Here is a 144,179-nt window from a genome sequence, read left to right on the forward strand (position 1 = left end):
TTCGGAAATTGGTTTATCTGGGTCTGACTCTGGATTTCGCTCGGGCCAGAGTGGTCCTTCTGCAGGACAAACTCCAGAAATTACAGGCGGTAGCCCGCTTGCTGCTCTCCAGCAGGTGGGGCTCCCTGCGGACTTGCATGTGGGTACTAGGCCTGATGGTGTCTACATTCAGGGTGGTTCCGTTCACTCAGTTTCATACGAGACCCCTGCAAAGGGAAATCTTGTTAAAATGGGACAAATGTGCCGAGTCTTTAGACAGTCAGATTCGGTTAAGTCAATGAGCAAAATGGTCCCTGATCTGGTGGCTTCGTTCCCCGGCTCTTCGGCAGGGGAAATCCTTTCTCCCACTGTACTGGACGGTGGTCACCACTGATGCCAGTCTGACCAGGTGGGGAGGAGTCCTGGGCCTGAGCTCGGCTCAGGGTCACTGGACGCTGGAGGAATCCAGGCTACCTATCAACATCTTGGAACTCCGGGCGATCAGACTCTGTCTGGATCATTGGACGGATCGGCTTCAGGGGCTATGTCAACCACCAGGGAGGAACGAGCAGTGTGTTAGCCAGCCTGGAAGTAGCCAGCATTCTACGGTGGACAGAACATTTCGGCCATCTCCGCCGTTTACATTTCGGGGGTGGACAACTGGCAGGTGGATTACTTCAGTCGTCAAGTATTGGACCAAAGGTAGTGGTCTCTCCATCAGGAGGTATTTCAACAGATCTGCCTACGCTGGGGATCTCCAGAGGTAGATCTGATGGCATCCCGAATCAACAGGAAGGTGCAGAGGTTTGTGGCCAGGTCTCGGAACCCTCTGGCGGATGAATCAGACGCTCTGGTGGCTCTGTGAGGCCAGTATCATCTGATCTATGCCTTTCCTCCTCTCAAGCTTCTGCCACGGCTGTTGCGCAGGATCAAGGCCAAAGGAATTCCGTCATTCTAGTGGCCCCAGACTGGCTTTGTATTTCCTCTATCGCAGACCTGTTGCGTCTGGTCGCAGATGCCCTCTGGCAGCTGCCTTTCAGGGAGGATCTCCTATCCCAAGGGCCAATCTTCCACCCTGCCTTACCATCGCTGGCTTTAACGGCCTGGCTATTGAAAGCCAGGTTTTGAAGGATAGGGCTTATCTTCATCTGTGATTCCGACGCTGCTCAGAGCTAGAAAGTATTCTTCCAGGAAGGTATATTATCGGACGTGGAAAGTGTATATTTCATGGTGTGAGTTAGTGGGGTTTCACCCACGTTCCTTTGTGGCTCAGATTTTTACTTTTCCTCAGAGGGGCGTTGAAAACAATTTGGCCTTGAGCACTTTCAAGGGCCAGGTGTCGGCTTTGGTGCTTTTTTTCAACGATCCCTAGCTTTGCATTCCCTGGTGCGTACCTTCATTCAGGGAGTGCGACATGTGCTTCTACCGGTGCAATCTCCCTTGCCACCGTGGGACTTGTATCTTGTACTTTCGGTTTTGCAGAAGCCTCCGTTTGAGGATATTCGAGAAATTCCCCTGCTCACGCTATCACAGAAGATGGCCTTCTTGGTGGCTATTACTTCTACTCGCAGGGTGTCAAAGTTGGCGGCAACTATTCTGTTGCACGCCCTACCTAGTGATTCACGAGGACAAGGTGGTGCTTCGTCCTTGTCCTTCTTTCCTTCCAAAGGTTGTCTCTGATTTCCATTTAAATTAAGACATCGTGTTGCCTTCTCTATGTCCCCGGCCGCAACATCTGAGGGAATTTGCCTTGCACACCTTAGATGTGGTATGGGCAGCCAGGGTGTATTTGGTGGCCACTGAGTCTTTTCAAAGGTCAGACTCTCTGTTCATGATCACGGACGGGCCAAAAAAGGGGCTATCTGCTTCCTCAGTAAACATTTCTAAATGGATCAGGCCTATTCTACCAAGGGTCAGGTTCCTCCCTTCCCGGTGAAGGTGCACTCGACTCGGGCACTGAGTGCCTCCTGCGCCTTCCGTCATCAGGCGTCAGTAACGCAAGTTTGCAAGGTGGCCACCTGGTCGTCGGTGGACACTTTCACAAAATTTTACAAAGTGGATGTGCTGGCATCTGCGGATGCTTCTTTTGGCCACAAGGTTCTGCAGGCTGCGGTCTAGAGGGTTTTTTTCCCTTGTGAAGGGGTTTTTTGCTGGTCAGGTGGGCTCCAGGTTGTGTTCACTGAGCTCCAGGTTGTCTGGTTGGCCTGGGGCTTTTTTGTTTTTGTTGGCTTCCCCACTCCTCATGTTTGGCACTGCTTTGGGACATCCCTATGGTTCTGAATAAAGAAGGCTGTGTCTGTCAATGAACAAAAGAGAAAATAGGAGTTTTGAGATACCATAAAATCTGTTTCTCTGAGTTCATTGACAGACACAGCACCCGCCCCTCTATGGTGTTTTTAATACTTCTGATACTGCTTGTTACATAACTGAAGGCCTGTAGCAGAGAGGGGGATGTATATCACCTAGGACTGCCCATGGGCGTAGACAAGTCTTTGTCTGCCTAGTGTTCTACTCATGTAGGGGGCAATAAAACCATATGGTTCTGAATAAATCAGAAACTGATTTTGCGGTAAGTAAACAAGCCTATTATTTTATTCTCTAGGGCCAATGCTAAAAAACACTGACTTTTACATATACAAGAGAAGTGTCAGAATTGGCTCGATTTAAAAAAAACTGTTTGAGAGCTCCCTTAAACATGCCTTTGAAGTGGCACATCTCAACCATATAAACTAAGTAGTATAAAAAAATAAGATATCTACAAAACAACAAAAATCATTAGAATGTTGTTAATCTGTTTTCCTAAAAGCTTCATTTATTGTGCAAATAAGGCAAACTTTATTAAGGAGGATGAGGGTCTGATATGCATTAAGGTAAAAAACTTCTGTGAGCAGCTTTCCCATCTCAGCCCCCTCAATACTTAGCTAAGCCCAAGCACGATCCAGTGCTGTGCCAGACATGATTGCAGTAGTGGGAGTCGTTGGCTCCTGCTGCTGTCAGTTAGTTACAGTGAGGAGGAATCGGGGGGGCTGAACCATGCCATGCGTGTCAATACACACACACACATCCCAACGCAGGATTGAGCCCGCCTGAGTGCTCCATAGCATGCGGCTTGCTATGGGTGCACTCGGAAGAGGAGAAGGAGCAGAGAGCACTGACAGGGCACCATACAAAAAGAAGGATCAGGGCTGCTCTGTGCAAAATTATTGCACAGATTAGGTAATTATGACATGTTTTATTATTTTAACTCCTTGGCGCCGGCCGGCCGCATATTTGCGTGAATTGGTGTAAATACAGCTGTGCCAAGAGCGTGCGCCCTCCAAGCACCCGGCACAGTTACGGGCAGCTAACAGAAAGTTTCAGTTGCTACTTGTGATTGGGAGCCTTCTGATTATGTGATGGCCAATCAAGGCGGTCACATGATCATAAACCATGCCCTGCCTCCTGGCATCCTAAACCTCTTAAAGGGCTGGGAGGCGCCAGTGCAAAAAAAAAAAAAAAAAAACCTTTACAATCACTTTAAGCTAATCCCTACTCTCCTTACAGAGTATGAACAAAGGATCTGTTAGTTTCCCTGCACAGCCCACATCCCCCTTTAGTTAGAACACTCCCTAGGACACACATTAACCCCTTCCCTGCCCCCTAGTGTTAACCCCTTCACTGCCAGTGACATTTTTACAGTAATCAATGCATTTTTAATTACACTGATCGCTGTATTAATGCCAATGGTCTCGAAAATGTGTCAAAATTGTCCGACGTGTCCACCATAATGTGGACACGTCGGACAATAAAAATTGCTGATCGCCACCATTACTAGTAAAAAAAAAATATTAATAAAAATGCCATAAAACTATCCCCTATTTTTGTAAACGCTATAACTTTTACGCAAACAAATCAATATACGCTTATTGCGATTTTTTTCACCAAAAATATGTAGAAGAATACGTATCGGCCTAAACTGAGGAAAAAAAATGTTTTTTTTATATATTTTTGGGGGATATTAATAATAGGAAAAAGTAAAAAATAATGCATTTTTTTCAAAGTTGTCGTTCTTCTTTTCTTTATAGAGCAAAAAATAAAAACTGCAGAGGTGATCAAATACCACCAAAAGAAAGCTCTATTTGTGGGAAAAAAAAGGACGTCGATTTTGTTTGGGAGCCACATTGCACGACCGCGCAATTGTCAGTTAAAGTGACGCAGTGCTGAATCACAAAAAGTGCTCTGGTCTTTGGCCAGCCAGATGGTCCGGGGCTGAAGCGGTTAAGAGACAGGGAAATGTCTGTGCTGTTATTGTATGAAAGCTCCACTTATGGAAAAGCAGGCATGTATTTGATTTTTAACAAACATGCATTGCTAATGTATAAATAATGGAGAATATATGGTTTAGCATACATAACTTGAAAACCTGTTATAACAAAGTTTATTCATGATGAATTCACACAGCAGTGAGCTGGATTCTAGCAGTAATGCCTGTTTGCATTTCCAGTGCAGGGGTATTCCTTCTCCTGTGGTAAAAATTGAGTTTCTGACCTTTATTTTAATCTCTCACAGCAAACATCAGGAATTGCATTAGTAGATATAGATACTTACAGTAGCTTCAGAGAGAAGAAAGTCTTATTTGAAAGATATTACTGTGAAAAGGGGTTTTACGCTTCAGATGCCATACTGTAGATTTTTTATCCCATATGTTTCTACAACAGTTATATTTACTTGTGTGTATATTACTCAATTGTTGTGAGCATATGTAAACCTTATAAGTAATGTTTAGTGTATACTGGCCAATTGTTTCTAACATAAGGGAAGATAAACGTCTTATTTAATTTAGACCTTATTAGTAACAACAATAAATAAAATTTTATTTCTAAAATTTGAATTAAAGAAGAAGTACAGCCAAAGCTTGTTTGCAGTTCATTCTGCACTCCTGTGACCCATTTTCAGTAGGCAGCGGGCTGAAACCTGCTGTCGGCTGACATCACAGAGACGGTCCAGGCTCGGAAAAGATTGCAACCATAGGGTTGGGATCCACCCACATGCCTGAACCGACACCCGGCTTAGCCTCTCAGTGAGCTGCTGAGAGCCTGAGCTGGCTGCTCCCGTCCCTCCACAGCCCAGCGCTCTAGTGAGAGCTGGAGGGGGCAAAGCAGACAGCGGTGACTGGAAGTCTGCAGCTTTCTGCTCAGGGAGCTCTGAGAACTGAACAATAGGTGGTGTCTGATCGTTTCGGTTCTCAGCTTTAGAGCCTGTGGGGGATAGATGCAGCATTGGATCGATGCTGCATCCACGTAGAAAAGTATGATTGTAAAATAAAAAAAAATCCCATACTTCACTTTTAAAAGTCCTGCTGCAGGACAAGGAATAGCTTTTCCCTCAGGCGAAGTTCACACTTGTGCAGTAATGCGCACGTGTTAACTTGCATTTGCTGGTGTTGTGTTAAGGCATCCTATTAATATTTAATGAGCTGTCAATGTATTTAATGATGGCAAAAAACTTACTGCAACCTGTTTTGGGATACCCTAATGCACCAACCTGTTTTAGGGTACCCTAATGCACCAACGCATGTAATGTACTGTACATTACTGCAGTAGAATAATTGGCCCTTAGTGTTGGGTTGCAGGACACAGGATTAGGAGGAAGGATTTAAACTGCTTGGAGCTTACACAGAGCACAGGAAAGAGGATAATGGTGCAATATAATGACTTTAAGCCTTGTGAAGCTAAGTGTATGTAAGGTTCACAGTCTAAGTGCTAGGTGGATAGATGCATATGGAAGATGAATCCATCTAGGTAATGGGACTGCAGAACCACAGGGAAGTCATGCACTTTAGGACAGGCAACATGATACAAGATACAAGTAAAATGTTAGGCATCCCCTGCAATGGTAATTCATTTTTTTCGGTCAGATATTCCCTAAGACTTCTCTACTAAAAGGATTCAGACACTGCAACTTTTCTAATTAGAACACAGTGAGTGTACCACCAGGTGGTTACAGTGAGTGCAGACCCTCCCATTCAAGGACCAGTCTGAAAAGTAAAGACACAGTGAAACAATCAGCCATTTCTTCAGAACAGAAAAAGGTAGAAAACTTAAAATCTATGCAATATACCTATATCATCCAAAGGGGATAGTTTTTTTTTTTCTTTTTTCAACAAAAACAGAGTTACACTTTAGGATAAGCAATGGCTAAGCTTAGTTTTCACTTGTTCTATTTTAAAAAATACATTATATCACATTATTATTTTATGAAGGGAAAGAAGCAGACTATTGGGACACCATTATGAAAAAAAGCATGTCTGAAACAAACATCATTCTCTATTGCACATTTACTACAAGAATGCACACAAAATTGGACATAATACTTTTTTTCAGTTTTTTTAACACAATGACAAATTTCTTTCTGAAATGACATTTTTTCATTGCTCTCTGAGATACATAGTGTTTTTTGGTTATTGTTCTAAAGTTCATACTGACAAGCAACATTGAAGGCTTTGCAATAAAACAAATCTTTCTTCGACTCCTCTTGGTAGTGTGTTTGTATCTATCCAGCTTCCTGGAGGCATACATGCACAACATCTGAGGAAAACACATTTTATCATGAAGAAGGTAAAAACTGACAAAGAGAATCTAGTAATGAAAACACTTTTGTCACAAAAGGCCGCATAACAGTTTTAATCTTGAACTTGTTCAGAAGTATCACCTGCTGACTGCATTAGTAAGGCCCAGTCCCTGGTGCTTGTTTACGATCTAAAATAATAATTTTTCAGTTATTACTTTTATTTTGGCTGGTGGTGGTAGGTTGTTCTAAAAATGCAGGAACTGCTGTGGCACAAGAAGCAGGTAGCCACACATATAGGGAAAGACCTGGCATTGGAGAGTGGAACAAGTGCATTTGATAATTCAAATGTGTTCACAGGCAAAGGTTTTCATATTACACCGATAAAATTTTGCCATTGGAGATCACCAAACATTCTTTAAAATATGATGGAGATGTGATTGTATCCATATTCTTACTAACTAGGGAATATCTTGATCGACTATTACCTTTAGCCCCCGTTCACTTCAGTTGCGACATGCAATTTCAAAAACGCTTTTGAAGTTGCATTTAATGTATTTCTATGGCTCAGTCTTAAGGCTACTTTCACACAGGGCGGGCGGACGGGCGCTGGAGGTAAAGCGGCGCTAAATATATTATATATTTAGCGCCGCTTTACCGTTGTTTTAGCAGCACTATGCAGCCTCTAGCAGGGCAGTTTTAACCCCCGCTAGTGGCCAAAAAAGGGTTAAAACCCTTTTTCTTTTTAAAGCGGTGCTTTGCCAGCGGTTTTGCGGCGCTGGACTTTTTTGACCGTCCTGCAAGCGCACTACTCCAGTGTGAAAGCCCTTGGGCTTTTACACTGGAGACACAAGAGAGGCACTATACAGGCACTATTTTTAGCACTGTAGCGCCTGTAAAGCGCCTCAGTGTGAAAGTAGCCTTATAGCTTAATAGACTTGAAGTGGTGCATTTTGAAAAGTAGTTCATGTACTACTTTTTCCTGACTCCCGTGTGATTTATCTATCATAGACTGTAATGTAAATAACACTGAAGTCACGCCTGTGTCATATCAGTGCGACTTTGAGCCATTTTTCACTTTAACCCTTTCCTAAAGAATTGCTGGCAATTACTTAAGAAAAAAACAGTGTGGGGGTCCCCCCTATCCATACTAGGCCCTTTGGCAAAAATTAAAACAAAGAATGGCATGGGGCCCCCCTATAATCTATACCAGACCAGGCCAGGAAAGAGGGAGGACAAGCGAGCACCCCCTCCTGAACCAAACCAGGTCACATGCCCTCAACATGGGGGTGTGATTTGAGGTAGGGGGATCCCCCAAAGCACCTTGCCCCCATGTTGAGGAGGACAAGGGCCTCTTCCCCACCTTTCTCAGGTGTGGTCGGTGGTAGAGGCAGGCAACGTAATTGATAATGGATCTACACCGAAATATTTTTTTTTTTAATTTTTATTTTTTATTAAAGGATTTGTCAAAACCTATTGTTTTTATTCACTTTTTACACTTTTTGGTGAATTAGTAGGAGTACAGTGAACCCCATGCTCATTCACATAGGTAGGGGGTCAAGATCTGGGGGCCCCTTTGTTTAAGGGGGCTTCTAGATTCTGATAAGTCACCCCCCCCACCCCGACAACCACCAGTTGTGCAGAAGAGGCCCTTGTCCACACCAACATTGGGACAAGGTGCTTTGGGCTACCCCAAAGCACCACCCCATGTTGAGGGCATGTGGCCTGGTATGGTTCAGGGGGGGGCTTGCTTGTTCCCCCCCTTTCCTGGCCTGCCAGGCTGCATACTCAAATAAAAGTCTGGTATGGATTTTGGGGGGACCCCACACCATTTCAATTTAAAATTAGCATGGGGTTCCCCTTAAAATGGATACCAGATCCGAAAGGCGAGATATGGATTGGGAGGGGATCCCTAATTGTCACGCACTGTACTTTTTTGATTGGACATAGCCAAGTCACAGTACAATGAAATTATCTGAAATCGCATTGAAATCACATTGAAGTCGCATTGAAGTTGCACTGAAGTTGCGTTTAAATTAGACCAAATCGCACCACTTTGAAGTAGCACCCGTTGTGAACAGTGGCTTAGTGCACTTGTTTTAGAGGTTGTGTTGTGTCATGTCTTGGCTACATACTAGACTAACCTTATGTTTATATTTTTACCAGATATGCCTCTCCCACTATTTATTTTAAAAATGGCTTTGCAGCAGTCATTGGTGTCATTTCACTAAGAGTTAAATAATGCTGAAAAAAATGTGGTGAAATAACTTGTGTGGAAACAAATATGTAAATGTTCAATTCAATCAGAATTCTGCGGCAATTAACTACATGCCAGAAATGAAAAATTATGGAAAAAAAAATGTGGGGTCCCCCCCATGCACACCAAGCACTTCGGGTCTAGTAGGGATTTTAAGGGGAACCCCATGCCAATTTTTTTTTTAGAAACAGCATGGGGTTCCCCCCAAGATCCATACCAAACCATTATCCGAGCATGGAGCCTGGCAGGTCAGGAAAGGGAGTGTCCCCCTACTGACTCATAGCAGGCTACATGCCCGCAACATGGGGGGGTGTTGAGGGCATGTAGCCTGGGGACAAACCACCTTGTACCCATGTTGATGGGGACAAGGGACCCGTGGCCTATGGGCAGAGGACTTATTGGAATCTGAAAGCCCTTTTTAACAAGGGGGCCTTCAGATCCCCCCCATGTGAATGAGTAGGGGTACATTGTACCCCTACTCATTCACCAAAAAAGTGTCAAAAAGAATAAAAACACACGCAGTTTTTGATAATTTCTTTAAAAAAAATTAAATGTCCCTTAAAGTAGATCCATCATCAGTCATGACGCCTGCCACATCGCCAGACCCGAAAAATAAGAAAAATTAAAACCTCCAGGAAGAAGGCTTCCACCGTCTGCCTTCTCCGCCATCTGACAGTTCTTAAATAGCCATGGGGAGAAGTCACCCGGTAAAGTCCCTGTGACCCCACCCACTTGTGACATCACTAGCCAGGAGCATGCTGGGATGTCCCCCGAAAACACCCCCATGTTGAGGGCGTGTGGCCTGGTATGGTTTGGGGGGGCTCGCTTGTCCCCTCCCTTTCCTGTCTGGCTGCATGCTCGGATAAGGGTTTGGTATGGATTTTGGGGGGACTCACACCATTTTATTTTCTAAATTTTGGCATAGAATCCCCCTTAAATCCATATCAGACCCGAAGGGCCAGGTATGCATTTAAAGGGGGGCCCCCTCACAGTATTTTTCCCACCATTTTTATTGCCGGCATGTTTTTTTTACATTCAGTTGTCAGCGGGGAACCCACTGACAGCTGATGAGTGATCCGTTGTTAAGGACGCTGAGGACGGCTTCCTGGCCCATGTTTTAGCAAACAACTATTGGGGGGGAGGGGCATGCTGTTCCTGACAAATACCATATTTGTTCCAGCAAAACTCTGGTGATAAATATCACATTTTTTTTACTCTCTGTTCTATTTGTGAATTGGACTTAAGAGCTTACCGCATTTTTTGGTGATTTTTAAATGGCACATTTTTCATTTCGCGGTAAATACTGCATAATTGTTATTTTTTTGAGAATTTGACTTTTTTTTACCGCATGCCATAATTTATGCAAATGAGTCACATGACCATGTTATCGCATGCAGGAAACATTGGTGAATTGACCCCATTGTCAGCTGTAATACCAAAATACTTGACTCAAGCTGCAACATGCATGTTCAGTAGAATTCAAAATTACTAGTGACAACTAAGGTCCAACCAGTAGCAAAAGCTGAATAGTTTAGCTCTGTGGTCCCTGAACTGCGTCCCATGAGCCTGATGTGCACCTTTGCATGTCTTCGACCAGTTCTTTGGGCACCATTTGTCCCTATGACAGAAACAGTGGGGTACAATTCCTCCCTCTGGCACAAGCAATGGGTACAATTCCACCCACTGATGGAAATGATAGGACACTATATTTCCCACTGACAGCAGCAAAGGGGCATTATTCTTTCCACTGACATCTTTTTGCATTATTCCTTCCACTGACATCAATGATGGGGAACATTTTCTCTCACTGACACTAACCATGGGTCACTATTACTCCCACTGACACCAATGATGAGTCACTATTCCTCCCACTCCCAATGAAAAGGCATAATTCCTCCCACTTATACTAACAATGAAGCACTATGCCTTCCACTCTGACACTATTCCCCCATTAACATTAGTAACGGAACACTATTGCTCCAAAAAGGGCATAATTTATTCCACTAACGGCATTGATGGGACACTATTCCTTCCACTAATATCATTGATGGTAAACTATTCCATCCTCTGACACTAGAGATGGGGCACTAAACTTTCCCACCGACACCAATGATGTGGCACTTTATCTTCCCTCTGATACCAATTGTGAGGCACCGTGCCTTAGCTTAGTAAGTGAGGTGAAGCATTGCTGACTATAATCATCTAATCATGTACAAGCAAAAATGCTGTTTTGTTCTCCCTGCACATGATTCTTTGCCAAGTGAAATTTCACCACATTCACCAAGGTCTGGATTGCTCGCAATGTGCTATTTCCCCTGCAAAGTGAACAGTCTATTTGTCTTTAGTAAATCAACCCCATTATGTCATTGGCCATGTCCTATAATATTGATGGCTATTATGCACGCATAAAACATGTGTTTTTTATGATCAAAACCTACAATAACAATGCCCCATTTTTATCTTCATAGTGACATTCCAATACTGTATACTATATACTATATGCTATATACAATACTAGTATACTATATACTCTATACATTAGGTATTAGGTCTCCTTTGCACTATGCCATTTTGTTGTGGCTTCTGCACACACAACAATGTGGCATTTTGCACAATAACATGCATTGCTTTAAAGAGGAGCTCCAGTCCCCCCTCCCCCAAAAAATGTAAAATTAAGCAGCTACAAATACTATAGCTGCTGGCTGTTGATATAAAAGCACTTACCTGTCTTTGGGTCCAGATGTCGGCATCCTGATTAAGGGAAACCAATAGTGAAGTCTTGCGGCTTTACAACTGGTTTCCCACTGAGCATGTGCGAGCCCACAGTCTTCCGGGACCGGTGATGTATCAAGTATGAGCGGAAGACAGCACTGGACTTATTCCACTCGAAGCTGCCTAGCAGCAAGTTACACTGTGGGGGGTCTAGAAGGAATTGCTTCCAAAGGGTTGTATCCCATTTGTAGGAGGTAAGTGATAGACTCCATTGGGGGACCTGTGATGTGCCCCAGAAGGTTGCGGGAGGAAGGAGGGGGGCAAACTTCTGCTTGGATCACTGAGGTAACCTGACCCACAGTGGGAGCAGGTACCTGTCAAAACCAGGTACCCACTTGCCAAAAAAAGTGCCAAATGTGGCAGAGGAGGGGGTGGGGGATGCAAATAAGCGGAACTTTCCCTTTTGGGTGAAGTTCCGCTTTAAGGCAGTTCACTTATTTATAACAACAAGAAAAGAAAAACTTACCTGCACCTTTTTAACACACCACCTCACAATGTATGGTATTTTTTGCTGTTGTGTACTGCAGAGTGGGTCTGTTGGCCCCTACTGTACTTGTGCATTGGAGTGCCATTATAAATGAATGGTACAACAAAGCACCAAATGGTACAACAAAGCACCAAATGGGATGCCTTATATTACCAGGTGTTATAGTAAAGCAATAGTTTGATGTCAGCTTTAAATGAATGAGAATATTTTAAAGCTAATATTTCTGGGTATGCTTAGTACATAAAACAAGCCATACATATAGATGGATAGATCACTATATCACTATTGCCTTCTAAATAAAATAATTCACATATAAACATAATTATTCCAATATGTTAACAAATTGAATTACTATTAGTCCTGCAAAAAAAGATCATATTTTAGGATGGTACAAAGACAAAAGTTCATTTGACACAAAACTGTCCGATAACAAAATATTTTGGTCTTTTTTAGGTAAAAGCTGTAGGAGTGTAAGGGTTAAACAGTTTCTTTATGATGGAAAATGTTCTTGATGCCAATGTGTATTCAGTCTTTATTTATGCAAATGAAATGAGAGATTCACTTTTCTTTTCTCAGTCTGCCTCCTCAGTTGAGGTACAATAATAGCAAAATTACACTTTTCTGGCTGCTAAAGTGTACTGAGTTTAATTATCACAAATAGTCTATTTATGGTCAGCAGTTTTTTTCTATGTGCAGAAAAAAATAAAAAAAGAAAATACTTTGAGATTCTCATTCTATGTTGACATGCTGACTTTTTGTATACTGAAATCTCATTTTAAATGTATAAAAATCCAACTTTGTTCCATATTAATGCCAAGGGATTTAATAAAAGAAAAACAAGAGCTAATTTTGTGTAAACTGTGCTTCCATTATATTGAATATAAGTTGGTGCAAGACCCTTCTTCTTACTTTCATTGCTAAATTAAAATTGGCATGTTTTTAAGAAGTAGAATTTGCAAGTGGCCATAATCTTAAATAAGATGATTTTGTTCATGGTTTGCAAATTATAATCTTTGTAACAGTGCAACCAGTGAACACATATACCTACTTTGATTGCACGTTTAAGACATTTTTCTAACATTTATCCAAGCTAGCTGTGCATTTGGGAGCTTTGCTGCCAGTTGCAGAATTTTTTTGGAATGTACTACTAACATGGAAATGTTTGCACCTTACGCTTCTTATAGTTACATAGTTGTTATATAAATAAGTTTGAAAGAGTCAAATTGTATTTTTATGGGTCAATGGGAATTCGACTCTTATAGGGAATCTGTTAAGTTAAAAATAGGACGGTTGTATTGCTAAGTCAAGGGTCAGAGGTCAACTGAAGTCTCACAGATATTAGCTTCTCCACTGTTTCACCTCAAACATTGGGGTTGGTTTACTAAAGGCTGCACTTTGCAAGGGAACTTTCCCCAAAGCTTAGTTATGGTGGTGAAGCTCTGATAATTTACGTCATCCATTTTGCAAGCAAAATTTAGTTTTTTAATTTTCCTTGCACTAGGTTGGGAATTCTTTGCAATGTGAAATGACCTACTTAAAATTCCCTTACATAGTGCAACTTCCCTTGCAAAGTGAACAGCCTATTTATAAATCAACCTCATGTCTCCAAATTCTTGCATGTGCAGTGTTTATGAGGCCAGGCAGTTGACAGACCAAGAACTGTTGATGTGAAGTGACCTTAGACACCCCAAAACATTAAGTAAATCTTTTTGTAGGTGTTATGCCAAATTGTCCTTTTAGAAAGAGAATTTCCTCCTGACCCCAAGTCCACATAATCAATCAACCTAATTGGGCTGGTTTCTTTCATAGTCAAATGCACATGTTGTGTACTGTCAGTAACCTGTATGTAATAAGAGGGTCCAGGCTGTCATCTTACATGCCAGTGAAATCCAACTGGCACAATTTGTGCATACTTTTTAGTGGATTACAGTTTACCCAGGCTAAATCCTGACATCTAGAAAGCATGTACTAATAAAATAGAGAGAACGTGTGACCCGTCCTTCTTGTAGCTGGTTGTATGTGTACTGACTAGGAATTTGTTTCTTTCAGCCTCCCAATTCCCAGCATGGCATCAACATGGCTTGTTAGGCTATGTTATGAGATTTTTGTGTATAATGCTGAGGTTAACCAGGGTTAGTAGTGGTTGGCACAAGATATTTTTCCTAGGGAGGCAGGAAGTATAAATCTGGCCCCTGATATATTAGGGGGGGCACATAAAGCGTGTCATAGACACCTTTTGCAATTCTGTTTGTGTGGAGAACTTAAAGTTTTGGTGCTTGCCCCCAATTTAGGTACCTGTCACAGACAGGTACATACATTTGTCCATGTCTGCACTGGGGAAGCAGTGTCCACTAGGGATGAGATTCGAGTTGGAGTCAAACTCATGTTCGACTCGAACATGGGCTGTTCGCAAGTTCGCCGAACAGCGAACAATTTGGGGTGTTCGCGGCAAATTCGAATGCCGCGGAACACCCTTTAAAAGTCTATGGGAGAAATCAAAAGTGCTCATTTTAAAGGCTTATATGCAAGTTATTGTCATAAAAAGTGTTTGGGGACCTGGGTCCTGCCCCAGGGGACATTGATCAATGCAAAAAAAGTTTTAAAAAGGGCCATTTTTTCAGGAGCAGTGATTTTAATAATGCTGAAAGTCAAACAATAAAAGTGTAATATCCTTTAAAATTTCGTAGCTGGGGGGGTGTCTATAGTATGCCTATAAAGGGGTGCATGTTTCCCATGTTTAGAACAGTCTGACAGCAAAATGACAATTCAAAGGAAAAAAGTAATTTAAAACTACTCGTGGCTATTGCATTGCCGGTCCGACAATACACATAAAAGTTCATTGATAAAAACAGCATGGGAATTCCCCACAGGGGAACCCCGAACCAAAAAAAAAAAAAAAATGATGTGGAGGTCTCCCCAAAAATCCATACCAGACCCTTATCCTAGCACGCAACCTGGCAGGCCACAGGAAAAGAGGGGGGGAGGAAAGAGCGCCCCCCTCCTGAACCGTAACAGGCAACATGCCCTCAACATTGGGAGGGTGCTTTGGGGTAGCCCCCCAAAACACCTTGTCCCCATGTTGATGAGGACAAGGGCCTCATCCCCACAACCCTGGCCGGTGGTTGTGGGGGTCTGTGGGCGGGGGGCTTATCGGAATCTGGAAGCCCCCTTTAACAAGGGGACCCCCAGATCCCAGCCCCCCCATGTGAAATGGTAAGGGCATTTCACTAAAAAACTGTCAAAGATGTTAAAAATGACAAGAGACAGTTTTTGACAATTCCTTTATTTAAATGCTACTTCTTTCTTCTTTCTTCTATCTTCCTTCATCTTCTTCTGGTTCTTCTGGCTCTTCTGGTTCTTCCTCCAGTGTTCTCGTCCATGGGGAGAGGATCCAGCTCTTCTCTTCATCTTCTTCTCTTCTTCTCTTCTTCTCTTCTTCATCTTCTTCTCCGGGCCGCTCCGCATCCATGCTGGCATGGAGGGAGGCTCCTGCTGTGTGACGCGTCTCCTCTTTTGACGGTTCTTAAATAATGGGGGGCGGGGCCACCCGGTGACCCCGCCCCCCTCTGACGCACAGGACATGACGGGACTTCCCTGTGGCATTCCCCGTGACGTCACAGGGAAGTCCTGTCAAGTCACCGTGCGTCAGAGGGGGGCAGGGACACCGGGTGGCCCCGCCCCATTATATAAGAACCGTCAGAAGAGGAGACGCGTCACACAGTGGGAGCCTCCCACCATGCCAGCATGGGTGCGGAGCGGCCCGGAGAAGAAGATGAAGAAGAGAAGAAGAGAAGAAGATGAAGAAGAGAAGAAGATGAAGAGAAGAGCGGGAGCCTTCCCCAATGCCATGGGTGCGGAGCGGCCCGAGGAGAAGAAGATAGAAGATGCCACGGAGGAGATGCTGGACAAAAACACCGGAGGAAGAACCAGAAGAGCCAGAAAAACCAGAAGAAGAAGAAGAAGATGAAGGAAGATAAAAGAAAGAAGAAAGAAGAAGCATTTAAATAAAGGAATTGTCAAAAACTGTCTCTTGTCATTTTTAACATTTTTGACAGTTTTTTAGTGAAATGGTAGGACCCCCTTACCATTTCACATAGGGGGGGCTGGGATCTGGGGGTCCCCTTGTTAAAGGGGGCTTCCAGATTCCGATAAGCCCCCCACCCGCAGACCCCCACAACCACCGGCCAGGGTTGTGGGGATGAGGCCCTTGTCCTCATCAACATGGGGACAAGGTGTTTTGGGGGGCTACCCCAAAGCACCCTCCCAATGTTGAGGGCATGTGGCCTGGTACGGTTCGGGGGGGCGCTCTCTCGTCCCCCCTCTTTTCCTGCAGCCTGCCAGGTTGCGTGCTCGGATAAGGGTCTGGTATGGATTTTTGGGGGGACCCCACGCTGTTTTCTTTTTTTAATTTTTGCGAGGGGTTCCCCTTAAAATCCATACCAGACCTGAAGGGTCTGGTATGAAGTTAGGGGGACCCCCACGTCATTTTTTTTTCAAATTTTGGCCGGGGTTCCCCTTAATATCCATACCAGACCTGAAGGGCCTAGTATGGAATTTAGGGGGACCCCCACATCATTTTTTTTTTAAATTTTGGTTCGGGGTTCCCCTGTGGGGAATTCCCATGCCGTCTTTATCAATGAACTTTTAGGTGTATTGTCGGACCAGCAATGCAATAGCCGCAAGTAGTTTTAAATGACTTTTTTCCTTTGAAATGTCATTTTGCTGTCAGACTATTCTAAACATGGGAAACATGCGCCCCTTTACAGGCATACTATAGACACCCCCCAGGTACAAAATTTAAAGGGATATTACACTTTTATTGTTTGACTTTAAGCATTATTAAAATCACTGCTCCTGAAAAAACAGCCCTTTTTAAAACTTTTTGTTGCATTGATCCATGTCCCCTGGGGCAGGACCCAGGTCCCCAAACACTTTTTATGACAATAACTTGCATATAAGCCTTTAAAATTAGCACTTTTGATTATTCATGTTCGTGTCCCATAGACTTTAAAGGTGTTCGCGTGTTCGAACGAACTTTTTTCCTGTTCGCATGTTCTGGTGCGAACCGAACAGGGGGGTGTTCGGCTAATCCCTAGTGTCCACACTGGAATCTCCTTCCCCAGTACAGTCATTACCACCCTCCCTTCCTCCCTTGGGCACTGTGCCATTATACTGACAGACGCTTGGCTGAGGAGTCTTGTACCAGGAGTAGGATAAGTCTGAGGGGAACTGTAAGACTCTTGCCCCAACAGGTCCATTCCAATGGGGGTGGGCACATGGGAGTGGGCTTATCCCTAGTCACTTTTGCAGTCCAATAGCAGCTTGTGAATTAGCCTACTCAAAAATTGTTACCTAAAAGTGAAGTGGACCTGATGGAAAACTAGTCTCTCAGTTTGTCAGGCTCCACCCACTCAGTGACAAGTCATTTCTCAAATATGGGCATTGTCTATATCTAGGTTATGACATCAGCTGCATCCCCCACCTGATAGGTTACATTTAGTTTTCGGCCAGAGAATCTTCTGGCCAACGGCTAAAACAGAACTGGTGGTAACTCTTATAGAATTTTTTGCTGCCACTGCAATAGATTCTTAAAGTGGTGGTAGTAAGAACTACTCAAATTTGCCACATGAGTCTGCAGTGCTACTGACACTGAGGCAAATGCTTGCCTAATTTAGGTGCATGTAGTTTTTAAGGGAACTACGGCCAAAAAAGTGTTGTTGGGGCCATTTTAAATTCTCCTAATTATGTATGGTTACTTTTGATATATCATTAAAATGTTTGTGAATTAAAGTCAGCACAATCAGGTTAACACAGTACTGTATTAATAAATGTACGTAAACACAATATCACTGATGAAAAAAATGGTTTTACCTAGAGGTCACATATAGTCACTCAATATATCCCTTTAGAAGGACAGGTAAGGGTTCCTACACTCAGCTTCCACCATAGTGCTGTAATGACAGGATGAGTTTTCACATCGTGACTCTCCCGTTAGTCATTCCAGGGGGTTTATTCAGAATGTGATCTCATAGGCTGTCTTCATACCTACCAGCACAGTATGCATCTGCACAACATCCTTTTGTTCCTATTACTGGTAAGGAGTGCGCATGCCTGTCAGCACTAGAAAAGTGGGTTTGGATAAACAAAACCGACAGGATCACCAGGGATTTTGCATGTTTTAAACAGTACACAAGAAAACATATACACAGCAACTATTATTGATATGAGGGAAAGATTAGTTAAATTATCTTAAATAGAATTAAATAAGGACAATTGCTTAAGGACTTGCAATTTAGGTTATGGGCCAATTCATATGCCCTGTACACACGGTAGTACTCTCCGAAACAAATATTCAATTAGAGCTTGTTGTCAGAAATTCCAACCGTGTGTAGGCTCCATCGGACATTTTCCATTGCAATTTCTGACAAACAAAATTTGAGAACTGGATCTCAAATTTTCCGACAACAAAATCCGTTCTGGTAAATTCTGATCATATGTACACAATTCCGACGCACAAAGTTCCACGCATGCTCTGAACCGGAAGCACTCGGTCTGGTAAAACTAGCATTCGTAATGGAGATAGCACATCCGCCACGCTGCAAATTTTTAAATCTTTTAATGCAGCGCATTCTTTTTTTCTTTAGATTGCTAGAATAATGAAGTTGTTTTGCTGCTCATATTCACACAGAGTTCTGACAACCTGATTTCTTTATTATTTCTTGTGATCTCATGAATAATTGTTTTTTTTTTTTTCCGTCAGATCTCCATAATAATGTTTAGAATTTTTGGTTATAGTGGGGTTTTTTTTGTTAATTTGACATTGTATTTTTGAAATGTACCTGCCTACTCACAACCAAACTGTCCTTTTTGAAGTTAAACACATAGGCAAGTATTTGTGAAAAATAAATAGCCATTTATTATGGGTCATAACAAAATAAAGAGGAAGGCAATGCTGGGGAAACTGGTGAAATTTGCGAAGCCTTTGTACCCCAGGGCACACATCAATTATTTTACAGTCAAAATTGGTGGCCTGAGGAGTCCTTATAATAGTGAGCACATTCCGGTCCAGGACTACAAGAGATCAGGAACAGCAGCAGATGACATATCTGTTCCCAGGCTGTGGTCTTGCAACAGCCTGCATCTTTTGTCAGACCACACCAAACCCAGGCCATTACTCTCTTGTCTTCCGTACATGCTTGCTTCCAGGCTGTGGCTCTGGTGTTGTAGTTGTGGCAGGAGGTGGAGGAGGAGGACCATGGTTGAACTCACAAACATGGCTTTGGCTTGTGAGTTCGCCCTTCCACCCCTTATTTAGGGCTTGTAACATAACTTCCTCACATAAGAGGCCTTGGCCCTCCTCCATTTCCTGCATTTTGCAGGCTGCCATGTAGGCATAGTCCTCTTGATTATTGGGGGGTTCTCAGGGCCACAGTAGCCTTCTGTAATAGGCCAAGTGCTGCCTACTCCAGGTTACTCCTCTTCCTGGGACTTTTTTGTGGAAGGTGGAGGGGAGAGATCTGGGAGAGACCTCCTGGCTGCCACTTTCCACGGCCTCCTTCTGGCTGAGACTTTCCTGTATATGAAAAAGGGCATAGTTTTAGTTTTTGGTTCATCAATAACACACAGTTTTCAGCTCATGACTGTTGCAAATTGAATGTAAATAAATAGGAATGACTATCATTCTGATCCCAGCATTTTTCATTCTTGTCCCAATCATTTGTCGCTACTACTGTCTATTGATATGTAAAACACTTTGTAAAATCAGAAATTACTGATCAATAATAACATCTAGTTAACAGCATTAATTATTTGACTAGAAATATGTTGAACAATGCTATACCTGGCTCAGGTTGGGCTCCTCCATTTCTTTCTGGCTGGAAGGCCCAGGTTGGACATCGGAAGCCTCAGCTGAGGTGGAAGGAAGCCTTGAAGAAAGATTGGGGAGAGCTGGCCTGGGTTCAGTCTGGCCTGCCAGAAAATGCAGTCTGTCATAGTACCACAGCTTGAGTACATAAATGTCATCTGCTGCAGCTCCTGATCTCTGCGAATCCTGGACCTTCTTGCGCTCCCTATTATAAGTGCTTCTCATGCCACCAATTAGGGCCTTAAAATAGGAGATGTCTGCCATGGGGATCACCGGCTTCACAAATTCCAGCAACTGATCCAGCGCTGCCTTCCTCTTTGGTTTATTGTTATAAAAGGGGTGGTTTACCTGTCACAGACAGGGCAGCTCCCTGTACATATTAATGAATATGAGGTAAAGTCCTCATCATTATATAGATCCATTTTCTCTGTAAGACACAACACAAGACAAACCCTAATGTCAGGCTAAACTCTCCTAATCTTGTCTCAATATAGGCCTCAATCTAGAAGCAGTATAGGCCACTGATGCACCAAGTTAAAATTTTACCTTCGTTAGAATGATCGGCGCTTCCGCTACTCCTTCCTCCACTCACAGATCGTACGTACAACACACGCGTGTTACGCTTTATACACACTGCGCAAGTGTGAAACTCCGCCCACCCCAGATGTTCTTTCTAGTATATTCCCCGCCCCTTGTCTTTCGGCGGCGCAGTGGGAGAGCACATGGCAGAGAGACAACAGGTGCATGAAGACAGCAGTAGCAACGACAAAAGCCCGGAGCCAAGAACATCCCGATCCTGGAGGATATTTAAGGCCTCAAATATGGCCTATATAGAGTTGGTGGAGACGGTGGACATCTTCAAGAGGGCCGACTATGACGGGAAGCATGGACCGTACCCAAACCCAAATGTAAGAAAGGCCAAGATCATGACTAAAGTTATGAAACGTCTGCCGAAGAATTTTGGAGTACAGCGATCCAAGGATCAACTGAGGAAACGATGGTCAGACCGCAAATTGAGGGAGCAGGATCAGTACAGAAGAAGGGAGTGCTGCAAAAATGTAAGTATTTTGTTGTGTGTTCTTATTCTTCTTCTTACGTTCGTGCTGCTCCATGTGCTTTTCTTTACTGTTGTACAGTTTAAAATGGCAAGTTTCAGGTTTGTGGGCACAGTAATCGTTCATAGTAAACATCGTTCATTCGCCCACTAATACAATGTTTTTTGCAGATGCAGGTTAACTACATTTGGTCATGCCTATTTGTCTTAAAAGAAGTTTAGTACATTGTTGTCTAGATGGGTTTGTAACTAGAATGAAATGCAAATTTGATTCAGTGTAAGGAGAGGACACTCAGCAGCTGTTGCTGCGGTGCTCCAGTGGATACTAGGGTTCTCTACATGTGTGATACTTTAACAAAAAAGGTAAGTATTCCAGCTTTGTAAAGAAAATAATCATGTCTTCAGCTTTGAACTCTGCCAAAACAGACAATTGTACAACACTTCCAAGCAATGTTTCATATTCCTATTTCTTGCCTCAAATATCTGTGTGCTAAATATACCTTTATTTTATTCACATAGGGGAGAAAAGACTCGGGACGTCTGAGGTCACCAGGGACCCCCCCAACCTCCTAAAGAAGGGTAAATCCAAAAACAACAACCAGAGGATGTAGAGGAGGGAGAGGTTTATGAAGTGGGCAAAATAGTGACCACAACAGGTGAGTGTCTGAGACCACAGATTCAGGTAAAAGATGGATACCTGGATATTTATAATACATGGTGTTTTTTTTTTTAAGGTGGTGTGAAAGAAGAAACACATTTCACAAGTGCAAGTGCACAAGTCCTCATCGGCAGAACATGGTGTGCAATCGGGAATTACAGAAGATCAAGGAAGACATCAATGATGTTGAAAAAAGACTCAAAAACATCATTGATGTTTTAGGCAGACTCAAAAACACACCAACATTTATAAAATTCTTTCTATTTTTCTAACTTTTCTCCAAAATTTTGAAAGCCAAATTTTGAAGATGCACACAGTGTGTCAACATGTGCTATCTGTCATCATGGGATATCAAGGTACGTGTTTTGGGGGTGCAAACCCTTCCTTGCAACTAAAGTAGCAGAGAGGGGGGACTTGCATCCTCGAAACACGTCCATTGATCCCCCATGATGGGAGCTAGCACATGTTGACATTAGGCATGGGATCAGGAGAGAAATCCCCATTTTGAGTGTCAATTTGTGTGCATCTTCAAAATTTGGCTTTCACAGGGGTGACATCACCCCATCTGATGAAGGCAATATCAACACAGTTTGGACATACTAATGTCTGATATTGCCTTCAATTAGTCAAAGTTGAACTTTGTAAGTTCCTGAGTTGTGTATTGTTTTATTGTTTTAAACATGCCTGTTTTAACACCAAAAAAGGCTATTTGTACTGTCCAAAAAAAAATGTTATTACTAAAATATGTTGGTTTGTTCAAAAACCCTTTTCTAACGCACATGTGAATTTGCACAGGGTAAAAAGTTTTCTACTTAACAATGTGTGGCTTCTTCTTTCAAGGCTCAATATCATTTTTTGGACTAAGTTGATGTTTACACTGAAATGGGGGTTATTTACTAAAGGCAAATTCACTTTGCACTACAAGTGCACTTTCAGTGCAGTTTCATGTGCACTTTTGCAGTGCACTTGGAGTGCAAAGTGGATAATCCAGCGTGCAAGGATTATATGGTTAAGTTTATATTCTGCCTTGTTGATTGCCGTAAGGAATAGGCAGAAGCGGCTGGCCATTATCCCGAAAGCGTTGGCCACCACTCTTCTGGCTCTGGCCAGCCGGTAGTTAAAAACCCTCCGGTCCAGGTGAGGGTCCTCATGGCTTTAAAATGGTTGGCTGGTCAGAACGAACTAACAGAAAGCACTGAAAAACAGAAAGGACAGAAAGGAAAGTAGATGTTACATTTTACTTTTTGTATTTTCTATTGGTCCTTATTTATCCCCTACAAAGGCAGCAAAACGGTTAAATGTCACTGGAAAAATATGAAGGAATTCTGTGAGTGTAATATGTCACAACTCCACATGGAGTGTAGACAAGCCAGTCTCCTGTATGTAAGCTGCACATTGCAATGAAAGGATAATTGTACGGTAGTTTAATGCTAACTTAACTGAAATGGAGTCTGAATGGAATACACATTATTATTTTCATGCATCAACTGTTTATAAAATTATAGGCCTGAAGTAATAGCGAACAGAGCAGACTCTATCTCTCTCCAACAGAGCTTATACTGCCATGTATAGAGAAGCCATAAGGACTCCATCTGCTAGGACAATGTGCATTATAATCGGATTGTCTGACGGCTGTACACACAATAAAGGGGGTATAATAAGTAGGAAAATAGAAACATTGGTAATTATTATAGCAATGGCTTAGAAGAAACAACAGACAGTTACGGATTGGGTAATTGTAAATCAAAGGAAAATTTCCTGACTTTTTTTTTTTTCAGTTTCACACTTGAAATTCTCAGTGTGTTATTTCTATCGCCAGTGAAACTTTAGAGAATAAACATAATAGTATACAAACGTTTTTGTGCCTAGGAAATCCATGCAATTTTATACAAAGCAGAGCTCATTTCCTTATGATTCCTTTGCAACTCCGGACCATGATATTAACAATTTTTCGATCTCACACTACATAAAATAAATATTTACAGCCTCTTTCATTTTCTCATGAAATGTTGTACTTATAAAACAGACCCAGCAGACCTTTAGCACAGGGTTTGACTACCTGTTAAAGTGGACCTTACAGTAACTTAACAAGCGTGCATGCATCAAATCCTGATATGTACAGTGTAATTCTTGTACACACGTGTGTATACATGTATTCACACAGCCAAGGATATAAAGACTGTTGTACAGGCACCAGGAGATACCTAATTTCTGACTCAGCATCTCAGTCCAGAAAGTAGATTCTGAAATTGATGCATAAGCAAAGGTGGCATTGGTCTTTTGGGGAGAAAGGCAGATGACATAAGTGTCATAAGGAGTATTGGGATATCATTAAAGCAGACCTTTAACCAATTTTTTACTTTGTCTCTCACATAATCACATATTGGTATTGTTTTTGGTGTGTCCTAAAAGTGGGTAGGGAGCCGAGGAGGGGCTGCAGCCCCCTTTCCTTAGTATGAAACAGGGTTTCTGATCGGAACTGTTCAAAGAGGTATGCCACATCCCAATGAAATATGAAAAAGGAGGAACCCCTAAGGGTGGGACTTTGAAGGCACTACCGCATCAAGTTATAGAAAAAATATATTAAATTTATTGAAAAAGGCATACAGTAATATAAAATGCATATATAACAAATGACCAAAGATGCAATACAATGTACAAAGAAATGGCAAAGAGGAATGATACAACTTCCTTAACCCGGGTTCCTCTTTGCCATTTCTTTGTACATTGTATTGCATCCTTGGCCATGTGTTATATGTGTTAAATATGTATTTTATATTATGCCTCTTTCAATAAATGTAATATATTTTTTCTATAACTTGATGTGGTAGTGCCTTCAAAGTCCCACCCTTAGGGGGTTCTTCCTTTTTCCTTTGTATGATGTCACACCCTTCTGAATGCAGCTCGTTCCCAGCATTAATTCAGAAAAGCTAATCTGACAGGCTGAGGCACAGTGTGCAAGTGTGCATAGAGAGAGCATGCATCTACTCAGCTAAAAGTAAAATATATCAGGTAAATAGATAAACAGTAGTAGCATGTAGCTACCTTCGTGAGAAAAGAATCAGTGGATTTACAGAGACAAGGATCAGCTGGTTCTTTCACTATTAAAGCCGCGCACTGCTTTGCTTACCTTTAGCCCCGATTCACACTGATGCCGTGTGAATTTAAAGTTACTTATTTTTTGTTACTTATGTTAGAATTTTATGTTACCTTCTCCTGACTAGGGATGAGCCCGATGTTCGAGTCGAACGTAAGTTTGACTTGAACATCGGGTGTTCCCCTGTTCGCCACACAGCGAACATTATGCAGTGTTTGCAGCAAATTCGAAAGCCGCGGAACACCGTTAAAGTCTATGGGACACTAACATGAAAAAATAAAAGTGCTAATTTTAAAGGCTTATATGCAAGTTATTGTCATAAAAAGTGTTTGGGAACCCGGGTTCTGCGCCAGGGGACATGTATCAATGCAAAAAAAGTTTTAAAAATGGCTATTTTTTTCGGGAGCAGTGATTTTATTAATGCTTAAAGTGAAACAATAAAAATGAAATATTCCTTTAAATGTTGTGCCTGGGGGGTGTCTATATGCCTGTAAAGTGGTGCATTTTTCCCGTGTTTAGAACAGTACCACAGCAAAATGACATTTCTAAAGAAAAAATTGTCATTAAAAACTGTTCGTGGCTGTAATGAATTGTTGGGGCTTGGCAATATAGATAAAACTCATTGAAAAAAAATGGCATGGGTCCCCCCGGTCCATTACCAGGCCCTTTGGGTCTGGTATGAATATTAAGGGGAACCCTGAACCAAAATTAAAAAAAACAAATTGCATGGGGGTCCCCCCAAAATCCATACCAGGCCCTTCAGGTCTGGTATGAATATTAAGGGGAACCCTGCACCAAATTTAAAAACAAATGGCGTAGGGGTCCTCCTAAAATCCATACCAGACTGGTATGGATTTTAAGGGGAACCCTGCACCAAAATTTTAAAAAATGGCGTAGGTGGTTGTGGGGGTCTGTGGGCGGGGGGCTTATCGGAATCTGGAAGCCACCTATTACAAAGGGGACCCCCAGATCCTGCCCCCATTACTTTTTTTACTTTAGAAATGTCATTTTGCTGTGGTACTGTTCTAAACACGGGACAAATGCGCTACTTTACAGGCATACTATAGACACCCCCCAGGCACGATATTTAACCACTTCCCACCCGGCCTATAGCAGTTATCCTGACTGGGCGTCATATGATGTCCAGCAGGATAACATGCCGCCATGCACACCGCTACACCGATCTTGGTAAAGAGCCTCCGGTGGAGGCTCTTTACCACGTGATCAGCCGTGTCCAGTCACGGCTGATCAGGATGTCAATAGGAAGAGCCGTTGATCAGCTTTTCCTCACTCGCATCTGACAGACGCGAGTAGAGGAGAGCCGATTGGCGGCTCTCCTGACAGGGGGGGCTGCGCTGATTGTTTATCAGCGCAACCCCCCTCAGATGACCACACTGGACCACCAGGGATCGCCACTAGGACCACCAGGGAAGGAGGCAACATGTGGATGGCCAGGTATGTACCCCATGGCCATCCACATGTGCCCAATGTGCCCAGTCAGTGCCCAATATGTGCCAATCAGTGTCCACAAATGGGCACCAATATATTGCAGTGATGCCCAGCAATGCCACCCTTAGGGGCATCAGTGCCACCAATCAGTGTCATCAGTGCCACCCATCAGTGTCCATCTGTGCCACCTGTCAGTGCCCATCCGTGCCCATCAGTGCCCACCTATCAGTGCCCATCCGTGCCACCTATTAGTGCCACCCATAAGTGCCCATCAGTGCCACCCATAAGTACCTATCAATGCCACCTACAAGTGCCCATCAGTGCTGCCTATGAGTGTCCATCGGTGCCACCTATGAGTGCCCATCAGTGCCGCATACCAGTGCCACCTATCAGTGCCCATCAGTGCCACCTATCAGTGCCCATCAGTGCCACCTATCAGTGCCCATCATCAGTGCCCTTTAGTGCCACCTCATCGGTGCCCATCAGTGCCGCCGTATCAGTACCCATCAGTGCAGCCATATCAGTGTCCATCATTGAAGAAGAAAACGTACTTATTTACAAAAATTTTTAACAGAAACAAAGAAAAAAACTTGCTTTTTTCTAATTTTTGGTCTTTTTTTATTTGTTGCGCAAAAAATAAAAACCACAGAGGTGATCAAATACCACCAAAAGAAAGCTCTATTTGTGGGAACAAAATGTTTCTTTATTTACATAAATTTGTTTAGTTAAATTTGTTTACAAAATTCATTTTTTGTTTGTGTTCAAATCAAATCAAATTTTCCAAATTCCAATGTATTTGAATTTTCCAAATTCAAATCAATTTGAATTCCATTTGAGTTTCATTTAAATTATGGTTATGTTTTTTATTTTCCAGTATATTCTATTTTTTTTTATATGCTATTATTTTATTTTATATTCTATTTGTTTTTTATATTCTATTCTATTCTTTTCTATTTTATTTTGCATTCTATTCTTTCCTATTATATTCTATTTTTTTATATTCAAATCCAATTTATTCTATTCAAAGTTTGAATTTCAGAAGATGGTTATTTTTTTTATATTCTATTCTATTCTATTCTGTTGTTTTTTTCTATACTATTCTGTTACTTTCTATTCTACTCTAATCTATTCTTTTTTTATTCAAATTCTTGATTCTATTTGAATTGATTCTATTTTAATTTGGGGAAATGGTTATATTCTTTCTATTCTATTCTATTCTATTGTTTTAGGATTTTTTTTCTATTCTATTCTTTTTTTCTCTTTCTATTCTTTTCTTATGTATTCAAATTTGAATTTATTCTATTTGACATTTGAGAAGATGGTTATATTCTTTTTATTTTATTCTATTATTTTCTGTTCTATTCCTTTATTTTCTATTCTATTTTGTTCTCTTTGGAAATTGGAAAACAAATCCAAAACTATTCGAAATCGAAAACTTTTCGATTTTGAGTTTGAATTCAAATTTTGTCCAAATTTTTTTTTCCATTATTTCGGATTTGTTTAAATTTGTTACTACTGTAATTCAGAAATTCGGATGCATCCAAATTTCTATTCGGAAAAAAACAAACTGCACATGTCTAACTCCTGATTTTAAGCTTTCAGTGTTTAATAAAATAGTAGCTACTGTATATTTAAAATATGTTATTTTCTAAAATGTAACTTTTACAGCCTGATTCCTAGCCCTTGTTATTAAGCAAGTCGGACCTAAAAATGGAAATGAAAACAAATGCAGCCATCACATCAAAGAATTGGTAAGCTGCAATATAATCAATGTTTGCTTTTGGGTTTATTACTACTTTAATTTTCACAAGAGACAGTTTTTGCATTAAGCTGGCCATACATTATACAATTTTCCTTTAGATTTACCAAAACCATATAATATGAGGTCAAACATAAACACTTTTAATTTGTATGCAATCAGGCAGGCCCTTGCACTACGTAGTTGAAGGTAAATCTTCAACTAATCTTTCTGTGTTGTTTGGATTTATACAGTCAGCTAGACCTGTCACAAGCACTTGTCAAGTGTGCCAACTATATCCACCCCTTCCACTCTGCATTCAAAGAAGCTGTACCAAAGTTTCCATCAGTGAAAAGTGCTCTATAAGCATTAGGACAGCTTTTATGAATGGAGATGGGGGGGGGGGGTTGTCAAACATCTTCAGATTTCAACTAAGATAGCAGCCAGCAGCACAATGAACACTTTGCACTGAATGTAGGCACCATCCCTTGTGCTGATTTTTTCTTTTTATTTAATTAGGCTCTCTCATTTAAAAATAATGGAAATGCATGTATCAATTGCTTATTTCACTCAGCATCATTTATTATTTGATTAAAGAATGATGTGGAAATGAACATGCAAAATGGAACAACAGTGTAAAGGGTGAAATTGTTTAGGAATTACATTTGGATACCAGATTATTATAGTGATTGTAAATGATCACCTTGTAAAACAACCTATTTAGTTTGAAATGGAAATTAAAGGCAAAACATTTGTGTGTGTGTGTGTATGTATATATATATATATATATATATATATATATATATATATATATATATAGTGCCTTGCAAAAGTATTCATTTTTAATCTGAATTATATGTGATGGATCAGAACACAAAAGTTGGTGAAGTAAAATTAGAAAAACATATACATAAACGATTTTTCAGAAATAAAAACTGATAATTGGCATGTGCATATGTATTCACCCCCTTTGTTAAGATGGTGCAACCAATTACCTTCAGAAGTCACATAATTAGTGAAATGATGTCCACCTGTGTGCAATCTAAGTGTCACATGATCTGTCATTACATATACACACCTTATACACACAAACTTAAGAAAGGAACTTTGTCCCTGGGGGGGCTTTTGAGATGTCTGGGGTGTGGGGGACCGTGTCTCTAAACTTTCCTTCAGTGCGTCTTGTAGGTCTGAGTGGCGCATCTGGCTTGATATTATCTCCCATCTTTTGGAACATCCGCCTTGCCAAGCATAGAGTAATGGTGGACATCAGTATGTATTACATTGACGGAGTTTGAGTGTAGTTTGCAGTGAGCATCCGTCAGACAGCTTGTCTACGATTCGCGGCTTCCTCCTGAATGGAGCGTTCCTTGCTATCCAACCATTGCGACACCAACTGCGGCCTTTCAAAGAAATGGACCTGGTCTCTTGCCACCATGCGGATGGCAGTAGGGGTATAGCATGGAGTATTGTACGTTGAGGGCCCTCATGCATTTCTTTACTTCATTGAATTGTGCTCTCTGTTTCTGTACTGCTGCAGAGAAGTCAGGGAATAGTGAGATTTTAGCCTTAGCCATCTTTAGAGCGTCTCCCATATTCCTGGCTTTTGAGAGGATAATGTTTCTATCTTTGTAGTTAAGTAGCTTGCATAGAAACATACAGGGGGGGTGTTTTCTGGTGGTAGTGGTCTCAGGGGTACTCTTTGGGCTCTTTCGACACAAAACATTGGAGAAAAGGATTATTACCCGTAGATCTGAAGGACCCACTGATCGATAAATTGTACCAGGTTCTTCCCTTCTGTCTTTTCAGGAATGCCGATGGCCCAGACATTATTCCTCCTCATCCTGTTTTCCATGTCATCTAAGCGGGCAGATACTGTGTATGTATATGTAGATAGATATATATAGATAGATATATATATAGATAGATATATATATCTATATATGTGTATATATATATATATATAACCTTGTAAATACCTTTTTTGCCCTTTTTTATAAGTAATCACATTCCCTCTGTTATCAGCCACATAAGAGCCGTGGGAGGAGAAGCAAGAGCACACTGAGCTTCCCAGTGCAAGGCTGTGCGGGGGGGGCGTTTCAGGAAAAGTCTGATCATTGGAGGAGAAAAGGCTGAGTTCCCAGCATAGATAGAGAACTGACCATGGTGTGTTCTCCTGCTTAGTATGATCAGTTGTTAATAGGAAAGCAGAGGCACTGGCAGGAACACCAGGGATTTAACATAAAGGTAGCAATACAAAGAGAATAGGATACTTTCTCATACAAGTACATGGTACAGCAGGCCCATATCAGGAATATGAAATGTTGAGGTAACAAACACTTTACGCAGAAAAGCTTTCATCCAATTCAAGAGCAACCAAGTAAAGAAAATGTTTGCCAACTAACTGGATATCCATATGTTCATATCTTTCGCACGATAAATTAGTCTAAAACATTCACATCATTGCCCCAAAACAGTTCTTAATAGCCATGCAGGAGCATGATAGGAACATTATTTTTTGAAGTTCAGATAAACCGAGTACATCTTCTAGAACACCACTGTGACTAAAAAATGGGGTACCTTCCCAACATGCTTTGCTATCTGGTCTATGGCCTAACCTCATTCCTGACCCTGATATAGAGTGTATACTGTGCACACAGACATATGCCGCATTTTGACATCACATAAAATGCACCTGTTCTAAGGCTCAACAATTACAAAAAAGAAATCTTTATTTCTATCAATATATCAATCTATCTATTTGTATATTATCTAATTTATCCACCTGTCTGATCATAATGAATTTCTAGTCTCTTTTCTATAATGTGGATGAGCTGAACGGAGTTGATTAGTGGTGTCTTTGTCACCCTGTGTTAGTGACATACTGCATACTGGTTGACAGGTCTCATCCACTCTGCTGTTCTTTGCAATAATTCCGCCTGAGTATGTGACTCTCTTCCTCTGACAGCTCATATATTTTACATCACTCACCTCTCATGGCTCATTTTTGCTCCTAAACCCAAATCATCTGCTCTCTTTTTTTTAACTCTTTCAGGAAAAAAAAAACATCCTAAGTTGATGTTCTTAGAAAACACACAAACACGCGCACACACATGCATGCACGCACATAATATGTCCGTACAAAGCAATGCAGATGAAGTTATAATAGAAAAGTGTATTTTGCTAATGGGGCTCAAGCATGCACAAGGACAATTCAAAAAATAATAATAGCAGCAGGTTGCCTATGGCACTGGAGTTGTGAGCACTGAGCACCCAGGGCAAGTACCCCGCATCTCCTGTGGGGTGCTCCGGGTCTGTGACACCAGGATTTTCTACTAGGGATGGGCCGAAAAACCCCCCGTTCGGTTCGCACCAGAACATGCGAACAGGCAAAAAATTTGTTCGAACACGCAAACACTGTTAAAGTCTATGGGACACGCAAGTGAAAAATCATTAGTGCTAATTTTAAAGGCTTATATGCATGGTATTGTCTTAAAAGGTGTTTGGGGACCTGGGTCCTGCCTCAGGGGACATGTATCAATGCAAAAAAAGATTTCAAAACTGACGTTATTTCAGGAGCAGTGATTTTAATAATGCTTAAAGTGAAACAATAAAAGTGTAATATTCCTTTAAATTTCGTACCTGAGGGGTGTCTATAGTATGCCTGTAAAGTGGCGCATGTTTCCCGTGTTTAGAACAGTCTGACAGCAAAATGACATTTCTAAAGGAAAAAAAGTCATTTAAAACTACTCGCGGCTATAATGAATGGTCGGTCAATACACATAAAATTTAATTGATAAAAAAGGCATGGGATCCCCTCACAGGGGAACCCTGAACCAAAATGGTTTAAAAAAAATGCGTGGGGGTCACCCCAAATTCCATACCAGGCCCTTCAGGTCTGGTATGGCTATTAAGGGGAACCCCACGCCAAAATTTAAAAAAAAGGCGTGGGGTCCCCCCAAAAAATCCATATCAGACCCTTATCCGAGCACGCAACCTGGCAGGCCGCAGGAAAAGAGGGGGGACGAGAGAGTGCCCCTCCTCCTGAACCGTACCAGGTCACATGCCCTCAACATTGGGAGGGTGCTTTGGCATAGCCCCCAAAGTATCTTGTCCCCATGTTGATGGGGAGAAGGGCCTCATCCCCACAACCCTTGCCCGGTGGTTGTGGGGGTCTGCAGGAGGGAGGCACGTAAACGGTTGACCCTGCCCCCTCTGACACCGCAGGGAAAGCCATAGGGAAGTCCCCATGCGTCAGAGGGGGGTGGGGTCACTGGGTGGCCCCGCCCTCCGTTATATATGAGAGCTGTCACCTGAACAGAAGCGTCACACAGCGGGAGACTCACATTGAGGTGGATCGGAGGGCGAAGCAGAGAAGCCGGAGGAAGATGCAGGACGAGAAGACCGGAGGAAGATTTGGAGGAAGATAGAGGAAGAAGCTGGGGAAGAACAAGATGGAGGAAGAAGAAGAACACCGAAGGAAGGCCAGAAGAAGATGGAAGAAGAAGCGGGGAAAGAAGAAAGCATTAATAAAGGAGTTGTCAAAAACCGTCTATTGTCAATTAACAAGTCTTTTTTTTTTTTTGAGTCTTTTTTTGTGAAATGGTAGGGGTACATTTGTACCCCATTACCAATTCACACAGGGGGGAGCTGGGATCTGGCGGTCCCCTTGTTAAAGGGGGCTTCTAGATTCCGATAAGCCCCCTGCCCGCAGACCCCCACAACCACCGGGCAAGGGTTGTGGGGATGAGGCCCTTCTCCCCATCAACATGGGGACAAGGTGTTTTGGGGGGCTACCCCAAAGCACCCTCCCAATGTTGAGGGCATGTGGCCTGGTATGGTTCAGGAGGGGGGTGCTCTCTCCCCCCCCCTCTTTTCCTACGGCCTGCCAGGTTGCGTGCTTGGATAAGGGTCTGGTATGGATTTTTGGGGGGACCCACGCCATTTTTTAAATTTTAGCTCGGGGTTGCCCTTAAAATCCATACCAGACCTGAAGGGTCTGGTATGGATTTTGAGGGGGACCCCCATGCCATTTTTTTTTTAAATTTTGGCGCGGGGTTCCCTTTAATATCCATACCAGACCTGGAGGGCCTGGTAAAGAATTTGGGGGGACCCCCCACGCATTTTTTTTAAATTTTGGTTCGGGGGTTCCCCTGTGGGGGAATCCCATGCCGTTTTTATCAATGAACTCTTATGTGTATTGCTGGACCGACAATTCATTATAGCCGCGAGTAGTTTTAAATGACTTTTTTTCCTTTAGAAATGTCATTTTGCTGTCAGACTGTTCTAAACACAGGAAACATGCACCACCTTACAGGCATACTATAGACGAAATTTAAAGGAATATTACACTGTTATTGTTTCACTTTAAGCATTATTTAAATCACTGCTCCCGAAAAAACGGCCGTTTTTAAGGCTTTTTTTGCATTGATACATGTCCCCTGGGGCAGGGCCCAGGTCCCCAAACACTTTTTATGACAATAACTTGTATATTAACCTTTAAAATTAGCACTTTTGATTTCTCCCATAGACTTTTAAAGGGTGTTCTGCGGCTTTCGAATTTGCCGCGAACACCCCAAATTGTTCGCTATTCGGCGAACAGGCGAACAGCCAATATTCGTGTCGAACTCATGTTCGACCCGAACATAAAGCCCATCCCTAATGTCCACCACTGAGGCAGAAGCTGTAATGGAAGAGTTTCATTTTTTTTAAATAAGTGTGCTGAGGTTTATACCTGTCTGACAGACTATTGCTTGTGGCATACCAATTAAATTGTATCGGTACAAGAAGGCTTGGGTTTTATTTAACTATGCATCTCCCACTGTTAATGCAATTTGATTACATACACTATTCCTTGCAGTATACTAGATGAACTGCACTATTACTCTCTTTGGGGAGTCCAAAAGTGCCCCAGTCTTTTACAATCGGGTAATACCCTGGCCTATGGACAGGTAGCTAGTGCTATATTTTGTGTGCAGTATAGGTATGCCACATACCTCAAACATTCATTATATCACATGACAATTGTATGTTAGAGGCAATTCATATATTCAGTTTCTTCTCCCTCTCATTCATCTAACAAAAATGATTATGGCCTTTCCAATCTTCCTTCTTTTGCTACTGCATGAATGTTTTTACTTTTAGCCTAGAAATGTAACTAAAATGTAAAATACACAAAAGTATTTTTTCACAAGATCTCCTTTCACACCGACCATATGCGAATATGTGGCCTCACTGGACTGGGCTTTTTTTCATGGGGTTGGATATTTGCATATCTCCATTTGTGTTGGGACCAACACCGAGACCGGGGTCTCACCGAGAGCCCTGAGTCCCGTTCAAGCGATCGAGACCCGGAATGTCCATTTCCAGGTCACCTGATCGCTGTGATAGCCTCTGATTGGCTATCACAGTGATCAGTCACTGTGAAGCCCGCCCTGTGTCTTCTACAGTTGTGCTCATAAGTGTACATACCCTGGCAGAATTTTTTTTGATTTCTTGGCCATTTTTCAGAGAATATGAATGAGAACACAAAAACTTTTCTTTCACTCGTGGTTAGTATTTGGCTGAAGCCATTTATTATCAATAAACTGTGTTTACTCTTTTTAAATCATAATGACAACAGAAACTAGCCAAATGACCCTGATCAAAAGTTTACATACCCCAGTTCTTAATACCGTATATTGTCCCCTTTAACATCAACGACAGCTTGAAGTCTTTTGTGTATTTGTGGATGAGGCTCTTTATCTTCTCAGATGTTCCTGTAAATTCTTGGTCTGTCTTGCATGAACTGCACATTTGAGATCTCCCCAAAGTGGCTCAATGATATTAAGGTCAGGAGACTGAGATGGCCACCCCAAAACCTTCACTTTATTCTGCTGTAGCCAATAACAGGTCAACTTGGATCATTGTCATATTGAAATGTCCAAGTTTGTCCCATGCGCAGCTTCCTGGCTGATGAATGCAAATGTTCCTCCAGTATTTTTTGATAACATACTGCATTCATCTTGCCATCAATTTTGACCAAATTTCCTGTGCCTTTGTAGCTCACACATCCATAAAACATCAGCAATCCACCTCCGTGTTTCACAATAGGAATGGTGTACCTTTCACCATAGGCCTTGTTGACTCCTCTCCAAATGTAGCATTTATGGTTGTGGAAAAAAAGCTAAATTTTTATCACTCCAAATGACTTTGTGCCAGAAGGTTTGAGGCTTGTAACCGTGCTGTTTGGCGTATTGTAAGCAGTTTGTCGCATTTGCGTAGTAATGGCTTTCTTCTGGCGACTCGACCATGCATCCCATCTTTCTTCAAGTGCCTCCTTATTGTGCATCTTTAAACAGCCACACCACATGTTTTCAGAGAGTCCTGTATTTCACCTGAAATTATTTGTGGGTTTTTCTTTGCATCCCGAACAATTTTCCTGGCAGTTGTGGCTGAAATCTTAGTTGGTCTACCTGACCGTGGTTTGATTTTAACAGAACCCCTCATTTTCCACTTCTTGATTAGAGTTTGAACACTACTGATTGGCATTCTCAATTCCTTGCATATCTTTGTATATCTCTTTCCTGTTTTATACAATTCAACTACCTTTTCCCGCAGATCCTTTGACAAATCTTTTGCTTTCCCCATGACTCAGAATCCAAACATGTCAGTGCAGCACTGGATGACAGATGCAAGGGTCTGTCAGGAGTCCAGAAATTCACTGACCTTTTATACACACACACTAATTACAAGCAAAAAGATCACAGCTGAGGATGGTTACATTTAATAGCCATTTAAACCCCTTTGTGTCAACTTGCGTGCATGTTATCAAGCCAAAATAACCAGGACTTTAAATGAGGTGTGTGGGATCACACAGCTCCATCCCTATTTATATGGAAGAAAAAGAGGGTTTGGGACTTTAAATGAGGTAGATCTAGCATGGCTTAAAGGTGAGTCAATGTAACAAGACATGTTTTATTCATTAAAAAAACATGACATGGCAATATGACTACATACATAGTAAATAAGCCTAACAATCACATATTATTGACCAGATATTCATAAAAACAATATAGCAATTTGGAGTTGACATATTGAGGTATCGGACAAGTGTCCATAGTAAAGAATCGCTTGAAAAGCAGCATGGTGGGGTAGCTTGGGAGGGGATGAAATAAAACCATCTAAAAAGAGAATGGTGCATCAAAATTGGCCCAACTCATGTTTCGTGGTTTCTTACCACATCACAAAAAACAAAGAATTTCCAAGCTCAACTTACCAACCAGCCTGCAACCAACCAAATTAACCTGTCTAACAGTATGCGTTAAAAACAGGGGTTTTTATTGCATACTGTTAGACAGGTTAATTTGGTTGGTCGCAGGCTGGTTGGTAAGTTGAGCTTGGAAATTCTTTGTTTTTTGACAGGCGTTTGCCCTTCCAGTGCTCCTTGCTGTGAAGACCAGTTATAGGTGGGGGCAGTGATCTTTTTTTGTATTCTTAGCACATCATCAGGGGCGAGTGCACCAATGTCTATAAAAAAGCATAAACAATATGGTCCAAAGTTACACCCAAACACAAGTGAAAATATATATGTAAAGGAGGGGAGAAATGAACTCATCCCACTAAGTACTTAGGTGTCAATTAAGTCTAGACCATGTGAACATGAAAACTGGTGGCTGCTTGAAATGTTCATCCCAGGAGTTGAGGAAGGGCCCAGCGGGAAAGCCGGGCACACACAATGATCCAGAGAAAAGGAAACAAGTGGTCAAAAAGAAAACCATTTGGGCTCCAATGCTGTAAAAGTGAATAAATCAGGTAGACTATGAATATATGAAGGTGTATTATATCATTGAAAAGTATTGAACAGTAAATGGAGCCCAACACCAAGATAAAAAGGATACAAATGAAGTGTGGAAATAGTGAAAAAAAGGGGGCATACCTGCTCAGGGGGAAAGGAAGAGTGCAGAGGATATAGGAAAAATGATGGACAGCCAATACTATCTTCAATCAAACACTGAAAAGCATAGGCAGAAAGCCCAGTCAAGTGATTACCTAAAGCTGTGACAGAGAACCATGATCCACAGATCTGTGTAGTATGCTGCTGAAGGTGCTACCAAGAGAGCTAGCAGAGTTAAATGGGGATCCTTATGTGCTCAGCATGACCAAATGGTCTGCTTCCAGCGTCACGCTGGCACAGCAAAAAAAAGGGGGAAGGCCTTCTTGCCAGAGCAACTGAAGCCACCCATGGCAGTTAGACACATCTCCCCATGTGCTGACCACAATTGAAATCTGACTTACGCCAGCAACAGGATGCCCAGAGAGGGTGCCGTGTGCATGGCGCAGGGAGGCGTGTTGCCAATGTGCCGTGGGTTGGCCCGCCCAATCCCCCACATCAACCAAAGGTGGATGGGAGGGAAGAGGGAGGGCCCCCAATGCGCCTCGCAGCTTCCAGGTAATGAACACAGACCAGCCCACCAGAAAGGGATCACAAAGGTCAGACAGACATGACCATATATAAAAAGTTGCTACGTGCGATACGGTGGTAGGTTATGGTAGTACCAAGAAATATACAGTTACATTTAAAAAAATGTGTTTTTTCACTATTTTGGGCCAGATAATAGAAAAAAATCTTGAGATATCCATAAATATTTACCACCAAATGAAAGCCCAATTTGTCCTGAAAAAAAACAAAGTATGATCCACCTGGATGCACAAAGTAGTTGTGATGATATTTACTAGCATATCAAAGTTGCAAAATTGTGCTTAGGCATTAAGATTTGTTTTACCCTTAGGCGCGAAGGGGTTAAAGAGAGTTATTGGCTCGTATATAGAATTTTAATGTTATTAAAATTATAATTGTAGAGCTATCTAAGAAAAGCTATGCAGAGCTGTACTTTTTTCTTGCATCAAGCTTTCTCTTGAAACAGTTAAAAAACACTTCTTGGCATCTATTAGGTAAGTCGCAAAATTCCTCTGTGTTTTAATTTTTCATGGTTGTTGTTGGCTGTCTCATGCTCAATTTGACCTAAGCCTCGCACGCAAGACTGGATTTTTCGACGGGAATTGTGTGATGACAGGCTGTTGGCAGAAAATTTGACCGTTTGTACGCTCCATTGGACAATTGTTGTTTGATTTTCCACGGACAAATGTTGGATGGCAGGCTTTAAAATTTTCCGCGGACAACGGTCTGTTGTCGGATTTTCTGAGCATGTGTACACAAGTCCGTCGGACAAAAGTGCAAAGTACAAACACGCATGCTCGGAAGCAAGGACGAGCCAGAAGCAGTCGGTCTTGTAAACTAGCGTTTGTAATGGAAAATTAACATTCGTGACGCGGAAAATTATGAAATATCGAAATGCAGTGCACATTCTCTTCTTCTTTAATGGGATAATAATGAAGCTGCTTTGCTGGTGATACTGATGGAGTTCTGTCAAATGTATTTTAAAAGGCTTTTATATTCTAGTTTTAGTTTTTCTGGGCAAGTTCTCACAACACCATTATCCCGTGTTTTTTAAGATCAAAGATACAACTATGTTGGTGTCCCTTGTTAATTTTACCTTGTATTTTTTTAAATGTAACTGCCTACTCCCAAACTGTCATTTGAAGTAAAACACATAGCCAAGTATTATTATCCACAATTTTTTTTATTGTGCATTAAAAAAAGAAACAAATGAAATTAGACATGCTATCTGCCAACAGAAGTTAAAGGGGTTGTAAAGGTTCATGTTTTTTCACCTTAATGCATCCTATGCACTAAGGTGAAAAAACACCAGGCAATGACGGCCCCCCGTTTACTTACCTGAGCCCGTTCATCTGCTGTGCGCGTCCTCTTCTCCAGAGTCTGGCAGTTGATTGGATAGATAGGATAGATTGATAACAGCGCAGCCATTGGCTCGCGCTGCTGTCAATCACATCCAATGACGCGGCTGCCGGGGGGGCGGGACCGAGTCATACACTCTGTGTCTATGGACGCAGCGTGTATGACAGGGAGCACGCCCGCAAGCTAACCCCCTCGGGATAGAGCTTCCCAGAGGGGGGTTAGCTATTGTGGAAAGGAGCCGAGACAGCCGCCAAGGGACCCCAGAACAGGAGGATCGGGGCCACTCTGTGCAAAACAAACTGCACAGTGGAGGTAAGTATAACATGTTTTTTTTTTTGTTTTTTTAAATCCCTTTCAACCCCTTTAACAAAAAAGTACATTCTATGCATCCAAAAATATAGAAAATATACCAAATCAAATCATTATTCAACCAAAAGATAAAATAAAAGCCTCATGCATGTGTCCCGCTTCTTAATATAGTGGGTCAACAATGCCAAGAGTTGGTGAAAGCAGGGGTCCGTCATCCGGAGATAATTCCGAAAATCATCCGGATTACTCTCCTGGAGCTCCCGCAGCAATGGTATATGACATAATTGGTCACGATTAATAAAGCAACCAATTTTTGGTCCAAGAAATCCTCCTCCTCCTGTTCCTGGACTGGACTTGGGTCAAAGCAATAAATCCAAGGCAATAATAAATAACACGTTATCTCCTCCGATTCCGCAACATGTCTGGTTGATGAACAGCCGTTCAGAAATGAACTGAAAAGCATGAAATCACAAGCATGAAATGAAAAGCAAGAAATGAAAAGCACAAATCAACACTCACCAAACTTCTACTAACACAATACACAGTATCTCACAAAAGTGAGTACACCCCTCAAATTTTTGTAAATATTTTATTATATCTTTTCATGGGACAACACTGAAGAAATTACACTTTGTAGTGAGTGTACAGCCTCTATAACAGTGTAAATTTGTTGTCCCCTCAAAATAACTCAACACACAGCCATTAATGTCTATAAATGTGAGGGGGTGTACTCACTTTTGTGAGATACTGCATATATACACACTCTGCATTCAGTGTAGCCTATATATATACAGTGCATTCGGTGGTGTACAGTTTCTAATACACTTCAGGCTGTGTACATGCTATATAATACAGTTCAGTCGGTGTACCATTTCTAATACAGTGCAGGAGGTGTACACTGTAAATAATACAGTGTAGTGTGCTGTGAAAAGAAAAAATCCCCATCATGTCCGGAAGGCCCCCAAAGAGAGGCAGATGCTCACAGGACAAGGAGCCGGTGGAATAGGCCACTTTGGCAGCTGGAAGGCAAACTACTCTTAGCCTGGGTGACAGAGGATGAGGAGGATGAGGACTGCTTTGTTATCTGCTCCACCAACCCTTCTGCATATTCTGGCTCAATAACATGGCTCAAAAAAAAGGACAAGCGTGCCCCACAGCCACCTGCAGAGGATGCACCATGTCCACAACCACCACTGTTGATTGTAGACACAGAGGCTGCTTGCCCTCTTCTGGTGGCCTGTGAGCATTTGCCCCTCCTTGGTGGCCTTCCAGACATGATGTATTTTTTGTTTTGCAACACCACAATACACTGTATTAGATACTGTGTGCACCACCTGAAGTGTATTAGAAACTGTACACACTGTATTAGATACTGTGTACACCACCTGCACTGTATTAGCAACTGTACAACAGCTGCACTGTATTGTATACTGTGTACACCACCAGAAGTGTAGTAGAGACTGTATACACTGTATTAGATACTGTGTACACCACCAGAAAACTAGTAGAAACTGTACTACGGCTGCATTGTATTGTGTACTGTGTACACCACCAGAAGTGTAGTAGAAACTGTACACGCTGTATTAGATACTGTGTACACCACCAGAAAAGTAGTAGAAACTGTACTATGGCTGCACTGTATTGTGTACTGTGTACACCACCAGAAGTGTGGTAGAAACAATACACGCTGTATTAGAAACTGTGTACACTGCCTGCAGTGTATTACTACAGGCTTCAGCTTCCTACATTCCACAGCTGATCTACACCCCTAATCTTTATAACGCTCACGAGGAGCAGACTGACTGCATTACTTATGTACCCCATTCCCTGGACTGCTACAGTTCATCCCTCACACCGAGATGTGTAGAAACCTAGTTTGATTCACCACATTTTCCGGATCCGAGGCTCAATGAGGCATCTCTGTGACTTCCTTTTCGAAGGCACTGCCTCACCTTCTTCATCAGCTCTGATCAGCTAATGAAGAAGGCGAGGCCTGCCTTCAAAACGCGCTCTGATTGGCCAGACAGCATGTGGGCGACTCCCCAGTTTGACAGCCCTGGACCACTCCCACCCAAAGACACCCAGCCCATGTCTCCACAAGGCTTATCAAGGCTCAAGCTGCGGCTAACACACGGCGCTCGTGGATCCCTCGATAGAGACATTCCGGCGGTCCTCCTGTGCTCCTGTGACACTGCACATGGAAGCTCCCACCCGTTCTAGGACTCTGCAAGTGCTCCAGCATTTTTCACACAAGTTTTTACTGTTGTTTTATACTTTTATACTGAATAAATTCCTAAGCTGTTTAAGGATTGGCTTGGTGTTTCTCTCCTCCTTTTGCTTTCATTGAGGGAATCATGAATGTCAACATGTACTGTGACATACTGAAGCAGAGCATGATCCCCTACCTTCGAAGACTGGGCCGCAGGGCAGTATTCCAACATGATAATGACCCCAAACACACCTCCAAGACGACCACTGCCTTGCTAAAGAAGCTGAGGGTAAAGGTGATGGACTGGCCAAGCATGTCTTCAAACCTAAACCCTATTGAGCATCTGTGGGGCATCCTCAAATGGAAGGTGGAGAAGCACAAGGTCTCTAACATCCACCAGCTCTGTGATGTCATCATGGAGGAGGACTCCAGTGGCAACCTGTAAAGATCTGGTGAACTCCATGTTCAAGAAGGTTAAGGCAGTGCTGGAAAATAATTGTGGCCACACAAAATGTTGATACTTTGAGCCCAATTTGGACAATTTCACTCAGGGGTGTACTCACTTTTGTTTCCAGCGGTTTAGACATTAATGGCTGTGTGTTGAGTTATTTTGAAATTTACACTGTTATACAAGCTGTACACTCACTACTTTACATTGTAGCAAAGTGTCATTTCTTCAGTGTTGTCACATAAAAAGAGATAATAAAATATTTACAGAAATGTAAGGGGTGTACTCACTTTTGTGAGATACTGTGTATATATATATATTAGACTGACTTTGGCCAATTATGGCTCTTTTAGCAGAGCACGCTGTGATTGGCCAAAGCATGCAGGTCAGGTGCATGCTTTGGCCAACCATCATACAGCAATGCACTGTGATCTCGTAGTGCAATATGGGGCATTCCGCGGCGCTCAAATTTTCCCCATAATGTTCGTTGTTCGTCAAACGCCCAATGTTCGAGTCAAACTTTTGTTCGACCCGAACATTGAGCTCATCCTTAGTTCCTAGTATATAGGAACACCAATCGGTCTCCTCCCCCAGTCAGTCCCATCCCCCCACAGTTAGAACACACAGTCAGGGAACACATTTAACCCCTTGATTGCCCCCTAGTGTTAACCCCTTCCCTGCCAGTTAAATTTATACAGTAATCAATGGCTATTTTTAGCTCTGATCGCTGTATAAATGTATCTGTCTGCCGCAATGTTGCAGTCGCGATAAAAATCACTGGTTGCCGCCATTACTAGTAAAAAAAAAAAAAAAATGCCATAAATCAATAACCTATTTTGTAGGCACTATAACTTTTGTGCAAACCAATCAATATACGCTTAATGCGTTTATTTTTTACCAAAAATTTGTAGAAGAATATGTAGAAGTTGTTGTTTTCAAAATTGTCGCTTTTTTTTGTTTATAGTGCAAAAAATAAAAAACGCAGAGCTGATCAAATACCACCAAAATAAAGCTCCATTTGTGGGACAAAAAGGACATTAATTTTCTTTGGGTACAACGTCGCACGACCACGTAATTGTCAGTTAAAGTGACGCAGTGCCATATGGCAAAAAATGGCCTGTCAGGAAGGGGGTAAATTCTTCCAGTGCTGAAGTAGTTAAGCAATGCAGATGTCTAATACTGTCCACTGAGCCGTTATTCATTAAACTAAACTGCATTGTAGCAGTCCCTATCTGGCCACAGTAAAGTGAAACATGGTCTACAAGGGTTACCATACTGTTGACTATTTAAATATTTCAATATTTGGAATATCATATAGTGTACATAGGTTAAAGTAACCTATGCAGCCATATAATAACTGAAACAGTCTCTTTTTCTGATCAGTTTTAAACTATATAAGTCAAATAATGTTTTTCAGGATGAACAATTTTACACTTTGCTACAATGGGTGATCTTTGTACTGCCAAGCTTCACTGTTAAGACATTCTGCTACACTCGACACAATTTGTCCTATGGTACATTTGTCCCCATTTCTGCTATATGGGAATGATCCATGGCTCCTAACAATAGATGGATAGTTTTCAGGAATGGGAGAGTAAAGGGAAACCATTTTGCTAGAATTTAAAAATAGTAAGTGATAATAACTGAATGGAAATCTGTACAGTGGCGGCCCGTCCATAGGTGGCGCTCGGGCGCCGCCCCCCCAGGCTGTTGGAAAAAAAAAATTGTCACTTTAATGCCTCATACACACGGTCGGATTTTCCGACGGAAAATGTGTGATAGGACCTTGTTGTCAGAAATTCTGACCGTGTGTGGGCTCCATCACACATTTTCCATTGGAATTTCCGACACACAAAGTTTGAGAGCAAGATATAAAATTTTCCGACAACAAAATCCGTTGTCGGAAATTCCGATCGTGTGTACACAAATCCGACGCACAAAGTGCCAAGCATGCTCAGAATAAATAAAGAGATAAAAGCTATTGGCCACTGCCCCGTTTATAGTCCCGACGTACGTGTTTTACGTCACCGCGTTTAGAACGATCGGATTTTCCGACAACTTTGTGTGACCGTGTGTATGCAAGACAAGTTTGAGCCAACATCCGTCGGAAAAAATCCATGGATTTTGTTGTTGGAATGTCCGAACAAAGTCCGACCGTGTGTACGGGGCATTAGAGTGACCAGGTGCCGGACATGCGGCGGTCTATGGGAAGCTGATTTGCCCGTGTTTAGGGCATGTGCAGGGTGCAAGCTGTGCGCCCGCACACACTTCCACTGTACAGGGCTTCGTCAGTATGCCTATAGTAATGGCTAGGATTGACGCGGCGGGGACTGTAGGAGAGGATAATGGGAGGTACTATTTGCGTCACTATGGGGGGTGGAGTTGACTGGGACAGGACAACTGGAGGAGAGGACAGTGGGCAGTATTCTGCGTCACTGTGGGGGTGGAGTCGACTGGGACGCGTGTGGTGGATTCAGAGAGGAGCCACACTATTGAAGGTAAGTGCTGGCCATAGCGCTGCTGACCCCAGAGGCACACGCTCTTATATGGAGTCTGCCGAGAAGGAGGGGAAGCAATCATGGATGGGATAAGTGCGGACCAGCTGTCATCCTCTGTTCCCTTACTGTGCCTCCGCTGCTAGGAAATGCACACAGCCAGGGAACTTTGCATTTGGGTGTACTCTTCTTCTGCTTGCCACCACTCCCCTGTCACTGTGCTGCTGGTATGAGAGAGAGTGGGCTGCAGAGGTGGAATCCAGCTCTCCTCTCGCTGTGGGCTGCCCCCCTCCCCTTGCTGCAGATCTGGCAAGAATGGGATCTGTGTAAACTCTGTTCACTTTCTGCTCTCCCCCACCCTCTGAGTCCTGGAAGTTCAGAATCTGATCAAATCAGAGGATAAAAGAGCAAGAGAGGGGTGGCAGAGAGGACTTGCATGCAGACAAGGAGGATTATGAGAATGGTAGTCCTTACAGGAGCACTGCAACATGTATGTCTATGAAGGTTAATGTCTGCTGGACTTAGTCTGAGCCTGTCTGCTTGCACCAGAGTGAGGACAGACCTGCTGCTAGAGCTTGTCATGTGTGAACCAGAGGTGAGGGACCAAAGTGCTGCTTGTAATAATTAAAGCTCCATGGGGGCTGTGATTTTTTTTTTTTTCCTAAAATGCATGCTGACTGGCTGTTATTTTGATACCCATATATTCAGTACTGTGGATCACTGAGCAGGGACAAGTATACAGTTCAGAAAGTCTAAGAAGAATGCAGAAGTACGTATTTACTCACTTGTCCCAGGTCAGTGATTGATGGTACTGAAGCAAAATTGTCAGCATTACTGTCATGGAAATGTAATTTTCAGAAGTAAAATCAGTGATTGGGGGCATCCATATTTTTCTTGTGACTGGTATCCTTTAATGTGTATTTATAATTTATTTTTCAGTAGTAGCATAAAGTTATACTAAACGTTTGGTTTTTTAAAGTCTGTAGTGCTTGGCACAGTAGGCTTTACCCTTCCCTCTCCACAGCTGTAGAGATTGTAAGTACCCATCTGGGGACAGTTTTCCGCGCACAAGACAGATAACAAGTGTAGTGCAAAGTGTTAAATAGCCTTGCTAGCTCAGACTGAAATTATATGGGGTGGTAGACTCTGTCCACAGGTCACTTGCACCCTCTGTTTGGACAGATGTCCCCAGTCTGACTCCTTGCCTGGCTCTGGCCATGCAACAGCACAGCCTTCCTCCTACTTATCTAGGGAAGAGTTTGTGGTGCTTATCTGTGATGCTGATCTAAATACTGTATCTGTGGTGCTGATCTATATACTGTATCTGTGGTGCTGAGCTATATACCATATCTGTGGTGCTGATCTATATACTATTTGTGGTGCTGATCTATATCCTGTATCTGTGGTGCTGATCTATATACTGTATCTGTGGTGCTGATCTATATAGCGTAACTGTGGTGCTGATCTATATACCATATCTGTGGTGCTGAGCTATATACCGTATCTGTGGTGCTGATCTATATACTGTTTCTGTAATGCTGAGCTATATACCAGATCTGTGATCTGTATACTCTGTTCTGTGATGCTGAGCTGTATACTCCTGATACTATGGGTGGAAGCAAGTGGAATACAGGGGCCGGAGTGGGTGGATTATATAAGGGGTGGGGCTTATGGGAAGTGGGAGTGGACAAAAATAAAGGGTGGGGTCTGGAGCCCCCCATCCTGAAACTTCACCAGCCGCCACTGAATCTGTAGATATACTGTACCTTCTAATGGCAGTGACGGAAGGTCAGAGCTTCCCTACACCAGGGCATCGAGGCTATTGGTTGCATGGAGAATAATTATAATAAAGAGTGCCTGAACATATAGACAAAATTTTAACCTGATCAATTACCAATGCCTCTGTCTCGCAAATTAAGTGGTGGGTGCTTTAAAACTAGCAGAAGGATACCTTGCCTTAAAATCAAGGAATATATGAAGCTTTACTGCTTTAGGGCATTAACATTGGTCATCCAGATGGCAGCCCGGCCTAAGTCTGGAAAAATAAAGGAAATAATAAAATTAGGAAAATACACAATATTGTACAGCCCACAATATCAGGACTGACCTTTGGAGAGATTTTTTTTTTTTTACAGTTCTTAAAGACTTTAAGCCATCAGTTATTGACTTAAAGGCTATCTTCATCTTTTGGACAATGTTACATGTTACACCCATATTTAGCGTGTAACATACTGTATAACATGTTGCATATGAAACCACCACCCAAACCCTCTGTGAATTAATACATTACAAGTTCCATCTGCCACCACTGGCAAACTTTTAGTTTTCAATGGAAATTTAGGAAGAATGGAATGATATTTGACCATTTTATATAATATGTGAAATATTGGAAACACGGTGTGAATCACTATTACAGTTGGGTGAACAGTTAGACCCGAGGAAAAGTTTGGGCCGAATATCACCTGTTCACCCATCTGGCGAACACCCGAATTTGCGGGGTGTTTGGCGGGATGTTCACCCGCCGAGTGCCCCACAATGCACTGCGCGCTTCACAGTGCATTCTAGGGTCCTAATTGGGTGAAACAAGGCACCTTTGCCACTGTCAGAGCCCTGATTGGACAAAGTAATGATGACTTTGTCAAATCATGGCTCAGTGCTCATAGTCTCACCCCACACTATAAAAGGTCCCTTCCCACAGGAAGCTTTTGCAGTGTGTTGTTGTAGTGGAGATAGATAGAGCAGAGCTCAGTTTGCTACTAGTGAGTTAGTGTGTTAACTTATTGTGTATAGAGTGTTAGTGTAGTGTTAGTATAGTGTGAGTATAGTGTGTCAGTATAGTGTGAGTATAGTGTAAGTATAGTGTAGTGTGTCAGTATAGTGTGAGTACAGTGTGCGTATAGCGCAGTGTGTCAGTATAGTGTAAATTAGCGATGAGCTGTACACCCCCCCGGTTCGGTTTGCACCAGAACATCCGAACATGAAAAATGTTCGAACACCGTTAAAGCCTATAGGACACGAATGTGAAAAATCAAAAGTGCTAATTTAAAGGCTTGTATGCAAGTTTTTGCCCTAAAAAGTGTTTGGGGACCCGGGTCCTGCCCCAGGGCACATGTATCAATGCAAAAAAAGTTTTAAAAACGGACGTTTTTTCAGGAGCAGTGATTTTAAGAATGCTTAAAGTGAAACAATAAAAATGAAATATTCCTTTAAATATCATGCCCAAGGGGTGTCTATAGTATGTCTGTAAAGTGGCACAGTTTTCCTGTGTTTATAAAAGTACCACAGCAAAATGAAATTTCTAAAGGAAAAAAAGTCATTCAAAACTGCTTGCGGCTGTAATGTATTGTCGGGTCCCAGCAATATAGATAAAAATCATTGAGAACCCCCCCCCCAGCCAATTACCAGGCTCTTTGAGTCTGGTATGGATATTAAGGGGAACCCTGCACCCAAATTTTAAAAAAATGGTGTGGGGGTCCCCAGGCACTATATACTCTGAACAGAAGTATATATAATATACGGCCTGCCCTATATACTCTGAAGAAAATTGGGCCTTAGGTGTTGGTAGTGCCAGAACACTGTAAGCCCACACAGTTACTCTTGTGCGCAGGAAAAGGCCCTGCTGTTAAATATTATTTCAAAAATTGTAATTACATGCCCCTGTTAAACAGGGGCAGAAAAACTGGGCCTTAGGCAGTGGTGGTGGTGGTGCCACAACACTGTAACCCCTCCCAGATACTCTTGTTGGTCGCTGGAATGGACCCTGCTGTTAAATATTATATCAAAAATTGTAATTACATGCCCTTGTTAAACAGGGGCAGAAAAATTGGGCCTTTGTTGGTGGTGGTGCCACAACACTGTAAGCCCTCACAGTTACTCTTGGTGGGTGCAGGAAAAGGCCCTGCTGTGAAATATTAGAACAAAAATTGTAATTACATGCCCTGTTATACAGGGGCAGAAAAAATGGGCCCTTGGTGGTGGTGCCCAGTGTTAATTTCATCGATTAAAACGACTAAAACATTTTAGTTGACTAAATGATTATTATTTTTGTCGACTAAAATACGACTAAAACTAAAACAACTGAGATGACTAAAATACGACTAAAACTAAAATGGCATTTTAGTAAAAAGACTAAAATGGGACTAAAGCTAAAATGCCATTTTAGTCAAAGGACTAATGCCCTGTACACACGATCACACATTCCGACAACAAAATCCATCAGATTTTTTCTGACGGATGTTGGCTCAAACTTGTCTTGCATACACACAGTCACACAAAATTGGTCGGAAATTCCGAACGTCAAGAACGCGGTGACGTATAACACGTACAACGAGCCGAGAAAAATGAAGTTCAATAGCCAGTGCTGCTCTTCTGCTTGATTCTGAGCATGTGTGGCACTTTGTGCGTCAGAATTGTCTACACACGATCGGAATTTACGAAAACGGATTTTGTTGTCGGAAAATTTTAGATCCTGCTCTCAAACTTTGTGTGTCAGAAATTCCAATGGAAAAAGTCCGATGGAGCTTACACACGGTCGGAATTTTCGACAACAAGCTCTGATTGCACATTTTCCATGGGAAAGTCCGATCGTGTGTACAGGGCATAAGCCTAAAACTAAATTGAAATTTGACTGCAAAATTAACATTGGTCTGTAGTGCATGTTCATACCTCAATGCCATAATAAATAACAATAAAATTAGATTTTTCACTCCAGCAGTATATAATGAGTTTGGAAATTGTAGAGAAATGTTAACTAATGCATTACAATTTAATTACACCTATTAGATTTTAGATGACTAAAATGAGTTTTAGTCGACTAAAATGTACTGGAGATTTTAGTCGACTAAAACGTAAGACATTTTAGTCAACTAAAATGTACTGGAGATTTAGTCAACTAAATACGACTAAAACTAAAACAATTGCAGAAGACTAAAACGGAACAAAAACTAAAATACAATTTTAGTCCTAAGACGAAATTTGCTGCTAAAATTAACACTGGTAGTGCCACAACACTGTAAGCCCTCACAGTTACGCTTGTTGGGTGCAGGAACGGGCCCTGCTGTGAAATATTATATAAAGAATTGTAATTACATGCCCCTGTTAAACAGGGGCAGAAAAATTGGGCCTTTGGTGGTGGTGGTGCCACAACATTGTAAGCCCTCACAGTTACACTTGTTGGGCGCAGGAACGGGCCCTGCTGTGAAATATTAGATTAAAAATTATAATTACGTGCCCCTGTTAAACAGGGGCAGAAAAATTGTGCCTTGGGCAGTGGTGGTAGTGGTGCCAAAACACTGTAACCCCTCACAGATACTCTTGTTGGGTGCAGGACAGGGACAGAAAAATTGGGCCTTAGGCAGTGGTGGTGGTGGTGGTGCCACAACACTGATACTCTTTTTGGGCACAGGAATGGGCCCTGCTGTGAAATATTTGATCAAAAATTGTAATTACATTCCCCTGTTAAACAGGGGCAGAAAACGTGGGCCTTAGGCAGTGATAGTGGTGCCCTAAACCAAAAATATTGTTGGAAGCTAGCATCAACAAGATTGAGGAGGAATAGGATAGTCACTCAACATAGGCAGTCTTCAAGGGATCCCACATCGATAGAAAAATCAATCAGTTAAATCAGCATCAGGTGTTTGATAGCTGCTGATCCAAGGCTGATTCATTTTTATGAATCTGAGCGTATCAATGGAGTCTGTGGACAGGCGCACTCTATGATCCATTACAAACCCTCCAGCAGCACTGAATGTGCGTTCAGAAAGAACACTGGATGCAGGACAGGCCAGTAGCTCAATTGCATATTGAGCAAGTTCTGGCCAGTGGTTCACCCTCAAGACCCAGTAACCCAGTGGATGGTCTGTTGGAAAGGTCTGCTCTTGCCCCAAGATATTTATGCACCATGTAAGCCGGCCACCTTTTCCACCGCTCTTCCTCTGACTGAACAAAGCCTCAGCAACACGCTGTCCAGCACCAGGAAATTGTAACCTCCCAGGGTCTGGAAACGCATTGCACAAACCTTTCTTAATGGCCTCCTGAAGATGTTTCATCATCCGATCCCTCTGCGAAGGCAGGATGAGTTCTGCAACCTTACCCTTGTAACACGAATCAAGAAGGGTTGCCAGCCAGTAATGATCCCTCTCCTTGATACCATGAATCCTAGGGTCCTTTTGCAGGCTTTGCAGAATCAGGGAGGCCATGCAGCGTAAGTTTGCAGACGCATTCAATTGTGAGTCCTCTGGGTCACTGAAGATGACGTTGTCAGGAACTACCTCCTCCCAACCACGTACAACTCCTTGTGTTTCTGGGGACTGAAAACCATCCCTTGAAGACTGCTGCTGAGTGTTATCCTCTACATCCATGCTGACACAATCCTCCTCCTCCTCCTACTCCTCCTCTTCTTTCTTCCATGCCCACAGGAATGTTATCTGGATAAAGGGGGCCTTGAGAGGAAAGGAAGTCCTCCTTTTCCTACCTCTGTTCTGCCTCAAGTGCGCTGTCCATTTTTCCACAATGCGTGTGCTCCAACAGGAAGACAAGAGGGACAGTATCACTGATGCATGCATTGTCGCTGCTCACCATCCTTGTGGCATCCTCAAATGGTGACATTTCAATGCATGCATCCTTGATCAGTAGCCACTGGAGTGGCAAAAAAAGCCAAGCTCCCCTGTCCTGGTGCCATACTCACACAGGTACTCATTGATGGCCCTCTGCTGCGAGTGCAGCCGCTGCAGCATTGCCAACATTGAGTTCCACCTGGTGGGCATGTCACAAATGAGGCAGTTGGTCGGCAGGTTGCATTCCCTTTGAATGTCAGCCAGCCGAGCACTGGCATTGAATGACTAGCGGAAATGACCACAGACTTTTCTGGCCTGCCTCAGGAGATCCTGTAAGCCCCAGTACCTGCTCAAGAACTGCTGCATCACCAAATTCAGGACGTGTGCCAAACATGGGACATGGGTCAAGTGTCCCTGTCGGAGGGCGGAGAGAAGGTTGGTGCCATTGTCGCATACAATCATTCCTGGGTGAAGCTGGTGTGGCGTCAACCACCTCTGAGCCTGCTCCTGAAGAGCTGACAGAATCTTTGCTCCAGTGTGGCTCCTGTCCCCTAAGCAGACCAATTCAAGCACTGCATGGTCTTTTTGCCTGAGTGCTTGTTTAGTCTCTTGAATGCTTACGGAGCACCGCTGGTCCAGAGGGGAAATCTGCAGAAGAGGCCATAGAGGAAGAAGAAGAGGGTGTGGAGGAGAGAGCTGTGGCAACAATACTGAACCCTGTCCTGCATCCTTCCCAGCTGCCAGCAGAGTTACCCAGTGCACCGTGAAGGAAAGGTGCCCATGCCTGCTAGACCATGAGTCAGAGGTAATATGCACCGCCCTGTCCAACGAGGCCAAAACATTGCCTTCCACATGCGGTAGGAGAGCCAGAATAGCCTTCTGTGAAAAGAAATGGCGTTTAGGAACCTGCCACTGAGGTACAACACATTCCACAAATTCACGAAAGGGGACAGAGTCTACCAGCTGAAAAGGCAGCAGTTGCAATGCTAGCAATTTGGCCAAGCTAGCATTCAGACGCTGAGCATGTGGATGGCTGGGACCGAATTTCTTTTTACGGTTTAGCAACTGAGGTAGGGAAATTTGCCTGCTAAAATCAGATGGAGGTGTACTGATAGCAGATTGGCAAGTACTTGGGACAACTATTGCTCTACCTTCATTCCTCTCAGTGCAGGTTTTTGAGTGGACTGGAGGTATAGTGGGGTTGGAGATCCCAGATGAGGAGCAAGGTGAAGTCTGCCTTTTTCTTTGATGTGGGTCTTTCAAGTGCTGTTGCCAACGGACTGTATGGAAGGTCGTCATATGTCTGTCTGGTGAAGCATGTGGTGCCCAAGCGGCTGCTGTTCTGACCACGCTTGATCTGCTTCAGACATAGGTTGCAAACAGTAATGGTGCAATCTGCTGCGCACGTGTCAAAAAAGGCCCACACCAAGGAACTTTTCAAAATCAGCGGGGAGTCAGCAGCGCCCTGCACCTGCGGAGCTCTGCAGTGTGATGTAGTAGGGTGGCTGCCCCTAAGCTGCCCCCTAGAGGACATCCTGCCTCTTTGGAGTTGTGCCTTCTCCTCCTCTTCTTTCTATCAGGCACCCAAGTAGAGTCAGTGACCTCATCATCCCCTCCCTCCTCGTCACTGGAGCAAACTGGGCAGTATACTGTGGTTGGGGGACCATTACTGCCAGTTTCTTGTCCTTCTTGGGCACCTCCTCTCTCTAGGCTCACGTTACTCCCTTCCTAAACCTGAGAACCAACATCGGAGCCTTCTAATCGCTGCACATCCTCCATCAGCATGTACCCGACACTGTGGTGGAATAGTTCGGGGGTCTCCTCCATGCATGATGATGGGGCTACGGAAGGAGTGACTGTGGACAAGGACCCGGTAGAATAGGCCGCTTTGGCAGCTGTATTGGAAGACAAATTACTCTGAGCCTGGGTGACAGAGGATGAGGAGGACGAGGACAGCTTTGTTATCCACTCCACCAACTGTTCTGCATGTTCTGGCTCAATAACATGGTCATCAGCAGAAAAGAAGGACAAGTGTGCCCCACGGCCACCTTCAGAGGATGCACCATGTCCACGACCAGCACTGTTGACTGTAGACACAGAGCCTGCTTGCCCTCTTTAAGTGGCCTGTGAGCGTCTGCCTCGCCTTGGTGGCCTTCTAGACATGATGTATATTTTGTTTTGCAACACCACACTGCATGTATTGTGTACTATGTACACCACCAGAAAAGTAGCAGAAACTACACTATGGCTGCACTGTATTGTGTACTGTGTACACCACCAGAAAAGTAGGAGCAACTGCACTACGGTTGCATTGTATTGTGTAATGTGTACACCACCAGAAGTGTTGTAGCAACTGCACTATGGCTGCACTGTATTGTGTAATGTGTACACCACCAGAAAAGTAGTAGCAACTGCACTACATTTGCACTGAATTGTGTACTGTGTACACCACCAGAAAAGTAGTAAAAACAATACACCACGGAATGCACTGTAGATATAGGCTACACTAGACTGTCTGTATATATATATCAAATACACTGCCTGAAGTAAATTAGAAATAGTACACCACAGAATGCACTGTAGAATGTAGATCTAGGCTACACTGACTTGATGCAGAGTATATATATATATATATATATATATATATATATATAGATATAAAGGATTGTAACTATCTGTCTAATATTGCAAATCATTCACAGATCGCAGACAGCTTGTTTCCTCAGCTGTCCTCCTGCATTGTGCTGTGCTTCTTGGTTATGTTTGCTGTATCTAAACATTAATCAATGCCATCTGCTGGACAATAATCAGCACCATGGTACGGTGGTCATGCTGCATCTGCACACCTGGCTTCAATCAGTACAGTTTGACTTAGAGCCCTTTTACACTGAGCCTCCCCAGGCTTCAGCGGTAAAACGCTGCTATTTAGCAGCGCTTTACCATAGTTTTTGTGGCGCTATTCGGCCGCTAGCGGGTGCTTTTAACCCCCGCTAATGGCCGAAAAAGGGTTAAAACCGCCCTCAAAGTGCTGCTACAGTGGCGCTTTGCTGGCAGTTCGGTGGCGCTGCCCATTTATTTCAATAGGCAGGGGCACTTTAGGAGCTGTGAGTTCAACGCTCCTATTGCACTCCAAAGAAACTACTGGCAGGACTTGACGCCCTGCCAGTGCACCTCTCCAGTGTGAAAGCCCTCAGGGTGAATGGAGCCACTGTTTCAGGGAACTTTGCAGGCACTATTTTTAACGCAATAGTGCCTCCAAAGTGCCTCAGTTTGAAAGGCAGCTTAGGCTCAGAGCATCCAGTCAGTGCTGGAAAAATTGTGTCTTTCATGACCTGAAAGCCACTTTTATGTACTCAGATCACTATGCCTGTTTTTAGCTGGTTCTTGGCATCAATGTCTCTCATTTTCAGTTTACACTTGGATAGTCTTTATTTCTAGCTGTCTGGTTATAACTGATTGGGGCTTCTACTGTTTGTCTGGCACACATTTGTCTGGTTCCTGCCTTTATCAACTATGCGTGTCTGCCACCAACCCTGACCTCATCTCTGTCCTATGATTTGGTACTGTGCTTTGGTCCTGTCTGTACACTCTACTGTCAAGGTCTAGGCAATCCCAAGGGTCGCACTCTAGTGCTGTTGGCAGCACAACTTTCGCACCAGCAGCTACTTTGGGGAATACGAGACAGACAACAGAGTTGCATCTCAGTGACAGCCTTTTACAATCTTCTGGTGACACTTCATTCTTTAATAATAAATCTTGTGGCAAATAACAGCACCATGATAAATAAAACAGTACAGTGCATATCTTATGGTGAAGCCATTGTTGTTATGAGAAGAAATTAGGGCTTTCTAAGTATAAAGGTTAAAAAAGTAATGTAAGGTTTAGAGAAAGTTGAATTCAATGTGAATTTAAGAAATACCAGGTGGAGGATTTTGACAAAGAAAAATAATAAATAGAAAAAATCTGAAGGCTATATGTTGTAGAAAGTGAATAGATATTAAAGAGTAAAATAATTCTGCTGAGTACCATGATACATGGATACCGCAATGTGTCCCAGGAAGTAAGAACAAACACAGCTGCTGGAGAGAAATATTATTATTCAAAAAAGATAGTTATGAGATCAAGGATTTTGTCCCAAAAATCTAAATTTCAGATTTATCTCAAATCTTTTATAACATACATATAGCAGATATATAGGTCCTAGCAAATGTTGTCAGATTAAAAAGGTGGGGAAATGATATAAAGTAGGATGTTTAGAGGGAAGTTGCAAAACAGAAATGAAAGGTGAGGGCAAATGAAATAGGGTTACAAAAGGCAAAAATATCCAAGTATATTAGAGGGTATGAAAGTTAGCGTCTTGGCTATGTTATAAGCATGAAGGCAAGAAACTCAAAGAAGATGTTTTAGTGAAATCAAGGAGGTAGAGGGAAATTAAGAAGCGCAAATAAGAAATGGAATAGGCATTTGCAAAAAAAAAAAAACGAAACAGCCGGGAACAAGAAGCAATCCATAGACTGGAATGGGCTAAAACTGTGTTTGAGGCCAGGGCCCTTCAAGGTTTGTAAAGAGATTAATTTCTCTACAGAGTTTGAAGAATGGTTTGGGTAGTACACATGGGCTGCATACCCATATAAATAAATATTTTACTTTTTAACCAATTGAGTCCCCTACTATTTCCTTACTTCGTTTCCCTAAATCCAAGATTTTTTTTGTTTTGGAGACATTTCTTTTAGAGTTTGTAGCCTACCGTAATGTAGTAGATAAGGACAGCAGAGGTCGCATCTAATGTAGCAGTATAAAAACTCATTTATTCACATGCCAATTGGCAACTTATTGTACAAGACAATGTGGTGATACCTGCAATATACTGTACATGTAGAAACATCATTCAGGGTCAGCTTCTGGGGATAGACCAACCTTCACAGAACAGGATGAGCTTCCTTGGGAGGGATTGCAGCACCTGTAGCTGTAATGCAAAGGAGACACCACTGGGGGCAGCATACTAAGTGTAGCAATAGTTGAATGAAAAGCAAGCTAAGTAAAAAGCAACTCACAAAAGTAAAGGTTTAAGAGCCTTATAACATGTGGGCCATGTGAATAAAATAATTTGTATACTGCTACACTCAGATGTGCCCTCTGCTATCCTATCTATTACTGTAGAATCACTCAGCTACCATACCCAGATCCCCAACCATTTCCCTCCAGTGTGTTATGCCGCGTACACACGACCGGACTTTACGGCATACTTGGTCCTGTGGACCGGAGTCTGTCGGACAATTCGATCGTGTGTGGGCTCCAGCTGACTTTTTTCCCCAAAAGTTTGATGGACCTAGAAATTAAACATGTTTCAAATCTTTTCGACGGACTCGCATCTGGTTGAAAAGTCTGCTCGTCTGTATGCTAGTCCAACAGACAAAAAACGACGCTAGGGCAGCTATTGGCTACTGGCTATGAACTTCCTTGTTTTAGTCCGGTCGTACGTCATCACGTAGGCTCCCAAAATCCAAGCATCGCCTTCAGGATTTCTCAGGGCGTAAATTTTTGATTTCACTCCTCACTACCTATCACAGTTTTGAAGGCCATAAAATGCCAGGACAGTTCAAACCCTCCCCAAATGACCCCATTTTGGAAAGCAGACACCCCAAGCTATTTGCTGAGAGGCATGTTGAGTCCATGGAATATTTTATATTTTGCCACAAGTTGTGGGAAAATGACAAACTTTTTTTTTTTTTTGCACAAAGTTGTTACTAAATGATATATTGCTCAAACATGCCATGGGCATATGTGGAATTACACCCCAAAATACATTCTGCTGCTTCTCCTTCAGGATTTTAAAGGCCGTAAATTTTCGATTTCACTCCTCACTACCTATCACAGTTTCAAAGGCCATAAAATGCCAAGATGGCACAAAACCCCCCCAAATTACCCCATTTTGGAAAGTAGACACCGCAAGCTATTTGCTGAGAGGCATGGTGAGTATTTTGCAGCTCTCATTTGTTTTTGAAAATGAAGAAAGAAAAGAACATTTTTTTTTTTTCTTTTTTCAATTTTCAAAACTTTGTGACAAAAAGCGAGGTCTGCAAAATACTCACCATACTTCTCAGCAAATAGCTCGGGGTGTCTACTTTCTAAATGGGGTCATTTGGGATGGGGGTTTGTGCCATCTGGGCATTCCAGGGCCTCCGAAACTGTGATAGGCAGTGAAGAGTGAAATCAAAAATTTACACCTTAGAAACCCTGAAGGCGGTGCTTGGTTTTTGAGTTCCCGTATGCGGCTAGGCTCCCAAAAAGTCTCACACATGTGGTATACCCGTACTCAGGAGAAGCAACAGAATGTATTTTGGGGTGTAATTTCACATATTCCCATGGCATGTTTGAGCAATATATCATTTAGTGACAACTTTGTGCAAAAAAAAAAAAATGTGTCTTTTTCCTGCAACTTGTGTCACAATATAAAATATTCCATGGACTCGACATGCCTCTCAGCAAATAGCTTGGGGTGTCTACTTTCCAAAATGGGGTCATTTGGGGGGGTTTGAACTGTCCTGGCATTTTATGCACAACATTTAGAAGCTTAAGTCACACATCACCCACTCTTCTAACCACTTGAAGACAAAGCCCTTTCTGACATTATTTGTTTACCTGAAAAAATATTTTTTTTTTGCAAGATAATTACTTTGAAGCCCAAAACATTATATATTTTTTTAAAGCAAAGGCCCTACAGATTAAAATGGTGGGTGTTTCATTTTTTTTTCAAACGCATTTTTTTGGGAAAAAACACACTTTTTTTAATTGTAATGCACTAAAACACACTATATTGGCCAAATGTTTGATGAAATAAAAAAGATGATCTTAGATTGAGTACATTGATATCAAGCATGACATGCTTTAAAATTGCGCACAAACGTGCAGTGGTGACAAACTACATACATTTTTAAAAGCCTTTAAAAGCCTTTACAGGTTACCACTTTAGATTTACAGAGGAGGTCTATTGCTAAAATTACTGCCCTCGATCTGACCTTCGCGGTGATACCTCACATGCATGGTGCAATTGCTGTTTACATTTGACGCCAGACCAACGCTTGCGTTCGCCTTTGCGTGAGAGCAGGGGGGGACAGGGGTGCTTTTTTTTTTTTCTTTATTTTTTTTTTGCTTTTTTATCTTATTTTTAAACTGTTCCTTTCATTTTTTTTTTTAATCATTTTTATTGTTATGCCAGGGAATGTAAATATCCCCTATGATAGCAATAGGTAGTGACAGGTACTTTTTTTTGAAAAAAATGGGGTCTATTAGACCCTGGATCTCTCCTCTGCCCTCAAAGCATCTGACAACACCAAGATCAGTGTGATAAAATGCTTTCTCAATTTCCCAATGGCGCTGTTTACATACGGCAAAATCTAAGTCATGAAATGCTCGTAGCTTCCAATTTCTTAAGCCGTAGAGATGATTGGAGCCATTCTGGTCTCTGATCAGTTTTATGGTCAGCTGGTCAAATCACCGGCTGCATTCTCAGGTTCCCTGTTGGGACAGGAAAGCCAGAGAAAAACATGGAAGACGGTGGGAGGGGGGGACATTCCTTCCCACTGCTTGTAAAAGCAGTCTAGATGCTAATTAGCCACTAGGATTGCTTTTACATGAAAGCCGATCGCTGGCTGAAAAGAATGATACCAAGATGATACCTAAACCTGCAGGCATCATTCTGGTATAACCACTCAAAGTCCAGCAACATACCAGTACATTGCTGGGCATATATTGTAATCTTTTTTTCATGCAGCCTATGGGCTGCATGAAAAAAAGAGATTGATTGGTGGGTATGCCACCATTAGAATACCTCCCTTCATCCACCCACTTCTAATGATGGGCATACATGCACCATTTATATATGCCGAAGCATGGGGGCATCCGCCCCAAAAGTTAGGAGCAAATCGCTCCTCCGCCCCTGCTGCCCCCATGCTTCGGCATATATCACCTCGGACAGCGCTGGAGTCACGGCTTTATGTATCGTGGGAGCAAACGCTGTTGCTGTCAAGATAAATAAATCCGCGCTGCAGCTGAATGGCATACCTGAAAACAAAAAAATGGTTAACAATAAAACACAGTAAACAGTAAAGTATAAAAAATTGCATACCTGAAAAGCAAACATGATAAAACATAATAACAATAAAACATTGCAGAATAGAATACATTAAAAAAAGAGCAGAACAATAGAGAGAGAATAGAGAGAGAGAGAGAGAACAATAAAACGACAACTATTTTTGTTTTTTTTTATTTTATATATATATTTTTTTTTTTTTTTACACTTTTTTTTGTAACTGTAACTTTTATAACTGTAACCGGTTCCAGGTTTGGGTCTCTCAAAATGCGATGGCATCTTGGGAGACCCTGTGAAAGTGTGCCTAGTCTGTGCAATGCTGTACCCTACACTACTTCTCAACTAGTGTATGGTAGCGTTCAAAACATTCACCAATGCAAAGACCAAAATTGTCAGGACAGGAGGGACAATAATAGCGGGTGTCACGCCTATATCCGCGCTTGCTGCAGACACAACATCTTTTTTGGGGGGTTCGTTGGGTAGGGGTACTCGCGAGGACATAAAGAAAATGCCTGTCATGCAGCCGACTGCATTTGGTTGCTGATGTGAATGGGGGAAGTACGGGTGCTGCAGAAGTGGTGGGTTCCCAATTAGGATTGGCGAATGCAGCAGGAAGGGCATTATGGGCACGACGGGCCTGTGTTTGTCTTCTTTTTGGTGGCAGCGGGACACTACTTGTGCTTGCCACCTCACCAGCTTGAACTGCACTTATGGGACTCGCCACGTCACCGAGTGTTACTGCAGTGCTGGTTTGACTACGACCGGGGTGTACTAGGCCGCTGGTGCTTGCCAGTTCACCAAAACGCTACCAAAAAAACTGTTAGCGATCGCAGGGATCAGGTCTGACTCTGTGAACGCTGCAGTTATGTGTTTAGTGTTTTGTAAGTGACAGTGATCGATCGATACTGCACTTGAGTGGGCTGGGCGGAGGGGCAAAACACAGGTGCTAGCAGGTATCTGGGCTGATCCCGCTAACACTGTGTTTTTGGAAACCCTAAACTGCTGGGGACGCTGGTATACATCTGATCAGATCAGATATTGATCCGTTCAGATACTATACCACTAAGGGAGGTGTACGATGCTTGCGTGGGTGTTAGCGCTACTGGCACTAACCTGACACTGCCTGGGGCTGGTGCTTGCCAGTTCACCAAAACGCTACCAAAAAAACTGTTAGCGATCGCAGGGATCAGGCCTGACTCTGCGAACGCTGCAGTCATGTGTTTAGTGTTTTGTAAGTGACATTGATCAATCGATACTGCACTTGGGTGGGCTGGGCTGGACGGAGGGGCAAAACGCAGGTGCTAGCAGGTATCTGGGCTGATCCCGCTAACACTGTGTTTTTGGGAACCCTAAACTGCTGGGTACGCTAGTATAGATCTGATCGGATCAGATATTGATCCATTCAGATTAGGGTTGTCCCGATACCACTTTTTTAGGACCGAGTACAAGTACCGATACTTTTTTTCAAGTACTCACCGATACCGATTACCGATACTTTTTTTTAATGTCACGTGACAGGTTTTTTTTTTTTTTTTGAGGGGGGGGGGGTTGGGGTGGGGGTGGGGGTATAGTGAACGGTGTCTGTGTGTGTGTTTTTGTTTTGGTTTTTTTCATTTACATTTATTATTTTTTACATTTTTTTTTTATTCTTTATTGTGTGTGTTTTTTTTTTTTTTTTAATCAGCCCTGTTGGGGGGCTTTGGTGAGATATCAGGGGTCTTAACAGACCTCTGATATCTCCCCCTTGAGACAGAGAAATAGACTGAGGATAGAGATTCCCCAGTTCCTTTCTCTGCAGCCTCAGCTGCACTGAGAATGAATGGAGAGAAGACAACGGCTTCTCTCCATTCATAAACTGACACATTGTAATCACAGGAGGTTACAATGTTTCAGTTATGTGAATGGAAAGAGTCAGCTGACTCTCTCCATACACACAGCGGAGAGAGACAGCAGAACGGAGGGGACAGACGAAGAGAGAGGGGGACAACGGAAAGCCGGAACGGATGGGCACAGCGGAGGGGGACAGAGGAACGCATGGGGACAGCGGAGGGGGACAGAGCAAAGAAGGAGGACAGCGGGGGGGGACAGAGGAACGGAGGAGGACAGCGGAGGGGGACAGAGCAAAGAAGGAGGACAGCGGGGGGGGGACAGAGGAACGGAGGGGGACACAGCAATGGAGCAGGACAGCGGAGGGGGACAGAGGAACGGAGGAGGACTAAGGAGGAGGAGGTGACAGTCAGCGGTGATCGCGTGTGGGGGAATTACAAGCACCGATCACCGCTGTATAACACCACTAAGCAGCTGAAAGCCGCGGGGGGAGAAGCTTGTAACTCCCCCACACGTCCATCACCGCTGACAGTCAAGGTATCGGCGGAAGCATCGGGAGCATTTGCCCGAGTACAAGTACTTGGGCAAATGCTTGGTATCGGTGCCGATACCGATACTAGTATCGGTATCGGGACAACCCTAATTCAGATACTATACCACTAAGGGAGGTGTATGGTGCGTGGGTGTTAGCGCTACTGGCACTAACCTGACGCTGCCTGGGGCGACGCAGACCCTATCTGACCCTAAAACTTAACTTGTATCAGTTATATGGTGATCACTGGTGAAAGGGTTAACTAGGGGGCAATCAAGGGGTTAAAACCTTTATTAGGTAGTATATGGGGGTCCCTGACACTATAAAACGCTGACAGCAAACCTATATATTTACCTCCCTAACTAGCATCATCAGTGACACTAATACAGCGATCAGAAAAACGATTGCTTAGTGACACTGGCAACGAGGAGTGATCAAGGGGTTAAAATTTTATTAGGGGGGGTGAGGGGGGTTAGGGGGGTAGACCTAAAGGGGGCTAACACTAACTGCCCTACCACTTATAACTGTCACAAACTGTCACCAATGCAGTAATCAGTAAAAAAAAAAACTGCTATTGGTGTCACTGTAACGGGGGGGGGGATTGATCAGGGGGTGATCGGGGGTGATCGGGGGGTGATAGGGGGTGAAATGTGTGCCTAGTGTGTTTTACTGTATGTGTTGTGTTGTGCACTTACTCAGATGTCTTCTCTCCTCGGCGCCGGAAAGGAAAATACCGACTCGAGGAGAGATGACATCACTTCCTCTGCCGCTGTTTACATTACAGCAGCAGAGAAAGATTCTCATTCGTTGGGAACGATCACGAGGGGGTGGCCACGAATGAGTGGTCTCCCCCTTAGCCTGGCTCGCTCCCCTAACGAAGCCGACTGCCTCGGTGATAGTTTAGCAGATATGTGCAACACTTGGCACAGTAAATTTTAGATAAATTAAACTTTTCAATTACATTGAATTGCTTTGATTGCTTTTCAGCCTACCTTAAAACCAAAGTTTACCTAAAAAGTACACAATCACAAGGGATATTATTTACCTTCAACATGATGAGTTACTTATGCTTCTTTATTAGGGGTCCTAATCACTCACTCACTACATTCGGGTGTTACCTTGAAGATCCATGGTTTTCTGTATATACTTTGACTTGCATATGTCACAGGGCTCAGGAGTGCATGTTGCACAGGTCACAAATCTCGGTAGATGGTAACACATAGCCCAAAATTTCCTCCTCCTCCTCCTCAATACAGCACTCTCCCCCCAATACCCCTTAGTAAAGAGCTCTCTCCTGTAACCCCTAATTATCCTGTGCCAAACACGCATCCTGGAGCCCTTACATGCGGTGCAATTCCTGTTTGAATCAGATGCGGTGTGCAGTGTGGACCAGGGCTAAAGGAAAAAAATGAATTATTTTCCTCCTAAATACAGTACATAAATGAGGAAAGAATATGGAAAATACTATACATTACTATTTACTTTACATACTCTAAGAGAAACTACACAGCAGTTGACAGGTTGGCTATTGACAATAAAGTCATCTAGCAGGTATCATCATTGATCTGTTCAGTCTGTGGTCATTAAAAACTGTCAAATGGCAATATGTGGTAACCCCAGCAACCAGTATGAATTAGTTTATGACTGATCTGCCTTTATTGCACTAAATTTTGATTATTGCTGTGGATTGCTGCTCTTTTTCATACCATAATTACTCTTTTCATTGCATTACTGATCAAGAGCCTGTGTGTTCTGTCTCGGATTTTCTTTTTGATGGGGAAACTTGCTATAGGAGCCTTATTTCAGCTAAGATTATATATATATATATATATATATATATATATATATATATATATATATATATATATATTAATATATATATATATTTATTTATTTATGTATATATATTTGTTAATTAACAATGGCAATAGAAAAGTTATTTTCATTTTAACAGCTTGGTGACTTTACAAATGGTAAGGTGGTTTGAAGTAAGTAGAGTACTTTACTGGATTAGTTTCACATACTTTGTCCTTCCTAATGTTAATTCTCCCTCATTACAAATGCCAGGCAGAATGATCTGATCTTCAGGACATTACAGGATCAGTAAGTCCTATTGATCTGTCACTGTGTCCTGTGCACATGCTTCCTTTTCCCATCTCTGAGCTGTGATCAAACATGAAAGATGATGACAGAGTTAAGAGCCAATTTGTTAATGAGGAAATAACAATAAGCAATGACTCACTTAAGTGAGCTGATAATGCATTACATTTTTCTATTTTGTCATCAGACTGTTAGGCTCCATGTTAAAGCTCTCTAATTTTGAAATATATGCCATGAATATTTTTGTTATTTTAAAAAAAAAGGCTCTTAGGAATAGTAATGCATTGTGTCAGATGGTAAAATGTAGTGTTATTGTGTCAGAGGGGAAAAAATGTGGGGTAAGTTTGTAAAATGTTTCAAACTTTCACATTTCCACTGGGACAGCAATATATCTACTTTTATACGGTGAATACTATTAGGAAATATGCTTTAATACAGTATGTGGAAGATTGTTGTCTTATCATTATGGGGATTCCCATGCTATGTTCTTTTTCATAAAAACAACTAGTTATGACAGTACATGCACTTGTGAAGAATGCAGAAAATATTATGAAATGCACCCAAAAAGTATGACATATGTAATTACAAAGCTAAATAAATGTAATGTTCCTATTTGGATGTCCAAAAGTGGCATCTTGGCATTACTTTCCCTAGGTCTTCCGGTGTTCTTATCTTCTACCTGGTATCTCCTGCAGATTTTGCTTCAAGCTACAAGCTGCATGAACCCAGTGATTTCCTGATCTTGTGCTGTGCATTGCCAATGTGCTGGCTCTAGATGATATACACTAGCAGATACAGGAGAATCAAATTCAATCTAACTATCATGTTTATGTCTAATTTATTTTTGTACATATAAAGCCTGCCACACTGCTCACTGCACACTGCCCTACAAACTAATGACCTCTGTAAACTGCTCTACAAACTGCTAACCCTATCATCTGCCGTGCTAATCCCCTGTACACTGCCCTACTGACCTTACATCCTCCGCTCCCAATTAGGGATGAGCTTCGTGTTCGAGTCGAACCCATGTTCGACTCGAACATCGTCTGTTCGCCCGTTCGCCGAATTGCGAACGATATGGGCCGTGCGCGCCAAATTCGTGTGGTGCGTCACAGCCCATAATTCACTGCGGCATTGCAGTGCATTGCTGGCTGATGATTGGCCAAGCATGCACTATGACCCGCATGCTTGGCCAATCACAGCGCCGTCTGAACAGAGAGCCGTAATTGGCCAAAGCCAAGGAGGCTTTAGCCAATTATAGCTCAAGGGATTTAGCACACGCCCCACACTATATAAGGCCGCCTGCACGGCAGCCCTGTGTAGTGTGTGTTCCGGCATTCATAGATAGAGAGAGAGAGAGACAGACAGTGTCATTTGATTTGAGTTAGATAGATTAGGCAGAACAGTCAGTCAGTTAGCTGCACTTACAGTGTATTGTGTATATATATGCATCCCAGGTGTTGCATATATATATATATATATATATATATATATATATATATATATATATATATACACTGTATTCAGTTTAGCTAGATCCGTTCCTGTTATCTTCTTACTGACAGGCAGGCTTGTCTTGTTACAGTATTTACAGCTACCTGAAGAAAATTGCTGGTGTTCTTTTGATCCTATTAGTACCACAGTCAGGCAGCTAGACTATTTACAGTTAGTGCAGTGCGTCCTGCTCACAGTGTTCAGATAAAACTACAAGTTAGTGGGGTGCGTCCTGCTCACAGTGTTCAGCTAAAACTACAAGTTAGTGTGGTGCGTCCACCTCACAGTGTTCAGCTAAACCTACAAGTTAGTGCGGTGCGTCCTGCTCACAGTGTTCAGCTAAAACTACAAGTTAGTGCGGTGCGTCCACCTCACAGTGTTCAGCTAAACCTAGAAGTTAGTGCGGTGCGTCCTGCTCACAGTGTTCAGCTAAAACTACAAGTTAGTGCTGTGCGTCCTGCTCACAGTGTTCAGCTAAACCTACAAGTTAGCGTAGTGAGACCTCTGCACAGTGTTCATCTAAAGCTACAAGTTAGTGCAGTGCGTCCTGCTAACAGTGTTCAGCTAGATCCGTTCCTGTTATCTTCTTACTGACTGGCAGGCTTGTCTTGTTACAGTATTTACAGCTACCTGAAGAAAATTGCTGGTGTTCTTTTGATCCTATTAGTACCACAGTCAGGCAGCTAGACTATTTACAGTTAGTGCAGTGCGTCCTGCTCACAGTGTTCAGCTAAAACTACAAGTTAGTGGGGTGCGTCCTGCTCACAGTGTTCAGCTAAACCTACAAGTTAGTGGGGTGCGTCCTGCTCGCAGTGTTCAGCTTAACCTACAAGGTAGTGTGGTGCGTCCACCTCACAGTGTTCAGCTTAACCTACAAGTTAGTGCGGTGCATCCTGCTCACAGTGTTCAGCTAAAACTACAAGTTAGTGTGGTGCGTCCACTTCACAGTGTTCAGCTAAAACTACAAGTTAGTGCGGTACGTCCTGCTCACAGTGTTCAGTTAAAGCTACAAGTTAGTGTAGTGAGACCTCTGCACAGTGTTCATCGAAAGCTACAAGTTAGTGCAGTGCATCCTGCTCACAGTGTTCAGCTAAAACTACAAGTTAGTGTGGTGCGTCCACCTCACAGTGTTCAGCTAAACCTACAAGTTAGTGCGGTGCGTCCTGCTCACAGTGTTCAGCTAAAACTACAAGTTAGTGCGGTGCGTCCACCTCACAGTGTTCAGCTAAACCTAGAAGTTAGTGCGGTGCGTCCTGCTCACAGTGTTCAGCTAAACCTACAAGTTAGTGTAGTGAGACCTCTGCACAGTGTTCATCTAAAGCTACAAGTTAGTGCAGTGCATCCTGCTTACAGTGTTCAGCTAAAACTACAAGTTAGTGCGGTGCGTCCACCTCACAGTGTTCAGCTAAACCTACAAGCTAGTGCGGTGCGTCCTGCTCACAGTGTTCAGCTAAGACTACAAGTTAGTGCGGTGCGTCCACCTCACAGTGTTCAGCTAAACCTAGAAGTTAGTGCGGTGCGTCCTGCTCACAGTGTTCAGCTAAAACTACAAGTTAGTGCTGTGCGTCCTGCTCACAGTGTTCAGCTAAACCTACAAGTTAGCGTAGTGAGACCTCTGCACAGTGTTCATCTAAAGCTACAAGTTAGTGCAGTGCGTCCTGCTCACAGTGTTCAGCTAGATCCGTTCCTGTTATCTTCTTACTGACTGGCAGGCTTGTCTTGTTACAGTATTTACAGCTACCTGAAGAAAATTGCTGGTGTTCTTTTGATCCTATTAGTACCACAGTCAGGCAGCTAGACTATTTACAGTTAGTGCAGTGCGTCCTGCTCACAGTGTTCAGCTAAAACTACAAGTTAGTGGGGTGCGTCCTGCTCACAGTGTTCAGCTAAACCTACAAGTTAGTGGGGTGCGTCCTGCTCGCAGTGTTCAGCTTAACCTACAAGGTAGTGTGGTGCGTCCACCTCACAGTGTTCAGCTTAACCTACAAGTTAGTGTGGTGCATCCTGCTCACAGTGTTCAGCTAAAACTACAAGTTAGTGCGGTGCGTCCACTTCACAGTGTTCAGCTAAAACTACAAGTTAGTGCGGTACGTCCTGCTCACAGTGTTCAGCTAAAGCTACAAGTTAGTGTAGTGAGACCTCTGCACAGTGTTCATCGAAAGCTACAAGTTAGTGCAGTGCATCCTGCTCACAGTGTTCAGCTAAAACTACAAGTTAGTGTGGTGCGTCCACCTCACAGTGTTCAGCTAAACCTACAAGTTAGTGCGGTGCGTCCTGCTCACAGTGTTCAGCTAAAACTACAAGTTAGTGCGGTGCGTCCACCTCACAGTGTTCAGCTAAACCTAGAAGTTAGTGCGGTGCGTCCTGCTCACAGTGTTCAGCTAAACCTACAAGTTAGTGTAGTGAGACCTCTGCACAGTGTTCATCTAAAGCTACAAGTTAGTGCAGTGCATCCTGCTTACAGTGTTCAGCTAAAACTGCAAGTTAGTGCGGTGCGTCCACCTCACAGTGTTCAGCTAAACCTACAAGTTAGTGCGGTGCGTCCTGCTCACAGTGTTCAGCTAAAACTACAAGTTAGTGTGGTGCGTCCACCTCACAGTCTTCAGCTAAACCTAGAAGTTAGTGCGGTGCGTCCTGCTCACAGTGTTCAGCTAAAACTACAAGTTAGTGCGGTGCGTCCACCTCACAGTGTTCAGCTAAACCTAGAAGTTAGTGCGGTGCGTCCTGCTCACAGTGTTCAGCTAAAACTACAAGTTAGTGCTGTGCGTCCTGCTCACAGTGTTCAGCTAAACCTACAAGTTAGCGTAGTGAGACCTCTGCACAGTGTTCATCTAAAGCTACAAGTTAGTGCAGTGCGTCCTGCTCACAGTGTTCAGCTAGATCCGTTCCTGTTATCTTCTTACTGACTGGCAGGCTTGTCTTGTTACAGTATTTACAGCTACCTGAAGAAAATTGCTGGTGTTCTTTTGATCCTATTAGTACCACAGTCAGGCAGCTAGACTATTTACAGTTAGTGCAGTGCGTCCTGCTCACAGTGTTCAGCTAAAACTACAAGTTAGTGGGGTGCGTCCTGCTCACAGTGTTCAGCTAAACCTACAAGTTAGTGGGGTGCGTCCTGCTCGCAGTGTTCAGCTTAACCTACAAGGTAGTGTGGTGCATCCACCTCACAGTGTTCAGCTTAACCTACAAGTTAGTGCGGTGCATCCTGCTCACAGTGTTCAGCTAAAACTACAAGTTAGTGTGGTGCGTCCACTTCACAGTGTTCAGCTAAAACTACAAATTAGTGCGGTACGTCCTGCTCAAAGTGTTCAGCTAAAGCTACAAGTTAGTGTAGTGAGACCTCTGCACAGTGTTCATCGAAAGCTACAAGTTAGTGCAGTGCATCCTACTCACAGTGTTCAGCTAAAACTACAAGTTAGTGTGGTGCGTCCACCTCACAGTGTTCAGCTAAACCTACAAGTTAGTGCGGTGCGTCCTGCTCACAGTGTTCAGCTAAAACTACAAGTTAGTGCGGTGCGTCCACCTCACAGTGTTCAGCTAAACCTAGAAGTTAGTGCGGTGCGTCCTGCTCACAGTGTTCAGCTAAACCTACAAGTTAGTGTAGTGAGACCTCTGCACAGTGTTCATCTAAAGCTACAAGTTAGTGCAGTGCATCCTGCTTACAGTGTTCAGCTAAAACTACAAGTTAGTGCAGTGCGTCCACCTCACAGTGTTCAGCTAAACCTACAAGTTAGTGCGGTGCGTCCACCTCATAGTGTTCAGCTAAAACTACAAGTTAGTGTGGTGCATCCACCTCACAGTGTTCAGCTAAACCTAGAAGTTAGTGCGGTGCGTCCTGCTCACAGTGTTCAGCTAAAACTACAAGTTAGTGCGGTGCGTCCACCTTACAGTGTTTAGCTAAACCTAGAAGTTAGTGCGGTGCGTCCTGCTCACAGTGTTCAGCTAAAACTACAAGTTAGTGCTGTGCATCCTGCTTACAGTGTTCAGCTAAAACTACAAGTTAGTGCGGTGCGTCCACCTCACAGTGTTCAGCTAAACCTACAAGTTAGTGCGGTGCGTCCTGCTCACAGTGTTCAGCTAAAACTACAAGTTAGTGTGGTGCGTCCACCTCACAGTGTTCAGCTAAACCTAGAAGTTAGTGTGGTGCGTCCTGCTCACAGTGTTCAGCTAAAACTACAAGTTAGTGCTGTGCATCCTGCTCACAGTGTTCAGCTAAACCTACAAGTTAGTGTAGTAAGACCTCTGCACAGTGTTCATCTAAAGCTACAAGTTAGTGCATTGCGTCCTGCTCACAGTGTTCAGCTAAAACTACAAATTAGTGTGGTGCATCCACCTCACAGTGTTCAGCTAAACCTAGAAGTTAGTGCGGTGCGTCCTGCTCACAGTGTTCAGCTAAAACTACAAGTTAATGTGTTGTGTCCACCTCACAGTGTTCAGCTAAACCTACAAGTTAGTGCGGTGCGTCCACCTCACAGTGCTCAGCTAAACCTAGAAGTTAGTGCTGTGCGTCCTGCTCACAGTGTTCAGCTAAACCTACAAGTTAGTGTAGTGAGACCTCTGCACAGTGTTCATCTAAAGCTACAAGTTAGTGCAGTGCGTCCTGCTCACAGTGTTCAGCTTAACCTACAAGTTAGTGTGGTGCATCCTGCTCACAGTGTTCAGCTAAAACTACAAGTTAGTGCGGTGCGTCCACCTCACAGTGTTCAGCTAAAACTACAAGTTAGTGCGGTGCGTCCTGCTCACAGTGTTCAGCTAAACCTACAAGTTAGTGTAGTGAGACCTCTGCACAGTGTTCATCTAAAGCTACAAGTTAGTGCAGTGCATCCTGCTCACAGTGTTCAGCTAAAACTACAAGTTAGTGTGGTGCATCCACCTCACAATATTCAGCTAAACCTACAAGTTAGTGCAGTTCATCCTGCTCACAGTGTTCAGCTAAAACTACAAGTTAGTGCGGTGCGTCCACCTCACAGTGTTCAGCTAAACCTACAAGTTAGTGCGGTGCGTCCTGCTCACAGTGTTCAGCTAAACCTACAAGTTAGTGTAGTGAGACCTCTGCACAGTGTTCACCTAAAGCTACAAGTTAGTGCAGTGCATCCTGCTCACAGTTTTCAGCTAAAACTACAAGTTAGTGGGGTGTGTCCACCTCACAGTGTTCAGCTAAATCTACAAGTTAGTGCGGTGCGTCCTGCTCACAGTGTTCAGCTAAAACTACAAGTTAGTGTGGTGCGTCCACCTCACAGTGTTCAGCTAAAGCTAGAAGTTAGTGCGGTGCGTCCTGCTCACAGTGTTCAGCTAAAACTACAAGTTAGTGCTGTGCATCCTGCTCACAGTGTTCAGCTAAACCTACAAGTTAGTGTAGTGAGACCTCTGCACAGTGTTCATCTAAATCTACAAGTTAGTGCAGTGTGTCCTGCTCACAGTGTTCAGCTAAAACTACAAGTTAGTGTGGTGCTTCCACCTCACAGTGTTCAGCTAAACCTACAAGTTAGTGCGGTGCGTCCACCTCACAGTGTTCAGCTAAACCTAGAAGTTAGTGCGGTGCGTCCTGCTCACAGTGTTCAGCTAAAACTACAAGTTAGTGCTGTGCGTCCTGCTCACAGTGTTCAGCTAAACCTACAAGTTAGTGTAGTGAGACCTCTGCACAGTGTTCATCTAAAGCTACAAGTTAGTGCAGTGCGTCCTGCTCACAGTGTTCAGCTAGATCCATTCCTGTTATCTTCTTACTGACAGGCAGGCTTGTCTTGTTACAGTATTTACAGCTACCTGAAGAAAATTGCTGGTGTTCTTTTGATCCTATTAGTACCACAGTCAGGCAGCTAAACTATTTACAGTTAGTGCAGTGCGTCCTGCTCACAGTGTTCAGCTAAAACTACAAATTAGTGGGGTGCGTCCTGCTTACAGTGTTAATCTAAACCTACAAGTTAGTGGTGTGCGTCCACCTCACAGTGTTCAGCTAAACCTACAAGTTAGTGCGGTGCGTCCACCTCACAGTGTTCAGCTAAACCTAGAAGTTAGTGCGGTGCGTCCTGCTCACAGTGTTCAGCTAAACCTACAAGTTAGTGTAGTGAGACCTCTGCACAGTGTTCATCTAAAGCTACAAGTTAGTGCAGTGCATCCTGCTTACAGTGTTCAGCTAAAACTACAAGTTAGTGCGGTGCGTCCACCTCACAGTGTTCAGCTAAACCTAGAAGTTAGTGCGGTGTGTCCTGCTCACAGTGTTCAGCTAAAACTACAAGTTAGTGTGGTGCGTCCACCTCACAGTGTTCAGCTAAAGCTAGAAGTTAGTGCGGTGCGTCCTGCTCACAGTGTTCAGCTAAAACTACAAGTTAGTGCTGTGCATCCTGCTCACAGTGTTCAGCTAAACCTACAAGTTAGTGTAGTGAGACCTCTGCACAGTGTTCATCTAAATCTACAAGTTAGTGCAGTGTGTCCTGCTCACAGTGTTCAGCTAAAACTACAAGTTAGTGTGGTGCTTCCACCTCACAGTGTTCAGCTAAACCTACAAGTTAGTGCGGTGCGTCCACCTCACAGTGTTCAGCTAAACCTAGAAGTTAGTGCGGTGCGTCCTGCTCACAGTGTTCAGCTAAAACTACAAGTTAGTGCTGTGCATCCTGCTCACAGTGTTCAGCTAAACCTACAAGTTAGTGTAGTGAGACCTCTGCACAGTGTTCATCTAAAGCTACAAGTTAGTGCAGTGCATCCTGCTCACAGTGTTCAGCTAGATCCATTCCTGTTATCTTCTTACTGACAGGCAGGCTTGTCTTGTTACAGTATTTACAGCTACCTGAAGAAAATTGCTGGTGTTCTTTTGATCCTATTAGTACCACAGTCAGGCAGATAAACTATTTACAGTTAGTGCAGTGCGTCCTGCTCACAGTGTTCAGCTAAAACTACAAATTAGTGGGGTGCGTCCTGCTTACAGTGTTAATCTAAACCTACAAGTTAGTGGGGTGCGTCCACCTCACAGTGTTCAGCTAAACCTACAAGTTAGTGCGGTGCGTCCTGCTCACAGTGTTCAGCTAAAACTACAAGTTAGTGCTGTGCGTCCTGCTCACAGTGTTCAGCTAAAACTACAAGTTAGTGTGGTGCGTCCACCTTACAGTGTTCAGCTAAAACTACAAGTTAGTGCTGTGCGTCCTGCTCACAGTGTTCAGCTAAAACTACAAGTTAGTGTGGTGCGTCCACCTCACAGTGTTCAGCTAAAACTACAAGTTAGTGCGGTGCGTCCACCTCACAGTGTTCAGCTAAACCTACAAGTTAGTGCTGTGCGTCCACCTCACAGTGTTCAGCTAAACCTACAAGTTAGTGCGGTGCGTCCTGCTCACAGTGTTCAGCTAAAACTACAAGTTAGTGTGGTGCGTCCTCCTCACAGTGTCCAGCTAAACCTACAAGTTATTTTTTTGCGAGCTCTGCACAGTGTTCAGCTAAAGCTACCTGTAGAAGGTTGGTGGTGTTTTCCTGATCCTATCACTACCGCAGGCAGCTAATAAAGCTTCAAGTTCGTTTTTTGCGAGTTCTGCACAGTGTTCAGCTAAAGGTACCTGTAGAAGGTTGGTGGTGTTCTCATACTACAGGCAGGCAGTTGATTTTGCTAGCTGCAGTATCAGTATATATATATATATATATATATATCCCAGCTTAGTGCAGCTACAGGCCATTAGTATGTCTGGAAGGCCAAGAAGGAGAGGCAGACAGTCACAAGCCAATAAGAGAGAGCAAGCAGGCTCTGTGTCTAGTGCTGGTCGTGGAGACGGTGCATCCTCATCAGCACGTGGCCGTGGGACACGCTTGGCCTTTTTTTCGGCAGCTGGCCGTGTTGAGCTGCAACATGCGGAAGACTTGGTCGAGTGGATGACCAAGCCGTCCTCATCCTCCTCATCCTCTCTCACCCATGCTCAGGGTACTTTGTCTGGCAAAGCAGCGGCCTCTTCCCTTGGCTCAATGTCATCAGTGACTCCTTCCCTAGCCCCACCATGTCCTCCTGAGGAGTCCCTCGAACTGTTTGACCACAGTGTTTTGTACATGCTCCAGGAGGATGCCCAGCGTTTGCAAGGCTCTGATGATGATACTGAGCTCGATGAAGGCAGTAACGTGAGCACGGACAGAGGGGGTGCCCAAGAAGGACAGCAATCTGGCAGTCATGCTCCCCCTGCTTTGCTCCAGTGATGAGGAGGAGGGGATGATGAGGTCACTGACTCAACGTGGGTGCCTGATAGGAGAGAGGAGGAGGAGGAGGAGGAGGAGGCGGCACATCACCAACGAGGCAGGATGCCCTCCGGGGGCCAGCCTAAGGGCAGCACCTTGACTGCATCACACCCCAAAGCTCCACATGTGCAGGGCGCTGCAGTCTCTGTGCGTTATTCCAAAAGTTCTTTGGTGTGGGCCTTTTTTGAGAAGAGTGCATCAGATCGCTGCTATTTGCAACATATGTCTCAAGCGTATCTCGTGTGGCCAAAACATCTCCTGCTTGGGTACCACATGCTTGACCAGACATATGTTGACCTGCCATGCAGTTCCTTGGCAAGCGTATCTAAAAGACCCACACCAAAGAACAAAGAGGACCTCTCCTTGCTCCTCATCAGCTGAGATCTCCAACCCCACTATACCTTCAGTCCTCTCTGAGACCTGCACTGAGAGGAATGAAGGTGTAGAATTAGGTGTGTCACAGCCAAGTACTTGTGGGCAATCTGCTTTTGGTACACCGACGTCAGATTGTACCAGGCAAATTTCCCTGCCCCAGCTGCTGCACCGCTGAAAGAAGTTTGCTCCCAGCCATCCACATGCCCAGCGGTTGAATGCTAGCTTGGCAAAATTGCTAGCACTTCAACTGCTGCCTTTTCAGCTAGTAGACTCTGCCCCCTTCCGTGAGTTTGTGGAATGTGCGGTTCCTTAGTGGCAGGTACCCAAACGCCACTTTTTCTCACGGAAGGCAATTCCGGCTCTCTACCGGCATGTGGAAGGCAATGTCCATGCCTCGCTGGACAGGACGGTCAGCGGTAAGGTGCATATAACCGCTGACTCATGGTCCAGCAGGCATGGACAGAGACGTTACCTAAGTTTCACGGCGCATTGGGTGACTCTGCTGGCAGCTGGGAAGGATGCAGGACAAGGTGGCGGTAAGGTGCATATAACCGCTGACTCATGGTCCAGCAGGCATGGACAGAGACGTTACCTAAGTTTCACGGCGCATTGGGTGACTCTGCTGGCAGCTGGGAAGGATGCAGGACAAGGTGGCGGTAAGGTGCATATAACCGCTGACTCATGGTCCAGCAGGCATGGACAGAGACGTTACCTAAGTTTCACGGCGCATTGGGTGACTCTGCTGGCAGCTGGGAAGGATGCAGGACAAGGTGCAGTAGTGTTGGAGGTTGTTCCGCCACCACGCCTCCAAAATGCTAATGATTGTGACACACCTCTCTCCTCCACCCCCTCCTCTTCTTCTTCCTTCATGGCCTGTTCCTGTGCTTTGTCCTCGGAACCAGCGGTGCTCCGTAGACGTTCAAGGGGCTACGCAAGTACGCAGGCCAAAAGATATCATGCGGTGCTTGAGCTGGTGTGCTTGGGGGACAGGAGCCACACTGGGGCAGAGGTTCTGTCAGCTCTGCAGGGGCAGGTTCAGAGGTGGTTGACGCCACGCCAACTTAAGTCAGGAATGGTGGTTTGCGACAATGGCACCAACCTCCTCTCTGCCCTCCGACAGGGACAAATGACCCATGTACCCTGTTTGGCTTACGTCCTTAACTTGGTGGTGCAGCGGTTCTTGGGCAGGTACCCGGGCTTACAGGATGTCCTGAGGCAGGCCAGGAAAGTCTGTGTGCATTTCCGCCGGTCATATAATGCCAGTGCTCGGCTAACGGACCTCCAAAAGGAGTTTAACCTGCCCAAGAACCGCCTAATCTGTGACATGCCCACCAGGTGGAACTCAACATTGGCCATGCTGCAGCGGCTGCACACGCAGCAGAGGGCCATCAATGAGTACCTGTGTGACTATGGCACCAGGACAGGGTCAGGGGAGCTTGTTTTTTTTCCCACGCCAGTGGGCCATGATCAGGGATGCATGCATGTCCTGTCACCATTTGAGGAGGCCACGAGGATGGTGAGCAGTGACAGTGCATGCATCAGTGACACTGTCCCCCTTGTCCACCTGTTGGAGCACACACTGCGTGGAATAATGGACAGGGCACTTGAGGCAGAACAGAGGCAGGAATAGGAGGACTTCCTTAGCTCTCAAGGCCCCCTTTATCCAGACAGTGTTCCTGCGTGCCCGCCGATCACACAGGAAGAGGAGGAGGAGAAGGAGGAGGAGGAAGATTGTGTCAGTATGGAGGTGGAGCCTGGCACTCAGCATCAGCAGCAGTCTTTAAGGGATCAGTCCCAAGAAACACATGGACTTGTACGTAGCTGGGAGGAGGTGGCTGCGGACCATGTTGTCCTTAGTGACCCAGAGGACTCCGGACCGAATGCCTCAGCAAACCTACGCTGCATGGCCTCCCTGATCCTGCAAAGCCTGCGGAAGGATCCTCGTATTCGTGGTATCAAGGAGAAGGACCAATACTGGCTGGCAACCCTCCTTGATCCACGTTACAAGGGTAAGGTTGCGGACCTTATCTTGCCATCGCAGAGGGAGCAGAGGATGAAACATCTTCGGGAGGCTTTGCAGAAAGGTCTGTGCAACGCGTTCCCAGAGACTGGGAGGTTACAAACTCCTGTTTCTGGACAACGTGTTGCTGAGGCTTCGGTCAGTCAAAGAAGGAGCGGTGGAGAAGGTGGCTGTCTGACCGATGCGTTCAGACAATTTTTTGGTCCGCAGCCCCAAGGTATGATCAGTTCCAGCAACCATCGCCAGCATCTGTTTTACATGGTGCAGGAATACCTAGGGGCAAGATCTGACTTGGACACGTTTCCCACCGAAAATCCTCTGGGTTACTGGGTCTTGAGGATGGATCACTGGCCAGAGCTTGCACAGTATGCAATTGAGCTACTGGCCTGTCCTGCATCCAGCGTTCTTTCGGAACGCACATTCAGTGCTGCTGGAGGCTTTGTAACCGATCACAGGGTGCGTCTGTCCACCGACTCGGTCGATCGACTGACCTTCATAAAAATGAATTAGTCTTGGATCACCACCAGCTACCAAGCACCTGATGCTGATGTAACCGAATAATTTTTTTTGAAATCTCAGATCCCTTCAAAGACTGCCTATGCTGATGCTGAGTGACTATCCCTGAGTAATTATCCTCTTCCTCCTCAATCATCACGCTGATAGCTTGTAAGAACATTTTTGGTTCTGGGCGCCACCACCAGAGCCTTAGGCCCAATTTTTCAGCCCCTGTTTAACAGGGGCATGTAATTACAATTTTTGATGCAATTCTTTGCAGCAGGGCTCATTTCTGCGTTACAACTAGAGTATCTGTGAGGGATTGCAGTGTTGTGGCACCAGCACCAGTGCCTAAGGCCCAATTTTTCAGCCCCTGTTTAACAGGGGCGTGTAATTACAATTTTTCATGCAATACTTTGCAGCAGGGCTCATTTCTGCATTCCAACTAGAGTATCTGTGAGAGGTTGCAGTGTTGTGGCACCAGCACCAGTGCCTAAGGCCCAATTTTTCAGCCCCTGTTTAACAGGGGCCTGTAATTACAATTTTTGATGCAATACTTTGCAGCAGGGCTCATTTCTGCGTTCCAACTAGAGTATCTGTGAGGGGTTGCAGTGTTGTGGCACCAGCACCAGTACCTAAGGCCCAATTTTTCAGCCCCTGTTTAACAGGGGTGTGTTATTACAATTTTTGATGCAATACTTTGCAGCAGGGCTCATTTCTGCGTTCCAACTACAGTATCTGTGAGGGGTTGCAGTGTTGTGGCACCAGCACCACCACCAAATGCCCAATTTTTCTGCCCTTGTTCAACAAGGCCATGTAATTACAATTCTTGATCTAATATTTCACAGCAGGGCCCATTTCTGCACCCACCAAGAGCGAGTGAGGACTTACAGTGTTGTGGCACCAGCACCACCACCACCACCACCAAAGGCCCAATTTTTCTGCCCCTGTTCAACAGGGGCATGTAATTACAATTCTTGATCTAATATTTCACAGCAGTGCCCTGTGAGGGCTTACAGTGTTGTGGCCACAACAACACCTAAGGCCCAAATTTCTGCTGAGTATATAGGGCAGGCCCCTACTTTCAAACATCTAACTTACAAATGACTCCTACTTGCAAACGGAAGGAGACAACAGGAAGTGAGATGAAATCTACCCCTAGGAAGGGAAATTCTCTCCTGTAAGAGTTAATATGGGAAAAACATTTCTCCTTTCCACTGATGCTTTCCAATCCTTGTTCCACAAAAAAACCCAAATTTTCAAAAATCATTTGTCATTGGGACAAAAAGTGAGGTGAAATCTTCTGAAGAGGAGGAAAGACAGCAAAACAAATGTCACAGGGGTGATAACCCTTCCCTATGTTTTCCAAAAAGCTTAAAAAAGATTTTTTGGCTGGAGCTAAACACGTTAAAAATGTACCCGTTAAAAATTACAAACAGATTCTACTTAACAACAAACCTACAGTCCCTGTCTTGTTTGCACCACCTGTATACTGTTGTTCAGTGTATATAGGGCCTGGTGGCCCCACACCTTTCCTTATTTTAATTTGGGTGCGGGGTTCCCCTTAATATCCGTACAAGACCCAAAGGGCCTGGTAATGGTCTGGGGGGTACCCATGCCATTTGTCTCACTGATTTTCATCCATATTGCCACGACCCGACATTACATTAAACCCGCAAGCAGTTTTAAATGAGATTTTTTCCTTTAAAAATTACATTTTGTGCAGGGACTGTTCTAAACACGGGAAACACGCGCCACTTTACAGGCATACTAAAGACACACCCCAGGTACGATATTTAAAGGAATATTTCACTTTTTTTTTTTTTACTTTAAGCATCATTAAAATCACTGCTCCCGAAAGAACTGCCGTTTTTAAAAGTTTTTTTTGCATTGATACATGTCTCCTGGGGTAGGACCCTTTTTAGGACAATACCATGCAAATTAGCCTTTAAAATGAGCACTTTTGATTTCGAACGTTTGAGTCCCATAGACGTCAATGGGGTTCTAACGTTCGTGCAAATTTTCGGTCCGTTCGCAGGTTCTGGTGCGAACCGAACCAGGGGTGTTCGGCTCATCCCTACTCCCAATATATTTTTTTTCCCCTGACATTTTTTTACTGCACCCCCAGATCAGGCAGGCTAGATCTGACCCTGATACTGCTTGTTGTTTTTTAAATGGACTTGAACCTAACAAGTGCATATGTATATGACATAAATTGGAAACATTTAGGAAGTTTAATTGTGCCTAAGCAGAAATGTAACTTTAGCCCTGGTTCACATTGAATGCAGCTTTGAAATCATGCAAATTCACCTGAAATCGCACCATTTCAAAGCCACATGTCAGTGCGACTTCAGGTGTGACTTGGCTGACATCTGTGTGACTTCATGCATAGATGTCTATGCCAGTCACACCTGAAATTGCCAAAGGTAGTGCAGGAACTACCCTCTCAAATTGGTGTGGCACCGCAAATTCTACGTCGCACCGATTTGAACAGTTCCATTGCCGACAACAGGGTGTGACTTGTCAAATCGCACAACTCGCACCGTTGTTAACGGGGACTCAGTCTTGAATTCCTCTTGAAAGATGGAAAGCACATTCTGGTATGTGAGTGTATCTAGGCACTTGTGTGCCTGTACCCCTATAGCTCTTTATCTGCACTGTTGCCTGTGACTGCTTGTCTCAGATGATTTGTCATGAGATATAATAATGCCACTACTTTGCTGCTTACTGGTGAGAAATCTGCAGTGCATGCATCTCCCTACTTCTTACTTCATTAATTCTGTGGATCTGTGCTTTTTTAACCTCTCCTGCTGCTTCTTAAATATCCCCCCATCAGTCAACAGATCACCAGTCATTAGGAGGACACATTTGATATCGCAAAGCCAAGTCCTGTGCTTCTACCAAGATTGTTGCCTCAACACAGAGAGACATTGTAGAACAAGGAATGATAATTTAGTAATAACGAAAAGATCAGCTTCAGGGATCTACAACAATACTGATGACTAGACCTCTTCCCTTTGCTTGTCTTTTTAGACAGATCTTCAAGAGATCAGATGTTACCAACCTTCTATGTCTGCCCGACCACCGTAATCAGCTTACCCCTTAATGTTAATTCAATTTGATGCAGATCTTAAATCTTTAGAACTAGAACCTTTTGAACCCTGGTGCAAGAAACCATAAAAGTTGGGGCCCTGCTTTCTAAACCTGGGGTCCTTCCTTTCAAGCCTGGGGCCCTTTTATCCTGTCACTGGGCCCTTTATTATGATCTCCTTTCACGTTATAAGTTCTGTCTGTCTACTGGTCATCTCTTTAACAACTTACTAGATTTCTTGCATGCTTTGCAACTTCTTCTCTGCTCTTTTCTTTTGTGTACTTTCAGATTCTAAGTCATAAATATACCTTGGTGCCTTGCTGACTACAATTAGTGATGATGCAAAGTGTTTCCTGTACAGACTGTACCTCTAAAACTCCTCCTCTCCACAGCACTGTAGTTTAGAAGGCATGCTCTGTATATTGTATGACATGGGGGATATGTATCAATGCAAAAAAAGTTTTAAAAATGGCCGTTTTTTCGGGAGCAGTGATTTTAATAATGCTTAAAGTGAAACAATAAAAGTGAAATATTCCTTTAAATATCGTGCCTGGGGGGTGACTATAGTATGCCTGTAAAGTGGGGCATGTTTCCCGTGTTTAGAACAGTCCCTGCACAAAATGACATTTTTAAAGGAATAAAAGTCATTTAAAACTGCTTGCGGCTGTAAAGTAATGTCGGGTCCCAGCAATATAGATGAAAATCATTGAGAAAAATGACATGGGTCACCCCCCCAACCCATTATCAGGCCCTTTGGGTCTGGTATGGATATTAAGGGGAACCCCACACCCAAATTACAAAAAAAAAAAAAAAAAAAAAGGCGTGTGGCCCCCAGGCCCTATATACTCTGAACAGCAGTATACAGGCGGATATAGTCCCTATACAAGATAGGGACTGTAGATTTGTTCTTAAGTTGAATCTGTTTGTAATTTGGAACAGGTACATTTTTAAAGTGTAGCTCCAGCCAAAAAGTTTATTTTTAAGCTTTTGGATAACATAGGGAAGGGTTATCACCCCTGTAACATTTGTTTTGCTGTCTGTGCCCCTGTTCAGAAGATTTCACCTCACTTTCTGTCCCAATGACAATTGGATTTTGAAAATTTTGGGTTATTAGGGAAACTAGGATTGGTGATAATGCATCAGTGGAGACACCTTTTTTCCCATATTAACTCTAATGCCCCGTACACACGGTCGGACTTTGTTCGGACATTCCGACAACAAAATCCTAGGATTTTTTCAGACGGATGTTGGCTCAAACTTGTTTTGCGTACACACGGTCGCACAAAGTTGTCGGAATTTCCGATCGCCAAGAACGGGTGACGTACACCACGTACGATGAGACTAGAAAAGGCCGGTTCAGAACCAAGCGTGGCACCCTTTGGGCTCCTTTTGCTAATCTCATGTTAGTAAAAGTTTGGTGAGAGACGATTTGCGCTTTTTCAGACTCGTGGCTTTCAGATCGTTTTCTGCCGTTCAGTTTGTGCTTGTGGGTTTTTATCTGCTCTTCAGTGTGTGCAGTCAGTTCGTATCGGAGTTTTCTGTGCGATCTTGCCTGCTCGTTGCTGTTTTTCAGGTCGCTCTTCACAGGCCTTGCTGTTCTTCAGTGCGTTCTGTTACTTGGTTCTGAGCAGCCGACCGTTTTCTAGCCATGTTTTGTATGCGTACTCCTCGTAGAGTTCGTGCTGTGAGGGGGCTTGGTGTTGGGGTCCTGACCTTGACACAAGTCCAGTCCATGAACAGGGTGGGGAGGAGTTCATGGACCAAGAATTGGTTGCTTCAGCGTGACCAGTTCTCTCATATGCCTTTACTCCGTGAGATCCGTGAGAATAATCCTGATGATTTCAGGAACTTTCTCAGGATGACCGACCCCGTGTTTCACCGTTTGTTGGCTTCGCTGACCCCCTATATTAGCAGGCAGGATACCTGCATGAGGCAAGCCATCACTCCGGAGCAGAGGTTGGTCACTACCTTGCGGTATTTGGCCACAGGGAGAAGTCTGCAGGACTTGAAGTTCTCGACAGGCATCTCCCCCCAGGCTCTGGGGATCATTATCCCAGAGACCTGTTCTGCCATCATCCAGGTCCTGCAGAAGGAGTATATGAAGGTAAGATTTTTATCCTTTTATATCACATTTTATTGTATTGAATGTTTGATAATATATTGTATTTCTTCCCTCATTCCCTAATTACCATGATTGTAATATGCTGTGAATGTCCCCTTTGTTCTCATGCATGCTGGATTTTTAGGTAATTATTATTTTATGTCCTTCATACATATTTGCCCTTCACTAACCTCCCCAGCATGGTCTTTCCTGGCCTATATTCACCTCATGTAGTCACTTAACAATGTATTTTATCAGCTCCATAGTAGTGCTTTACCCCAAACACCCCCTAATATGTTTGGAAATGTTATTTTTGATTTAAATTCAGGCAGAGTGCCAGAGGCTTTTTTTTGTGGTGTCCCCAAATTTTTTTAACCCTCCCCCCCCAACTGCTAAGTCAGCTGATCCCAATTCTCTATCCTCAATCATCTATCTGCTGACTTTGCCAAACCCATACACACTATACCCATCTCTTTACTGGTCAGATTTATGGATGAATTCCCCAAAAGGGCCTGCCTGTATACTTTCCAATGGTACTGTTTAAAGTTTTGTATCGTATTATTATCTTGATATGTAATAGCAGAATGTTCAAATGTCCTCAAATGTGTACAGTGTGTATTTATATCTTTGTATTATGACACTTCTTACCTGTCCAGTGGTCTGCCAATAGTGTAACTAAGGAGGGGCTGTTCCAAGTAATACCCTGTATTTAGGCATTCATCTCTCAATGAAGTGAAGAGGGTTACCTGTCCAAGAGTTCCCCCCCCTATAATGTTAGAAATGGCCCATGAGAGGGGGGGAGGGGGAATATGATAGGTGTACCTTATACTTTGTTGTTAAATTCCCCTTAGTAAATGCTATCTGGAGGTTGCCCCATAATGTTTGTGTCTAATCTGCTTGCCATATTTCTGTGAAAAAATAGTAATGTTTATTTTTTTTTCCTCAACAGTTTCCTTCCACGCCACAGGAATGGCAGACTGTGGCCTCCCACTTTGCCCAGCGGTGGGACTTTCCTAACTGCGGAGGGGCAATTGATGGGAAACACGTCCACATCATCCCACCACCCAACTCGGGGTCGTACTATTATAATTACAAGGGGTTTAATAGTATAGTGATGTTGGCGGTGGTGTCGGCTAATTACGAGTTCCTGTATGTGGACGTGGGGAAGAATGGCCGGATGTCCGATGGTGGAGTGATCGCCCAGACGGAGTTATACAGGCGTCTCCAGAATGGCAGCTTGGACTTGCCACCTCCAGAGGACAATGTTGAAGGTCTCCCATTTGTGTTTGTTGCTGATGAAGCATTTGCGCTGGGGGACCACCTGATGCGGCCATTCCCGATGAGGACCCTCACCCCGGAACAGAGGGTTTTTAATTACCAGCTGGCCAGAGCCCGAAGAGTGGTGGAGAACACATTTGGAATCCTGGCCAGCCGGTTCCGATTATTTCTGACACCCATCCATATGGCGGAGTATAAACTGAACCATATAATACTTGTCTGCTGTGTTCTCCATAATTTTTTAAGAAAACATTCAGCCAACTATGCTTGGTGTGTGTATATTGGTCCAGCAACGCACCAGCACCTTTGCAGCCATTGTGCTATTTGCTGGGTGTCTGGTGTGCCCTGTACCTTTAAGAAGGGATGGGCTGCCCTTCAGTCCACCTGCCCTCATTTATCCATCAGAATGCATGTGCCTCCACTGTGTAGCCCTCCAATGCCGCTTACTGCGATAGCCAGCTATAAATGAGGGTGGTGGCAAGTTTTTTGAGATCACCTTGGTGTGTGTATATTGGTCCAGCAACGCACCAGCACCTTTGCAGCCATTGTGCTATTTGCTGGGTGTCTGGTGTGCCCTGTACCTTTAAGAAGGGATGGGCTGCCCTTCAGTCCACCTGCCCTCATTTATCCATCAGAATGCATGTGCCTCCACTGTGGGGACACTCATACTTTAGTGTTAGGACCACAGATATCAGGGTGCCGTGACGAGGCTCTGTGGCTTACGCATGCGTTTGCAAATGCGTGTGGACTAAACCCCTGTTTTTAACGCATACTGTTAGACAGGTTAATTTGGTTGTCTGCGAGCTGGTGGTAAGTAGGCTTGGAATTTTTTCCCATTTGCATTCCCCAGGCCTTGTTTATATCTGTTTGTAGCCCTCCAATGCCGCTTACTGCGATAGCCAGCTATAAATGAGGATGGTGGCAAGTTTTTTGAGATCACCTTGGTGTGTGTATATTGGTCCAGCAACGCACCAGCACCTTTGCAGCCATTGTGCTATTTGCTGGGTGTCTGGTGTGCCCTGTACCTTTAAGAAGGGATGGGCTGCCCTTCAGTCCACCTGCCCTCATTTATCCATCAGAATGCATGTGCCTCCACTGTGGGGACACTCATACTTTAGTGTTAGGACCACAGATATCAGGGTGCCGTGACGAGGCTCTGTGGCTTACGCATGCGTTTGCAAATGCGTGCGGACTAAACCCCTGTTTTTAACGCATACTGTTAGACAGGTTAATTTGGTTGTCTGCGAGCTGGTGGTAAGTAGGCTTGGAATTTTTTCCTGGGCATTCCCCAGGCCTTGTTTATATCTGTTTGTAGCCCTCCAATGCCGCTTACTGCGATAGCCAGCTATAAATGAGGGTGGTGGCAAGTTTTTTGAGATCACCTTGGTGTGTGTATATTGGTCCAGCAACGCACCAGCACCTTTGCAGCCATTGTGCTATTTGCTGGGTGTCTGGTGTGCCCTGTACCTTTAAGAAGGGATGGGCTGCCCTTTAGTCCACCTGCCCTCATTTATCCATCAGAATGCATGTGCCTCCACTGTGGGGACACTCATACTTTAGTGTTAGGACCACAGATATCAGGGTGCCGTGACGAGGCTCTGTGGCTTACGCATGCGTTTGCAAATGCGTGCGGACTAAACCCCTGTTTTTAACGCATACTGTTAGACAGGTTAATTTGGTTGTCTGCGAGCTGGTGGTAAGTAGGCTTGGAATTTTTTCCTGGGCATTCCCCAGGCCTTGTTTATATATGCTGGCTCAGTTGGGCCTGAGGCCGGAATCCCTAATCCATCAACACTGACGGTGCTTGAAAGTGGCCGTCCTGGCTTGCCCTCCCTGAATGCCCGTGATGTCCGGTTACGCTACCTGGAGTTCTTTGTGGGTAGGGGGGCTATCAATATGCCAGACAATCTGTGACACCTTTTTCAAATAAAAAACAACCAAAAGAAATTCTTTGTGGACATTTACTGCTTGTGTTTGTTTTAGCTGACCCTGACAGAAATGTGTTGAGTGCAGAAAATGTCGTGATTGGGTAACCTTATAAAGAATAGTGTTGGCTGGTACTTCCTAAATGCAAAAACACATTTCACTACAAGTGCACTTGCAACTGCACTGAACCTGCACTTGTAGTGCAAAGTGTATTTGCCCTTAGGAAATAACCCCCATTTGTGCATAAAACAGCAATTACATCACCCCAAAAGTGTTGTAGTGTTGAGACAATAATCCACACATTCTTGAGTAAGGCACTTTTTTATACCTGCACAATCACATGTGCATTTCCCAAAGGTTTTTAAAACAAACCAACATGTTTGTTGTATAACAATGTTTGCAGTAGCATTATCAAAAATCGAAATATCCATTTCAGATAAAACAGGCCTGTGTAAAACCAACAAGAAAGCCAAAAAACTTGAACTTACAAAGTTCACATATGGTAAAACCTGAAGGCTATATCAGACATGAGTATTTATGAACAGTGTTTGATATAGCGTTCAGATGGGGGGAAATCACCCCTGGAAAAGCCAAATTTGGAAGATGCACACCAATTTACGAATGTCAACATGTGCTATCTGCCATCAGGGGGGATCAAGGGATGTGTTTTGGGGGAGCAAGCCCTTCCTCAACGCTACTTAATAATTGAGGAAGGGGTTGCACCCCCAAAACGCGTCCATTGATCTCCCGTGATGGCAGATAGCACATGTTGGCACACTGTGTGCATCCTCCAAATTTGGCTTTTCTAAACATTGAAAAAATTTTGGTACGATAAAACAGGTGATTTTGTGGGGTTTACATTCGCCCCAAAACATCAATGATGTTATTATTTTTTTTAATAACATCACTGATTTGTTGCTGGATGTTTTGCAATTGGAGATTACACCCCATGATCTCCCCGATCAGTATCTGGGCACTTTCAGATTTAAAGCGTTCTGGATCACGATCACCTAAAAAGAGATAAAGAAAAAAAAAGGTCTCAAAAATCTGCCACCATCCATCTCTTTTACCTGAGCCTGTGGTCGCAGACACTCACCTGTTGTGGTGCCAATCTCCACCATGTCTTCTTCTTCCTCCTGCTCTTCTTCTTGTGTTGGTATTTCCCCTTCTTCCAGAGGGGGGGTCTCTGGTCTCCTGGGATGAGGGGTGTCCGAGTCTTCTCTCCCCTATGTAAAACAAAAATGGTATAATTAGCACACAGATATTTGATGGCAGAACTAGAAATAGGAAACATTGCTCGGAAGTGGGGTACAATTGTCTATTTTAGCAGAGTTCCAAGATGTATATTTTTTATTGCCCTTTGTCAAGCTGCAATACTTTACCTGTTTGGTACAAGCTTCACAGATGTAGCCCCCCTATAGTATACACTGGAGCACCTGTGTGCCCCCCCTAATAAAAATGGTGTTCTTGTGTCCCACACTAGTGCTCCAGTGTCCAGATGTGAAAACAGCTGCTCAGTGTCCTCTCCTTACACACAATCTAGTTTGCATTTCATTCTAGTAACAAACCCATCTACACAAACAAATATTTGCCATCCAAGTAGGCCCCCAAAAATGTGTGAAAATGCATATGGCCTAAACAATGGTGTTCTAGAGGCTGAAAGAAAAATGTTTGATACGAACGAATAATGTGCCCATGAACATTAAAGTTGACCTTTTTAAACGTTACAACTAATAAAAGCATATGGAGCAGAACGAACGTAATAAAGACAGAAAGAATAGGAACACAGCACAACTACTTACTTTTTTGCAGCACTCTCCGGATCTTTCGGTACTGCTCTGGCTCTCTCAACTTCAGGTCCGACCTTCCTGAGCTGATCTTTAGACCTTCTTACCCCGAAATTCCGCTCTAGACTCCTGACCACTTTCGCCATGATCTTGGCCTTTCGGATGTTCGGGTTGGGGTAAGGCCCATATTTTCCGTCATAGTCGGACTTCCTCATGATGTCGACCATCTCCAACATCTCCCCAAACGACATATTTGTGGCCTTAAAACGTCTCCTTCTGGATCGGGACGTGCCTGGATCCGCCCTTCCCTCCTCCTCCTCCTCGTTGCTACAATTAGCCCGCACCTGCTGTATGTCCGCCATCATGCTCTTCCCCCACTGCGCCGAACGAAAAGGGGTGGGGAATACACTAGAAAGAACGTCAGGGGCGGGCGGAGTTACACGCATGCGCAGTGTGTATAAAGCGTAACACGCGTGCGTATTACGTTTGATCTGTGAGCGGAGGAAGGAGCATTGGATGCGCCGATCGTAAGAACGAAGGTAAGAGACAAACTTGTGCCTATACTGCTTCTAGATTGAGGCCTATATTGTAACAAGATTAGGAGAGTTTTGTCTGACATTAGGCTTTGTCTTGTGTTGTGTCTTGCAGTGAACATGGATATCTTAATGAAAGATAATGACTTCATTTCAGTATTCATAGAGCTGCCCTGTCTGTGGGAGATTAAACACCCCCATTACAAGAACCAAGCAAAGAGGAAGGCAGCACTGGAGCAATTGTGTGAAATTGTGAAGCAGGTGATCCCCATGGCAGACATCACTTATTTAAAGATTTTCATTGGTGGCCTGAGGAGCACATATCTGAGGGAGCGCAATAAAGTCCTTGATTCGCAGAGATCCGGAGCAGCAGGTGACATCTATGTCCCCAGGATGTTGTACTACGACAGGCTGCACTTTCTGGCAGGCCAGACTGAACCCAGGCCATCCCTCTCCAGTCTTCCTTCCATGCTTCCTTCCCCCCCAGCTGAGGCTTCTGACGCCCAACCTGGGCCTTCCAGGCCACATGTGGAGGAGCCCAGTTTGAGCCAGGTATAGCATTCCTCTAAATATTTCTGCTTGTCCAATCAATGATGTGAACTATATGTTAGTTGGGAGTACTAATTAAGGATTGTGATTGATGATGCAAAACATTACAACTATGTCCCTTTTTCATACACAGGGAAGTCTCAGCCAGGAGGTGGCCGGGCCGAGCCGGCTGGCTGATATCAAGGTCCCTCCACCCCCCCTGAAAACAGAAAGTGGCAGTAGGAGGAGTGCCCTAGAGGAGGCTGCTATAGCATTCTTTTGGAGGGCTACAGAGGTCCTGGGAGCACCACACACCAGGCAGGAGAACATTGCTGCATTCATAGCCTATAAAATGCAGAGGATGGAGGAGGGCCAAAAAGCCATGTGTGAGGCCCTCATATCGGAGGCTCTGGAGAAAGGTATGAGGGGCCAAATTACACCTCACATACAGCTTTGGGATGGTCCTCGTCCTCCTCCTGCAGGTCCTACTCCTCCTCCAGGTCCTACTCCTCTTCCTGCCACATCTCCAACTGCACAGCCACAGCCGGGAATGAAGCGTGAAAGGAAGACCAGACAGTGAGGATCCTGGATCCAGTCTGTTGGGCAAAAAAATGCAGCCTCTTGTGGTACCACAGCCTGCGGACACACATGTCATCTGCTGCTATCCAAGTCTCTGTGAATCCCGGACCAGACTGCCCTCCCTTACATATGGACTCCTCAGGCCACCAATTTTGATGTTGAAGAATTGATGTCTGCCGTGGGGGTCCCAGGCTTCGCTAATTTCTCTTGTTGATCCAGTGTTGCCTTCCTCTTTGTTTGGTTCTGATCCCTTAATAAAGGATTTTTGTTTTGAATTATACTCTCCTATGTGTTTTACTTCAAAAAGGACAGTTTGTTTGTGAGGATTCAGGTACATTTCAAATATACAATGTGAAATGAACAAGGGACACCAACAACAAACAATCTCCTTGAAATTAAATAATAAAAGATATCAATGGTGTTGGGGTAACTTGACACACAAAACACACCCAAAAATATTCTGGAGTAAAAATAAAAATAACATTGAACAAAGATCAGCCTTGGAAAAAATCCAAACATTAAAGAAAAAAATAGGCTTAAAATCCAAAATTAAAAAAAAATTAAAAAATATCAAACTGTCAGATGTGACAACTAATAACAATGTATTCAGGGAATCCCACTAAAAAAACACAAATAAAAGTTAGTGAGAAGTGTGTGTGAATACGAGCAGCAAAACTACTTAATTCTTGTCACATTATAAAGAAGAAGAGAGTGCGCTGTATTAAACCATTTTTAACATTGCAGCGTGACGAAAGTGCTGTATCCATTGCGAACGCTAAGTTTACCAGAACGAGCTGTCCCGTGTTGGAATTTCTTCTGAGCATGCGTGGCACTTTGTGCGTCGGAACAGGCCACACACGGTCGGAATTGACACGATCGGATTTTGTTGTCGGAAAATTTTATCTCCTGCTGTCCAACTTTGTGTGTTGGAAAATCCGATGGAAAATGTCCGATGGCGCCCACACACGGTCGGAATTTCCGACAACACGCTCCGATCGGACATTGTCCATCGGAAAATCTGACCGTGTGTACGGGGCATTACAGGAGAAAATTTTCCCTTCCTAGGGGTAGATTTCCTCTCACTTCCTGTTGTTTCCCTCTGTTTGTAAGTAGGAGTCATTTGTAAGTCAGATGTTTGAAAATAGAGGACCGTCTGTATATACTATAGGGCCTGTCCTATACACTCTGCAGAAAATTGGGCCTTAGGTGTTGGTGGTACCAGAACACTGCAATGCCCCATACACACGGTCGGATTTTCCGATGGAAAATGTCCGATCGGAGCGTGTTGTCGGACATTCCGACAGTGTGTGGGCTCCATCGGACTTTTTCCATCGGATTTTCCGACACACAAAGTTTGAGAGCAGGCTATAAAATTTTCCAACAACAAAATCCGATCTCGTCAATTCCGACTGTGTGTGGCCAGTTCTGACGCACAAAGTGCCACGCATGCTCAGAAGAAATTCCGAGACGGAACAGCTCGGTCTGGTAAACTTAGCGTTCGGAATGGATACAGCACTTTCGTCAGGCTGCAATGTTTGAAATAGTTAAATACAGCGCACTTTCTTTTTCTTTATAATGTGAGAAGAATGAAGTGGTTTTGCTGCTCATATTCACACAGACTTCTCACAAACTTCTTTCTTTATTATTTATTGTGATTCCCTCAATATATTTTGATTTGTCACATCTGACAAAATTTCTTTTTTGTTGTTTTATTTATTTATTTATTTCAAGGCTGTTTTTTTTGGGGGGGGGGGGTTGTATTTTTATCAAGGCTGATCTTTGTTTGATTTTATTTTTAGTTTTACTCCATAATATTTTTGTGTGTGTTTTGTATGTCAAGTTACCACAACACCATTATTATCTTGTATTATTTAATCGCAAGAAGGTTGCTTGGTGTTGGTGTCCTTTGTTAATTTCACATTGTATTTTTGAAATGTACCTGCCTCCTCACAAACAAACTGTCCTTTTTTAAGGAAAACACACATAGGCGAGTATAACTGAAACAAAAAATCCTTTATTAAGGGCTCAGAACCAAACAAAGAGGGAGGCAACGCTGGAGAAACATCAGAAATTGGCGAAGCCTTGGACCCCCAGGGCAGACATCAAATCTTTTCCTGCAAAATTGGTGGCCTGAGGAGTCCATATCTAAGGGAGTGCAGTCTGGTCCAGAAGTCCCAGAGATCCGGAAAGCAGCAGATGACATCTGTGTCCCCAGGCTGTGGTACTACAAGAGGCTGCATCTTTTGCCAGACAAGACTGGACCCAGGGTCATCACTCTCTGGTCTTCTTTCTACGCTTCCTTCCCGGCTGTGGCTCTGGTGTTGGAGATGTGGCAGGAGGAGGAGTAGGACCTGGAGGAGGAGTAGGACCTGGAGGAGGAGAAGGAGGAGGAGTAGTAGGACCTGGAGGAGGAGGAGGACTATGTGTGAGGTTACAAATGTGGGTAGCACATGTTATTTGGCCCCTCAACCCCTTATTGAGAGCTTCCAAAATTAAGGACTCACACAGGAGTCATTGGACCTCCTCCATCTGCAGCATTTTGCAGGCAGTTAGGCCAGCAAAGTCCTCCTCCACACTGTGGGGGCTTCTCAGGGCCTCTGTAGCCTTTCAAAAGAGGCCTATGGCAGCCTCCTCCAGGTTACTCATCTTCCTGCCACTTTGTCTTTGAAGGTGTAGGGCAGGGACCTGGATATCAGGCAGCCTGCTTGGCCCGGCCACCTCCTGGCTGAGACTTCCCTGTGTATGAAAAAGGGACATGGTTGTAGTTTTTGCATCATCAATCACAATCATAAATTAGTACTCCAAACTAACATCTAGTTAACATCATTGATGGGACAACCAGAAGTATTTAGAGGAATGCTATATCTGGCTCAAGCTGGGCTCCTCCACATGTTTCTGCCTGGAAGGCCCAGGTTGGGCTTCAGAAGCCTCAGCTGGGGGGGAAGGAAGCCTGGAAGGAAGACTGGAGAGTGCTGGCCTGGGTTCAGTCTGACCTGCCAGAAAATGCAGTCTGTCATAGTACCACAGCCTGGGGAGATAAATGTCATCTGCAACTCCTGATCTCTGGGAATCCTGGACCTTCTTGTGCTCCCTTAGATAAGTGCTCCTCAGGCCACCAATTAGGATCTTCAAATAGGTGATGTCTGCTGTGGGGATCACCGTCTTCACAAATTCCAACAAATTATCCAGCTCTGCCTTCCTCTTTGTTTGGTTCTTATAATCAGGGTGGTTTATCTCCCATAGACAGGGCAGCTCCCTGAACATATCAATGAAGATTGCCATAAAGTCTTTATCTTTCAAGATATCAATTTTCACTGCAAGACACAACACAAGACAAACCCTAATGTCAACCTAAAGTCTTCTAAACTTGTACAAATACAGGCCTCAATCTAGAAGCAGTATAGGCCCAATGTTAAATCTTACCTTCATTATCACGATCGGCGCCTCCAGTACTCCTTCCTCCGCTCACAGATCATACGTACTACGCACGCGTGTTACGCTTTATAGACACTGCGCATGAGTGAAACTCCACCCGCCCCTGACGTTCTTTCTAGTCTATTCCCCGCCCCTTCTTGTTCGACGCAGTGGGGAAGAGCACATGGCGGAGTCAGAGCAGGTGTCTGATATTTACACCAACGAGGAGGAGGAAAGCCTGGAGGCAGAAATGTTCCGATCCAGAAGGAGACGATTTAAGGCATCAAATATGTCCTTTGGGGAGATGTTGGAGATGGCCGACATCCTGAAGAAGGCCGACTATGATGGAAAGTATGGACCTTACCCAACCCCAATGTCCGAAAGGCCAAGATCATGGCGAAAGTGGTCAAAAGTCTGCACCGGAATTTCGGGGTACGTCGATCGAAAGATCAGCTCAGGAAGTGGTGGTCGGACCTGAAATTAAGAGAGCATGAGCAGTACAGAAAGATCCAGAGAGTGCTGCAAAAAAGTAAGTAGTTGTGCTGTGTTCCTAGTCTTTTTGTGTTTATTACGTTCGTGCTGCTCCATGTGCTTTTCTTAACTGTTATCCAGTTTAAAATGTCAACTTTCATGTTCATGGGCACATTATTTGTTCGTATCAAACATTTTTCTTTCGGCCTATAAAACACCATTGTTTTGGCCATATGCATTTGCCCACATTTTTTAGGGCCTACTTGTCTGAAAATAATTTGGTTGTGTAGATGGGTTTGTTACTAGAATGAAATGCAAACTAGATTCTGTGTAAGGAGAGGACACTCAGCAGCTGTTTAGACATCTGCACGCTGGAGCACTAGTGTGGGACACAAGAACACCCTTTTTATTAGGGGGCCCACACAGGTGCTCCAGTGTATACTATAGGGGTGTCTCCATCTGTGAAGCTTGTACAAGACAGGTAAAGTATTCAAGCTTGACAAAGGACAAGAAAAATGCTACATCTTGAAACTCTGCCCCCCCAAAAAATTGTACCCCATTTCCAAACAATGTTTCATATTTATAGTTCTGCCATCAAATATCTGTGTGCTAAGTATACCTTTTTTTTACAGACTCGGAGGACACCCCTCATCCAAGGAGACCAGAGACCCCCCACCCCTGGAAGAAGGGGAAATGCACCCAAGACAAACAGAGCAGGAGGAGGAAGACGTGGTGGAAATTGGCACCACAACAGGTGAGTGTCTGCGACCACAGGCTCAGGTAAGAGATGGATGCCGGCATTTTTATAATACATGTTTTTTTTTGGTTTCTATCTTTTTAGGTGATCGTGATTTTGTGGATCCAGATCCTTTCACCTCAGAAAGTGCACAGATCCTGATTGGGGAGATCATGGGGTGTAATAGGGACTTGGAAAACATCAAGAAAAACATCAATGATGTTCTTCAAAAAAATAAGAACATCATTGATGTTTTGGGGAGAGTTTAAAACCCCTCCAAATCCCTTTATTTTATGGTGTGCTACAATTTTAACATTTTTTGTCAAAATGGAGAAAAGCCAAATTTTGAAGAGGCACACAGTGTGTCACATTGTGCTATCTGCCATCACGGGAGCTCAATGGACGCGTTTTGGGGGTGCAACCCCTTCCTCAATAATAAAGTAGCTGAGAGGAAGGGGTTGCTCCCCCAAAACACATCCCTTGATCCCCCATGATGGCAGCTAGCACATGTTGACATTCGGCTATTTGTGTGCATCTTCAAAATTTGGCTTTTCCTGGGGTGACTTCACCCTATCTGAACGCAATATCAAACACAGTTTCTAAATACTCATGTCTGATATTTCCTTCAAGTTCTACCAAATGTGAACTTTGTAAGTTCAAGATTTGTGTCTTTCTTGTTGGTTTTAAACATGCCTGTTTTATCTTAAATGGACATTTCTACTTTTTCTAATGTGACCCCAAAAATTGTTATACAACAAACATGTTGGTTTGTTTTAAAAACCTTTTCTAAATGCACATGTGATTGTGCAGGTATTAAAAAGATTGTTAATCAAGAATGTGTGGATTATTTTCTCAATGCTGCAACACTTTTGGGGTGCTCTAATTGCTGCTTTCTGTGACAATGGGTGTTATTTCCTAAGGGCAAATCCACTTTGCACTACAAGTGCAGTTTCAAGTGCACTTGTAGTGCAAAGTGTCTTTGCCTTTAGTAAATAACACCCAACAGTGCTTTGTAATGTTACACAATCACACCATTTTCAGGACTTACCACATTTATGTCAGGGTCAGCTAAAACAAACACAAGCAGTAAATGTCACCAAATATTTGCTTATTTTGTTTTTTTTATTTGAAAAAGGTTTTACACATTGTCTGGCATATTGATAGCCTCCCTACCAGCAAAGAATTTAAGGTATCCTAGCCGGACATCACGAGCACTCAGGGGGGGCAAGCCAGGACGGCCACTTTCAAGCGCCGTCAGGGTTGGTTAATTTTGAATTCCGGCCTCAGGCCCAACTGAGCCAGCATAGTTGGCAGAATGTTGCCGTAAAAAGTTGTGTGGAACACAGCACGCCAGGATAATGTGATTCAGTTTGTACTCCGCCATATGTATGGGTGTAAGAAATAGGTGGAAGCGCCTGGCCATGATTCCAAACGTGTTCTCCACCACTCTTTTGGCTCTGGCCAGCTGGTAATTAAAAACCCTCTGGTCCGGGGTGAGGGTCCTCATCAGGAATGGCCGCATAAGATGGTCCCCAGTGCAAAAGCTTCATCTGCAACGAAGACGAATGGGAGTCCTTTCACATTGTCTTCTGGAGGTGGCAAGTCCAAGCTGCCATTCTGGAGATGCCTGTAGAACTCCGTCTGGGCGATGACTCCACCATCGGACATCCGGCCATTCTTCCCCACGTCCACATACATAAATTCATTAGTAGCCGACACCACCGCCAACATCACAATACTATTGAACCCCTTATAATTATAATAGTATGACCCCGAGTTGGGTGGTGGGATGATGTGGACGTGTTTCCCATCAATTGCCCCTCCGCAGTTAGGAAAGTCCCACCGCTGGGCAAAGTGGGAGGCCACAGTCTGCCATTCCTGTGGCGTGGAAGGAAACTGTGGAGTAAAAAAAAAAAAAAAATTTGTCTTTTTGCACATAAACATGGAAAGCAGATTAGACACAAACATTTTTGGCCAACATCAAGATAACATTTATTTATGGGAATTTAAAAAGACCAAAGTATAAGGTACACCGATCATATCCCCCCCCCCCCTCTCATGGGCCATTTCTAACATTATAGGGGGGGACTCTTGGACAGGTAACCCTCTCCACTTCATTGAGAGATGAATGCCTAAATAATGGGTATTACTTTGAACAGCCCCTCCTTAGCTACACTATTGGCAGCCCACTGGACAGGTAAAAAGTGTCATAATACAAAGATATAAATACACACTGTACACATTTGAGCACATTTGGACATTCTGCTATTACCTATCAATATAATAATAGGATATAAAAACTTTAAACAGTACCATTTGAAAGTATACATGCAGGCCCTTGCACTACATGCTTTGGGGAATTCATCCATAAATCTGACCACAAAAGAGATGGGTATAGTGTGTATGGGTTTGACAAAGTCAGCAGATAGATGATTGAGGATAGATAGAGAATTGGTATCAGCTGACTTAGCAGTTGGGGGAAGGGAGGGCTCCAAATGATTTGGGGACCCCCCAAAAAAAGCCTCTTGCACTCTGCCTGAATTTAAAGCACAATTCACATTTCAAAACATTTTAGGGGTGTTTGGGGTAAAGCACCACTATGGAGCTGACAAAATATATTGTTAAGTGACTACATGAGGTGAATATAGGGCCAGGAGAGCATGCTGGGGAGGTAAGTGAAGGCAAATATGTATGAAGGAGCAAAATAATAATTACATAAAAATCCAGCATGCATGAGGACAAAGGGGACATTCACAGCATATTACAATCATGGTAATTAGGGAATGAGGAAAGAAATAAAATATATTATCAAACATTATATACAATAAAATGTGATATTAAAGGATAAAAATCTTACCTTAATATACTCCTTCTGCAGGACCTGTATGATGGCAGAACAGGTCTCTGGGATAATGATCCCCAGAGCCTGGGGGGAGATGCCTGTTGAGAACTTCAAGTCCTGCAGGCTTCTCCCCGTCGCCAAGTACCGCAGGGTGGCGACGAGCCTCTGCTCCGGAGTGATGGCTTGCCGCATGCAGGTGTCCTGCCTGCTGATATAGGGGGTCAGCAAAGCCAACAAACGGTGAAATACGGGGTCCGTCATCCTGAGAAAGTTCCTGAAATCATCATGATTATTCTCACGGATCTCACGGAGCAAAGGCATATGACAGAACTGGTAACGCTGAAGCAACCAATTCTTGGTCCATGAACTCCTCCCCACCCTGTTCATGGACTGGGCTTGTGTCAAGGTCAGGACCCCAACACCAAGCCCCCGCACAGCACGAACTCTACGAGGAGTACGTATACGCAACATGGCTAGAAAACGGTCGGCTACTCAGAACGAAGTAACAGAACGCGCTGAAGAACAGCAAGGCCTGTGAAGAGCGACCTGAAAAACAGTAACGAACGAACAAGAACACAATGACAAGTCAATGGTACTCGCTGCATGCACTGAAGAGCAGATACAAACCCACAAGCACAAACTGAACAGCAGAAAACGATCTGAAAACCACGAGTCTGAAAGAGTGCAAATCGTCTCTCACCAAACTTTTACTAACAAGAGATTAGCAAAAGGAGCCCAAAGGGTGCCGCGCTTGGTTCTGAACTGGCCTTTTCTAGTCTCGTCGTACGTGGTGTACATCACCGCGTTCTTGGCGATCGGAAATTCCGATAACTTTGTGCGACCATGTGTATGCAAAACAAGTTTGAGCCAACATCCATCGGAAAAAATCCATGGATTTTGTTGTCGGAATGTCCGATCAATGTCCGATCGTGTGTACGGGGCATAAGCCCTCACAGTTACTCTTGGTGGGCGCTGGAACGGGCTCTGCTGTGAAATATTATATCAAGAATTGTAATTACATGCCCCTGTTAAACAGGGGCAGAAAAATTTGGCCTTAGGCGGTGGTGGTGGTGGCACAACACTGTAAAGCCTCACAGATACTCTTGTTGAGTGCAGGAATGGGCCCTGCCCTGAAATATTAGATCAAAAATTGTAATTACGTGCCTCTGTTGAACAGGGTGTCAGGGATCCACCAGCACGGGAGGCACAAACAGGCGCGCGCGCTGCTGGTCATTCTGAGCATCAATGTGTGTGAGCCCCGCCGCACGCTACGGGCGTGCGCACGTGCATGTCGGGTACGAATGAGCGTGCAACGGGCGCGCATGCGCTAACGCTGTTTGGCACCAGTGGGCCTATAAGAGGAGCTCAGCTGCACTTGTGCGGTGCTGTTCGTCTGCAGCTCTGTACCCAAATTCCTGATTCCTGTTGTTGTTCCTGTGACTACTAACCCGGCTCCTGTCTGACCACTCTGATCTCTCCAGTCCCGACCCCAGCTTGTTTGACCCTGCTTTTGAACTTCTGCCTGACCTCTGTTGCAGAACCTTGCCTGCCTTCTGACCTTGCTTCAGCCTACTACCCTTTCTGATCCGGCCTGCCTGACCATTCTTCTGCCTTGCTTCTAGTGTGCTGTGTCTTGACCAGGTCCTGTAGCCACTGCCTGGCTACCACCGGTCCTCTGGTCACTGGTCTGCTGCCTTCTAGTCATCTCCTGCAAGTCAACCTTTCTGGGAGTTCTCATCCTGCATCATGTCTGCCACTGCAACCTGCTCAGACACTCCTACCCCGCTGTGCTCACGGGACCACTGTCTTCATTCCAGTGGGCCATGAACCAGAGTCATAAGAGAGGTCTTCTCCTGCCAAGTCAGTCTCAACACCAGGGACCTAACAATATGAACAGCCATGTCCGAGCCTGCAGGAGAAGCCTCAGCCATGAAGGAGATTTGCACACATCTTGTGGCACTCACGCAGGCCGTGAAATCCCTACAAGAAGGCTATACTAAGCTAGAGGAACGGGTCCAACATCTCTCCACTACCAGTAATATAGCTCCTGCATCTCCAGTTTCACCTGCACAGTCCTCTTCTCAACCGTCAGTAGTGATGCTTCCACCAAAACCGAGTGTTCCCATTCCCGAGAGATTTTCTGGGAACCGATCAAAATTCTGGGCCTTCTGTAATGCTTGCCAGCTGTATTTTGCCCTCCAACCTAGGACTTTTTCTCTTGAAGCCACAAAGGTGGGATTTGTGATTTCCCTGCTGCAAGGAGAGCCTCAGACCTGGGCCCACCGACTTCTCGAGGGAGACTGTGTCCAGACTCATTCTTTACTGTCCTTCTTTTAAGCCATGGCTCAGCTTTATGAAGACCCCCAATGGACTGCCACGGCCGAGTCTGCCTTGTTTGCACTCGAGAAAGGCCGGAGAGCAGCTGAGGACTATGTCACGGACTTTAGATGCTGGAGCGCCGATAACAAATGGAATGACGCAACCTTAAGACATCAGTTCCACATGGGCCTCTCGGAAGGACTGAAGGACAAGCTTGCTCGTGTTGGCATTCCCGAAACCCTTGAAGGCCTGATCTCCCTAGCCATCCAAATTGACCGCCAGCTCTGGGAACATCGAGTTGAACGCTCCTCCCAACAAAACCGCCCGGTTTGGAAGACTGCAAAGGCTTAGACTCCTGCTTCCCGTTACCTTCCTGTTCCGTGTATGGATCCTGCCAGTTCAGTTCCAGACACTTCCGAGCCTATGCAGCTGGGAATCATGCAACCCACCTTGCCCCCGGAGGAACGTGCACAACGCCGGCAACTGAATCTGTGTCTTTACTGTGGAGGATCAGGTCACTATGTGAACAACTGCCCTGTCAAGACACGTAAGTGCCTCTCCTCTGTTTCTGCCAGTCCTTCATCTCCACCTGCCAATACAACCCACATTGCTCTCCCTCTCTCATTACAGTTTCGGGGAAGGACAATCTCCATCAACACCATCATTGATTCTGGAGCATGTAGTTGTTTTGTTGATGCCACCTTTGCCAGCCAACAAGCCTTGCCCCTTCGGGAGAAGACACATGGACTTTCTGTCTTTCTGGCCAATGGTTCCTGCATTAAGTCAGGTCAAGTGACCCAGGAGACCTTGCCCTTGCCGGCCATCACCCTCTCGCAACATAAGGAACTTTTGACTCTTGATGTGATTTCTTCCCCTTTGTTTCCTGTGATTCTGGGCATACCCTGGCTCCAGGCCCACAACCCCCGTATCAATTGGGCCACCGGGGAAGTGAAGTTCCAGTCTTCCTACTGCCAAAAGCACTGCCTACTTAAACCTCCTGACCCTCCATCCACTCTTTTGTGCTTGGACATTGACCAAAATCTGTGCCAGTCTGTGCCTGAGCCATACCATGGATTTCTTGATGTTTTCAGCAAGCGGGGGGCAGACTCCCTTCCGCCCCATCGTCCCTATGACTGCCTGATCGAACTTCTTCCAGGGGCCGAGATTCCGTTTGGGCGTATTTTTCCCTTGTCTGAGAAAGAACAGGAGGCTTTGAAAATCTACATTGATGAGAACCCGAAGAAGGGATTTATTCGCCATTCTACTTCTCCAGCAGGCGCTGGGATATTCTTTGTCACTAAGAAAGATCAGACTCTTCGCCCTTGTGTGGACTGTCGGGAGCTAAACAACATCACGGTCAAGAACCGATATCCTCTGCCCTTGATACCAGAACTCTTTCAGAAACTTAGATCATTTTTACCAAGTTAGATTTGAGGGGGGCCTATAACCTGGTTCGCATCCGGGCCCGAAAATGGGCTTCCGGACCCGATTTGGTCACTATGAATATTTGGTCATGCCCTTTGTTCTCTGTAATGCCCCCGCTACCTTTCAGCATCTTATTAATGATGTGTTCAAAGACTTTCTGGACATTTTTGTAATCCTCTACTTGGATGACATTTAAATTTTTTTTGAATCACGTTACCAGCACTGGAGGTATGTCTGCAGAGTCTTACTCCGTCTCCGTCAGCATGGACTGTATGCCGGCTGAGAAATGTAAATTAAAACAGCAGAACATCCAGTTTCTTGGGTTGGAGATTTCCCCAACAGGTATCAAGATGGATCCCCTAAAATGTGTCTGCTATACTTGACTGGCCTGTACCCTTGGACAAAAAGGGGGTTCAGCGCTTCGTAGGCTTTGCAAACTTATACAGGAAATTTATTAAAGGATTCTCCTTTATAATCACTCCCATCACACAACTGACCAAACAAAACGCACGCTTCCACTGGGGTCCGGAGGCCCAAGATGCCTTTGAAAGACTTAAGGGACTTTTCACCTCAGCTTCAATCCTCAGCCACCCTGACCCTTCGCTACCATATATCTTGGAGGTAGACGCCTCCGAGATAGCTGTGGGAGCAGCCGTTTCACAACGGCAAGGCAATAAGGACTTGATGCATCCTGTAGGGTTTTCTCGGAAACTCTCTCCTGCCGAAAGGAATTGGATGTTGGTGTCCGAGAACTACTTGCCATTAAATCTGCACTGAAGGAATGGAGATACTTGTTAGAGGGCACGGTTCACCCAGTATTGATTTACACTGACCACAAGAACCTAGAATACTTAAGATCTGCCAAGCGAATAAAGCCTTGGCAAGCTCGTTGGGCTTTATTTTTCTCTCGTTTTTGTTTTTATATCACGTACCGACCAGGATCAAAGAATGTGAAACCAGATGCGCTCTCGCGCATGTATGACAGTTCTAAGGACTTTTCCCTTCCAGACACTATCCCACCTGCAGGTAACTTTTTACTCTTACAAACGGATCTCCTTTCCCAGATCAGAGAAGCATCCACTGACTCTTCAAAACCCCCTGGAGTCTCTTTAACACCCAGAGAAGGCCTTTTTTGGAAGGGGAGTCAAATTTTTGTTCCAGAAACTGTCCGGGTCAGAGTTCTAACACTTCTCCATGACCACCCACTGGCAGGACACTTTGGAGCACGTAGGACCTTGGAACTTGTGCAACGCACGTTTTGGTGGCCTGGTTTAGGGGAATTCTGCAAAAAAATTTGTCAATTCATGTCCTGTCTGTATTCGGAACAAGACACCAAGGAACCGAGCCTGGGGGCTACTAAAACCCCTACCCACACCTGACAGACCATGGAAGATGATCACCATGGACTTTATAGTCGAATTTCCATGTTCCTAGGGATATACAGCCATCTTTGTGGTCGTAGACCGACTATCTAAGATGGCCCATTTTCTACCTTTAAAGGGGACTCCATCTGCTGTCGAGACTGCCCACATTTTCATCAAAGAAATTGTCAGACTGCATGGGGTTCCTGCTAACATAGTATCAGAAAGGGGGGGTACAGTTCACCTCACATTTCTGAAGGGCCCTGTGTGAAACTCTGAAGATTGACCTAGCTCTGTCATCAGCCTACCATCCCCAGACTAATGGGCAGACAGAACAAAACAGACTCTCGAGCAGTACATTACATGTTTCACGTCCTTTGTACAGGACGACTGGGTGTCCCTGCTGCCCCTAGCGGAATTTGCATATAACAATGCTAGTCACTCGGCCACAAAACAGTCCCCTTTTTTGCCAATTATGGTTTTCATTCGTCATTTCTATCTGATCTTCTTCCAGGGTCTCCAGTTCCGGCATTTCAGGACACAGTGAACTTTCTCAGCCGCAACAATCAAGTGTTACAGGAGGCAATAGCCAAGGCCCAGGCAGACAGCAAAAGAGTCTTCGACTGAAAAAGAAGAGGAGAATTGAAGCTGCAGATCGGCGATCAGGTATGGCTCTCTACTATTAACCTTAAATTAGCCTGTCCTTCAAAGAGACTTGCATCCAAATTTTTGGGACCTTTTCCAGTAAAGAAGAAGATTAATGAGGTTTCTTATGAACTGTCCTTACCCGATTCACTGAGGATCCATCCAGTGTTTCATGTCTCTCTACTAAAACCTTCTGTGGTCAATCCCTTCCCCAATAGAGGAGCCAGATCCCCTGAGCCCCTCCTAGTTGATGGTAGTGAAGAGTATGAAGTGGAGGCCATTCTGGATTGTAGAAGGCGGCAAGGACAGTTCCTGATTAAATGGAGGGGTTATGGTCCTGAGAATAACTCCTGGGAGCCTGATAGTAACATACATGCCAGAAGGTTGATCCGTGCTCTCTTCTCCTTTCACCCTGAAAAGAAGGACTTGTTGGACATCCGGAGGCTGCCCCTTGGGAGGGGGCAATGTCAGGGATCCACCAGCATGGGAGGCATGAACGGGCATGCGTGCATGCACACGCGCACCGCTGGTCATTCTGAGCATCAGCGTGTGTGAGCCCCACCACGCGCTACAGGCGTGCGCATGTGTGTGACAGGTACGGGTGCACGTGCAATGGGTATGCGTGCAACGGGCGTGCACGGGCATGCGCTAATGCTGTTTGGCACTAGTGGGCCTATAAGAGGAGTTCAGCTGCACTTGTGAGGCGCTGTGCGTCTGCAGCTCTATACCAAAGTTCCTGATTCCTGGTGTTCCTGTGATTACTAACCCAGCTCCTGTCTGACCACTCTGATCACTCCAGTCCCAACCCCAGCTTGTTTGACCCTGCTTTTCTGCCTGACCTCTGTTGCCGAACCTTGCCTGCCTTCTGACCTGCCTGCTTGACTACCCGTTTTGATCAGGCCTGCCTGACCATTCTTCTGCCTTGCTTCTACTGTGCTGTGTCTTGTCCAGGTCCTGTAGCCACTGCCCAGCTACCACTGGTCCTCTGGTCGCTGGTCTGCTGCCTTCCAGTCATCTCCTGCAAGTCAACCTTTCTCATCCAGCATCACGTCTGCCGCTGCAACCTGCTCAGACATCCCTAGCCTGCTGTGCTCACAGGACCACTGTCTTCATTCCAGTGGGCCCTGAACCAGAGTCGTAAGAGAGGTCTTCTCCTACCAAGTCAGGCTCAACACCAGGTACCTAACACAGGGGCAGAAAAATTGGGCCTTAGGTGGTGGTGGTGGTGGCACAACACTGTAAAGCCTCATAAATACTCTTGTTGAGCACAAGAACGGACCCTGCTGTGAAATATTAGAGCAAAAATTGTAATTACATGCCCCTGTTAAACAGGGGCAGAAAAATTGGGCCTCAGTCGGTGGTGGTGGTGGCACAACACTGTAAAGCTTCACAGATACTCTTGTTGAGCGCAGGATTGGGCCCTGCTGTGAAATATTAGGTCAGAAATTGTAATTACGTGCCCCTGTTAAACAGGGGCAGAACAATTGGGGCTTAGGCGGTGGTGGTGGTTGTGGCACAACACTGTAAAGCCTCACAGATACTTTTGTTGAGCGCAGGAACGGGGCCCTTCTGTGAAATATTAGATCAAAAATTGTAATTACATGCCCCTGTTAAACAGGCGCAGAAAAATTGGGCCTTAGGCAGTGGTGGTGGCACAACACTGTAAAGCCTCACAGATACTCTTGCTGAGCACAGGAATGGGCCTTGTTGTGAAATATTAGGTCAGAAATTGTAATTACATGCCCCTGTTAAACAGGGGCAGAAAAATTGGGCCTTAGGCAGTGGTGGTGGTGCCCTGAACCAAAAATATTCTTAGAAGATATCATCATGAAGATTGTGGAGGTCACTCAGCATAATAGGATAGTCACTCCATAGAAAAATCAATCGGTTACATCAGCATCAGGTTCTTGGTAGCTGGTGATCCAAGACTGATCCATTTTTATGAATGTGAGCCTATCAACAGAGTCTGTGGACAGGCGCACTCTGTGATTGGTTACAAAGCCTCCATCAGCACTGAATGTGCGTTCAGAAAGAACGCTGGATGCAGGATAGGCCAGTAGCTCAATTGCATATTGAGCAAGCTCTGGCCAGTGGTCCATCCTCAAGACCCAGTACCCAGTGGATGTTCTGTTGGAAAGGTCTCCAAGTCTGATCTTGCCCCTAGATATTCCTGCACCATGTGATACAGACGCTGGCGATGAGGACTGAAGAATTGTCTGAAGGCATCGGTCAGTCGGCCACTTACTCCACCACTCTTTCTGTGACTGAACGAAGCCTTAGCAACACGTTGTCCAGCACCAGGAAATTGTAACCTCCCAGGCTCTGGAAACGCATTGCACAAACCTTTCTACAAGGCCTCCCGAAGATTTTTCATCCTCTGCTCCCTCTGCTCAGGCTGGATAAGTTCTGCAACCTTACCCTTGTAACGTGGATCAAGAAGGGTTACCAGCCAGTAATGATCCCCCTCCTTGATACCACGAATCCTAGGGTCCTTTTGCAGGCTTTACAGGATCAGGGAGGCCATGCAGCGTAAGTTTGCAGAGGCATTTGATCCTGAGTCCTCTGGGTCACTAAGGACCATATGATCCTCAACCACCTCCTCTTAGCCACAAACAAGTCCATGGGTTTCTGGGGACTGAAAATGATCCCTTGAAGACTGCTGCTGATGCTGAGCATTATCCTCCACCTCCATGCTGACACAATCCTCCTCCTCTTCTTCTTCCTGTGTGATCAGCGGGCCCGCAGGAATACTTGGATAAAGGGGGCCTTGAGAGGTAAGGAAGTCCTCCTCTTCCTCCTGCTGTTCTGCCTCAAGTGCCCTGTTTATTTATTCCACGAATTGTGTGCTCCAACAGGAACACAAGAGGGACGGTATCAATGATGCATGCACTGTCACTGCTCACCATCCTCGTGGCCTCCTCAAATGGTGACAGTACAGTGCATGCATCCTTGATCAGTAGCCACTGGTGTGACAAATAAAAGCCAAGCTCCCCTGACCCTGTCCTGGTGCCATACTCACACAGGTACTCATTGATGGCCCTCTGATGTGTGTGCAGCCACTGCAGCATTGCCAACGTTGAGTTCCACCCAGTGGGAATGTCACAAATGAGGCGATTCTTGGGCAGGTTGCATTCACTTTGAATGTCAGCCAGTCGAGCACTGGCATTGTATGACTGGCGGAAATGACCACAGACTTTTCTGGCCTGCCACAGGAGATCCTGTAAGCCCGGGTACCCGCTCATGAACTGCTGCACCACCAAATTCAGGACGTGAGCCAAACAGGGAACATGGGTCAAGTGTCCCTGTCAGAGGGCAGAGAGGAGGTTGGTGCTATTGTGGCAAAAAACTATTCCTGGCTGAAGCTGGCGTGGTGTCAACCACCTCTGGGCCTGCCCCTGCAGAGCTGTCAGAATCTCTGCCCCAGTGTGGCTCCTGTCCCCTAAGCAGACCAATTCAAGCACCGCATGGCATCTTTTTGCCTGAGTGCTTGCATAGCCCCTTGAACGCCTATGGAGCACCGCTGGTTCAGTGGACAAATCTGCAGAGGAAGAGGCCATAGAGGAAGAAGAAGAGGAGGGGGTGGAGGAGAGAGCTGTGGCAGAATCACCACTACTAGCATTTTGGAGGCGTGCTGGTGGAACAAGCTCCAACAATACTGAATCCTGTTCTGCATCCTTCCCAGCTGCCAGCAGAGTGTGCCGTGAAAGAAAGGTAAGGTCCCTGTCCATGCCTGCTGGACCATGAGTCAGCGGTAATATGCACCTTACTGCTGACCGCCCTGTCCAACGAGGCCAAGACATTGCCTTCCACATGCTAGTAGAGAGCCGGAATGGCCTTCCGTGAAAAGAAATGGGAACCTGCCACTGAGGTACTGCACATTCCACAAATTCACAAAAGGGGGCAGAGTCTACTAGCTGAAAAGGCAGCAGTTGTAGTGCTAGCAATTTGGCCAAGCTAGCATTCAGATGCTGAGCATGTGGATGGCTGGGACCGAATTTCTTTCGACGGTTTAGCAAATGGGGTAGGGAAATTTGCCTGCTAAAATTGGATGTTGGTGTACCGCTAGCAGATTGGCCACAAGTACTTGGGACAACTATTTCTATACCTTCATTCCTCTCAGTGCAGGTTTCTGAGAGGACTGGAGGTATAGTGGGGTTGGAGATCCCAGCTGATGAGGCGCAAGGAGAGGTCCACCTTGTTCTTTGATGTGGGTCTTTTAAGTGCTGTTGCCAACGGACTGCATGGGAGGTTGCCATATGTCTGGTCAAGAATGTGGTGCCCAAGCGCCTGCTGTTTTGGCCACGCTTGATACGCAACGGTGCGATCTGCTGCACACGTGTCAAAAAAGGCCCACACCAAAGAACTTTTCAAAACATGCGGGGAGTCAGCAGTGCCCTGTACCTGCTTAGCTCTGTGGTATGATGCAATAGGGTGGCTGCCCTTAAGCTGCCCCCTGGAGGGCATCCTGCCTCATTGGAGATGTGCCTCCTCCTCCTCCTCTCTTTTATCAGGCACCCAAGTAGAGTCAGTGACCTCATCATCCCCTCCCTCCTCGTCACTGGAGCAAACTTGGCAGTATGCTGCAGCTGGGGGAACATGACTGCCAGTTTCTTGACCTTCTTGGGCACCCCCTCTCTCTAGGCTCACATTACTCCCTTCCTCAACCTGGGTATCATCATCGGAGCCTTCAAATCACTGTGCATCCTCCTGCAGCATGTACCCGACACTGTGGTCGAATGGTTCGAGGGACTCCTCCATGCATGATGGTGGGGCTAGGGAAGGAGTGACTGTTGACATGGAGTTGATGGAATAGGCCGCTTTGGCAGCTGCATTGGCAGGAAATCTACTCTGAGCTCTGAGCCTGGGTGAGAGGATGTGGAGGATGAGGACGGCTTTGTTATCCATTCCACCAACTCTTCTGCATGTTGTGGCTCAATAACACGGCCAGCTGCAAAAAAAAAAAAGACAAGCGTGCTGAGGATGCACCGTGTCTATGACCAGCACTGTCGACTGTGAGCGTCTGCCTCTCCTTGGTGACCTTCCGGACATGTTGTAAATTTTGTTTAGTAAAACCATACTACACTGTATTGTGTACTGTGTATACCACCAGAAGAGTAGAAGTAACTGCACTAGGGGTGCACGGTACTATGTACACCAACAGAAGTGTAATAACAATTATGGGTGCACTGTATGTATTGTGTACACCACCAGAAAAGTAGTAGCAATTGCACTAGGGGTGCATGGTACTGTTTACTGTGTACACCACCTGAAGTATATTAGAAAAAGTACACCAGTGTTGTGGAAAATTTTATATTAATGTATTGTCATAAGTCTCCCAGTGTCTGTTCAATCATAGCCCGCTCTAAAGAGCTGACTGGGGCAGACCAACGCTGGTTGAGATCCGTTTGGTAGTGAAAAGCTCTTTGGGGATGTAGAGAAATGTTTGTGGAGTGGGGACGTGTCCGCCAACTAAGGGCCCCTGTGCGATCCAAAGAACGATCGTCTGGTGGGGGTGTGTTCGCTCTGCAAAGACATTATCAGTTTAACGAGTGTGCTCTCATGTTGCCCCTGTGTGCCTGATCAACACATTTGTGGCCCAATGAGTGTACACCTGCCGATAATCTCTCATCCACAAAGACAGTAGAATAATCCAGGTATACATTGTTTTCTGGAACAATATATAATAGGGATTTCTATCAACGGAAATACGGGAGTCTTTTGGGTTCTGTTTGGAGACAGGGTTAATGTTTGAAAGCCATGTGGCTTCTAAAAACATACATGCACCCTGTCTCTGCTCAGACACACCCATAAGACTCCTGTAGCCATTGTTCATTGGTTGTTGCATTTTCCTGTTGTAACGAGCCCCTTGCTCGCTTGGTTCCACTCTCCTAACACTCCTCTGCAGCTATTGAATCAGATTGCAACGTCTGATGGTTCGGTCATCCAATGGTCTGGGACTAGAACCACAGCTCTGTGCCTAGTCCAGTTGTGATAGTTCAGAACAAACACCAGGCAGGCTGTATGTAAGTTCAAATGGGAATCTATCTTTATTGACAAAATACAGGCTTTTATACACTCAACGTGGAGGTGCAGACCTCCTGCTCATATTACTCTAACAATACAGCTGTAACCTAATTAACCTAATTAACATGAGCTAATTAACTAATCCCTTTAGACAGCCTAGATGACTCAGACATGACCATTAGGCCAGACTGGCCGTCTTGTAGTTCAGAAAATCCAAGGGTCCGCAGACATACAGCCCACAAAGAGCGCCGTTCCCCCAAATGCAAGGGCCCCCAATCGGTCGGCAAGAGGCCCGCACACAGTCCCCTCCAAAAGTCTCTTTCCCGGCTAGGTCTGTCACACCTGTGTTGTTAAATCCTTATATGGTCATTGATATCCTGTGAGGTCACAAGCTTTGTAAGAGGTGTTATTGGCTGTTGGAGGCCGAACCCTCGAGCTTTGGGACCTCCTATGGATATGCTAATAAATGGCTCACGCAGACAGCTGAGGCTGGCTGGCAGGGTAATCTTGGAACTGGAAGGATGAGGATGTGATTATTTGTAAGCATGAGGCACACACCAAAGCATGAGGCACACACCAGAGGATGAGCTACACCAGAGGAAAGACATATGATCAAAAGGTGAGATGCATTTATATCATTAGACGAAATTGTTATTATGATTAGAAACAGGAGATTTGGCTGTGTGCTCTGCGTGCAGCCGAATTTCTCAAACAGAATGGCGAGCCAGGTACTTTATGGAGCAGACAGAACCCCCGTCCACATCGGTGAGAAAAGGGGGGAGAATGGATCCCAGTCTAGGACATTTCTTTCCGATGTGTTGGGGAGCCTTTGCTCTGCAAAAGAACACATTTTTCGTCTTTTGAAATAATGCTGGAAGTTTGATCGTATGACTGGTGTGTGCCTGTGTGTGTGTGTGCCTGCGTGTGTGTGTGATTTGTACCTCAAATCTTTGTGTAAGGAGACTGTGTGTGTGTGTGTGTGTGACTGATGCTGTGTAACAAGTTTGTAATGCATATGAGAAATAGAAAGTTATGAATTGATATTATTTGCAGCCTGCAATGTGTGTGTGGCTGAGTAGCTTTGTAAGTAGCTGAACCTGTTTGTAAAGATGCCATGAGTTTAGTGAAGGGGCAGGCATTGTTGTTTTTGTATTGAAAGGGGCTACGCCCTGGGGGAAGGGAACTATAATGTTCTGAACAGACATTGCAAGCATTCACTGTCTGTATCTTTCAATGTTTTGTTCCTGTGAAAGCTGATGTGAACTGAGTTTGAGGGTATGTTACAGCCGTGTAATTGTGGGTTATGTGGCTTGGTTGTTTCATTGGATAGCATGTATTCCTAAGTTGTGGTTTATTTTTGTAACTTTAACACTTTTAAATGGTTGTCTAAGCGTTCATTTAGTATCTCAAATGTGTAAGTTTTTGGGGAGACATTTTTGGTTTTGGCAGGAAAATGGTTTTTGTCTGCTACTTCCTTTTGTTGTCTGCCATGTGACTACGGTCAGCCATTTTCTTTTCCTTTGTGTTTGAACTTTAAAATGTTTATCCATCTTGGTCGGTCTTGGCGGGAAAATGCGCCATTTTGTTGGGGTCTGGCTTTTGTTGTGGTCACCATGTGCATCGGCGGCCATTTTGAAGACCTCTGAGCCCTCCTATCGGGGAAGCTGCTCCATTGTGTATTCCTTTGCGTGTGCAAAGCCACGTGCTTTAAGCTACAATCTGGCTTCTAGGCACCATTTTGTGAATTCTATTTTTGTACTGTTTACATACTTTTCAAGGAAACTATTGCGTTTTCTGTATTGAATAATCTCTACTTTGCACTGAATTTCAATGGATAACAAGACTAGCTTTAACTGAGTTTTTGGTACACAGCGGTGTGTGTTATTTTAATTTTTTAATGTTTTGGCAGTTTCTTAGAGGGCAATTCATTGTTTTGAGGCTTGTATCGCTTTAAGCTAAGGTTTGCTAGCCTGCAGTATCCCTCCCCTCTCCTTTCCTGTACATTTATATGTAAATAAACCAGTTTGAGGGGTTTTAGAGCTGGGCACGCAGCATTTTACGTATCAACAGGAAGTTGGTGTGGGGGGGGGGGCTTGGAGTATCACACAAGCAAATGAGATTTGTGCTTGGAAGGACAATGGGAAAATACTGGCGTTTGAAAGTGTTTTAAATTTAATTCCAATTGTTTTAAAGAAGTTTATGTTTCTAGTGAAGATTTCTAATGTCTTGATAGACAAAATACAAAGCTATTTGGGGCTTCCTCGCCCCAGGACGTTGGTGGGAGGGGCGAATCATTTTGCATAGTTAATAGTTGGTTGTTAAAAGAGTGGTACTCTGTAGTTCCGTGCCAAACGTGTTGGGACAACAAGCCATAGAGTTGATGCCTCGTTTTAGTGTTTCTAGTTGAGTGACTAGTTTGTAGTCTGTCAATCCACCGTGTAAGAAGGCACCAGGCAGTGGTGTCCGAAATTGGTGCAAGGGTTTTCCCTGGACGCAGGGGTAAGACGATAAGCCGATTTGAATCGCCATGGGCAATGGCAGTCCGTGCAAGGGAAGGAATGCGAGGCTTCCCACAGTCAAACGGATGCACAAGAGCATATGGAGTCTAGTTCTGAGGAAAAAGGCCATTAAACCCCAGAAATATTGACATAGGTGGTCCAAGGATACTATTTTGGGTATCCCTCTGGAGTTGATGTAGCGCGACTACGGCTTCAGAAATCTGTAATGTTGAGTGAGTTGATGGATGCGTAGTACACGTTTGTGTGATTAAAAATACACAGGCCTGTTTTTGAACTTTGTGTGGCTGGTCCATGCAAAGATTTTGAAATGCTCTTGTGCCTTTCAAATTGTATTCTTTTCTATCGCTAAAAGAGTGAAGGCAGCATTCCATCTGGTCGTTTTTATTTTTTTATTTTTTTCGTTTTTGGGAACTATGAAATATCTCCCCCACATTTGTATCTAAATGTTTTTCTTTGTCTCATTGTTTGTATGTGGTAACAAGATGTTTGAACCTCCCGTGACAGCCCTCTTGCGTGTCGCGGCTGTTGTATTTTAGAAAAAAAACGTACAGATGGTTTAGTTATTATCGGTTTTGTGGAATGTCAGTGACAATTTACCAATGTACATGAATATTGTACTGTTTACCATTCTTTGAAGGACAGAGTAATAACTTTTGTTTATAAGTATCTTTTCAGGTCCAGTTTCTGGAAGTGTGTGTACAGGTGTATAAGAAGGTAAAAGTATCATAGGCTATATCACTGTTTTATTCTGCACCATTCTAAACCCTGCATGTCTTCCTCCAGTTTGTAATGAGAAGGGAAGAAAAGGGGGGATGAGAGTGGTGAGAATAACACATTTTCAAACCAACAATACTAACCGCTCTAATTCTAACCAAGTTTGTGCCAAGACTGCCTTTCTTTGATAGAATTTGAATCAGCAAGCAGCAGTCTGGTGAAGTAGGCTCCCATCCCAGATGCTAAGAACCTTTTTGTCACTGGTTCCCGGTATTATACCCCAGATGGTAAGCCACGCACAGGTTATGCAGTGACCACAGTCCCGATGTCTGGGTTATTGTCATATGAGGTTTGTTTGAAGGTCAACCAAAAACAGAGTTGTACTTTCCTTATTAGCTGTCACCCTACATTTTCAGCTGATGGGGTGGGTGCAATCACTGTAACATGAACTTCAAAAGGTCCACCACAGGGTTCACGAGTCCATCCAGGACCCTGACACAATAACCAGTTTACACTCTTCCCAACCAGGTGACTGGGTCATTATAAAGAAGCTTGAGGGATGAGACCACGCCAGCCACTGCAAGAAGCTGATCAACCACAAAGAGTAGAGAAGTATCTTCGTTGATTTATATTTTTTTGTTTAATAAATTTTGGCAAGGGTAACGATGAAAAGCATCCCAACTAGCTAAGAAAGAGAACAGGACACGTGGTTGGGTATTTAGTGTCCCAGCGATGACGGCTGTACATGCTATATGTGACGTTCATATTGGTGTGAGGAGTTTTGACAGACTAGTAAAATTTAAACAGACACCTGTCAAAGGAACTTAACAAAACATTTCTAGAGGGTAAAATTAATTATAATTTTAACAAAAGCTCTGGTTCTTGCCAGCTTTGGTATCGGGATAACTAGGTAGCCCACAAGTGTGCTTCAACTGTAGTTTGGTATTAATGCGGATCTACAGCTTATAAGGTAATTTCCCGTAAGGCAAGAGGTTCATGTGTGCTGGTGAAACTCGTCCCAGCATCTTATGTCGCAGCCAATCGTGAGGATCTGATGGCGCGAGAGAAGGTAAGAATGGCAGGGACAGTTGGAAGGGCATTGCTTGTACACGGTGGGGGCTTGAGCTTATGAAACACTTGAACAATTTCTCATCCATAGAGGATGAGATGTTTTCATGTAACTGTTGAAGCTACAAGGAAGTTCCCACAGTCCAAGGGGGTTTCTGGGAATTCATAAGTAAAGATTGTTATATCTGGATCGGGGATAGTAGTGACAAAGTTCAGGCCCATATGGATAAGGTTTAGATCCCTGCAAGGCAAAGCCAGAGCTATAGATAGTGAAGGTTGGAATCCTTTTTAAGGGTTTGGGAATCGTTGGAGATTTAATTTTTATCTTGCAGTGGATCCTAGTGAAGGAAGTAGGGGTATATATACTCATGTTGTTTTTGTTTCTATTCCTTCTATATGCCATGATGAGGTGCTCCTGTTGTCTGATTGGATGCATGACCAGAGCCTGAGCAGATGACCACATCTTCCCTGATGAGATGCCCCGAAGCCCGACCTACGTACAAGACACAGAGGATCCCAGACCGACTGGCGACTACTACAGCTCACCACGTCATCTCCAACAGAGTCTACATGTCAAGCCGTGTTTTACTTTTTATGGACTAAGAAGAAGATCAGGATTCATTGAGGGACACATGGGATCTTATGACAAGAGGAGGGACTGTTGTGGAAAATTTTATATTAATGTATTGTCATAAGTCTCCCAGTGTCTGTTCAATCGTAGCCCGCTCTAAAGAGCTGACTGGGGCAGACCAACGCTGGTTGAGATCCGTTTGGTAGTGAAAAGCTCTTTGGGGATGTAGAGAAATGTTTGTGGAGTGGGGACGTGTCCGCCAGCTAAGGGCCCCTGTGCGATGCACAGAACAATCGTCTGGTGGGGGTGTGTTCGCTCTGCAAAGACATTATCGGTTTAACGAGTGTGCTCTCATGTTGCCCCTGTGTGCCTGATCAACACATTTGTGGCCCAATGAGTGTACGCCTGCCGATAATCTCTCGTCCACAAAGACAGTAGAATAATCCAGGTATACATTGTTCTCTGGAACAATGTATAATAGGGATTTCTATTAACGGAAATACGGGAGTCTTTTGGGTTCTGGTTGGAGACAGGGTTAATGTTTGAAAGCCATGTGGCTTCTAAAAACATACATGCACCCTGTCTCTGCTCAGACACACCCATAAGACTCCTGTAGCCATTGTTCATTGGTTGTTGCATTTTCCTGTGTTGTTAAATCCTTATATGGTCATTGATATCCTGTGAGGTCACAAGCTTTGTAAGAGGTGTTATTGGCTGTTGGAGGCCAAACCCTCGAGCTTTGGGACCTCCTATGGATATGCTAATAAAGTGGCTCACGCAGACAGCTGAGGCTGGCTGGCAGGGTGATCTTGGAACTGGAAGGATGAGGATGTGATTATTTGTAAGCATGAGGCACACACCAAAGCATGAGGCACACACCAGAGGGTGAGCTACACCAGAGGAAAGACATATGATCAAAAGGTGAGATGCATTTATATCATTAGACAAAACTGTTATTATGATTAGAAACAGGAGATTTGGCTGTGTGCTCTGCGGGCAGCCGAATTTCTCACCAGGAATGGCCTGCATTGAGATATAGGCTTGGCTACACAGGATGCAGTGTATATATATATATATATATATATATATATATATATAAAATATTTAATTTCATAATTATTATTATTATTATTATTATTATATACAAGACTGGCTGTATATATATATTAAATACACTGCAGCTAACAGAATAACCTACCTGCCTGAAGTATATTAGAAAAAGTACACCAGGAATGGCCTGCAGTCAGATATAGCTAAACTGGATGCAGTGGATATATATAAATATATACAAGACTGTCTGTATATATATATAAATATTTAATATACACTGCAGCTAACTGAATAACCTGCCTGCCTGCTCAATCTAAATGACACTCTATCTCCGTCTACGCCAACAACACACTACACGGAGTCGACGTGCAGGCAGCCTTATATAGTGTGGGGCTTGGACTTAGTCCCCCTAAGCCATGAGCATAAGGGTGTAAATTTTCACTCCTCACTGCCTATCACAGTTTCGGAGGCCATGGAATGCCCAGATGGCACAACCCCTCCCCCCCCAAATGACCCCATTTTGGAAAGTAGACACCCCAAGCTATTTGTTGAGAGGTACGGTGAGTATTTTTCAGACCTCACTTTTTGTCACAAAGTTTTGAAAATTGAAAAAAGAAAAAAATGAGAGCTGCAAAATACTCACCATGCCTCTCAGCAAATAGCTTGGGGTGTCTACTTTCCAAAATGGGTGCATTTGGGGGGGGGGTTGTGCCATCTTGGCATTTTATGGCCTTCAAAACTGTGATAGGTAGTGAGGAGTGAAATCAAAAATTTACGCTTAGAAATCCTGAAGGAGGTGCTTGGTTTCGGGGCCCCGTACGCGGCTAGGCTCTCAAAATGTCCCACACATGTGGTATCCCTGTACTCAGAAGAAGAAGAAAAATTTATTTTGGGGTGCAATTCCACATATAATCATGGCATGTGTTAGCAATATATCATTTAGTGACAACTTTTTGTAAATTTTTTTTTGTCATTATTCATTCACTTGGGACAAAAAAATTTTAATGGGCTCAAAATGCCTCTCAGAAATTTCCTTGGGGTGTCTACTTTCCAAAATTGGGTCATTTGGGGGGGTTTGTACTGCCATTTTAGCACCTCAAGAAATGAGATAGGCAGTCATAAACTAAAAGCTATGTAAATTCCAGAAAATGTACCCTAGTTTGTAGACGCTATAACTTTTGTGCAAACCAATAAATATACTTTTTTTTTTACCAAAGACATGTGGCTGAATACATTTTGGCCTAAATGTATTACTAAAATTGAGTCTATTGGATTTTTCTTATAACAAAAAGTAGAAAATATCATTTTTTTTCAAAATTTTCAGTCTTTTTCCGTTTATATCACAAAAAATAAAAATCGCAGAGGCAATCAAATACCATCAAAGAAACCTCTATTTGTGTGCACAAAAGGACGCAAATTTAGTTTGGGTACAGCTTTGCATGACCGCGCAATTATCAGTTAAAGCAGCGCAGTGCCAAATTGTAAAAAGTCCTCTGGTCCTTAGGCAGCCAAATGGTTCAGGGCTTAAGTGGTTAAAAATGGGACCCCATAACCACCACTATTTCAAACTGATATATCCTTATCTTCCCTAAACCAGAAAAAGATTCACCTGATACAAGTACATAACACTCTATAGCACTTTTATTTTGTTATTAGTTTTGTTCTTAAAAATTTCACAAATCTTTTAGCTAATAGGTTGAACAATATCCTCACCTCTATCCTACTTAATGACCCAGTGGGTTTCATGATGCATAAACAGTCTGGGTACAATACCAGACACAAAATAGATCTAAAAGATGGCAACAACAAAATGGGGGCTGAGGTTGAAGCTGAAAATAAATTTGGTTGCTTAACCCCTTCCCGCCGACCGTACGCAGATATGTGTACTCGGATTTCCGGGGTTATACCGGGATGATGCCCGCAGCTGCAGGCATCATCCCGGTACCGTTGTTTACAGCGGGCGATCGGCTACCCGTGTATAACAACCGATGCGGCTAAAAGCCGCTCGGCTGTTATACCGGAGGAGTGGGAGGGGACATCCCCCCTCCCGCCGCCTCCCGCCGCTGTTACCGGGCCTCCCGTGCGATCGGGAGGCCCGGTGTCCATTCGGCTGCCTTCGGCGGCTGGGGGCGGGCTGGAACGAAGCTGCGAGCGGGTTCGTTCCAGCCTTCTCATTGTAAACGCGGAAGCGACGTCATGACGTCACTTCCCGTTTACTCGGCTGCCAATGGCGCCGAATTTAACATTACAGTACAGTACACAGTATTCAGAATCGCCGTTTTCAGCGATCTGAATACTTTGAAGTGTAAAGGAGGGATGGGGGGTCTTTTAGACCCCCCATCCCTCCATAAAGAGTACCTGTCACCACCTATTACTGTCACAAGGGATGTTTACATTGCTTGTGACAGCAATAAAAGTAAAAAAAAAAAATTTTTTTTAAACACAATTTATAAAGTACAAAAATAAATAAAATAAATAAAAAAAAAAAAAAATTTTTAAAGTGCCCCTGTCTCCGCGAGCTCGCGCAGCGAAGAAAACGCATATGGAAGTCGCGCCCGCATATGTAAACGGTGTTCAAACCACACATGTGAGGTATTGCCGCAATCGTCAGAGCGAGAGCAATAATTCTAGCCCTAGACCTCCTCTGTAGCTCAAACCTGGTAACCGTAAATTTTTTTTAAAGCGTCGCCTATGGAAATTCATAGCTACCGTAATTCGTCGCCATTCCACGAGTGCGTGCAATTATAAAGGGTGACATGTTTGGTATCTATTTACTCGGCGTAACATCATCTTTCACATTATACAAAAAAATTGGGGTAACTTTACTGTTTGGATTTTTTAAAATTCATGAAAGTGTCACTTTTCCAAAAATTTGCGTTTAAAACACTGCTGCACAAATACCGTGTGATAAAAAATATTGCAACAATAGCCATTTTATTCTCTAGATTCTCTGCTAAAAAAATATATATAATGTTTGGGGGTTCTAAGTCATTTTCTAGCAAAAAATATGGATTTTAACTTGTAAACACCAAATTTCAAAAATAGGCTTAGTCATGCGGAACTTCACCTAAAAAGAGTCGTTACATTTTTCCTCCTCCTTCTCCTCCTCCCTCCTGTGCTAATTTGGGAGGGTTTTTTTTCGAGAGCAGGTACCTATTTCTGGCAAGTACCCTCTCCCACTTCCACTCGGCTTGCCTAGGCAAGGAGAGTGGATGATCGCCCCCCCTTCTCCCTGCCTGAAACCTCTTGGGACACATAAAAAATCCCTGGAGGCTGCGGCTCCATTCAGATGGTGCTGCGCAACTAGTGCATGCACAATGGGGAGCCGGCTGTGAACCAGTAGGGAGTCACAGCTGGCTTCCTGCAAGTAAGATAGCAGCACCAGGGAACTGAAGACAGGTGATGAACTAGTCCGGGTGAGGACAGTGCTGGATCCCTGGACTGGTGTGTGTTTACTAATCATCAGCAGCTACAGTATTTGTATCTGCTGACCCTTATTTTTATATAAATGACTGAAGATCCTAATTGCCATATTTCATTCTCCCAGAAGATAAACATGCTGAACAGCAACAGACAGGGCTGTTTCCCTGTCTCCATATACAGGTATGTAACCAATATATTTCTAAACCTTACAAACCCACTGGACCCACTGGAAAGTTTCCCCAAGCTTCACCAGGGAATTAAATTCTGTTCACATACTTTTTCTTGCCACTGTACCCATAACTACATTCTGCTTTACCATGGCCTTTCCATGGATGGGATCTACCTTTTCCTCTATGAAAAATTATTTGGACCAGGCACACAAAAGCTCCATTTGTATAATCTACAAGAAGAATGCTCATAACATACTTGTGCTTTGTTACTGTAGTGATATATAGATATATAGATATATATATATATCTATATATCTATATAGATATATAGATGTATATATATCTATATAGATATATAGATATATAGATACATATACAAAACACACTACAGTTACTACTTGCCTGAAATCCTATACTTCATACAACTCTCATTGAGCAAAGTATGCTGGAAGTGTTATACACATATGGGTATCTAATTTGTATTCTGGACCTGCCCAGATATTTCACGCTACTGGTAAATAATGAACATGTTGAGTTTCCAAATGCTGGGAATTACTGTCCCTTTAGACCCCATCAAACACCTTTTGGGAATCTTCCTAAAGAGATTTCTAAACTCCCTAGAAAACACATCACGCTTACATTGACAAGAAGCTGCTGCCTTATAACTCTAAAATGGAAACTCACCACCCCACCTACTAATGTGGAACTTTACAGCAACATTTAAAAAAATCAAGCTGAAGAAATTTCTAACTGCCAGACTGAAATAAACTAGATGAAGTATTGCAACAATGGAATCTCTATATTCCCCCCCCCCCCAAAAAAAATGTGCTCTCATTAACAGCAGTCAGACTTCCAGACCCCTTTTAAAACATTTTTAAAGCCTCCCCCTCCCCCCATTCTTGTACCTACCCCATTCCATGTTTTGTTGTTTACCTATTTTACTTATCCATCTCTAGGGCATCTCAAGAGCAACAAGAAAAGCTATAGCAACTTATAACCTTGGGAACAGATCTGTAACAAGCCTTGCAATCCACTCCTGAGGTGGGGGGGCTATGAGAGAGAAAGAAACTTCTTCTCTGACCTCGTATGAAATGAGTAATCACCCTCCAGAACAATAACTCAGGCCCAAACACTCATGCAGGGCTAATACACTGTAAATATTGTGCTATTCTACTCAAAAAAATTGAGGCAACTATTTGCATCAGCTTTTTAAGTACTGTACTAAACCTATTCTTGTCTGACTCGTTAGCCTTTTCATGTTTTCAACTTTGTTGTTTTATGTAAAACCAACTCAGTTTTTTTCAGTTTATAGACCATAGTGTTTTAAGTTAAGAAAACATACATTAAGTTATTTATTTCAGGTACTTCTATAGCACCATCAATTTACGCAGCACTTTACATATACATTGTACATTCACATCAGTCCCTGCCCTCAAGGAGCTTACAATCTAAGATCCCTAACTCGCATTTATATACATACACATACTAGGGCCAATTTAGATAGGAGCCAATTACTCTACCAGTATGTCTTTGGGGTGTGCAAGGAAACCCAAGTACCTGGAGGAAACCCATGCAGGCACAGGGAGAACATGCAAACTCCATGTAGTGCCCTATTACTTGTCTGGAACCATAGTTTTAAGTGATATTAACTTTTTTTTTTTTTTTTTGTAACTTACTCAATTTTTTTTAAGTTGGTAAAACGTATTTTCCAAAGCTATTTGATAAATGTTTGAAGGTTTTTATTTAATAATAATACAATTATTTGGCTTTAAAAAAGGAATAGTCTCATGAAACAGGCTTTCAAAATAAATTAACATTTATTATTAAGTGTTACAAATGTAATATTATTAAAGCAGCTTTAAATGTAAATGTATACATCTTAAAAAAAAAAGTCTCTTTCTCAGCTATCAAATTTAACTGAAACACACACATGTAACATACAGTATATCTGTAAAGAACATAGAACAGAAAATGTATTAACTTTTTTTTAAGCCTTTTAGGAAAGTAATTTGCACCTTAAAGTGAGAACTTTTGAAGATAGATTCCCCACATCTAGCTCTAAAAAGATCTTTTGAAAAACTTCAAAGGTATATTTTAGGTTTTTAGGGTAGCTCAGGTTAAAAGCATAAATGAGTCCCATAATCATTCTTTCTGATACAAAATGAGAGTGCTATGTGAAAAAATACACTATACTAATATGCTTGTTTTTGTTGCACAAATGCAGCACAAACCTATGGTATATTTGTTTTTGAAATGTAATTACATAGTGCAAAGTGGGTGGAGCTTGAGGTCACATAATCTAAAATTGCAATAACTTCAAAACCGAATGGCAGAAACAATCATTTTTGTGGCACAAAACTGTTTTTAAGCTTAACAGCCAGCGGTCCCTCACCCTGCATCTTGGTTATGTTCTGCCGAATGCATTAAGCACAAACTTTGCGTGTGCACAAGTGAGTGGTCTCAACAGGTGTATACAACAGACGTATGTCCATTTATTATAAATATATTTATCAGCAAATAAAATAAACATTTTGGATGGTATGTTAACCACTTTAATACCGGGCACTTTCCCTTCTTCCTGCCCAGGCCAATTTTCAGCTTTCAGCACTGTCACACTTTGAATAACAATCGTGCAGTCATGCTACACTGTACGCAAACAAAATTTATAATTTTTTTGAGACAGATAGAGCTTTCTTTGGTGGTATTTAATAACCACTGTGTTTCTTATTATTTGCTAAACAAACATAAAAAAAACGAAAATCTTGAAAACAAAAGTTTTTCTTTGTTTCCGTTATAAAATTTTCTAAATAGGTAGTTTTTTTTCTTCACTGATGTGCGCTGACGAGGCTGAACTGATAGGCTGCACTGATGAGGAGGCACTGATGGGCACTGATGAGGAGGCACTGATGAGGCAGGACTGATGAGGAGGCACTGATGGGCACTGATAGGCGCCACTGATAAGTGGCACAGATTGGCAGCACTTGCGGGCACTGTTGGGGCTGCACTGATCATCAGGACACTGATGATCAGTGCCCTGGTGATCAGTGTAGATGTCCCCTGTGTGGATTTACCAGCTATCCTCTCCTCACGTGCTGTCAGTGCAAGGAGAAGACTGCCAATAACTGGCAAATCCTGTTTAAACTGTGATCAGCTGTGATTGGACACAGCTTGTCACATGGTAATGAGCTGCTCTGATTGGCTCTTTATCCCGATCTGTGAACAGCTGTGTCCAAAGGACACTGCGATCACAGTTTGGTGCCGATGCATGCCACAGGGGGCGCATGGAAAGTATGATCACAGGAGGACGTCTATAGATGCCCTCCCAGCAATGTGAGACCATGCTGTAGCTGTCTTTCAGCTAAAGCGTGGGTGGGAGGTGGTTAAAGTGGTTGTAAACCTCAGACATGAAATATGAACAAAGCATATCCCTCTATAGTGTGTACTTGTCTCAATTAGGATCACTAAGTGTCATTTCTGTCCACTGCTTCATTCCTCTACTATCAGTCACGTCTAACAAATTTTCTTGACACGAAGAGAAAAAAGGCAAGGGGGAGAGATTTCCAGTACACAGCCTGTGATTAACAGCCTCAGCGCTGTACCCAAACAAAATTTTTATCATTTTCTTCCCACAAATAGAGCTTTCTTTTGGTGGTATTTGATCACCACTGGGTCTTTTATTTTTTACTAGACAAACTAAAAAAAGACCAACATTTCTTCATTTCTGTTATAAACTTTAGTTTTCTCCTTCACTTATGGGCAGTCATGAGGCTGCACTAATGGGCACCGATGAGGCGGCACTGATGAGGTGGCACTGATAAGGTGGCACTGATGGGCACTGATAAGGAGGCACTTATATGCAGCACTAATATGCAGCACTGATGGGCACTGATAGGCGGCACTGATGTGCACCGATAGGCAGCACTGATAGACACTGATAGGTGGCACTGATGGGTGGCACTGATGGACACTAATAGATGGCACTGATAGGCAGCACTGATGAGGAGGCACTGACAGTTATTACTGATGGGCACTGATTAACAGCTTTGAAGGGCACTGACAGGTGTTACTGATGGGCACAGATTGGCACGTGTGTTTTAAGAACTGATGAAAATAAGTAAGGTACTTAAAATATCAAAGTAAATTAATTAATATTTATTTATTTGTTGCAAATTATTAAATGTTATGGTAAAATTACAAGCCAACATAATCGTTTTTATCAGTGTATCTCTTGTTGTATTTCCCTCCTGGTTCCTATGATGCTTTGTAACTACTAATATTGGTTCTCCAGATTCTGCACCTCTTGATCATCTATCTTTTGTACAATACAAAGTATCAAGAAAAACAACTGTAGCAATAACTCACGGTGGAGCTGCTGATTTAAAGAGGGCTGTTTCCATCACCTTTTTACCTGTAGTTTCACTAATACCAAACTTAGAGTCCACGTTGAGCTTATTATTTGAAAATGTAGGCCACAGTCACTTTAGTACTTTTCCAATGCTTTAATAGGAGATAACTGGAAGTAGTAGCAGGAAAGAGGTAGAAGAAGAGTTGCAGGGAAGTTCAAATACCTTTTCTTGGTGTAGCACTAAGGAATTGAAATCTCAGAGATGAATGTATCTTCAGTTCAGGATTAAATCTTTGCCCGCCCGGATAGGCCTCTCTCACTAACCTAGCAGCCGGAGCGCAGCACGAACAGAAAGTCTCTGCCACAGACTTGAATAGAACAAAACTGTATGATCCTCTGCCACAGGATGTAGTAGTTTCCAATGAACAGCAACACAGTACCAGAACCTTTAAGCCGACCCGGCAGTACTATGTGGTAGGTTAACTTAAGATGCCTCCTCCAATTTAGTCACCAGGCCCCTCTCCAGAGACGGCCTTCCATGACGGGTCCTCCCCTGGATTCTTCTCAATTGTCCAGCTTCTTCCCGCAGGACAGACAGCACAGGACCATCTCTGCAACAGTTGTAGTAGGCCCCAGACAGACTTCCGGGCCCACCCACACGCTGCAGCAACGCAGTCCTCTGGCCCGGAGGACCACGAGGTAGGACTCCTAGCACATACCTGTCGGCCAGGAGGGCCAGCAGGTGGAAAGAAAGAGACCAAGAAATATGGAGTCTGTCCCTTAAATACCCCTTCCCAGAATGCACCTCAGGGGACAACCTCTGCCGAGTTACTTCTGAGAAAGAAGAGCACTCAATACACCTCAGTCTGTTGCTTTCCAACTCTGGTCTGTAGTGACACCGACATCTACAGGTGACGGAGTGGAACTGCACGCAACACAACCAAGGCTGGAACAGAAGCTAATTTAGCCATAGATTAAATCTAAACTATGTACAGAACAGATGACCCACTAAATTTACATATAAGCGGTAGATTAAAAATCTACCAGCGCTACATACTCCCCCCACTACAATAGACGTTGTCCTCAACGTCTGCCAAAATATAACTCTCAAGCCTGAGAGTAGGTATTTGAACTTAAAACTTGGATGAGAAAGAAGAAAGGCAGTGAGAAATGTTACAGCTTCAAACATTTATACAACAACATATTCACATCAGTAATGTCACAAAACCCCACTATCTACCTAGCTGAAAGGCCTAACAGCTTGATAGGAGATCTAGTTGTTCCTAGAAAAAAAACAAAGTTAAACACACACAAAAATGTACAGTAGCATCACTAAACAATTTAGGAGCAAAGCCTCATTCCCAAGAGAATGACACTTTCTTCCCCACACATTTTCCTTCTAATGAAAATGAACTAAAAGTAACTTGAAAAGTCCATCCCTATCTCTGAGCAAATTATATCTTTTCAGCAAAAGAAAATCCAGCTAGCAAAAAGTCTTTGGATATAGAAGCGCCGAGGTTAATAAAGTCTCTTGACCACGGAGTTCTCTAAGCCCTGACACTATCTGGCTATATACCCCAAAGTTCTTTTTTTTTTCTTAGCAGAAACAGAAGACAACAGTCTCTTTGCATAATCACCAATAAAACTGGGGATCTGGTAATGTCAGTTTCTTCCCTTGTTTATCCATGGTGGTGATAAAATAAACAATGTCATCTTTTCCGGGTCTGCAAATGACCACTTTGTCAGCATAGATGTGCCAACCATAGTTCCAATGCAGCAAACATCCATTGAAACGTTCATCCATAGTATCAGAATACCCAGCTCCCCGGAAAGGTTTTGGTACAGACAAATAGTCCCAGACAGATTCACGGTACCACTGTTCACGGTTGGTCTCAATTTCCTGCATAATTTCCTGAGTAACATAGGGAAATTCGAGACCATACTCTGTAGCAACAAGTTTGGTGAGCACTCTCTGTAAACGGGCAAGTCTAGGCAAAGCTCTATTTTTCCCCAAACCAGGAGGCACACAAGAATTTGGTGATTTGCGCACCATAGACCCGATGGGCATCGGCTCAAACTCAAGCAAACTAGTAACTTTAGACAAGGTCTCTTTGGTAGTACTGTGTGGCTCCACACAAGGCGATGTCTTCCCAGAATCCATGACTATCCATTCTGAGAAAGTAAGGGCAGAAGCAATATCTTCACCCTGGGCCCACAATAGTTCCTGTGACATTGTCTCAAACAAATCATCATCACCAGAGAGATTTGACATAGAATCTATCTCCGAGTCTCTCAACTCTTCCGCTGGCAAATATTTACAAAGAGTCCCAGATATGTTCCCCTTTGATCTCTCACCCGTTTCTCGACGTGGACTTCTCCAGATCCATATATCTCTCCGGCTCCGGTTCGGGTAGTCTCGGGCAGGCCTCGACCATGGCCGCGGGAAGCCTTCACATATCCCACCTTCCTTGGGACAGGTGCAACCGGAATAGGTGTAGTAGAAGTAGAAATAAAAGTGATGTCCGCTGATGAAGCGGTAATAGTGACATCTCTCTCGGTAACACTCACGGTAGCAGACAAGACCACGGCCTGCTGCTCTTCCACTGTGGCGGTACCTGTAGCCCAGTCCACACTATAAGCACGGGGCGACACTGTAGGTTGCTCCACTGTGAACAAATATTCTCCGCACTGCAAACATCGAACAAATGGACGGAGATGTATGGCCAGTCCTTCACACTTGTGGCAAAGCATTCCCAGCCCTTCAATATCTCCTACTGTGTATAGTACAAACTGCCCCTGCAGCTTCAAAAGAATGCCAGTATCCGTCAGCAGGGTTTCGGTTAGCATTGCACCAGCAGCGGTACTTGTAAGAAACATCTTGGATCCCATGGTTGACGGTATTAATGGAAAAGAAGACATGGCTGCACTCTGATCCTCTCAACACGATCACGAGGCCTGTCTTCTCCTTTGGCGCCAGACACACACACACACACATGTCCCATGCGGCAACAAGTAGATGTGGCTCCTCCCACTTGTTCCTCTATTCACGTAGCTCCCAGGCTTTTACTTCTCACCTGCAGCCTATGCAGTCAGAAATGTAATCCTACAATTTAATCCCTTCTTTTCCTGGAGAAAGTAACAAAGTCCAGAAACCTCTGTTAACATAGACAAATACTTCTCAGGGCTGCTTAGGGCAACGGCAAACAATCCTGGACAACGCCCCCACATGTAGCAATAACTCAAGGTGGAGCTGCTGATTTGTTTATGTCACCTTTTTACCTGTAGTTTCACCAATACCAAACTTAGAGTCCACGTTGAGCTTATTATTTGACAATGTAGGCCACAGTCACTTTAGTACTTTTCCAATGCTTTAATGGGAGATAACTGGAAGAAGTAGCAGGAAATAGGTAGAAGAAGAGTTGCAGGGAAGTTCAAATACCTTTTCTTGGTGTAGCACTAAGGAATTGAAATCTCAGGGATGAATGTATCTTCAGTTCAGGATTAAATCTTTGCCCGCCCGGATAGGCCTCTCTCACTAACCTAGCAGCCGGAGCGCAGCATGAACAGAAAATCTCTGCCACAGACTTGAATAGAACAAAACTGTACAATCCCCTGCCACAGGATGTAGTAGTTTCCAATGAACAGCAACACAGTACCAGGCAGTACTAAGTGGTAGGTTAACTTAAGATGCGTCCTCCAATTGAGTCACCAGGCCCCTCTCCAGACCAGCGCTCCGCATGATCCTTCCAAGACGGGTCCACCCCTGGATTCTTCTCAATTGTCCAGCTTCTTCCCGCAGGACAGACAGCACAGGACCATCTCTGCAACAGTTGTAGTAGACCCCAGACAGACTTCTGGGCCCACCCACACGCTGCAGCAACACAGTCCTCCAAAGTAGGACTCTTAGCACATACCTGTCAGCCAGGAGGGCCAGCAGGTGGAAAGAAAGAGACCAAGAAATATGGCGTCTGTCCCTTAAATACCCCTTCCCAGAATGCACCGCAGTGGACAACCTCTGCCGAGTTACTTCTGAGAAATAAGAGCACTCAATACACCTCAGTCTGTTGCTTTCCAACTCCGGTCTGTAGTGACACCGACATCTACAGGCAATGGAGTGGAACTGCACGCAACACAACCAAGGCTGGAACAGAAGCTAATTTAGCCATAGGTTAAATCTGAACTCTGTACAGAACAGATGACCCACTAAATTTACATATAAGTGGTAGATTAAAAAATCTACCAGCGCTACACAACATAAAATAAAGATGTTGGCTAAAACTGATATAAATGTATTTTCATCTGAAAATGACATTATTCTCACTTTACTCAGCACTTCTGATGTAAGTGAAACCTCACTGACTAATACTTTGATTTTACTGAAACTATGTAAGGAACACAACCAGCTTTACCCAAAAATAGCCCTCAGAACAGTGCTTTTTAGATATACTTATATGCTTGCCAGCACGGAAGTGGTTAACAGACAACAACATTTACTGATCAAGGTTCACAGAGTTGCACTCTAGTGGCAAATCACCTATTTTAGCTGGACCCAGTAATGATTCATTTGACATTACAGCAAATTACGGCAATGTTACTCATTGGGGCAACTCACTGCAGCACGGAAAGGTGACATTTCCATCTGAAAATGTCATTTCTATGTTCCCTATGTCATCTTGTCTCAGTAAGTAGGAACACAAGGCTGGCATGCCCTAGGGAGGGAGAGCACAGTTTTATTTCTGTGCAGTGTGAACTTGCATTACAAATGTAACCTTGCTCTGTTTTAGTCCCATGTGCAGCTGGCAACAGAGAGGTGAGAAGAGAGCTCAGTGCTCTGGAAGTCTGTTACTTTGCAATCTTGGGACAAGGTAGGTAAAACAAGAGTCACACTTTTGCACCCACAGTGTCCTCGCACCTCTCTTCACACATCATAATTGTTTTATTTTCTTCTTCTTTTTAGCATCCTGGAAGAAAATCCTGAGAGCTGTATTGTGTGACTAAGCACAGACATATTTTAAAAAGACAACAGAAGACTAGCAGAAGAGAAAGGCTTTTAGAGACCATTAGAATCATTACAGAATGTTCAAGAACAACACAGAGAAGCCCAAGAGATCTTCAAAGCTATGATAAGTTACAAGCAATAAATGATTGAATAGGATAGATCAACAATAAATATGTATAAACACTAAACATAGAGGAGGCAGAGAAAGAGAGAGAAAAAAGAGAAGTAGAGAGAGAAATAGAGAATAAGAAGAATTACATTTACTTTATTTAGTGGCATTTGTAATTTTTTTGTTGCTTTGCATCTCTGTTGGTTAGGGATGAGCCAAACACCCTCCCGGTTTGGTTTGTACCAGAACTTGCGAACAGGCAAAAAAATTATATGAACACATGAACACCGTTATGGGACACGAACATGAAAAATCAAAACTGCTCATTTTAAAGGCTTATATGCAAGTTATTGTCATAAAAGTGTTTGGGGACCCAGGTACTGCCCCAGGGGACATGTATCAATGCAAAAAAAAGTTTTAAAAACGGCGTTTTTTCGGGAGTAGTGATTTTAATAATGCTTAAAGTGAAACAATAAAAATGAAATATTCCTTTAAATATCGTGCCTGGGGGGTGTCCTTAGTATGCTTGTAAAGTAGCGCATTTTTCCCGTGTTTAGAACATTATCACAGCAAAATGACATTTCTACATGAAAAAATGTCATTTAAAACTACTCGTGGCTGTAATGTATTGTCGGGTCGTGGCAATATAGATGAAAATCATTGAAAAAAGGCATGGGTCCCCCCCCAGTCCATTACCAGGCCTGGTATGGATATTAAGGGGAACCCCCACCCAATTTTTAAAAAAAAATTGCGTGGGGGTTCCCCCTAAAATCCATACCAGGCCCTTTAGGTCTGGTATGGATATTAAGGGGAACCCTGCCCCCCCAAAAATTTAAATAAATGGTGTAGCAGTCCCCCCTAAAATCCATAACAGACCCTTATCCGAGCACGCAACCGGGTAGACTCAGGAAAGGGGGGGACGAGAGAGCGCCCCCCCTCCTGAACCATACCAGGCCACATGCCCTCAACATGGGGTGGATGCTTTGGGGTCCCCCCAAAGCACCTTGTCCCCATGTTGATGGGGATATGGGCCTCATCCCCACAACCCTTGCCCAATGGCTGACTAAAGCCTCTTCACGATGACAGCTGTTATATAGCTGAGGGTGGGCCACCCAGTGACGTAAATGGGTGATCCCGCCCCCTCTGATGTTATGTGATGCTACGTAACATCAGAAGGGGACGGGGTCATCTGTTTACGTCACCGGGTGGCCCAGCCCTCAGCTACAGTGCCTTGCAAAAGTATTCACCCCCTTGGCTTTTTACCTATTTTGTTACATTACAGCCTTTAGTTCAATAATTTTTTATTCTGAATTATATGTGATGGATCAGAACACAATAGTCTAAGTTGGTGAAGTAAAATTAGAAAAATATATACATAAAACTATATTTTAGAAATAAAAAAATGATAATTGGCATGTGCGTATGTATTCACCCCTATTACCTTCAGAAGTCACATAATTAGTGAAATGATGTCCACCTGTGTGCAATCTAAGTGTCACATGATCTGTCATTACATATATACACCTTTTTGAAAGGCCCCAGAGGCTGCAACACCTAAGCAAGAGGCACCACTAACCAAACACTGCCGAGGAACTCTTCAAACAAGTAAGGGACAATGTTGTTGAGAAGTACAAGTCAGGGTTAGGTTATAAAAAAATTCAAATCTTTGATGATCCCCAGGAGCACCATCAAATCTGTCATAATCAAATGGAAAGAACATGGCACAACAGCAAACCTGCCAAGAGACAGCCGCACACCAAAACTCATGGACCAGGCAGGGAGGGCATTAATCAGAGAGTCAGCACAGAGACCTAAGGTAACCCTGGAGGAGCTGCAGAGTTCCACAGCAGAGACTGGAGTATCTGTACATAGGACGACAATAAGCCATACTCTCCATAGAGTTGGGCTTTACGGCAGAGTAGCCAGAAGAAAGCCATTACTTTCAGCAAAAAACAAAATGCCACGTTTTGAGTTTGCGAAAAGGCATATGGGAGACTCTCAAAATGTATGGAGGAAGGTGCTCTAGTCTGATGAGACTAAAATTGAACTTTTTGGCCATCAAAGAAAACACAACACATCACATCACCCAAAGAACACCATCCCCACAGTGAAACATGGTGGCAGCATCATGGGCATGTTCTTCAGCAGTTGGGACTGAAAAACTGGTCAGGGTTGAGGGATAGATGGATGGTGAATACAGGGATATTCTTGCGCAAAACCTGTACCGCTCTGTGTGTGATTTGAGGCTAGGACGGAGGTTCACCTTCCAGCAGGACAATGACCACAAACACACTGCTAAAGCAACACTTGAGTGGTTTAAGGGGAAACATGTAAATGTATTGGAATGGCCTAGTCAAAGCCCAGACCTCAATACAATAGAAAATCTGTGGTCAGACTTGAAAATTGCTGTTCACAAGCGCAAACCATCCAACTTGAAGGAGCTGGAGCAGTTTTGCAAGGAGGAATGGGCAAAAATCCCAGTGGTAAGATGTGGCAAGCTCATAGAGACTTATCCAAAGCGACTTGGAGCTGTGATAGCCCCAAAAGGTGGCTCTACAAAGTATTGACTTTAGAGGGGGGAATAGTTATGCACATTGACTGTTTCTGTTATTTTGTCCTATTTGTTGTTCGCTTCACAATAAAAAAAAAAAAAAAAAAATCTTCAAAATTGTGGGCATGTTCTGTAAAATAAATGATGCAAATCCTTAAACAATCCATGTTAATTCCAGGTTGTGAGGCAACAAAACACTAAAAATGCCAAGGGGTGTGAATACTTTTGCAAGGCACTGTAAATAACAGCTGTTATCACGATGAGGCTTCAGACAGCAGGGGTCTCCCATGGAGGCGGAGGTTTTTTTTTCCCAGGTCATCAGAAGCCGCGATCGAAGATGAATTGACATTGCGGGACAGTTTTTTTTTTTTTTTATAAAGGACTTGTCCCAAATTGTCTACTGTCATTGTTAACATTTTGACACTTTTTTGGTGAATGGGTAGGGGTATATATATACTCTGCATTCAGTGTAGTGTATATATGCAGTTCATTTGGTGGTGTACATTATATAATACACTCCAGGAAGTGTATTTATATATATATATATATATATATATATATATATATATATATATATATATATATATATATATATATATATCTATATCTATATCTATATCTATATCTATCTATCTATCTATCTATCTATCTATCTATCTATCTATCTATCTATCTATCTATCTATCTATCTATAGATATAGATAGATATAGATATAGATATAGATCTATATCTACAGATATAGATATAGATATATAGATATAAATATAGCTATCTATATAGCTATAGATATAGATATAGATATAGATGTAGATATAGATCTATATATGTCAGGGCTGGGCTCAGCCCTTCCTTCTCTGAGCTGGCCGCTCAGCTGTCGGCTAATTGCCAGCTACCATCTCTCTCCACAGTTACTCAGCTCTTAATGATCCTGCTCGTCAGTCCTGGCTACTTAAGCCGTCCAGTCCAGAGGAGCTCTGCCTTCGCCTTGAGTCACATTACAAGAAACTCCTGCATTCCTGTTTAATGACTGGCTTTGCTGACATCCCTTCTGGCTCCAGATCCTGCTTGCTGTTCCACTACTTTGATCCCTGACTTCTGGCTCGGCTGACTATCCATTATGGTTACTGAACTTTGGCTATGTTTTCACTACATTTTTTCTTTTTACTTTTATTATTAAACAAGTGTGATTTAACTGTACTTCTGTCTCAGTCTGATTTCATGGTTTCTGACAGTAGGCAAAGGCCATGGAGATGCCCTCTTATGCAGGAACACTCTGCAGAACAAACAAGTCAGGCAACATGGAAGGTTGGAAACCATAATTCGCCATAAACGGGGACAATTGGGAAGCAGAATTCAAGGCACTGTTGTGAGCAAACTCTGCCCACAGTAATAGGTCTGACCAATTGTTATGACGGTCAGAAATATAGCAACGTAGGAATTGCTCCAAAGACTGATTGGTTCGTTCTGCTACTTTGATCCCTGACTTCTGGCTTGGCTGACTATCCGTTCCGGTTACTGAACTTTGGCTATGTTTTGACTATGTTTGTTCTTTTTAGTTTTATTATTAAACAAGTGGTATATATATATATATATATATATATATATATATATATATATATGTATATATATATATACATATATATATATATATATATATATATACATATATATATATATATATATACATATATATATATATATACATATATATATATATATATATATATATATATATATATATATATATATATATATATATATATATATATATATATATATATATGTATATATATATATATATTTATACCACTTGTTTAATATATATATATTATACCACTTGTTTAATATATATATTATATATATATATATATATATATATATATATATATATATATATATATATATATATATATATATATATATATATATATATATAGTGGGGATGGAAAGTATTCAGACCCCCTTAAATTTTTCACTCTTTGCTATATTGCAGCCATTTGCTAAAATCATTTAAGTTCATTTTTTCTCCTCATTAATGTACACACAGCACCCCATATTGACAGAAAAACACAGAATCATTGACATTTTTGCAGATTTATTAAAAAAAGAAAAACTGAAATATCACATGGTCCTAAGTATTCAGACCCTTTGCTCAGTATTTAGTAGAAGCACCCCTCTAATACAGCAATAAGTCTTTTTGGGAATGATGCAACAAGTTTTTCACATCAGGATTTGGGGATCCTCTGCTATTCCTCCTTGCAGATCCTCTCCAGTTCTGTCAGGTTGGATGGTAAACGGTGGACAGCCATTTTTAGGTCTCTCCAGAGAGGCTCAATTGAGTTTAAGTCAGGGCTCTGGCTGGGCCATTCAAGAACAGTCACGGAGTTGTTGTGAAGCCACTCCTTCATTATTTTAGCTGTGTGCTTAGGGTCATTGTCTTGTTGGAAAGTAAACCTTCGGCCCAGTCTGAGTTCCTGAGCATTCTGGAGAAGGTTTTCGTTCAGGATATCACCATGCTTCACTGTTGGGACTGTATTGGACAGGTGATGAGCAGTGCCTGGTTTTCTCCACACATACCGCTTAAAATTAAGGCCAAAAAGTTCTATCTTGGTCTCATCAGACCAGAGAATCTTATTTCTCACCATCTTGGAGTCCTTCAGGTGTTTTTTAGCAAGCTCCATGCGGGCTTTCATCTGTCTTGCACTGAGGAGAGGCTTCCGTCGGGCAACTCTGCAATAAAGCCTCGACTGGTGGAGGGCTGCAGTGATGGTTGACTTTCTACAACTTTCACCCATTCCACACATCCTGCTTAATTCTAAGCAGGATGTGTGGAGCAAACCAGGCACTGCTCATCACCTGTCCAATACAGTTCCAACAGTGAAGCATGGTGGTGGCAGCAACATGCTGTGGGGGTGTTTTTCAGCTGCAGGGACAGGACAACTGGTTGCAATCAAGTGAAAGATGAATGCAGTCAAGTACAGGGATATCCTGGACGAAAACCCTCTCCGGAGTGCTCAGGACCTCAGACTGGGCCAAAGGTTTACCTTCCAACAAGACAATGACCCTAAACACACAGCTAAAATAACGATGGAGTGGCTTCACAACAAATCTGTGACTGTTCTTGAGTGGCCCAGCCAGAGCCCTAATTTAAACCCAATTGAACATCTCTGGAGAGACCTAAAAATGGCTGTCCACCAACATTTGCCACCCAACCTGACAGAACTGTAGAGAATCTGCAAGGAATGGCAGAGGATCCCCAAATCCAGGTGTGAAAAACTTGTTGCATCTTTCCCAAAAAGACTCATGGCTGTATTAGATCAAAAGGGTGCTTCTACTAAATACTGAGCAAAGGGTCTGAGTACTTAGGACCATGTGATATTTCAGTTTTTCTTTTTTAATAAATCTGCAAAAATGTCAACAATTCTGTGTTTTTCTGTCAATATGGGGTGCGGTGTGTACATTAATGAGGAAAAAAAAAATGAACCTAAATGATTTTAGCAAACGGCTGCAATATAACAAAGAGTGAAAAATTTAAGGGGGTTGAATACTTTCCATCCCTACTGTATATATAGTATATATATATATATATATATATATATATATATATATATATATATATATATATATATATATTTATGACCAAGAGAGATGTGGATCACATAAACATGTGACAAGACTTACGACATAAATAGACATAAGTGTGCCTTGGTGGTCTGGTCAGTATGCCAAGAAAAGGGAGCATACCCAAGGTAAGTAATAGGTAGTTTATGAAGAAGGATGTGCTGAGAAGTGTCTAAAAAAGGGAAGGGCAGGAGGGTATTGTGCACTGGAACAGGCCACGAGCATGGGCGAGTGGGCTGCTTAAATACCCTCTGGACTCCTCCCATCAATTCAGGCCACCATACTAGCCTTCCTATTTATGGTCATGGCCCTGTGACTGAGACAGATGTGGATCACATAAACACGCAACAAGACTTACAACATAAATAGACCTGAAGTGTGCCTTGGTGGTCTGGTCGGTATGCCAAGAAAAGGGGGCAAGAGACTCAGATAGGGAAATAGCGCTTTATTGATTTCTTGTGGTTATTGAGCCAGCTTGGTAAAGGCTGGTGCCATTTCTCCCTGAGGATTTGGGATGTATGTGGCAAAACAAACAGACTTCTATCAGCCTAGTTTCTTGATTACGTGGTTGGGAGGCAGCTGAGGCTGCTCCAATCTGGAAGGAATGTCAAGAGAACTGACTGGGGTTGAAGCCCAAGTTGCTTAGGAGGATCCTGACATGCTTGATAAACTGGCTGCCACTCAGGGGGCTGGTTAAAAAGGGTAGCAATGGGCTACCATCAGATTGGCTGGGTAGCCAGGACAGTAGTCAGTCGAGGACTGTCACTGGGCACCAGGCATTGTTAGTCTGGAACAGGTTGATGTCAACCCCTGGGCAGGTTTGTTGAGTTTTGCAGACTGCGAGATGAAGGGTTTAATGGTTCAGAAAGTGAGTCAGGTGGTGTTGGAGCAGTGTCTGACCACCAGAGCCGCTGATGGTAAATTCACTGGGTTGTAGGATACCGTAGAAGGCCAGGTAGAATGCCGCTTGGATGACTAGGCTGGGCAAAGCTCCAAAGGGAGAACGAGTAAGAATTTCAGACATCTCCCTGAAGATGGCACTCGTGATAGGTAAGCGTTTGCCACTGGCTACAGGTTGGTGCTTCTGTATGCCCCGTAGGAGTGACTTGACTGTGTGGTCCGAGAATACTGATGGTTTACTGGGGTCCTGTAATGATAGAAATTGTTGGATGCCGGCTAGGTATAGCCCAATGGTGTGAGCAAGGGCTAGCTGCGTATGGCAATATGATATGAAGGCTAGGATGTGTCTAACGTCACCTATCGCTGCCCCTGGGCGGTAAGTGTTCCAAGCAGTGCGATAGGCCTTCAGTGTGTTGCATTCCAAGGATTGGTTGATGAGCTGGGTTGCGTTGGCGAGGTGCGATTTTAATCCATCGTCAGCAATGACCAGGGTGGGACAGGAATAGTTGTTGGGTCCGCTCCAGGCTCCTGTTGGAAAAACAAAGTAAGGTTGAAATGGGACAGAGCATCAGCTGCAATATTGCATTTGCTTGGAATATGTCTACAGAAAAAATTAAAGTGGTGACGAAGTGACAGCTGCACGAGCCTGCGCAGGAAGGACATGATGGGGAGTGACTTGGATCTACCTTTGTTAATGATGTCGGCCGTGGCCTGATTGTTCGTGGTGAAAAGCACCGCCTGTTTTGTCCAAGTGTGGCCCAGACCTGGGCAGCTGCCACAATGGGATATAGCTTGAAGAGAGATGAAGACTGGGTGAAACCAGGGATTACGAGAATTTCTGGAGGCCAAGGCTTGGCAAACCAGTGGCGGCCAAATATGGCCACGAAGCCTGTGGAGGCTGCAGCATTGGTCGACACTGCTGGGATGAACATTGAAATGCTGTTCCAGCTGGTGAAGAACTCATCCCACATAGCCAAGTCTGCTACTGCTGTTTGATCTAGTTTGAGAATTCAGTCTGGGTCTTGCACTGGTGTGAGACTAAAAGCCATGATATGGAGGACCATCCCTGAGGAATACTCCTCATTGCGAAGTTCAGCATCCCTAGTAGGGACTGCAACTGCTTCCTGGTGCACCCTTGCAACTGGGGGAGGTTGTGGATAGTTGCCCTGATATGGACTAGTTTGTCAGGAGGCAGGCTAGCTTGCATAGCTTGTTTGTCCAGAGTGACATCTAAAAAGGTAATGGAATGTGCCGGTCCTTCTACTTTGTGCTCAGCTATTGGCACATTGAGGTTGTTGAAAACTATTCTTAACTTATCTAGATCTGCTGGAGGTGTGCCTGGTTTCCCGATAAGCAGGAAGTCATCAAGGTAGTGGATGACTGTGTGACAGTGGGCCTGGTGAGACAGAATCCATGTGAGGGCCTGAACGAAGACGTTAAACTGCTCTTGTCCCGAAGGTCAACTTGGTGGTGAAGTAGTAGGACTCCCTCCACCTAATACCGTGCCACCACCAGAGGGATGGTCCAATAGGGAGGAGCTTGAATGCATCAGATATGTCTGCTTTGGACAGCCAGGCGCCGGGACCTATCTCAATGATGCCTTGGATGGTCAGGTCAACTGAGGCGTATTTGAAGGAAAACGCCTCAGAGGGAATCAGGGAATTCAAGCTAGGGATGTGAGAAGAATGAGCCGCAGAAAAGTCGTACACTAAGCGGAGTTTATTACTGAACTTGCCCTTGACAAGCCCAATAGGGCTCACTCTCCTGACTGGGAAAGGTGACTGTGGGAAGGGGCTGATAATAAAGCCTTTATCCACTTCTGACTGTAGTAAAGAGTCAATTGCTTGTGTGTCGCTGGCTGCTGACTGGAGGTTCCTGCATTCGTGTGTAGTGAGGGGTAAAGTGATAAGGCCGGTGTGGAATCCTTCTGTGAAGCCATGCACCAGGAATATAGCCAGTGAGGGAGTGGAATGTGTAGAGAGGTAGAACCCCAACCAGCTGACATCTATGCGACCTAGTCAGGACTTTCCCTCCTGTTTGACTTGACAGGTGGTGCTCGGGTGAGCTTTATGGCATGCTCTGCAAATATGGAGTAGCCTGCACCGGCTATGGAACCATCCGCCGTGATTAAAATTGTTGCAAATGGGGGCTCCTCCTAAAGAAAGGATAGGCTATCCTAGTCTATCCTCTGGTCGTGGCTGACCGGGGACTGAAAAGCCCTGACTGGTGCTGGAGGAAGAAGGAGGGTAGACGGGGCGCCTTGTGGTCCCTTCAGAGCACCAATTCGCCATGTGTGTAGCGGACTGACAAATGGTGCACAGTGGTGAGCGGAGGCTTGTGAAATGGCAGCAGAAAACCTCTGTGTCAGAAACGCTCCAGTCTGTCTTGACCTGGAACTGGCTAAGCTTGGCGGCTGCCTTGGCTGAAAATGAGCAGTGGTAGTCATAAAAGGTGTGCCCTTCGTACTTGTAGCCTAAATCTGTGACTAAATGGAGATTTAGGTCCAGCTCTTCCCTCCTGCTCAGGGAGGCTGAGCAGACAACATCCCTGAACATCCCGAAAGCCAAAACAAATTCGGTGACTGTAAGTTTGTGGCTGAGCCTGGGGTCTTTCAATGTAATGACCACGGAGACGTCCCCCCAGGCGTATGCTCTTTTGTTGGCTACATCGTGCATCAAAATTAGCATAAGCTAAATTTACGTCCTTGCCCTCCAAGATGTCCTTCCTGAGGCTGGCAAGGACAAGGTGAGCAGGGAGGATGGTAGAAGAGGACTCTGGCATACCTGCAGGAGTGAATGCCAGTGCTGTGACCATGACTGGTTCAGGGAGGGTTGTGAGAGGGTGAACCTCCAGGACTGGGACTCTGGTCTGCACATCAGTAACTGTTGAGGACAGTGAGGAGACCATGGAGTGCAGCTGGGAGATGGACCCAGATATGGACTGCAAGTATGCCTGATGGGCGCTGGGTCAAGTAGTAGCTGTCAGCGGGAAGAGTAGCCTGAAGAGCTCTGCCTTCCTGGCCATAGCAGGGTAGGGGATGCCCTTGCGTCTAAGCTCAGCTATGATCTTGGGAATGGTCCATGTGTGGAGGGACTGTAGGCTGCCACTCCCTGAGCCTGTAGAGGGTGACAGAGGGGTGGGTGTGAGGTCATCACTGCCGGCCTGCGACATTACTCCGACTGTAAGAAAATAAGGGGGTGCTAGTGTTTTGAAGAGATGTAATATTGCACAGTAGGGATGAGCCGAACACCCCCTGTTCGGTTCACACCAGAACATGTGAACAGGAAAAAAGTTTGTTCGAACACGCAAACACCGTTAAAGTCTATGGGACACGAACATGAATAATCAAAAGTGCTAATTTTAAAGGCTTATATGCAAGTTATTGTCATAAAAAGTGTTTGGGGACCCGGGTCCTGCCCCAGGGGACATGGATCAATGCAAAAAAAAGTTTTAAAAACGGCCGTTTTTTTCAGGAGCAGTGATTTTAATCACTTCAGCCCTGGACCATTATGCTGCCTAAGGACCAGAGGACTTTTTCCAATTTGGCACTGCGTTGCTTTAACTGCTAATTGCGCGGTCATGCAATGCTGTACCCAAACGAAATTTGCGTCCTTTTCTTCCCACAAATAGAGCTTTCTTTTGATGGTATTTAATCACCTCTGCCGTTTTTATTGTTTGCGCTATAAACGGAAAAAGACCGAAAATTTTGAAAAAAAATGATATTTTCTACTGTTTGTTATAAAAAAAATCCAATAAACTCAATTTTAGTCATACATTTAGGCCAAAATGTATTCGGTCACATGTCTTTGGTAAAAAAAAAGTCAATAAGCCTATATTTATTGGTTTGCGCAAAAGTTATAGCGTCTACATTTTCTGGAATTTACACAGCTTTTAGTTTATGACTGCCTATGTCATTTCTTGAGGTGCTAAAATGGCAGGGCAGTACAAACCCCCCCCCCAATGACCCCATTTTGGAAAGCAGACACCCCAAGGAAATTGCTGAGAGGCCTGTTGAACCCATTGAATATTTATTTTTTTTGTCCCAAGTCATTGAATAATGACAACAACAAAAAAAAAAATATTTACAAAAAGTTGTCACTAAATGATATATTGCTCACACAGGCCATGGGCCTATGTGGAATTGCACCCCAAAATACATTCAGCTGCTTCTCCTGAGTACGGAGATACCACATGTGTGGGACTTTTTGGGAGCCTAGCCGCGTACGTGGCCCCAAAAACCAATCACCATCTTCAGGATTTCTAAGGGCGTAAATTTTTGATTTCACTCCTCACTACCTATCACAGTTTTGAAGGCCATAAAATGCCCAGATGGCACAAACCCCCCCAAATGACCCCATTTTGGAAAGTAGACACCACAAGCTATTTGCTGAGAGGCATGTTGAGTCCATGGAATATTCTATATTTTGACACAAGTTGCGGGAAAGTGACAATTTTTTTTTTTTTTTTTTGCACAAAGTTGTCACTAAATGATATATTGTTCACACAGGCCATGGGCATATGTGGAATTTCACCCCAAAATACATTTAGCTGCTTCTCCTGAGTATGGGGATACCACATGTGTGGGACTTTTTGGGAGCCTAGCCGCGTACGGGGCCCTGAAAACCAATGACCACCTTCAGGATTTCTAAGGGTGTAAATTTTTGATTTCACTCTTCACTGCCTATCACAGTTTCGGAGGCCATGGAATGCCCAGGTGGCACAAAACCCCCCAAATGACCCAATTTTGGAAAGTAGACACCCCAAGCTATTTTCTGAGAGGCATGGTGAGTATTTTGCAGCTCTCATTTGTTTTTGAAAATGAAGAAAGACAAGAAAAAACATTTTTTTTTCTTTTTTCAAATTTCAAAACTTTGTGACAAAAAGTGAGGTCTGCAAAATACTCACTATACCTCTCAGCAAATAGCTTGGGGTGTCTACTTTCCACAATGGGGTCATTTGGGGGGGTTTTGTGCCACCTGGGCATTCCATGGCCTCCGAAACTGTGATAGGCAGTGAAGAGTAAAATCAAAAATGTACGCCCTTACAAAGCCTGAAGGCGGTGCTTGGTTTTCGGGGTCCCGTACGCGGCTAGGCTCCCAAAAAGTCCCACATATGTGGTATCCCTGTACTCAGGAGAAGCAACAGAATGTATTTTGGGGTGTAATGTCACATATTCCCATGGCATGTTTGAGCAATATATCATTTAGTGATAACTTTGTGCAAAAAAAAAAAAAAAAATTTGTCACTTTCCCGCAACTTGTGTCACAATATAAAATATTCCATGGACTCGACATGACTCTTAGCAAATAGCTTGGGGTGTCTACTTTCCAAAATGGGGTCATTTGGGGGGGGGGTTTAAACTGTCCTGGCATTTTATGCACAACATTTAGAAGCTTATGTCACACATCACCCACTCTTCTAACCACTTGAAGACAAAGCCCTTTCTGACACTTTTTGTTTACATGAAAAAATTATTTTTTTGCAAGAAAATTACTTTGAACCCCCAAACATTATATATTTTTTTTAAAGCAAATGCCCTACAGATTAAAATGGTGGGTGTTTCATTTTTTTTTTCACACAGTATTTGCGTAGCGATTTTTCAAACGCATTTTTTGGGGAAAAAACACACTTTTTAAAATTTTAATGCACTAAAACACACTATATTGCCCAAATGTTTGATAAAATAAAAAAGATGATCTTAAGCCGAGTACATGGATACCAAACATGACATGCTTTAAAATTGCACACAAACGTGCAGTGGCGACAAACTAAATACCGTTTTAAAAGCCTTTACAGGTTACCACTTTAGATTAACAGAGGAGGTCTACTGCTAAAATTACTGTCCTCGATCTGACATTCGTGGTGACACCTCACATGCATGGTGCAATTGCTGTTTACATTTGATGCCAGACCGATGCTTGCGTTCGCCTTTGTGCGAGAGCAGGGGGGACAGGGGTGCTTTTTTTTTTCTTTATTTTTTTTTGCTTTTTTGTCCTATTTTTAAACTGTTCCTTTCATTTTTTTTTTTAAATCATTTTTATTGTTATCTCAGGGAATGTAAATATCCCCTATGATCACAATAGGTAGTGACAGGTACTCTTTTTTTAAAAAAATGGGGTCTATTAGACCCTAGATCTCTCCTCTGCCCTCAAAGCATCTGACCACACCAAGATCGGTGTGATAAAATGCTTTCCCAATTTCCCAATGACGCTGTTTACATCCGGCAAAATCTAAGTCATGAAATGCTCGTAGCTTCCGGTTTCTTAGGCCATAGAGATGTTTGGAGCCACTCTGGTCTCTGATCAGCTCTATGGTCAGCTGGCTGAATCACCGGCTGCATTCTCAGGTTCCCTGTTGAGACAGAAGAGCCAGAGAAAAACACGGAAGACGGTGGGGGGGGGGCATTCCCTCCCACTGCTTGTAAAAGCAGCCTAGAGGCTAATTAGCGCTAGGATTGCTTTTACATGAAAGCCGACCGCTGGCTGAAAAGAATGATACCAAGATGATACCTAAACCTGCAGGCATCATTCTGGTATAACCACTCAAAGTCGTGAATGGCGTACCTGAAGACAAAAAAATGGTTAACAATAAAACACAGTAAACGGTAAAGTATAAAAAATTGCATACTTGAAAAGCAAACATGATAAAACATAATAACAATAAAACATTGCAGAATAGAATACAGTAAAAAAGAGCAGAACAACAGAGAGAGAATAGAGAGAGAGAGAACAATAAAACGACAACTTTTTTTTTATGTTATATATATATTTTTTTTTTTTACACTTTTTTTTGTAACTAACTTTTATAACTGTAACCGGTTCCAGGTTCAGGTCTCTCAAAATGTGATGGCATCTTGGTAGACCCTGTGAAAGTGTGCCTAGTCTGTGCAATGCTGTACCCTACGCTAATACTCAACTAGTGAATGGTAGCGTTCAAAACATTCACCAATGCAAAGACCAGGATTGTCAGGACAGGAGGGACAATAATAGCGGGTGTCACACCTATATTCGCGCTTGCTGCAGACACAACATCTTTTTTGGGAGGGTTTGCTGGGTAGGGGTACTCGGGAGGACATAAAGAAAATGCCTCTCATGCAGCCGACTGCATTTGGTTGGGGATGTGAATGGGGGAAGTACGGGCGCTGCAGAAGTGGTGGGTTCCCAATTAGGATTGGCGAATGCAGCAGGAAGGGCACTATGGGCACGACGGGCCTGTGTTTGTCTTCTTCTTGGTGGCAGTGGGACACTACTTTAGCTTGCCACCTCGCCAACTTGAACTGCACTTATGCGACTCGCCACATCACCAAGTGTTACTGCTGTGCTGGTTTGACTACGACCGGGGTGTACTAGGCCACTGGTGCTTGCCAGTTCACCAAAACGCTACCAAAAAACTGTTAGCAATCGCAGGGATCAGGACTGACTCTGCGAACGCTGCAGTTATGCGTTTAGTGTTTTGTAAGTGACAGTGATCGATCGATACTGCACTTGGGTGGGCTGGGCTGGGCCGGGCGGAGGGGCAAAATGCAGGAGCTAGCAGGTATCTGGGCTGATCCCGCTAACACTGCGTTTTTGGGAACCCTAAACTGCTGGGGATGCTAGTATAGGTCTGATCGGATCAGATATTGATCCGTTCAGATACTATACCACTAAGGGAGGCGTATGCTGCGTGCGTGGGTGTTAGCGGTACTGGCGCTAACCTGACGCTGCCTGGGGCTGGTGCTTGCCAGTTCACCAAAACGCTACCAAAAAAACAGTTAGCAATCGCAGGGATCAGGCCTGACTCTGCGAACGCTACAGTTATGTGTTTAGTGTTTTGTAAGTGACAGTTATCGATCGATACTGCACTTGGGTGGGCTGGGCGGAGGGGCAAAACGCAGGTGCTAGCAGGTATCTGGGCTGATCCCACTAACACTGCGTTTTTGGGAACCCTAAACTGCTGGGGACGCTAGTATAGATCTGATCGGATCAGATATTGATCCGTACAGATACTATACCACTAAGGGAGGCGTATGCTGCGTGTGCGTGGGTGTTAGCAGTACTGGCGCTAATCTGACGCTACCTGGGGCGACGCATATCACCGCCAGGTGATCAGGGGGCTAAACCTTTATTTGGTAATAAACGGCGGGTGCCCTGACACTATAAAAAATAAACAAACTAACCAGCGTCACCCGTAACAGTTATATGGTGATCAGTGGTGAAAGGGTTAACTAGGGGGCAATCAAGGGGTTAAAACATTTATTAGGTAGTATATGGGGGTCCCTGTCGCTATAAAACGCTGACGGCGAACCTAAATATTTACCTCCCTAACTATCGTCACCAGTGACACTAATACAGCGATCAGAAAAATGATCGCTTAGCGACACTGGTGACGGGGGGTGATCAAGGGGTTAAAACTTTATTAGGGGGGTTAGGGTATCCTAGACCTAAAGGGGGCTAACCCTAACTGCCCTAACACACTAACTGTCACAAACTGACACCATGCAGTAATCAGAAAAAAAAAAAACTGCTTGGTGTCAGTGTGACGGGGGGGGGGGTGATTGGTGGGTGATAGGGGGGGGATCGGGGGGTAAAGGGGGGTGTTTTGTGTGCCTGGCATGTTCTACTGTGTGTGTGTAGTGTTGCAGTCTTCTCTCCTCGGCGCCGGAACGGAAACTGCCGAGCCGAGGAGAGATGACATAATTTCCTTTGCTGCTGTTTAGCATACAGCAGCAGAGGAATGATTTGATTGGCCGGCGGCGATCGCGAGGGGGGCCACGAACGGATGGTCTCCCCCTCATCTCCGATCACCGCTGGTCAGAAACGGACCACCTCGGGCACCGGGGGGGTCCGACCAGACCCCCCGCCTGCGGGAGGCAGATCACGTATATGTAAGTGATTCTGCCTGCCCGTGCCACCTTGCTGACGTACATCGGCGTGAGGCGGTCCTTAAGTGGTTAATAATGCTTAAAGTCAAACAATAAAAGTGTAATATCCCTTTAAATTTCGTACCTGGGGGTGTCTATAGTATGCCTGTAAAGGGGCGCATGTTTCACATGTTTAGAACAGTCTGACAGCAAAATGACATTTCAAAGGAAAAAAAGTCATTTACAACTACTTGCGGCTATTGCATTGCCGGTCCGACAATACACATAAAAGTTCATTGATAAAAACGGCATGGGAATTCCCCACAGGGGAACCCCGAACCAAAATTTAAAAAAAAATGACGTGGGGGTCCCCCTAAATTCCATACCAGGCCCTTCAGGTCTGGTATGGATATTAAGGGGAACCCCGGCCAAAATTTAAAAAAAAATGACGTGGGGGTCCCCCAAAAATCCATACCAGACCCTTATCCGTGCATGCAACCTGGCAGGCCGCAGGAAAAGAGGGGGGATAAGAGAGTGGCCCCCCCCTCCTTTTAAAGGGTGTTCTGCGGCTTTCGAATTGTTCGCTGTTCGGCGAACTGGCGAACAGCCGATGTTCGAGTCGAACATGAGTCCGAGTCAAACTCGAAGCTCATCCCTACTCTCCATCTGATCTGACAGAGCTTGAGCTATTTTGCAAAGAAGAATGGGAAAAAATGGCACTCTCTAGATGTGCAAAGCTGGTAGAAACATCCCCAATTTTTTAAGGGGAACCCCGCGCCAAAATTAAAAGAAAAAATGGCGTGGGGTCCCCGCAAAAATCCATACCAGACCCTTATCCGAGCATGCAACCTGGCAGGCCGCAGGAAAAGAGGGGGGGACGAGAGAGTGCCCCCACCCCTCCTGAACTGTACCAGGCCACATGCCCTCAATATTGGGAGGGTGCTTTGCCCGGTGGTTGTGGGGGTCTGTGGGCGGGGGGCTTATTGGAATCTGGAAGCCCCCTTCCAGATGTTGCGTGGTTTGCGAAGGTCACTATAAGTGTTTAGGCTGCTGCTATTGCGTGGTTGCAAAGGTCTCAGTCTGGTCTGCTGAGACGATATTGCATGGTCGCAAGGGCCTTAGTCTGGTTTGACAATATTGTGTGGTCACAATGAGTCTTGGTGAGTGTCTGGCTGCTGAGATGCCTGATTGCAAGGGTTTCAATGAGTATGAGGCTTGTTTTTAGATGATATTGCGTGGTTGCAAGGGTCTCTGCGAATGTTAGGATGCTGAGACAGTATTGCGTTTGCAAGGGTCAGGTTGCTGGGCCGAGACTATATATATATATATATATATATATATACACAGTATCTCACAAAAGTGAGTACACCCCTAACATTTTTGTAAATATTTTATGATATCTTTTCATGTGACAACACTAAAGAAATTACACTTTGCTACAATGTAAAGTAGTGAGTGTAAACCGCTGGCAACAAAAGTGAGTACACCCCTAAGTGAAAATGTCCAAATTGGGCCCAATTAGCCACCCCCCCGGTGTCATGGGACTCGTTAGTGTTACAAGGTCTCAGGTGTGAATGGGGAGCAGGTGTGTTCAGTTTGGTGTTATCGCTCTTACTCTCCTATACTGGTCACTGGAAGTTCAACATGGCACCTCGTGGCAAAGAACTCTCTGAGGATCTGAAAAAAAAGAATTGCTCTACATAAAGCTGGCCTAGGCTATAAGAAGATTGCCAAGACCCTGAAACTGAGCTGCAGCATGGTGGTCAAGACCATACAGCGGTTTGGTAAGTAAGGGAAGCCGGAAGGGAGCACCTTAAGTCACCCTATCCGCTGAGCACCGAAGTCACTTGAAAGGATCATAACTGGTTATCCTGGAATATACTCCTACGATATACATCTTATCCCCTTGGACTTTATATTCATTTATTTTTACTTTTATGTTTATTTTTATCTTTATAAATTTTGTGTATGTTATTTTTTAGGTTTATATTATTTCTGCTTTTTCACACATAATCTGCACGGGACTTTTTTATATATCTTTATATATTTTTATTTATATTTACGGTATATACCCCTGCTCTGGGACTTTTCAACAATATTGAATTTCTGGTTACTTTAATATATATATATTTTATGATTTTCCTGCTATGTCACTTTGGAGGTCTCACTGATATTAGTACCTTCAATATATATGTATGATGTTAGTTCACATTTTTGGTTTACTAGATATGGCTATATATTACATATTTTTCCACTTCCTTGTTTGAGAGAATATACATATCTGTTCATATGTGCACATAGGCACCCTTTTTCTTTTTACTTGGCACGGTTTTTTGTCACACTACACTTTTATAACCATCACGTATGGATAAATTTACATAAATC

This window comes from Aquarana catesbeiana, linkage group LG07, assembly GCF_042186555.1.
Source record: "Aquarana catesbeiana isolate 2022-GZ linkage group LG07, ASM4218655v1, whole genome shotgun sequence".
NCBI classification, from domain to species: domain Eukaryota; kingdom Metazoa; phylum Chordata; class Amphibia; order Anura; family Ranidae; genus Aquarana; species Aquarana catesbeiana.